At 39.4% G+C, this 144179-nt stretch overlaps 2 protein-coding genes and 1 pseudogene across 5 annotated transcripts; all 3 read left to right on the top strand.

The window, feature by feature from the left end:
• Nucleotides 1-42443: 42443 nt before the first annotated feature.
• Nucleotides 42444-69365, top strand: LOC118577930 (annotated as a pseudogene).
• Nucleotides 69366-77194: 7829 nt separating this feature from the next.
• On the top strand, nucleotides 77195-105375 carry LOC118577324 (cytochrome P450 2J3). Of its 3 annotated transcripts, XM_036177476.1 has the most exons (10): nucleotides 77195-77403; nucleotides 77540-77769; nucleotides 80543-80705; nucleotides 81860-82009; nucleotides 82546-82706; nucleotides 89869-90045; nucleotides 92062-92203; nucleotides 95532-95719; nucleotides 97465-97603; nucleotides 103166-105375. In XM_036177476.1, the coding sequence occupies exons 2-10, from the start codon at nucleotides 77560-77562 to the stop codon at nucleotides 103342-103344; spliced, it is 1509 nt and encodes a 502-aa protein (XP_036033369.1). In that variant the 5' UTR covers nucleotides 77195-77403; nucleotides 77540-77559; the 3' UTR covers nucleotides 103345-105375. The 3 variants fall into 3 exon arrangements, with proteins under 3 accessions (XP_036033369.1, XP_036033368.1, XP_036033370.1); XM_036177475.1 differs by lacking the exon at nucleotides 77195-77403 and having other exon boundaries at nucleotides 77419-77769; XM_036177477.1 differs by lacking the exons at nucleotides 77195-77403; nucleotides 80543-80705 and having other exon boundaries at nucleotides 77713-77769.
• A 6677-nt stretch (nucleotides 105376-112052) lies between these two features.
• On the top strand, nucleotides 112053-143784 carry LOC118577325 (cytochrome P450 2J6). 2 transcript variants are annotated; one of them, XM_036177478.1, is made up of 9 exons: nucleotides 112053-112465; nucleotides 121717-121879; nucleotides 124272-124421; nucleotides 124827-124987; nucleotides 129358-129534; nucleotides 131844-131982; nucleotides 135410-135597; nucleotides 136981-137119; nucleotides 143287-143784. In XM_036177478.1, the coding sequence occupies exons 1-9, from the start codon at nucleotides 112256-112258 to the stop codon at nucleotides 143463-143465; spliced, it is 1506 nt and encodes a 501-aa protein (XP_036033371.1). In that variant the 5' UTR covers nucleotides 112053-112255; the 3' UTR covers nucleotides 143466-143784. The 2 variants fall into 2 exon arrangements, with proteins under 2 accessions (XP_036033371.1, XP_036033372.1); XM_036177479.1 differs by lacking the exon at nucleotides 121717-121879 and having other exon boundaries at nucleotides 112403-112465.
• Nucleotides 143785-144179: the final 395 nt, after the last annotated feature.

Raw genomic sequence — 144179 nt, 5'->3', positions numbered from 1 at the left:
CTCTAAAACAAAAGCAGCCTATGCTGGTAATGAACTGTTACTGGGTTTGTGAGCACTGGAGCTTCAGGCTCTGGCAGCCTTAAGACTCTAGACTTGGTCACCTGTCCTCAATAGAACAATTGAACAGACACACAGAAAAAGGTGATTAATTTAATGTGGCCATGCTGGGAAGAAGAATAAAGAGGTCCATTGATTGCTCAAACTCATCTTGGTTCCTATCATCAGGTTGAGGTATAAGTGTAAGACAAGAAATGCTCACAACTAAGGCAAGACTGGCCAAGGCTTATTACCTCCCATCATTAAGTATAGTTGTCTGGGGACCAGTGTCTCCTGCAAAGTAGTCTGTCAAGTTGTCAGGATAGTTAAGTTCTTCTTTATCCTTCTCCCAGTATGACTTTTCTGGAAAAATGCTAATCCCTTAGGGACAATTCTTTCAACAGTTTAATAGCCAATTTGAGGTGAGTGCACATTTGACCTTTTATATGATCTTCATGTCACCACAGTTATAGAAACTTTAATGATTATTGGTGATAATGAATGTAAATAATTAATCCACCCTATGCGGACATAAATATAGAAGGTCCTTAAAAAACTAAAAATAGAATTTAGGTATTATCTAGCTACTTCACTCCTGGGATACACCTAGAAGAATGAAAGTCAGGATGCAATAAAGATAACTGTATATCCATTTTTCATTTAAGCACAATATAATAAAGATATTACATTAATCTTTTCTGGTAAGATGTAGACAAATGACCATTCACCTCAGACAGGACAGCAATGAAAGAACAAAGTACTGCTCTACCAATGCCCAACTTGTCCAATCAATGTGTTTATTGGACTTAGTCACAGAGCATAGGTGAACCAAACCTTTTATTGAATTGTCTACAAATTTGATCATCTGATAAGGTTGTCAGTGAATATGGAGAGGTTATAATATTGCAAGTCCAAATTACAATTTGTATCGTGCTTTCCAATTTATATCATGTCCTTCTGTAGCCAATATAGGTTTGTCTAGATGGATAGTACGATCTGCCTGGTTATGCACTGGGAACAGAGGCTGACAAGATATAGAAAATATTTTTATTTAGTGCTTTAGAGATAGAACAATTGATGTTGACAGGTCACCTTTGTGATTTCTAAATGTTATAGGGTCAAGCATGTGTGGTATTTGCACTCACAATCAAGGAGAAACAAAATGATAGAAGGATTTTGTTTTATCCAGGTCTAACTTGAGATCAACTCTGACTAGTGTGGGGCTGAGGACCAACTTTTGAAAGTCTAAACCCACAGCCAGCCTATCTGCAGGTGGACACACACAACCTGCAACTTTAATGAGTGAGTGCCTCCCCTGAAGAAAGATAATACTGACTGATATTTTCCATTAGAGGGCACTGTTTATCCCCCAGTCTGAGATTAGCCCAGACTCTAGTGCAAACAGCATGTATTTCCTTTTTAAGGCTGGGGTCAAATTGATACAGTCTAGGGGTATCTTGTTTACTGTCTATATGACTAAAGGGACATATATTGGAACATTTTCCATATCTCCTTCTATAATAGACTTGGCAAAAAATGAAGATAGTAGATGGGGCCACACCTTGACTGAGACTGCTCGCATTTGCATATCCTTGGCTCTCTAGTTAAACTTTCATCTCCCTACAAACCCTGAGGATGACTTGGTCAGGGCATGGATCTCTTTGTCCCTCTTTCTAATATGGCCAAATCTAATAAATATCTTTTTTATGTTTCCCACATTTAAGTTAGCTCTTTTTATTGGCTCATTTAGGTAGGGTAATGAGGCCTGGCTTGGAGCACAGAAAGAAGCCTTTTAAACTAACCCCTCTTATTGATGGAGGATTGAATTCCTCCACATTTCTTAACCTCCCTCAGTAGTGGCAAAGACTGTAATATCCTGTAACATTGATGGATCTTCCTGCATTTTGTGTGGATAATTATTGCTAACTGGAGGGCCAGCCTTCAGGCAGCACTAGGGTATGCAAAAAAAAAATCCATAAATGTGGCAAGGACTAGACATTTTCCATCTGGGGGGAAAATAAGGAAATGCCCACTTTCTGATGGTAACTTTCTCTTGTACTTCATCTCGAAAAAAATCTCTGAAAATCTTTCTTGCTCTCTCTCCTACTTATCTACTCCTCCTCTCTCCTCAGTGCTCTCTACACACTCAGCTACATATACCTTTCAGCACATGCAGACACAAAGACACAGACACAGACACAGCACACACACACACACACACACACACACACACACACACACACACAGTCACACACACACCTCCAGTCAAACTCCAGGTAACTACATGTTATATTTTCAGGGGTGGATCCATTCTCATAACACATGCTGAGTCACACAGTTTCTCTCAGACTAGGGAGGTCATGCTGACCAGCAAGTGAGCAATGCATGGCCATGCATATAGTTCTGAGTTAGTTAGGGGTCCCATACAGAGAGTGACAGTGAAATTCAGGACCTAAACAATAAACAGTTCGTTGGCTAAACCTTGTGTGGTAGTGATACATGCAGAAAGCCAGTTCCTGCAGACAGCTATTTCTGCCAAAGTTGCTTATATCTGAACTTGATTCATCAATAAACACCTGGGAATTTGTCCTTGTGTATTCATCTCCAGGGGAAGCTCATCTGTTTTGAATTTATTCTGAAATCTAAAATTAGCTGTCTTTGTGACTGAGAATTCGATTACTTTCCTATATCAGTCTGAATAATGAAAATATCCTAGTATTATTTCTATTCATCAGAATTATACAGCTTAAACAGAAATTATCTTCCTGACCATCTACGGCTATATGTGTGCCCAATATATGGAATAGTTACATGAGATAAACACACAAGCAGTAAGAAAACACCCATAGCAGTTTTTTAGGGAAGAAAAGTAGTGGCATATGAGAAAAATTACAGACAGAAACAAACCAACTCAGAGTCAGTGACCTCCATGGTCTTTGCTAAGTGGGGGCCTCACATCAGAGAATTATTTATTTGATAGTCAACTTGTTGAATATCAGTTGTCATCTGTTGTATATTCCCATGGCCTCTGGTAAAGCCATTGATACTAGCAGCTCTCAGCATCTAATCTTAGGCTGTCATGCAGGGCCTACCATCCAGAAAACCCTCTGGAGTAAATGTTGACACACATGTATCGGAGGTCAGCCAGCTTCTAATGATTACAGGAGTTTGGGAGGGTCCTGGCTCCCTTGTGGGTTATGCCTCTGATAACTGCTTTAAATTTTAGGAGGTAAATTTTTATTTCCCAATTCATATGTAGAGTGGGGTAGGTACAAAGTAGAGGCATGGATCCTTTCACCAGATGAGAGACTTCCATGGGCTTTGTAGCATCTCTAGAATGGCAAGATATATGATCACATAGAGAATTAAAGCTGCATGTTGGAAGAAGTTGTGAAAGTCTTGGAGTTGTGGCTACAGTATTATTTCTAAAAGATGCTGCACTGTTTTTGATTATGTGACAAAGATGTGAGAGTCTTTGAACATGCCATGATAAGATTCCTTATCTTTCTCTTTTGGTGCTCAGCACATGAGTTGACCCTTCAGGCTTGAATGAGCTCCAGGGAACAAAGCCTTACTATGAAGAGAAGACCTCTGGAGCACCTTTCCACAACTGCCCAGCTTTTCCTCTCAGGAAGACTTTTTTGTTACAGAGTTACCAAGACAGTTTTGCTTCAAGCCTGTGCTTTCCTAGACCTCTGCTTTGTACAAGCAACCAATCTGTATCTAGCCAGACCTATTGCCTTCTTTTTTCTAAGACCTTCAAGGTTTTGCCTTATTTGAAATGTTCACTTCAGCATAGTTGGTCTGTGTCACTTTGTAAGAGACTAGTGGTGAGAAGATTCACTTAATGAGACAACTTTGTACACTAGGGATCAGGCAGAAGAGAAGAGCAGAAAGGTGCTAACTACATTGTTCAAATGATGGTGGTATATTACACTCACAAAGTGTTTGTATACTTCTTGAGTGGGAAGAAGCTTATTCTTTATAGCATATCCAATGAACTTAGAAAAAAAGGAGACATATTTAATGGGTGGAAATTTCCATTAGGAGTTACAGTGAGTGTCTTTCCAAAGGTCCTGGTTCATTCCAGTTACATGATACTTGGTTGTGGGTCCCACCGCTTTCAAGCCTCAGGCTAAGGCTCCCAGCATGTTCATACTTACTATATTTAGTGTGTTGTAATTAGGTTGTATTCTGGCCTCATACTCCATACCTTGTAAAACTAAAATGTTGTCATGGGGATACCTGTACAAATTAAGACTGACAATAGTCCAGCATATGTATCTAGTAAAATGAAAGCTTTTTGCATATTATGACATAAAGCATATTACAGATACACCACACAACCCTACAGGGCAAGCAGTAGAAGGTTCTAATCAAACTTAAAAGATATGCTTAATAAACAGAAAGGGATAAAAAAAACCTCCAAAGATAGACTGCACAATGCTTTATTAAGTTAATTTTTTAAAATGTGAATGAGAAAGGAAGGACAGCTGCAGAGAGACATTGAATAATAGAAAAATTTTCTGAATTAAATCAACCTGTATTCTTTAAAGATGTGTTGACCTTCAGATGGAAACTAGGACATGTGTTTCATTGGGGAAAAGGTTTTGCTTTTGTTTCCACATGAGAAGAAAAGCTAAGATACCATCAAAAATCATAATAAAGATTAGACTTAAATAGGAGGGACCTCTTGATTAGAAAAGGAACTAGTTGACCATTGAATCTTAACTAACATGTAAGACTAACAAATGGCCTTTTTGTTATCCCAGTTCATTTAAACATTAAATCTGGCTTTGGAGTTGGAGTGTGGCTCTCTCCTTCTCTACACCCAAGCATATTTGTTAAAGAAAAATTCAAAATCTCTATCCCAAGCCAGAACAGCTACTTAATATGAGACAGAAGAAAAACTAAACTTAAGGGACTTTTTTATTTTCACTAATCTCATAATTCTTTGGTTTTAGTTTTTGACTCTTTAAAACATTTCTTAAGGTATAAATATTATGTCAAAATTTATAAGATTAATATATTTATTAAACTTTCTATCATGATATTAATGGTCATATAGAGTACTAACTAATTGCAGAAAAAGGCTTAATCTAGCTCCCAACACATGACTTTGGGCTTCAGTCTGTACCAGGTAACTATAAATTAAGTTTTGGTATTCTGGATGTACTTAACAAATTGTGGTCCTTAAACATCTTTGAGATTCGTTGCATATGACATTTAAAATTTTTAGGTTTTTCCACAGTGAACTGCAACCATTCCTAACAGTGACCTTTGAAGTCTCCAAAAGGAGGATGGGGCCCTGCAATAACAATTCCACTTGGATTGTGGTGTCACCACTAAGCTGACAAACATCACTCAAGGATCAGCTTTGGACTACAAATTGCTCAGGACAGTTTCAAGGAAGCTAGCTGAGACAGTCCAGCCTCATGCACTATACCAGCCAGGACTTCAGATAAGTCCTACACTTTCCCTTTACACGGAGACTAGCAACAAATGATACAGGTAGGTCTCCCAGGACTTGACTATTATTTTAATTTTAACAGAATTCTGTAAAGATGCCATTGTCCCTTAGACAACAAGAAGCAATCTAGAGAACACAAAGCCCACATTCCCAAGAGGTTAGGTAGATGGTTTTTGGTCTTTCAGTAGATTACAGACATTTGTCATTGTTTAGGGGGGTTTGTTACAAGTTGTTATTGGGAATGGTCAGGGAAAACTGAACACAACAGATTAGATTCAGGGATCTCATTATGGAAGGAAAAGGGTGGCAGGATATAGAAATGATAGGAAAATAGGGTAGATTATTGAATCTACTTTAATCCCTCCCCCACACAACTATTAATTATTATATCCAAATACTTTCATTGGTATGGATTTTTGTTTAATGATACAAATTTAAGGTTAATTTTGTTATGATGTATGTTTCTACTCCTCTTTAGGGTATTGTGTTTATGCAGCTCATTTAAAATTTTAAGTATAACTAAGAAGTTGTTGATTAATATTCATCTACTATACTCAAACTTGTAGTTATTTCAGTTATATTGTTTTCAAGGACAGATATATTTTAGATATAGATAGGTGGTATTCAAACACTTCAGAGATCTACAGAATATGGCATCTAAGATGTTTTAATAACATATGTTTTTTTGTTTGTTTGTTTGTTTGTTTTGTTTTGTGATTTTTGAGACAGGGTTTCTCTGTGTAGTTTTGGTGCCTGTCCTGGATCTCACTCTGTAGATCAGGCTGGCCTCAAACTCATAGAGATAGATCGGCCTGGCTCTGCCTCCCCAGTGCTGGGATTAAAGGTGTGTGCCACCACTGCTCGGCTTACATATGTTATTTTTGACAATGAGACATGTCTAATCCTGGCAGTACCAATCTACTTCAGAGAAAATGATGGGCATCAAAGAACCTCCTTATGGATTTTGTTTTCCTTGTGGCAAAAGTTAGCCACTGCACTGGGCAAGAAACCATCCTTGCCTCAACCGCTGAAAGATGCTGCCCAAATTGGACAAGCAGGACACAAAGAAATTACAACTGAAACTTGTCAAGACAAGGCAGGACAGTCCTTAAGAAGTCTTGTTTCTCATAAATGTCTGTCAGATATATGAGGCATGTAAGCCAAAGTCAGGTGCCCCGATGTTATAGAAGAACTTTGGATGACTCTCCAGGCAGCCAGGTGTCCCTGTCATTAGGTAACATGGGGTCTTTGTTGGACTTCATGTCTAAATATTTAGACTTAAAAATTTCCTTAGTTGGGATAGAAAGTGAATTAAGATTCTTTGTATACAGCCTCTCATATGCTTCTCTGTTATGTATGTTTTATGTCATGTGGAGTTAAATCTCTATAGAAAATTGAAATCAATAACTATGAAAGACCCATCTTCCTCTCTCCATACCTCCAAAACAGCCCTTTAATCCTCACTTGTAGATCACCAATGCTGTTTCCAATATCATTTTCTCTGTCACATTTGGGCAGCACTTTGAGTATGAGGATGGTCAGTTTTAAGAGCTGCTAAAGTTACTGGATGAGGCCATATATTTGCAGGCTTCAATTATTGGCCAGGTAAGTAGGACTACCACTTCCCCTGTTTTGGTCAGGAACCTTGAGATTGCTACTCCTCATAGTCTTCTTCTTTTCTTTTAACTTTTTAAAAATCTGAGATATACTTCTTAAAATATGAAGTCAAAAAAGGGAGAAAAATAAAAAATAAAAAACTTATGAATTAGTTCTCATGTGCCCAAGGTTTTAATAAAAGCAAACAAATAATTGTGTCAATAAAAATACAATGATGATCTGACTGGATAAAATATTGACATGGAGTCTTATAGTGTTTCGGAAAGAAGCATTAAAATATATAATTGTTGCTCATGTGACACAGATTCATAAATTAGTACATCTCTCAGCTCTGTGTCTTTTATGAAATGTATTTTCTGTCTACTTAGTTTTCCTATCTTGATAGTTTCCTTGGTCTGCATTTCTTTATGGACTTCAAAATACTACTGCTACAAAAATTTTAGAACTGGAAGGAATTTAGACAATATGTACTATTTCATACACTAATATGAGAAAGTAGACACACCAACATGTGGCCCAAGATCTCAATTGTTGTGATGAAGTGTGGGGCCTAGAAATGTCAAAGATGTTTTTCCTATGTCAAGCATTATGACAAGATGGTTTAAATGGTAATCTTACTATGAAACTCTATACTCAGTTTCCATCCCTGGAGCTTCTAATTGAGCTTCTATGGAACTCGCCCCTGGGCACTATAATCTAAAATCCTTCTCATGCAGTTCTGAGTAGTGATCTGCATGAAAAGAAGACTGAGGGGCACTATGAAAGAAACCCAGGAACCCTTTCCTGCCCACATCAATGTATCAATTTTTAATCTGCTTAATCATAGTAACAAAACTTTTCTATTCTGGATACGTTATGCTATGCCAAGCAATAATATTTACATATTATTTCCTCCAGTGTAGTCAGAGCCTGGGGACTTAAAAGAGTTCAGTGGGTGCTCAGTTGACCTGTGGGTATGCATCTCAAGGAAAGAAATTCTAGAAAAGGAACAAAGACCAAAACGTGAGGACAGTAAATATTTCTTGACATGTTCAAGGATACCAGGCATTTTTATGAAGAACTAAATATATTTTATTTCTGTAAATTTTCACAGAAATTTTAAAAAGATGAAATAAATAATATCATATGTGCGTGCTGGTAGGAAAGTATAAAAACAATTACAGACAATAGTCTACTATCTTTGTGTGGCTTGATTTTCTCAGTCCCCATTACCCTCCAGGAAGTCCATTGAAAATTAGATTAATAAGATAAATTATTATTATGCTAGTATACCTAGAAATAATTAGAATTAATGGTCTTTGCCATTTATATCATACTATTAATTTTCCACACAATAATAATAAGAATTCACGCAATGACCACATTATTTCAAATAAAAATACTGACTTAACCCATGTGAAAATTATGTAAATTATCAAGGGACAAGGTGGTATAGAATAACTTGCAAACACACATGTTCCTGATGACTTCTCCAAAGAAAATAAATCATAGCAGGGGACTAGAGAGGGGATGAATAAATAGCTGTGGCTTCAAGATCATCATATGAGAGTTCAAAGGGAAGTGACACTTAACAGAGGCTTTGTGAAAGTGGGAGCAGGGGGAAGAGCTTTCTGGGCATCATGAGTTACAACCACCAATGTTTAAAGTCAGATGCAGGCACAGAGGCACTGAACCCTAGAGAACGACACTGACACAGAGAAGGAAATGGGTACTTAAGGACCAGCTCAGCAGAACCTACAGGGAAAATCACTGGACTTGGGGTGAGGATAGTGGAGGATTGAGTCCAGGGCTTACTTAAGCTGTGTGTTTATACTGTTAGGTAATTTCTCTGGAAGTCCTGTAGATTAAGACTGGACGAGGACTTAGACTAGAAAAACAACTCCAGGCCATGACAGCCTCCAGGTAGGATAGGTGGTGGCACGAATCAGGCAGGGAGCAATCAGGATGACAAGAAGGTGCTTGAGACTCAGTGTATTTTCTATAGTAGAACTAAAATGCTAGGGAGCTAAGAGAAATAAAACCCTTCATTTCTTCACTGTAAGAAACAAAGAGTGAAAGACAAGACTGTCTCAATTAAAGCATGTCATGCTGTATCCATGATGGTTTCATTTTCTCAATCAGCGCTACAATACTTTTCCATAGATAATGAAATATCTTTCCTGGACTACATCAAAAACATTTTAGAAACTAGGAAGAACGGAAATTGTTTGTTTCTCGTAGAATCAATAAACACAGGGGAGACTAGGATCTTAATGAGCGGAGAGACTTCACTGATACTTTCCTAAAGGAAAAGGGAAAGGTGAAAAGATGCTGCCTATATCGTTTCATGGAAGGATTAGAGGTTTAAGTTTGATGCTACAACAGTAACCACAAGCTTACTGGTTTAAAATGGCAGTTGTTTTTTTTTTTTTTTTTTCAGTTACAGTTCTACAAAACAAGAGTACACAATTTACAGTGTACTAACAGTGTATATGTATGCTATATACTCTAAAGACTCTCTGGGGAATCTGTTTTGAGGGCTCCCTCAGCTTCTAGAAGAACTCTAAGTGCCTAAGTGTGCAGGGTTTGGGACAATCATTATTCTGTTTATTATTTCCCTCATTCTCTATAAGCAGTCTCTGGAACTGTGGCAGCATAGACTGAATTTCTGATTGGGTTGATGAGAACAAACAAATGTTACACATGGATATATTTGTGGTGTTTGAAAGGGGAGGCAGCATATCTAAATTAGTCTCCTTAAATAAGGGAGCATTAGCCCCCTGCTGAGATATGTCTGGAAGATCTTCCTCTTTATGGTCCTCCTGGCGTGGATCTAAGCAGTACATTACTTGCAGTCCAGATTGCAAAATAATTGACAGGGATTTTCTCTCTTTTTTCTTGGGCTGTTTATTTTTTACATTGGCTCCTATATGTTTCCGATTGTTAACATCAGTGTTTTGTTTGTTTGTTTAGGAAACCACAAGATTAGGCTTTACAATTTCTTGTGTAAACTTACATAGTTGTTGCTCTGAATATTTTGCTCCTTTAGATCTTAAAATTTTTCAATAATTATATAAAATTCTTTCTTTCAGAGAACTGAGAAACACCCATATTAACTCCACTGTCTCACTTATGGTCATGACGGGTGAGAGGCCCGAGTTTCTTAAAACCCTGATTTCTATTTAAGGAACTATTTCTTACCTTTTCTGGTAGTCATGTACCCCATGTTGGGTGCCAGCTGCACTCTTCCCTGTATAGTTCCCTGTATAGCCTGCATGAGAACAATCTGCGTGAGATAAAAATAAAACTTGCTTCAGCTTGATTTGAATATAAGGTTCAAACTTCTAGAGTCTGACACCAGGTCATTTATTTCAGCCATATTTAAGCACAGCACAATTTTGGAAAAAAAGTTTTCTAATAACAATTAACTGAGCCCTGTGAACATAACAAAGCTTAAGACATATTTATAATGAAATTCTTTACAAAGTACATCTGGCTTCTTTCACAAAGATGGGTACTGTTGACTCAGAGATAGTGCTCAAGATTTAGGGACTAGGGAGATGATTGAGGTAAACATAATGCCTGTAGGAATCAGGTTTGGCCTGGGCTAAGATAACATACAAATCACTTAGGCTATTGTAAAGTACAAATGACATCTCTCATAGGGATGGGCTTAATGGACTTAAAAGCAATGCTTAAGATTTAGGGGAAAGGGTCTGAGATAAACAAAATATAAATTCAGGAGGATTCAGGTGAAGCCTAGCCCTATAGAAAGCAAAGAATTCACAGGTTGTAAACTGCATCCTTTCCCAGCATTCTTGAAGGGAGACAGGTAAGCATCTCCTTCCTTTGAAGAGACAAGTATGCTTGTTCAATTTTTCTGGCTTCTCCAGTGCTTATCTGTGTGCACAAGGACCTCTTGCCCACTAAAACTTAACTTATAGGTGCTTCCTCAAACTCCATGCTAGGACTGATCCCTCTTTTCAACTTTCCATCACTTCTCTCCTACTCTGATCCTATGCCCCTGCTCCTGCACTTTTTTTTATTACATTTGGGGCTACTTAGCTAAATTATGTCTTCTAATTTCAAAATCTTATATTAATCACATCTAAAAATATCTCTTTTGACAAATTAGGTAATGTGCACACATTCTAGGAATATGGACTTAAGTGTTTCAATTTTATTTACTTTAGTCTTATTTCATCTAACTGAGATGAGTAAACATAGTGCCAATATTTTACTTGTGTTGAGTGGCAACAACTTAAGAAAAAGGGGCATTGGTGGAATAGTATTTGGCTTATATCCCTGAAAATGCCAAATTATTATTTTACATTCTGCATCTTCCATATCTCTCCATATCTGAAGAACTGTTAAAAGGGCAAAAGTAGCAATAACCTTGAGAAGCCTGTTTTATTTAAATTCAGACCCAAAACCAGTTAACTATACCATCTCAGTCCCTGCTGCAGAACAGAAGAAACATATAACAATGTTAGAATTTACCCTTAAAGTCTAGATGAGAATTTTACCTCCCTCTTTCCCCCTTGTATCCATTATCCATCCTTCTAGACAGGACAAAGTCTAGCCAAAATGGATGTAGTTTTGAGTTCAGTTGATTCACTGGCTAAAGACATGGTTTAATCAACATTGTCATCTGTGACTCATGGAATTTGGACACCTCTTCTTGCAATGGTCCAGAGGGTGAATTTCTCTCACCTTATGTTATTTTGTCTTACTGGAATAGTAATCATTAAACACATTGTCTTCTTGTGGAAGATGATGCTGGACATATGGTGTTCAGGTATGGGCTATTAACATGAGAAGCAATATTGATAAATTAAAGTTTCCAAAGGAAGGGTAAAGACAATGGGATTTGATAATAAATACATTTTGGAAAAAGAGGCTTCAACTATTAATGTATAAAAGTTATAGTAGCAATGGCTTTGTTGCACGTAATGGAATTAATTTTATTATTTCAGGTATTCAGAAAATAGTCGAACTGTTGACTATTTGCTATGTGGTTTTTAAACATACAGATGTTCAGTTTATTAGAATCAAAGAAATTTATATTATACTCAAACTACTTCAAGTCAGTTTATCTTTAGACCATAATTACAAATAACCATAGATGCTACTGATTTTTTTCTTAGCAGTCTGATTAGAGTTGAAATTGATAGACATTAGTGGTCATTTTTATGATTCTTAATTAAAATATTGTGCAAAACAAATTAAATAAAATAATAAATTTCATTTGACAGCCAAACTTTGATCTTCTCTTCTTAAAAAATGATTAAAATTTTTTCATATAATATATTTTGATTGTAATTTCCCCTTTTCCATTCTCCCAACTCCTTCCAGATTCTTCCTACCTACCTACCCACCCAATTTCATGTTTTCTTTATTATTGATATTGTCAGTTTGTTTATATTTAAAATTTTTCTTTTTGCTTTTTTTTGGTCTTTTCCTCTGTTTTATCCTTTCTTTATTTCTTTATTGCTATGTGTTTTTTAAACTTTACAAAATTAAAAATGTCCTTTTAAGGAATGTATCATATTCCCACTTTTATACAACATATATCTGAAGAATGAAAATGTAAAGTGGTGGAGTGCAGGCAGATATGGTGCTAGAGTAGCTGAGAGTCCTATATCTTGCAGGCAACACAAAGTTGACTGAAACTCTGGGTGCTATCCTGACCATTTGAAACCTCAAAGCCCACCCCCACAGTGACACACTTCCTCCAACAAGGCCACACCTACTCCAACAAAGTCACATCTTCTAATAGTGCCACTCCTGATGAGATTATGAGGGTCAATTACATTCAAAGTACTACAATATTGAAAGTTAAGTCTGTCAAATGCACATTCTCTTGCCACTCTAATGGATTCTCAGAATTTGCAAGCATGAGAATGTGGTTCCATTAATCCAAGTGATAGAAGCTTTCTGTTAGCACTTGGAAAGGAGGACATTTATGATACTTCTGCTTCCCTGTGAAGTTATACAGAGAATCATTTTTCCTGTGGTTGTTTCCTTTAAGTTCACTTCCCAGGATAAAGAAATTGTGTTTAGAGGCGAACAAAGTCCCCTAGATAAAAGAATATACACTGTACTTTCTGATATCCAGACAAGACTTGAGACTGTAGTCTCAACAAAGAAGACTTCATCTATAGCACACTGGACCTCTTCTTTGCTAGAACAGAGACAACATCCATGACACTCTTTTGGGTTCTCCTCTATATGGCTCCCTACCCAGAAGTCCAAGGTGAGCATATGATTTGTACCTAGACAAGGTACAATGATACTTCTAGAAATTGTGTCTCAAAGAGGACAAGAAGATGGCAATGGTAGAATGGGAAATGATGGAACAGCTATGATGCTATGTGAATTTAGGAATAGACCTGTCCTGAAGATGCTTTGTCAGGACCTTGACTGCTATGGCACAGACATTACAGAGACTGTTCCCCTAAAAACCTTGAAGTCTAGGTGCAAACAGAGAAGGCAAGTGCCACAGAGGTAGAGTCCCAGGTAAGAGTGGCATTACTACATGAGCACCCACTGATGTGATCCTTGTAAGCTATGCCTTGTCATTTTTTTCCTGAATACTGTACAAACTCCTTAGTTTGTTATCTGACATCCTATGCTGTCACCTCTCTGACTTCCAGCCTCAGCACCACCCATGATTCACATGGTCTTACTCCATTACATGTCCTCTCTTTGCTTTGCCCTTTTTCTCGTCTCAAATTCAAAACATTTTGTCTTCTCTCTACCAAGAATGCACTGTCTTAAGTTCTCCCCCATCTAGAAGAATCATCTCAGGTAATATCCCCTTAAGATGTATCAGATTCCTCCAGGAATTTTCTGACTGGGAATTGCTGTCATTGTCTTCCTCCAGAAATGATTTGGAGGAAGGATGTAGGTGCTTCTGCTGACAGATAAGCACTAGTGGCACCAGTAATGTTAAACACAGTGTTGCCTCTTCAAAGTGAGATATATGCAACCTGTTTTCTATCCAGAACATTGAAAGCAGACATGGTTTATATTCCAGTAACATTTACCCTATCTGGGTGGCCAAGCTACATGCAATCCTCCCTTAGACACTTATCTTATACATGTTTTATTAATAAATATATAGAAATGGTCTTCATGGAAGATATCACTTGTACTTTATAAAGAGTTTCCATATAGTCATGTCTTAAGGTTCTTTTAATGCACATGGGATTAAGTTTAATATCTCCAAGAAACTTTGTCCAAATTACACTATGCTTGAACATCTCTAAAACAAATTATTCTAGGTCAGAGTCTTAATGTTTGAACCAACACTAGCTACTGAGTCATATTGAACCAAACTACTTTTTAAAATTTCCTACAAATCTATATTCTACTGGTCATGGTGTATGCAGAGATCTACCCTTCTCCTGCTCCCTCCACTGCCATTGCCAATGTTGCAGTGTGCCTCCACTGCTACGCCTTTCATATTTTTTTTGCCTCTATACTGATTGAGGGAGAGTGACCTATTCCATTTTTCTTTCTCCTAGTTCTAGATTTTAGCAGATGAATGAGTATTTTTCATTTCATGAAACATTTTATTTTCCAAATTATGACTAATAATTCACTAATGTCTGTAGCTAGAGTTTTCCTGCCTGGCCCACAGTCAGGACAAATCTCTCTTACCCGCCAGTCCCACAGTCGCTCAGACCCAACCAAGAAAGCACACAGAGACTTATATTGTTTATAAACTGTATGGCCGTGGTAGGCTTCTTGTTATCTACGTCTTCTATCTTAAATTAACCCATTTCTATGAATCTATACTTTGCCACGTGACTCATGGCTTACCATTACCTTACATCCTTCTTGCCATGGTGGTGGCTGGTGGTGTCTCTCCAGTCTTCCACTTCCTCCAATTCTCCTCTCCTTGTCCCGCCTACCCTATCCTTCCTGTCTGGCTACTGGCCAATCAGCATTTTATTTATTTTAACCAATCAGAGTAACATATTTAACATACAGAACATCCCATAGCACTTCCCCTTTTCCTTTTTTTTTTTTCAAAAAGTAAGGTTTTAACTTTTATATAGTAAAATTATAGACAACAAAACAATTATCAAGCAAGAATTACAGTTACAATATCTAGTCTATTTGTTTTGGCAAAATTAAACAAAATATTTTATCTATCCTATATTTGTGAGTCTAAGGTTCTTATATCTAACTTATCTTTTATCATAACTGAGGAAATTATAACTATCTAGTATTCAACCACATCAAAGACCTCAGGAGGATATATTATTACCTGAGAAATGGGAGAAGGATGCAAGCAACTTTTGGGAGTCTTGCAGGGTAGACAGAGACAGCTGGCAGCCTGGACAGTCACCTAATGTTCCTTTGTAAAGTTGGGGCATTTGTCTTTAGCCCACAGGGCTAGAGTCTCTTGGCTACTTCTCTCAGTGTCCTGTAGAATGTTGGGAAGTTTCCTCTGCGAAGCAGGTACCTGAAGGACCATTTTGTCAAACAAAGTTTAGTGGTCATCATTTTATGGGTCCTGCATGTCTAGTCGATCAAGCAGTCCAGGCAAGAACAGTTTCTTGCCCAAATGGCTATTTTTGTCAAGGTGAAGATAAGATATGAAGTGTCTTCAGTGCCCATCCTCCTCTCTGAAGTAAATTGGTATTGTCAGGAGCAGACACGTCTCATTGTCCAGAAAGTCTAAATTTTAAAAATATTTTAAATGCCATATTCTGTAGGTCTTTGAAGTATTTAAAGATTACCTATCTATCTGAAATATCTCTATGTATACCTAGAAGAATTAACTAACATGGCTATGAGTATGATTATCATAGATGATTAATTATTAATCTATTTTTAATTATCCATTATAATTTTAAATGAGCTATATAAACATAATACCTTAAACAAGAGTAGAAATATACACACAGTATAACAAAATTAACTTTAAGTTTGTATCAATAGACTAAAATCTATACCAATGTAAAACATTTTAAACAAGTTGTTGCTCTTTAGAAGTAAGTTTCTTAATCTACCCTTCTTTCCTATTATATCTATATCATATCCCCTTTTCTTCTTTAGAAAGGGATCACATTTATAATCAACCTGCTTTAAATAAAAATACTGTTGGTTTTTTTTTGTTTTTTTTTTTTTCTGTCCCACACCAGAGGGCTCCTCTGATTTGGGACACAAAAATCTCTTAACCTTTTCTTTTAGCAATATGTCTGGGTTTAGAGAAGTAGTGAGCCAATTCCATCTTCAAAGCCAGCTTGATAATTTGGGGAAATTGGGTGTAGTTTTTCTTGCTACTTCCTGCTGAAGGGGGGCGCTGTATCTTATAGGGACACAAAGAAAATTTTAGGATTATGGAGTAGTCCATGAGGCTAAACCTCTGAGCCAGTTGCCTTGAAACCATTCTGGATGTTGGATCATCTGGGCCATTGGAGACCTTTGAGGGGGTCTTGGCTGATCAAACCTGATGTATCTTAATCTGAAACAAATCCATAGCCTCTGCCTTTCTGTGGAAACAAAAGCAGAGACTCTTTTCCAAAGCAACATATCCTTATATCCAAATTTTGAAGTCAAGGTACCTTTAAAATGTATATATTTATTTAATTTAACAGCTTTTACAATCAAATCTTTTTGTAGTTAAAAATTTCAAAGACAACACAAACCAGATTCTCTGTGTAATATCCATCTTTGTAAGACTGAAATGCTGCTGTGGCTGTTGGCTCTGCCCACCTCAGCTTTCTAAAGTGGAGGTGGTACAGTTTACCACCAGCTCTGGGTCTGGAGCCATGTGTACCATCAACTATCAGAAGCAGTTTTATCAAAGCAGCGTGTAGCCCAGAAACTTTTTTTTTTAAATCTAGCAAAGGCTAAATCCACCATGTAGCAGAGTAAAGTGCAGCTTGTAGACTCCTCATTCCAGCCACACTGTAGGTCAGACAGACGCACATGCCAGGAACCCGCCATAGTAGCTCAAACTGGCAGGCTGCCTCTAACTTGAGAGAGACAACTAGGAAGCTGTTTCTAGCTCTGTTTTAGAATCTTTTTTCCAGGTTTTAGGTGGAAACTCTTGCCAACATGTTGGGTGCCATTTGTAGTTGGAGACCTTCTCTCCAGCCCCTGCCAAGCCCTGTTAGTCCAACAACCCATTTGTAAAATAAACACACAGACATTTATATTATTTAAACTGCTTGGCCATTAGCTCAGGCCTACCATTGTCTAGCTCTTACTCTTATATTTAGCTCATTTCTATAAATCTATACTTTGCCACGTGACTCATGGCTTACCATTACCTTACATTCTTCTTGCCATGGTGGTGGCTGGTGGTGTCTCTCCAGTCTTCCACTTCCTCCAATTCTCCTCTCCTTGTCCCACCTACCCTATCCTTCCTGTCTGGCTACTGGCCAATCAGCATTTTATTTATTTTAACCAATCAGAGTAACATATTTAACATACAGAACATCCCATAGCAAATGTCCCATAATACCTATTTAGTAATTTTAGAACAATACTTGATGAAACAACAAGATGAAATATAAAACTTAATGGAGGTTCCTATTTGCTCCTAGAAAAAGTACAGACATTGACAGAGTGGTTGGCTATGAGAGGCAGGTGAGCTTGGCAAATGAGAGTTAATGCTCTACACTAATGCTGTCATCCATGATGTAAAGAAGATGGGCAACATTACTCCCTTGAATATTTCTAGGGAAATGAGAGTTGACACCAAGTTGGCTGAACTCCACTTGCTGAATGCAACCCTCAGCCTCAGGTACCCAAGTCCATCTTGGATATCAACTAGAGAACCTAAGCTTCAAAGGTGATAGGTATTCATGTCCTAAGAAATGATTTAAATGAGGAAGTAGACATCTGAAGAAGCACTTCATGTATCTAAATGGATATTCACACATATTGTTGGGAGTAGTATTGGAATGGGTTTGGATCAAACATATTTAGGGAAAAACTAGCTTCATTTTCCTTGGACAATCTCACCATCTTCCATCTTCCTGTATTAATGTCAGCATGTAGGTGAAATAAGGTTTCCATCAGACATTGTCTGCTTGGGCAGGTCTCAAGACTTAGGACCTGCCATGCTGAGTTTAGGAAATGCTTCACAATCCTGAAAAGACTGGATATTAAGATGTAAAAATACATTTGAGGCACATGGACCAATACTAAAATGAGGCTAATGTTTCTAACAGTGTCCCCCTAGGCGTATTTCCAACTTTTCCTTATAGCCCCAAAGTATCACAAAGAAAGACAGACCATAGAGAAATATCAAATATCAGTTCTAAGAATGGGAGGGATGGCAGCATACTTACAAGGCAATCATGGTTTTTCCATAGACTTTCACCTCTTCCAAAATAGCATCCTGAGTTTTTAGAGTGATCATCTCCATTTTCTAGATTGGAAAGTTAAGTCTCAGGAAAACTGAATTTACATATCTTTCCTACAAAGTAACAAGTGCTAGGACACAGAACCAATACTGTCCTGAGGAGTCATACTGACCCATGATCCATCCACAGGACTTACTGTATTTGACATTAAAGAATGGCCTTTCCTTTTTACTCCATAAGTCCCTGTTCAACTCCGTGTCTTCAGAGACTTTATGCTGATCACACTGCTCCCCATCTATCCTGGCCACTAATATTCCCTCTTTAGAATACACAACTGAAACTCCCTTCCTTGCTGTCTAATGTCTAGTCTCTGAGGATCTAGGTTAATTTTTGTTTTATGTTTTTGGTTTTGGTTTTTTGAGACAGGGTTTCTCTGTATAGCTTTGCACCTTTCCTGGAACTCACTCTGTAGCCCAGGCTGGCCTCAAACTCACAGAGATCCGCCTGCCTCTGCCTCCTGAGTGCTGAGTACTGGGATTAAAGGCATGAACCACCACTATCCGGCTTAGGTTAATTATTTAAGACTCTTGAATATATTTTTCTTGGAGATGCTCTCTAGCATGAGATCCAGAAAAGCTTGTCCACCATCACTGCACAGCCACCTTCTCTTTAGAATCAGTGGAGCAGCCACTATATTTACTGTTCTCTTTGTCACTGAAAATCTCATGGCTGGAAATTGAAATTGGAATGGAAACAGGTGCTGTTTGCATTTTTCCTATTCATTCACTGGATTACTAGTCATCCAGTGAAACTCCTCCCACATACTTTTAATATCAACTCTAACACTTGTCCTAAGTATTGAGAAATCTAAATAGCTATGTACAGCACAGACTGGAAACTATGGCCTTGCCAGCAGAAAGACCTGGTTCCAATAATGGTTCCATTTTCTGTAACTATGTGAGCACATTGTGTAATCATAAATAGCTTCAGTTTCTTTACTAAAACCACTTCATAAGCTCTAAATAGAAATAAAATAAAGTTAGGTGTTCAGGGTATAATACTCAGAATTGAAGCTATTTTTTTATTACTAAAGCCAATATTTATAAATTATCTCCAAACCTTGATTTGGGGTTGGAGGAGACTAAGAACATGGATACCTACTTGAAATCCATGAGGACTTTCCAGAAGAAAGCACTCTGCCCCTCTGTGAATGAAGGGAAGGTGGAGTGAGGAGGAAGGCAACCCTGGTAGGTCACTATATGAGTCTAGGAAAACAGATTAAATAATGCACTAAGATGGAAGTGAGAAATTGGAAAGGAGGTAATAGAATCCAGAGAGATTTAAAGAATGGCCCATGCTTCCTGGTGAAAGAACAGTATGGGGGAAAGGCTCATGACAGGAATCATACATGTACCTGCTTAGACATCAGTATATCTTTGACAACTGTGGTGTGTCTATGTGTTATCTCCTCAACACTCTGTGGGAGAGAACAGAGAAGTAGAGGAAATACTCCTATGGATCTGACTATGTGAGCAGCAAGGTTCAGTATCTTCCTTTGGATGCCTGCAGGACCTATCCCAAGAAACACACATCCTAACCTCTTCTTATTAAGCAGATGTACTTTGTAACAAAGAATATTATAAATATGCTGATAAAAATTCCTATAAGGTAATTACAATCCATGACTAAAAAGTGTTATATCTAAAAGAGAAATAATGAATACATAGTACAAACGAAAGTAGAGAAGTAGATTGGTGAGGGTAGCAAAGTTTAGTACATTAAGAGTCTTGGCCATATGAATGTCAAGAGCCACTCCCTTGTCTATTTACCTGGGTATGTATGCCATATTTCAAGCTATGACACTTTGCTGCCTTTTGTAGAAAACCATGATCTTGACCAATTTCACTGGGCTACACAGGGACCCTAAAGATTGGGCCACTTCAGATTCATTAAATCCGGAGCAATTTTTGGACAATGGACAGTTTAAGAAGAGAGAATCTTGTTGAGGCCAGCTCAGTGTTGGGGTTCAGCTCCAACCTATCAAAGGGTCCCTTGAATGGGAGAGTGAGGAATTGAGAAATGCTACATAGAAATAAATTTGTTGAAAAAAAGAGAGAGAGACAGATAGAGATACAGGATATCTTCAGGAGGCCCCTGAGTCAACACCCAGCATCCTGGAGTTTATTTCTAATGGGCTTTTTATACACTAGCAAGGAGAGAGTCAAAAGACTTCCCCTTTCAAAATCAAAATCAAAGCACAATGTACAACCAAGTATAGATCCTTCAAAACACCTGGTAACCATGCCTTTGCACCCCAATATGCAGCCTTGGAGAACAACGTAAACTCGGACTCTCTGACCTTGAGTCAAACCACAAGTTGGAATCTTTGTGGGCTCCCATAGAATATTTTCTGCCATGCTAGTTGTGATGAGGAGAGGGTTCAGAGTTCCAGTTTAGTTTTTCTGCCCTCTTCTCCTTATAGTCCTCTGCTTCAGGTATATTCTCTGCATGTGGCCCTGCTTATGGCTCCATTCCACTGTTGCTGTGAACAAGGACTACTTTAGACCACTCTTATTTCTTTCTATTTTCCACAACATGGGGAAGAAACCCAAATTCTGCCTCTTCCTCACAAAGGAATCTGGATACCTGCCATATTGCCAGAGTATTAAAATGTACAGTGTTTTTTAAAAGGGGATGTTCCCTTGCCTTTTACTAAGAAATAGAACTGTGTATTAATTAGGACACTGGATGAAGCTAGGGGAGAGGACTCCATACTTAACACAATGAGCATATGAGAGGACAACTTTAAATGGCACCTGCTGAACTGGATCAGGTTCTGCTCCATGCACACTCCTTTAAAGGTAAAATCTTGTTATAAACTTTAACTATATTCTTAACTATATTTTTAAAATACAGTTAAGACATGCATAGTAACAACAGGAAAAGTCTCACTGGGCATAAGTCATTTCTTATAAAACAGATGCTGTAAAGTCTACAATATACTTTATCATGAGAATAATTTCAAATTTTGTATCATAGCAGAGTTGTGGCCACACTATTCTGCTGAAACTGTTTCTGCTTGCTGCTTATGACATGAAATTTTGAGACGCTTCCCTGATGTTTGCTGCAATGGTGGTGAAAGGGAACTAAGACACTCATACCTTTAAATTTTCATTTACCTGTTAGAGGGAGTGGTTTATACATGGGGGCTCACATATACCATAATATTGGATTGAGGTCAAAAGACAGCATGCAAGGGTAAATTATATCAATTATATCCTTCTATCTTGTGACTGCCATATATTGAACTTATGTTGTCCATCTTGGTGGCAACATCTTTCCCCACCAAGCAATCTTGCTAGATCCACCAGATGTCTTCAAAATTAGGATGAATACTTTGGAACAAGAGAATATTGGGTTCTGAAATTGCACATATAACACCAAAGTCTAGAAACAGAAACAACTTTTATTCAAATACACTGTGGGGAAGAAAGTTCTGACTAGTCAGAGCTACAGAGAATAATTTGACTCTGTACCACGCCCCCAGAAAAAAGGGGGGCTACAGGCTTCTTTTTATTATCAGAGGTTATATACAGGGCAGAAAGTATATTTTGAGATTTAGAGTCATAGTGCTACAGTGTCTTGGGAGTGCCAACTGGAGTTGAAGCTAACAGATTTATGCTATTTCAGGAATGTTGACTTGAGCCTGAATTAGAGGATATATGACATTCTGGGAGTTGCAAGACTATTCTGGACACCTCTAGGAACTGAAGAAAATCCAGAATTTGTGATTTCTGATTACAGGGTGTTAGTTCAAAATGTTTACATAGTCATGAGTTAGTTTGAATTGCCTTTTCCCTGCCTGGGAGAGTGCAGGGGAAAAGGCCAAAGTGGCGATCAGTCTGAACACACTCAGAAGTATAGGTTATAAGCACACACTTTTCTCATTTTCTTGGGCTAAACACCCTAAGAGTCGTCTTGGAACTCTCATCCAATAACTGATGGAAGTGGATGCAGAGATCCTCAGGTGGAGCTCCAGGAGTCCAATTATAAGAGGAGGGACTGTAAGAGTGTGAATTGTTGAGACCAAGATTGGAAAAGCACAGGGACAAATAGCCAAACAAATGGAAGCACATGAATTATGAACCAAAGGCTGTGGAGCCCCCAGCTGGAGCAGGCCCTCTGGATGAGTGAGACAATTGAATAGCTTGAACTGTTTGGGAGGCATCCAGGCTGTGGGACTGGGTGTAGATGTAGCCTGCTTGTTAAATAAGAAACACAGAACCGATTGCAGAGTTAAAAACCACGAGGTCAGAGCAAGAGCGGAAAACCTTACCCTTCACTGCTTCTGCTGTTCTTCCTCTCTGCAAGAGACCTACTTCTGTGTGTCCTGTCTATTTAAAGACTTTCTGTTCTGTTTTCTCATTGGTTGTAAACCCAGCTACATGACCTCCTCATCACTGCCTGTCTGTACAGACCTCCAGGTCTTCTATGGTTGGTATTGAGATTAAAGGTGTGTGTCTGCCATGCTGGCTGTGTCCTTGAACACACAGAGATCTGCCTAGCTCTGCCTCCCAAGTGCTGGGATTAAAGGCGTGCACCACTATCACCCAGCTTCTGCTCTGGCTTGCTCTGACCTCAAGGCAACTTTATTGACATACAAATAAAATCACATTTCAATACAAATAAAATATCACTATAACCGGGACCTGTCCTTAGTGCATGAGCTGGCTGTTTGGAACCTTGGGCTTACACAGGGACACTTTGCTCAGCCTGGAAGGAGGGGACTGGACCTGCCTATACTGAATCCACCAGGTTGAATTGAATCCCCAGGGGAGTCTTGGCCCTGGAGGAGATGGGAATGGAGGGGAGCGGCTGGGGGGAAGGTGGGGGTGGGTGAGGGAGCGGGGAGGACAGGGGAACCCATGGCTGATGTGTAAAATTAAAACACAAATATAATAAATAAAAAGGAGAAAAAAATAAAATAAAATCTTCTGCATAAACTTTCACTAGTAATTCCAGAAAGTCCTGCTGAAAATAATTAGAGTTAGACTTGTTAAATGTTAATATTTATTCACAAAGAAGGATATAGGCAAAATCATTGAACATTCTCCTAGGTATACAGTCACTCCTTCCAGCTGGTTTTATGTAATTAGGTCCTAGTTGCATGAGGCTTCAAGGTTTTCTGGAAATAAACAACGGTATGCAGGCTAAATGCTAACAATTAGGAGGGGGTCTACCTATGCAGAAATGGGAAAGGTGTTATTTACCCTGGGTAAGGCCTCCAGATGCTGTCCAACAGCCCCTTAGAAAATATTTTTAAAACAAATAGTAAATTTTTGTTACTGTTTTATCTCATGTTATTTAAAAAGTTTAATCAAAAGTGATTTATATAAAGTCTGGGATGGATGGATGTAATCAATATGTGTCTAGCTCTTTGGCCTCTTTCCCCTTTATTGTTCCTTGTTTACTATGTTCCCCCAATCAAGGTCTTGGGTATTCATACCTCTTGGTGAAATGTCAACTTTCTTTCTCTCAGGATCTGTAAGAAAATTGTGAGTGTGGGGCACAAGTGGCCTGTAAAGTTTCAAGCAAAATGTTAACTTAACACTTGTGACAAAAACATTAATAGTTAAAAAACAATACATAAATGTTCTTAATTTGGTACTGGATGCTAATATGCAACTTAAAATGAACTCTTCTTATCTTCCTTCTAGACTAAGGAAGCAATAACAGGTCTCAAGACATTTTGGATTAGAATGTATTTTCATATGATGATTTTTATCCTAAATATACAATTTGAATAAAAATGACATGTTTAATAAGTAAAACATATTTGATAAGTAAGGTTTATCAATTCCTAATGTCTATTCAGGTTAATAATAACTGACTTAAAGCTATAGGTCTAGCCTCTTTGTCTTTGCTAACTTTGTAAAGACTTAACTATTTGGATAAACTGAGTCATACATGAAAATGTTATATTCTGTAATGGTACAATATAAAAGAATAGGGAAAATAAGGTTGCCAGGCTCTCTGTGGGATATATTTATGACTTTTTAAGGCTCCTAGTACATCTATGGACTGTGTTTTCTATTTCAAATTTTATTTTACAGGAATTTTCAATTAAATCTTCAATTCAAATGTTTTAGGCTAAAATTTAACAGAGATGAAACTATAAAAAATTATAATCCTGTAAAAGCTACTAACTTTTAAACTATTAAAGATAATTAAGACAGGAAATTTAACAGTCAGTCACCTTATAAATGACCAAATTTTTTAATGTGTTCAAAACTATGCATGTAGTTATGCTAAGTATACATGCAATTAATTTAAAGAAACAAGCTTGGAGGAAGAGACCAATTTTTACCTCCCTTTACATAGTCTTCTATCTATGTTTTCAAGATGAATCCTAAAGCAAGTAATTAAAAACAAGTAATGTTTCTTTAAAATCAGATAAAATTGATAAATTAAATTTTGGCCTTCAAGCTCCTCAGAGATCTGCCAAATATAACATTTTAAATGTTTAATAAAAAACACTTCCTATGATAATCAAAACTGTCATCTCCTAGAAGGCAGCCCTATGGTCTCTTCCAAGAAAGAAGACAGGGCAAAAGTGACTCTGGATTGTGGTAATACTAAACATTGGGCAAAGAACTAGCCCATGCCTCACCAGCTGCCAGAACCCTGCTCAACCTGTGAACAAGCAGGATATCAGAAAACTGACTGATCCTCTTTGCTACACCAAGGTAACTTAGTCTTTTAAGTTCCCCATCCACAGGAAAGTCTGTTCAATCTTCTGGGTGTGGTAACTGAAGGCTAGTGCTGCCCTGTGTGTCAATGGAAGACTTAATGTTGCCCTGTGTGACTGCCAATGACTAACAACTTCTGACCCCAAGACCACCAGGGAGAAGCATATGGTAATCATCCAGGTTGCAGGTAAGTCTTTGTCATTTTAATTGACACAGAGGCCATTTGGATTATACTTCCTGTGTAAATTGATTTCTAAATGATCTTATTAAATAAAAAAAACATGGAGCCAAATACAGGGGTGAAATCCTTAGAGAGATCAGGAAAATATAAAAAGCCACCAGCCAACCTTACCTCACCAACTCTGCAGCTTCCATATTTGAGTTACTTCCTGTCTACCCATGACTATATGCTTTGTTGTTCTGCCATCTGATTTGCTCTCTCTGTTCAGCTATATCATTTCCTCTTCCTACACAGCTCTTTCACTTCCTGGCTGTCTGTACAGACCTACAAACCTCCATGGTTAATAGTGTTGGAATTAAGGCATGTACCACCACACCTAGCTCTGTTTCCAATGTAGCCTTGAACACTCAGAGATCCTGCCTGCTAAATGATAGGATTAAGGGTGCATGGTACAATTGCCTGACTGTCCTTTTTCCTCTGATCTCCAGGAAAGCTTTATTTATTAAAGCACAAATAAAATATCACCACATTCCTGCACAAATTTATCCTTCTGAGATTTCTGATGATGTCGATAGCTAATTGTAACTTCATCATTTCAACAACAAAAACACCCATCTCCTCTCCCAACAACTGCAGCTGCTACATCAATCCATTTAATATGTAAAGATCAGGCCTTCCTTTTTCTAGAGCTATTGATCTCCTGCTGAAAGGGCAGATTCATGCAGTTTGCTTTGCTGACAGACCTTACATTCAAAGAGATAAACTCACAAAAAGGATTCAACTTAATTTTTACTATTCCTTTATTTTAAAAACTTGCTTTTCAAGGACTGCTCTCAGTAATGGAGTTTATGGAGGTTGTAAGGGTCTAGAAAGATGATTTAGGGTATAAGTTGTAAATGTCTAAGGCTATAAAAGCTTAAGTGAATTACAATGATCTGAGAAAGTGATACAAAGTCTGTAAATGCAAGCTGTAGAAGTCCTAAAAATGATTTAAAGTATATACAAAATTTAAAAATTGAGATTTCTTTTCCTCTCACAATTTTGCTATTGACTTCAAAAGTTTAGAGTTTTAATATTAGTCAGTGGAATTCTAATAAGCTATTAATCTAGTCCCTATAAACCACTGACAACTATTATTATAGCCAAAGGCTCAGTCTTAAATTTTCTTTGGTTATCTTCTAAATAAGCAACTGAAGTTGCTTCTCATCATCCTAAAAATATCTGTCCAATATCCAGCCCTTTGGACAGAGGGAAAAACTTTATATTTTAAGCAAAAATTTATTTTTTGATTCCTAAGCTTTTGCAATGGCTCAATGGCATGAGTATACTACAGCTGTTTACAGACACTTGTTAACTGCCTTTTCTACAATGAGGATTTTAGTACAGATTACAAAGACAATGTTTATATGATAACCAAACCTTAATTCTATGCCACATGGCAGCCATGAATGTGTGGGACAGAATTCAAGAAGCAGGAAAGAAAATTGAATCATTCAATAAAGTTAAACAGGGCCCCAGAGAATCTTTCATGGATTTCTTACAAAGGCTGTCTTCAGCAGTAAATAGAATAATTCCAAATTCAGAAGCTAGACAGATAATAATTGAATCTTTGGCTTTTGGGAATTTGAATGCAGCACCCAAAAGAATAATCAGGCCATTAAAGGCAAGATTAGCACCCTTGCAGAATTGGATCAGGGACACAATTAATACTGAGTCTCATGACCACAATGGGATATGGATAGGAGAGGTAATTTCAAAAACTTTGAGGAAAAATAATGTCCAATATTTTGATTGAGGTGAAGAAGTTCATTTGAAAAGAGAGTGTAAACAGGGCATTCCCAGAAAGAATGTTTATTCAAGGAGCAATTGCAACAGAATGCCCCTCCCTTCTGAATTATGCAGAAGGTGTGATAAGGGTAAATATTGGACCAACAAATGTAGATCAACAAGGGACAGACAAGGTGGTCCTTTGCCTCTGCCCTTGGAAAACCTCCAGAGAGGCCTCATGCAGGCCCCCACAGCAAATTCAGTTCATACCTTTCCTGCCATTATAAAAGAAACCCCTTCACAGAGCAACTAAATAACCAAATGCCTATTGGAATAAAACAGGCTGCTCCAGTTGATAGAACAGCTGCATCAGAGAGAAAAGAAAATTCAGGGGAAACCATAAAGCACATTTTTGGCAAACTTCTATAAATGAACAAAGACCAAAGTTAAAAATACAAATAAATGACATTCTCTTGGAAGGTTTATTAGACACAGGTGTGGATGTTACAATAATTGCCCCAGAATCTTGGCATCCAAATTGGCCTCTTCAGGAGGTAAATGTTCAGCTATTAGGGACTGTAACATTATCTCAAGTGAAACAGAGCACAAGATCGCTCAAACATATAGGTCCAGAAGGAAAGAGAGGAAAATTAAAGCCATATGTGCCTAATATAGCTATGAATTTATGGGGCCACGATCTATTACAGCAATGGAATACTCAAATTAACATTACTCCAACCTCAGAAACAAACCATAAAATAACACGTTTCTGAGGGAAATATTAGGAAGTATTATTCTAAAGAGTAGTCACCACCTATCCAGATTGTACAAGAACAGGGCACAACAACTGCTGATCTTCCAAAGATACCAACAACTCTACCTTTTAAATGGTCAACAGACAAGCCTGTATAGGTTCAGCAATGGCCTTTAACAACAGAAAAACTGCAGGCTTTAGAAGAGCTGTTACAAGAGCAGTTATAATAATTCTCGGCCAGTTAAGAGATAGCAATGGAGGGTTCTCCCACAGGGAATTTTGAATAACCCAAACCTGTGCTAATATTTTGTTCAACAGTGATTGTAAGTAATACATAAGCCATTTCCTAAATCTATAATTTATCATTTCATGGATGATATTTTACTAGCTGATTCAAATGCAGATACTTTAGAAAGAATGTTTGAAGAAGTAAAGAAAATTTTGCTTTGTTGGGGATTATAAATTGCTCCTGAAAAGATACAAAGAGTAGATTATATTATTTATTTAGGATATAAAATAGGTCTAAGAAAACTAGACCTCAAAAGATGCAAACTAGGAGAGGTCAATTATGAATTCTTAGTGATGTTCAAAGGATAATTGGAGACATTTTCCATCTACAAACTGTTGTTGGGGTTAAAAAATGGTGAACTGAATAATTTGTTCAAAACATTAGATGGTGACAAGGACTTTAACAGTCCAGGAGAATTATCAGCTGAAGCTGAGAGAGAATTGTGCTTGGTGGAAAAGAAAGTGCAGGATGGACATATGGATTGTGTGGATCCAAAGCTGGATTGCATTTTGGTTATTTTACCCTCTGGGCATTCTCCTACAGGAATATTAATGCAGAGGAAAAATATTATATTGGAATGGACATTTCTACCATATAAACAGAGTAAAAGATTAAAAACTTATGTGGAAGACCCAACTCTGCCCCAGTTACTGGCCAGAAAGGAAAACTCCTGCAGGAAGCCCCACCACCACCAAAACCCACATTGGACACTGCAATCTAGAAGTTCCATGCCCTACCACAATACCCACCAGCCTGTGACACCAGTAACTTCCTGAGACATGGAAACCAAATTGCCAACTCTTATTGGACCAAGAGGTGCATGACTCTTCTCCTACCTAGAGAGTCTGGCCTCTAGAACCCAGACCCTGGGATACAGCCAGTCACCAGGAAGCCCCACTGAGCTATGCCCCAGTTGCCAGCCAGCAGGGAAAACTCCTAAGGGAAGGCCCCCTCACCAAACCCCCCATTGGACCCTGCAACCCAAAAGTTCCATGCCCTACCCTAATACCCATCTGTCTGTGACCCAAGTAACTTCCTGAGACACAGAAACCAAACCACCAGCTCTCATTGGACCAAGATCTCTCATTAAACTAAGAGTAACTACCTGAGACATGGAATCCACAAGCTCTCATTGGACCAAGAGTGGCTTCCAGAGACACAGAATCTGCCAGCTCTCATTGGATCAAGAGAGGCTTTATGAGACACAGAATCTGCCTGCTTTCATTGGACCATAGAGACTTCCTGAGACACAGAATATGTCAGCTCTGACTGGACCAAGAGCCCTGATAGGGCCAAGAACTGCCTTGTGAGTCACAAAATCAGCTAGCTTGGATTGGCCCAAGAGCAGCTCCCTGAGATACAAAATTTGCTGGCTCCAATTAGACCAAGAGCTAAGATTGGATCCAGAGGGGCCCCCTGAGACACAGACACAACAAGCACAGAGTGGACCAATATCAGCTCATTCAGACACAGGCACCTCTTGCACCTATTAGAAGAAGAGATGGTCTGATGCCAATGCAAAAATACATACAACATAAAGAGCAATATGTCATCTCTAGAATCTAGCTCTCCTCCAACAGCAAGACCTGAACATTACAATGTAGAGGAAGCAGAAGAAAGTGACCTTAAAAATTAACTTCATGAAGATGCTAGAGATGTTTTAAGAAAAAAAATGAAAATTTTCCTTAAAGAAATTGAGGAAAAGCTGGGTGGTGGTGGCACACACCTTTAATCTCAGCACTTGGGAGGCAGAGGCAGGAAGATCTTTGTGAGTTCAAGGCCAGGATGGTCTCCCTAGTGAGATCCAGGAAAGGTGCAAAGCTACACAGAGAAACTCTGTCTCAAAAAAACCAGAAAAAAAAGAAAAGAAATTGAGGAAAAGACAAACAAAAAGTTGGAAAAAATCAATAGAAAAAATAAGGAAAAGACAAACAAAAAATTGGAAGAAATCAATAAATCCGTTAAAGAAAGCCAAGAAAACTATGAAACAGCAATTAAACATATGAGGGAAAAGACCTGAAAAGTGAAACAGAAATAATGAAGAAGACACATATAGAGGACATGATGGAAATAGAAAATCTGAGTAAACATCTAGGGAACACAGATGTAAGCATAACCAACAGAATACAAGAGATGGAAGAGAGAATCTCTTGTGTAGAGCATACAATAGAGAAAATAGATAAATCAGTCAAAGAAAACACCAAAGCTAAAAAAGTCTTAACACAAAATGTCCAGGAAATGTGGGACACCATGAAAAGGCCAAACCTAAGAATAATAGGGATTGAAGGAGAAGAATACCAACCCAAAGGAACAGAAAATATATTCAACAAGATCATAGAAGAAAACTTTCCCAACTTAAAGAAGGAAATACCTATGAAGGTAACAAGAAGCCTATAGAACACCAAACAGATTAGATCCCCCCAAAAGTCTCTTTGCCACATAATAATTAAACAACTAAACCTACAGAGGAAAGAAAGAATATTAAGAGCAGCAAAGGAAAAGGGCCAAGTGACTTAAAAAAGCAGACCCATCAAAATAACACCTGACTTCTCAATGGAAAATTTGCAAGCCAGAAGCACCTAGACAGATGTAATTCAGACACTAAGCAACCATGGATGCCACCCTAGACTAATATAACCAGTAAAACTTTCAATCACTGTAGACAGAGTGAACAAAACATTTCAAGACAAACCCAGATTTAAACAACACCTATCTGCAAATCCAGCCCTACAAAAAGCACTAAAAGAAAAATTCCAATGTAAGGATATCAGATACACCCACAAAAATACAGTCAATAGATAAAATCTCAAAGAAGAGAAACACACACACACACAATATCACCAAAATATAACAGGAATTAACAATTAGTGGTCATTAATATCCCTTAATATCAAAGGATTTATTTACCTATAAAAGACACAGGCTAACAGAATGGATATGAAAGCAGGACCCATCTTTCTGCTGCATATAAAAAAACACACCTCAACTTCACAGACAGACACTATCAAGAGGAAGTAACCCAAAGGGTACTCAGAGGAAATAAAATCTGGCAGATGGATATGTTTCACTTTGCAGAATATGTACACCACACTATTGATATATATTCAGGATTTTAATGGGCATCTGCTTTGAGATCTGAAAAAGCTGATTCTGTAATCACAAATTTGCTAGAACTTATGACCATCATAAGTATACCTGCACAAATTAAAACTGACAATGCTCCAGGATATGTCTCTGGTAAAATGAACAGTTTTTTGCTTATTACAATATAAATCACATTACAGGTATACTACATAATCCTACAGGCCAAGCAGTTTAGAAAGATCAAACAGAACTCTAAAGGATATGCTAAATAATCAGAAAGAGGTAACAAAACCCATAGAAAGAGATTGCATAATGCTCTATTAATTTTCTCAATGCTAATGAGAAAGGAACAACAGCTGTGGAGAGACAATGGATAATAGAAAAAACACTACAGAATTAAATCAGCCTGTATACTTTAAAGATATGCTGACCCCAGAATGGAAACCAAGATATGTGTTACATTGGGGATGAGGTTTTGCTTTTGTTTCTGCAGGAGAAGATAAGCTGTGGATACCATCAAAATTGATAAAGGTTTGATTTGAACAAATGAGACCTCTTAATTAGAAGAGGTGATAGTTCATCAACCAGCATGACCATCCAATTTAAACTAACTTATACCACTAACAAAATCTTTTCATTTAGTCAGATATAACTTGCCAAAAGGGAACTTCCCAAAAGTTAGGCTTGGGGAAATGTTTTTGTTTTTGTGTTTCAGGAGAATAAAGGCTAAAGAATCAGAAGAACAATGGACAAATGAGACATCTGAAGAAAAAGGACAAATCATCCAGGAAAAAAATGTCCCAAGAAAAAGAGTAAATTGGCCTATTGGTGTATCACCTATACCAAATGGATTTTCACAAATGGTCCTCTTGTAGACCCAATTCAATTAAAAACTAAAGCTGGCTTTGGACTTGGAGAATGGCTGTCTCCTATTCTAAACCCAAACATGTTTTTTTAAAAGAAAAATGCAAAATCTCTGTATCATGTCAGAAGAAAGAGCCATTTGATATGGGACAGAAGAAAACCAAAAAATGAAGGGACTATTCTATTTCCACTAATCTAAATTCTTTGGATCTATTTTGATTCTTTAAACTTATCTTAAGGTATGAATTTTATATGAAAATTTACTTATAAGATTAATATATAAATATGTATTAAACTTTCATTATGATATTAATTGTCTTATAGAGTACTAACTAACTCTAGAAAAAGGCTTAATTTAGCTGCCTATACATGTTTTTGTGTTGGAGTCTTTATCAGTTTTCTGCAGGGAATCATGACCAGGCCTAACAGCGAATTTGGAGTTTCTAGAAAGATGATAGGGCCCCACAATGACCATTCCATGTAGACAATAATGATACCACTAAGATGACAAACATCTCCAAAAGATCAGCTTTGGACTACTAACTGCTCAGGACAATTTCAAGATGGCTAATTGAGATGATCCAGCTTCACAGACTATTTGAGTGAGGACTTCAGATAAGCCCTGCACTTTTGCATTATGCAGAGACTAGATAACAAATGATATAGCCACCTCTTCTGGAACTTGACAATTAATCTAAAATTTTTCCTTTCAGGTCCCCCTTAAGATGTCTTTGCCTACAAACAACAAGAAGTAATTTTAAGACCACAATGCCCATATTGTCAAGAGGTGGGGCAATGTTTTTTTATCTTTCAGTGGGTTTCCAATTTATGATAGTTGTCATTGTTGAGGAGGGTTGGTTACAAGTTGTTGTTGTTGTTGTTAAACAATAGTAAAAGGGCTAAACAAAGGAGATTAGATTTAAGGTTCTTGTTTGAAAAAAAGGGTATATAGATAAGAAGTAGATTATTGAATCTAGTCTAAAAAGAAAAAAGAGAGGATTAGCTATGATCTGTGGATAAAAAGATAGATTATTGATTCTACTTTTAAAAGACAACTACTAGTTTTAAAAACTTTACAGTGGATTGGATTTTTATATATTGTATACAAATTTTATATATATATATATATATATATATATATATAGAGAGAGAGAGAGAGAGAGAGAGAGAGGCTGTTATTGTTAGAAAATGCCGTTTGTGTGTTTCTAATCTTGTTCAGGATATTGTACCTATAAAGTTCATTTAATAATGTAATGCAATTTGCTAATCCTCAAATATTATTACCAGTTACTAGGATGTACAGAAATGAACGTTAGTACTTAGACATTACAATCAAACTTGTAGTCATAGTAGGTATGTTTTCAAGGTCAAGCAGAGATATATTTTAGAGAGACAGGTCATCTTCAAACCCTTGAGAAACCTACAGAATATGGCATTTAAAATGTTTTAATAACATAGATTTTTTTTTCTTTTTTTTAATGACTATGAGACATGTTGGCCCTTGGCAACTCCAATTTACTTCAAAGAGAAAGATGGGCATTAAAGACACTCCATATGGAGTTTATCTTCTAGGCAAAAACAGCCATTTAGGCAAGAAACTCTTCTTGCCTGGACTGCTTGACAAAATGATGTATTGACTGGACATGCAGGACCCATAGGAAGATCAACACCGAACTTTGTAAGGCAAAATGGTCCTTCAGGTTCCTGCTTTGCAGAGGAGACTGCCAGATATTCTACAGGACACATGGAGAAGTGATTTAAAAACTCAAGGCCTGTAGGCTAAAGATGTATGCCCCATCATTGCAGAAGAACCTTGGGTGACTGTCCAGGCAGCCAGCTGTCTGTTATTCTAGACTTTTGGAAGTTACTTACAATGCACTTCTTGTTTACTTAGGTAATATTATTCCTTCTGAGGTCTTTGATGTAGTTGAAGACTAGATAATTATAATTTTCCTTAGTTATGACAAAAGATAAACTAGATATGAAGCTTTAGACTCATAACTACAGGATAGATGATAACATATTTTCTTTAATTTTGCAAAATACAAATTGACTAGTTATTATAACTCTAATTCTTGCTCGATAACTGCTCTATTATATGTAATTTTACTATGTTAAAGTTAAAACTTTCCTTTTTGATTTGACAGAAAAAGAGAGTGTTGTGGGATGTTCTGTATGCTGTGAATCTATGTTGCTCTGATTGGCTGACAAATAAAATGCTGGTTGGCCAGTAGCCTGCCAGGGAGTATATGTGGGATAAACAGACAAAGAGAATTCTGGGAAGAAGAAGGTTGAGTCAGGAGACACCAGCCTGTTGTCCAGGAAGCAGCATGTAATGGCACACAGGTAAAACCATGGAACATGTGGCAACATATAGTTTAACAGAAATGGGTTGATTCTAAGTGTACGAGCTAGTAAGTCATAAGCCTGTGCTAATGGCTGAGAAGTTTTAATCAATATAAGCCTCTGTGTGTTTACTTGGGTCTGAGAGTCTGATGACTCGGTGGGACACAGAAAAACTTTCAGCTATATTAGGAATATAATCTATCTATTTTTATCTAGGCAGAGGGAATGGGGGAGAAGAGTAAGGCCTATAGATCCACATGCTCAAGTGGATTAATGAGATACCCTATCAGTATTACATAAAATTGCATCTAAGAATCCTATAGATATTGCTTTTAATGTTTTTACAGATGGACCTTCAAAATGTCAAGGACCATATGTTTTAAGTACAAATTTCACACACATTTTCCACACACACACACACACACACACACACACACACACACACACAAGATTGTATCCTCCTCTGGTTCTACAGCTCAATGGTCTAAACTAGATGTACCAAATCAACTTGTATTAGATATTTACTAGCCATTAGATATTTTAAATCACCTAATATACAAAGTGGCACATAAATAGAGATGCACTGTGCCAGGTGGTGGTGGTTCATGCCTTTAATTCCAGCACTCAGGAGACAGAGGCAGGCAGATCTCTGTGAGTTTGAGACCAGCCTGGTCTATCCAGCAAGATCCAGGACAGGAACCAAAACTACACAGAGAAACTCTGCCTAAAAAAAAAATCCCTCAATCAATCAATCAATCAATCAATAAAAATAGAGATGCACTGAGAATGGAAAATGACCTAATTTGAGAGAAAGGGAATGTTGCAGAAGGGTTGTGAATATATAGAGACTGTGATAGGATAGAAACATTTGGGATGAGACCCTCAAGGATGAAGTCTAGTAAACAGAAACTTGGAATGGATGGGACATGGGTAGCTAAGAGACAGAAATTGAAGATAGAGACAGAAATTTTAAAAAGGGAGGAGAAGTCTTAGTGTGCTCCTTCAGGTGGATTTCATTGGTTTGAAAATAAAGGTACATAAAAATGTAAATCCAATCCTATTTAAATACAACAGTGATACTGAAATGCTGGCACCTCTATCTCTACAGAACATAAGCAGGTTAAAAAATCCCTAGGAAGAAAGCCAGAAACAGTAGTGGATGTTTGTTGTAGAATATCATTTTAACTGGGCAAAGATGTATTACATTTGTTTATGCTTCAGAATATTACTTTAACTCTATAAAGGTGTGCTATTTTTGTTTATGCTGCATTTGTTTAGATCTGTAAAGATCTGTTGCATTTGTTTCACCTCGCCTGCCCAAGGCACCTGATTGGTCTAATAAAGAGCTAAATGGCCAATAGTTAGGCAGAAATGGATAGGCTAGGGAGAAAGCAAGAAAGAATAAATAGGAGGAGAAATCTAGACTGAGAAAGAGGAATGAGAGGATGAGGGAGATGCCAGGGCAAAAAGCCAGGCAGCCACAACCAGCCATAGATGAGAAGCAGTGAAAGTAAGGTATACAGAATGAAAGAAAAGTAAAAAGCCCTGAAGCAAAAGGTAGATAAAGAGAAAAAGGTGAATTTAAATTAAAAAGAATTATCCAGAAACTAGCTTAAGTTAGGCCAAGCATTTATGGCTAATAAGAAGCCTCTGTGTCGTAATTTTGGAGCTGGTTGGTGGCCCAGTAGAAAAAGCCTGGTAGAGATGTTGGCAGAAAGTTGCTATGAAGGGCTGATGCAAAGTCTGTTACTGGGATGATAGATGCTTTCTCTTCTGATTCCTAATCCTATTATTGCACATTTATCTAGTGGTGTGCTTGCACTATTAGCAAAATAAGGAATTTTATCTTGTCTTTTACATAAAAAATGGAGACTTTCTCATTTCAGTCTTTTTAGGCACTGAGAAACACAGCTACCCAGATTCCACTGTATTTATTATTACTAAAGCTTAATTTTTAAAATTTGTATGTTTGTATAACATAATAAAAATTAGAATAATAATCTAAACAGGCTTAGGATGTATTTAAAATATAAAACACGAGTAAATTGGAATCAAGAAAGTTTTTTAAAATATTTCTTCTTAATAATATGGTGACTAAGGTATGCAAACATAATTGCACATTTCTCAAATTCTCTTGAAGGCTAGAAGGGGTTAAATCAGAAATGTGATCAATAGGTTCTAGATTATTTGGAAAATTTCTCCTAAAATTATTTTTGGTACAGCCTAAGAATCGGTTACATCAGACTGTCTAAAAAATATCATCAAAACTAAAACTTTGAGAAATTTTTTTCTCCATGAAACAGTTATGCTTTGACGCAGTTTATGTTTTTGTCTCACTTATAATACCAGCTAGATATATAATTTCAGGGTTGCATGGGAAATCTCAAACATTTTCTCCTTCTGTATTTTCTGTGATTATTTCTCAGGTACTCTGAGTATCCTGTTACATAATAGGAGAGTCTTCTTGAGCTCAAAATTAAAATTGACCTAAAATTTAAAAGTCCCAAATACCAGCCTTAGGTTTAGATATTTAAAAGTTAATGACCATTGTTAATTAAGGGAATATTGTTTGTTTTTTAGTTTCATGCTTGATCTTAGTCTGACATAAATGCTCATATCTGATAGTAAAGAGGGGGCTCATGAGAGCATATTCTCTATAAAAGGCATTATTTTGTTAAGTATCCCAAGTTTCTAATGCATAATCAGTAATGAATGGGCATCATTTTGACATCTGAACTATAGCTGTATATGTCTGAGGCCTTCTCTGCTACCAATATGTAGAGACCTATGCTGGAATGCACTACAGTCGTGCATAATGCCTCTCTCTAAGCAGTCAGCTCCACATCACAGTCCCATGTGGGGACACAGGAAAATACCATTATGCTTCTTATGGAAGTTTGTGTTGTCAAATAACTCTTTATACATTTTCTTTCTAGAACTCTCATTACAATTAAAAACTCGTAATGGTCTAACTTATACTAACAAGCACTTAACTTTTTTCAGTTTATGAAATATTAATCTTGTATTGGAATTCCTTAGAATCTACAATATCAAGCTATTGTAAAAAGACACAAAAATTTAACAAATTAAAAAAAAACTGTCATGGTTGGGGATTTAGCTCAGTGGTAGAGCACTTGCCTAGCAAGTGCAAGGACCTAGGTTCGATCCTCAGCTCAAAAAAAAAAAAAAAAAACAACAACCTGTCATATATACACCCACCCAAATCCCCATATATAATGCTACAGATAGCAATGCTAACTTTGAAATTTTTCCACTTTAAAGTTTAATGCTTCTTCTGCTGCACTAAAGAATTTAGTCCTAAAGGAGACACAGCCTAAGGTATATGTTAAATGGAAAGATCTAGAAATTAATCAATGGAAAGGGTCTTCCCGGTGTTCTTTTTACGTTACAGTAGGATTATGATTGTATCTTTCCAAAGGTTAACAAAGTCCCAGATGATTCCCACTTTGGTGCCTCTATCCAGGAAAGCATCCCAAAAACAACCATAAGAAAGATACATGACAAACCCATCAGGCGGCAATGCCCCAAGAGGAAAAGCAAAGGAATGACTTGGGAGAACCTCAAGACTTTAGCTCATCAAGCCAAGACTGGTGAAACAGCAAGAATACAACACCACTGACTCCAGATTGATGCTCTTATGTTTACTGACTGTATTGTGTGTTAATTCTCAGCCTGTAAACACAGAATTCAAATGAATTTTGCTAGGGATAGGGCGGATAAAAGGCACATCTGTATAGGAGACAGTATGATGTTGCTTTGCCACACTAAGGAAGGTTTTTATCTGTTAGAACCAGTTGTCTGAACAAAAGATGTACAAATATTTAGTCACACTAATGGGGAATATTTTGGTTGGGTTAATCTAAGTGATAAGTCCAAACATGCAATAATATACATTTTAGCACAATTAATACTCTTTAAAAAGCTCTGATAGTGGAAATTGTAGTTATATAGGGAATACCTGATATATTTCTTAAAACAGTTGATATTATTGAACCTAAAATAGTGCTATCTCTTGCATGACACCAATATGGTCTCAGATGGCTGACCAGACCTCAGTCATTTGCACAGCCCTTGGTGGCAACAGGAGCCACAGACATCAACTCAGACCCTTGCTGCTGTAGGACCAGGGACCCAGACATGACCCTCAGCAGCAAGTTGGGCCAGATAACCTCATGGCCCTGTGTGGCAGGACGGGTCACTTGGATCAGCATTGTCCCAGTGGCAGCATGGCCTTTGGACATCAACATGTCATGGCCTAGACTCCAGGAATCTATGTGGCCATGGGTAGCAACATGAGCCATGGACATCAATACAGACCCTGGCTGTGGTAGGACTATTGACCCAGACATGGCCCCTGGCAGCAGCCTGTGCATGGCCCCAGCTCCAGCATAACTCTCAGATACCAACCTGGATCCAGGTGGTGGCCAAGACCCCTGGCATTGTCATGGCCTTCAGAGGTATCCAAGGACATGGACATAAACAAAGATCCTGGCTACAGTAGGACCACAAACCCAGACATGGCTCTTGGCAGCAGCCCAGGCCTGGCTCCAGGAGGCAGAAGAGGCACTCACATCAGCATGATTCCCTCAAATTTCTAGATCTCTTAGGAAAACAGTTTTAAAAAGTCGATCTCAGGTTTTATGCATGATGGGCAACAGGGCCTTGATAATAATATGCACTGTTTTAACAATTGTTTACTTCAAACTTGGCCCATCTCATACCCTGCTTATAAAAGGAAGAGGGGCAAACTTCTAGGGCTTTTATAGTATCTTGCTAAGAAAATTGTAACCTAAATAAGAGTTAACTAGTTTCCTCAGTAGATTCCAAAAGAGCAAGAAAGAGCCCCATGATTAATTACTGCTCCAAAATCTCTTGGGACTTGAGGAATAAATGTCTAGAGAATATTAAATAAACGTGGGGAAAACATGCCATGTAAAACTGCTCCACCTTCAGTTGATTTTAATTAAGTATAAAACTGATTATTTGGGCCGTCACAACTAAAAATCAGTAGTTTAAATTTTGGGTCAGATTTCTACTCAGTTGCTACCTATTAAGAAATAATTGGCTGATGCTGGTACTATAAAATTGATAACCCCAGTTTACTTCAACTCTCTCTTCTCCTTTCTAGGCTGAAAACACAAAGAGAATCCATGGTATGTACAGGGATACCTGGGCTTGGTAACAAAGATCTGTAATCCCAGCTACTCAAGCAACTGTGACAAGAAGAAAGTCATTCCAGGGTTTTTATGACTACAAAATGAGCTCAAAGACATCTGAGGTGACTAAGGAAGAATCTGTACTAAAAAGGCAGGGTGACGGTCACATTCAGTATATAATGATTAATTATTCCTTTGGTTGCACAAGGCCCCAACTTTTAATCCTGATTTAACAATACACAGAAAACCACAAGTGCACCATGACCTAAGAAATAACTGGTTTCATAATAATGCCCAGAACACCAGAGCAGCACCAGAAGTTTCCAAATTCAATTTTTGCCTCACCTCAGAGACACTTCTTTGCGCCATCCTTGTGGATATAAGAATTGCAGGTCTCAGGCTATCAGGTATTTTTTTTTAACTCCTTTCCAAACTCCTCCCTGATCCACCCAACCCTTTTTCATAAATACTCAACTTTGTGTCTGCTCTTTTCTTTATTATTAGAAAAATTCAAATCCAATTTGTGCTGCCTACAAACTTGGATATGATGTCACTCTCTGCAGTATGTTTGAACCAAAACCTGACATATCCTTAAAAAAAAATCTTTCTCGCTCCCTCTCCCTCCCTCTCTCTCTCTCTTTCAGCAGCTAGAAGTTGCCATTAACTCCTCAGCTATTGGTGGAACTTTATGTCCATGTCCTCTCTCCATGCTGAGATTTTTGAATGGCTCGTGTTTGTACATGTTTGGTGCATGTTGTCACAACAGCTGTAAATTTATTTGTACAGCTGCCCAGCTGCCCTGTACAGAATCTCTTGCTCCCTTGTAAATCAGTCATCCCTTGCACCTGGCTCTTAGCCTTTTTCACCTCCTCTATCACAATGACCACTTAACTTTGTAAATAATGGCTCTGATATTGATTTCCCACTTAGAACTGAGCTTTCTGCCATCTCTTATTCTTTGTACTTTCCGTAGTTTGTTTTAAACATCTTGTGCTTTAAAGTGAAGTATCTCCAATGAGGTTGAGAGATTTGCTACTCTCTCAATAAGTATGGCACCGAATCATTAGGAGTTGATTTAATACTACATAATTTAGAAGAGTAAAAGGAGTAGATTCTATCCTAGAAGCTCAAACCTGTCTAGCCACAGACTCCTTATTGGTTTAAATATTAAGGCAACTCCAAATAGTTAAAAGGGAGGTTTATTTTTTGACATAACTTACAAGTGAAAGGATAGGTAAGCAGGGTCTGGGAAAGGTGTAGCACAGTCCAGCTGTATTCTCTAGAGAACTCTGCTTGGTCTACCTCCAGCATCCAGGATCCAGGAACCAAGAGAGCTGGCCTATTCAGATCTTGGGTCTTCAGGGGTCCTCTCATGGCTTTGCCTTGTAGGCGTAACAGTTACTGAAGCATCAAAGTGGGTGGTACTTCCAGGTCAAAGCTGTAATGGCTACCCACCACAACTCTTGGCTCTGATAACAGTAACACCTTGTGGCCTTAAATACAACTAGGAAGTACTTGATTACTGCCATGACGTCCATGCCACTATTGGGCTATTGAACACCTCTCACCATACCAGTCATTATTGTAGCTAACTGGGTTCTCACCTGAGGTATGATTGTTGTTTGCTTTTCTCCTTCACTAGTATGAATAGCATCTTCCAACAATATGAAAACTAACCAGTAAGGATGATGCTTTCAGGTAAGTACAGTTTGATCTCTTCATGTTCTGTGTGTAGTGCCTTCAGCAACAGGGTGTAGAAGGTTTTTTCTTTTGTGTCACCTTCCTCCCTCCCTTCCTCCCTCCCTCCCTCCCTCCCTCCCTCCCTTCCTTCCTTCCTTGCTCTCTTGCTTTCTGTGTATCTTACTTTCCTGCTTCCTTAGTGTCTGGCTACCTGGTTGCTGCCTGGCTTCTTTGCCCAGGTAAGTCCCTCTCTTTCTCCCTCATTCTCTTCTTCTTATTTCTTCTTCTTCTTCTTTTTGTTCGTCTCACACCTATATTTCTCTTTCTACTCATTCTCTGTGCCCACCCACCAGCCCTGCCTATTCCTCTCCTGCCTAGCTATTGGCCATTCAGCTTTTTATTAGACCAACCAGGCAGGCAAGGTGAAACAGCAACACATCTTTACATAACTAAACAAAAGCAGCACAGTAACACATCTTTGCCTAGTTAAAGTAATATTCCACAACATTACCGCCTTCCTGTCTAAATAAAAAGGAAGAGTTTTAACTTTAACATAGCAAGACTATGTACAATAATGAACAGTTTTTAAGTAAGAATTACATTTACAATATCCAGTCTGCTTGTATTTGGCAAATTCAGAGAAAATACTCCATTATTAATCTCATCTTAGTGAGTTAAAGTTTTGTACCTAATTTAATTCCTATCATAACTAAATAAAACTATAAGTATCTAGTCTTCAACTTCATCAGTGACAATAGAAGTCAGCTTACAGTCACTGGATGGAAGGATGACCAAAGACAGAAGCTCAATGACTGGGATCTGAGCATGGAAACTGTAAACCTAGGATTCTCTATGGTGTCCAAAACAATTCATTTTAAGGACACAGCAATGAATTATCTTTTTCAGCTGTGTATGGCCCATTTCCAGAAATCAATACCAGGCTGCTTCACCCAGCAGTGAGGGCAGCAAAACACAACAGGACTTGGACCTGGGAAGAGCATAAAAAGGCATAAGGGATTGGGAAGTGCCTGCAAACAGGCATTGTAGCCCCACTATAGAGGGCTTACTGTCCCCTGCTCTAGCTCTTTCCAAAGAGAAGCCTACTAAGGTCCAAACCATGATCCACTCTGTGGGTTCCCTGGTGGCTACTTTCTGGTCAGCACTCAATCCCTGGACTCTGCTGCTGGCTATTGTCACCTTCCTGTTCCTTGCCGACTTCCTCAAAAGCAGGTGCCCCAAGAACTTCCCACCAGGACCACAGCGCCTGCCCTTTGTGGGCAACTTCTTTCAAACAGATTTTCAGCAGGTGCACTTGGCACTTCAGCAAGTAGGAAGGGGATTAGTGTGCCTGGTTGTATCCTGATCCTAATCCTGAGCTGGAGATCTGGGGATATCCCAAGGGCCTGGCCAGGAGGATTGAAGTCTAGGGCTTGCTAGTTTTGGTTTCTTCCAGTTAACATTCTCCATTCTTCTGTCCTCACCTTTCTAGCACACTGAAAAAGGTCTCTAGTTTGTAAGCCTGATCCGGCACACCTGCCTGGTACAGTATTTTGTGGGGTTTTATTTATTTATTTTTGTTTAGTTTTGTTTGTGTTTTTATCTTGTATATTTGGTCTATTGCTTCTTAAGTTTAATAACTTATATCAAAACAAATCATTGTTTCTTTATTTATTTGTATGGGGGATGGGTGTGTGTGTGTGTGTGTGTGTGTGTGTGTGTGTGTGTGTGTGTGCCTGTGAGAGTGCAAGTGCACATGTATAGACTGGTACATGTGGAGGGAGGACGTCAACCTTGGAACTCCTTCCTTTGAAAAGGAACCATCCGATTGTTTTTTGAGATAAGATCTTTCATAGTGCTGAAGGACTTGATGAGTAGGCTAGACTAGCTGGCCTGTCTCTGCCTCCCCAGAGTTGGGATTAGAAACTAACACCACCATTTCCAATTCGTTACATGTGTCCTAGGACTCAAACACCAGGCCTCATGCTTGTATTTATCCACTGAGTTACCTCCCCAGCCACAAGTGTACATTCTTTTCTATTTAATGCCTGAGTGTCCTCTCCCTAATGGTATACTTTGAATGCTTCATTGTTTTCAACATTTACTTGATTGCTAAATGCATTGGAAATTAATCCCTGATGTAAAATTTCTGTTTCTCAAGGTTTTATCTTCTTTCTCCGGCTCCAAACCACTAGCCTTTCTTCTGCTTCTACTTTCATTCCTGATTTTAAGTCTCAGTAACTAACTGGATTGAGGCCATAGTTATTTCATAACTTGTTGTTTTGTAATGTTGTTAATGGCTTGCTTGATGATGCACAATCTATTGTGTATTCCATAATTGTCATATTAGGGTTCTAAGAGGTCATCTGGCATGTTCCTTTTTATTCAGTTATATCATAAAGAGGTTTTGACCCAATTCTTCTACACTAGGTAAATGCATGAGCAGGAAGCCAGTAAAGATAGAGTGTGACATTCATTGCTGTAAGGAGTATTACAATGCTGAATCCCAGGCAAGCACAACCACTGACTGACTAGGTTGTAGAAGCTGGCAACATTCACTTACCTTAATCTGACATTTTTAGCTGACTCAGCCAAATCTTTACTGAATATTCTAAATTAGTCAGAAAATTATTATTAAGGCCAAAATTACTCATCTAAACATTATTCATCAAGATGAAACAAAAAATTTCCTTTTGTTATTTGCTCCCATCACTGACTTCTCTTAAAAGAAAAGGCATACACATTAGCTGTGTCCCTATGAGCATGACAGAGAAGACTGCTACAATGGATGAAGTTAACAGAGGACCCTGGATAAAGAACAAAGGGATTACTGAGTCAAGGTTCTAGCTATAATGAAGGAGTAGGATTCAGGAATAAGAATAAATCATTATATCTATTTTAACAGTGTTCACATAGGCCAGGGCTCTGTGGTCACTGTGGAAGGGTACAAGTTTATTGAAATAAAGATGGAGCTGAGCACCATGGATAACTGAAGGAATGGAGTCCTTATGTTTAATAACACTGTGACCGCAGGATATGTCCAAGACAGACAGATGGCAGAGGTAGGGCCTTCATAGTGCTGACCCTTGAACACATGTTAGCATTGATCATAAATTATCATTTGTCACACATTTTCACAAGCTTCCACATTCTGCATCTTCATCAACACTCTCCTCCATTCTCTCTGTCTCCCTTTTTCTCTCTCTCAAATCCCTCACTCTTAGTCTGATGGCTGGTCATCATCATTTAAATTTGAGTAAAGCCTAGGGTCCTATGGACTTATCATGTTAGTCTTCAAATGTTACATAATATCTCACAGATTCCCTCTGCAGCCAAGACCTTTGCCTCCTTGGCTACATTAATTTCCCTGCAACTCACATGCCTTTGTGGACAAATAAGGATAATTCTGAGAAGAGTAAAATCATTATACAGTTGATGAGATTTAATTTGAAAGACATTGTACCATATAACTTGGGGAGTGTCCTGTGTGATTTGGAAATTCACTCTGTCCTTGTTCTCCTCCTTACCATGAGTATGTGCCCTTTATACACAGAGTTTACTCTTTTCTCAAAGTCTCGGGAGGGAGCTGTGCAGCTGCATGCCTGAAACCAGTAAACAGGGTGTCTTTTACATTGCTAATCTCATTGTTCCTCAAAGAAAGATTTAAGAAAGGATGTATGAACTAGTCATATAACCCCAGAAGTTCATATATTCATCCGTGTCCACCATTATCTTTGGTTGTACTTTTCATACTTAGCTGGGACTGGGGAGAAGATGTTCTCTTCTGGCTAAACAGATGGGTTTATTTACTAAGGAGTCCATGCTTGGTGGTTTTTTGTTTGTTTGTTTTTGTTTTTTAAGACATGGTTTCTCCATGTAGTTTTCATGCCTGTCCTGGATCTCACTCTGCAGACTAGGCTGGCCTTGATCTCACAGAGATCTGCCTGGCTCTGCCTCTGAGTGCTAGGATTAAAGGCATGCACTACCACTAACTGGCTGAGTCCAGGCTTGTTATAGCATGGATTTACTTTGGCCTTTGGTAATTTGGGTGTTCTCTGCTTTACTATAGTCTCAGAGACTTTAGGTTTGAGATCTTGCTTATTCCTTGACACTTAAACTCTCATGGCTTTTTTAGGAGCAAATGGTACACTCAACTAATTCATATTCATGCATAATTATTGAATTTATATAGGGTTAATTTCATTCTTGAAGTTAACTAAATTGGAGTTTAGTGCAATGGAAGGGAGGTCAGAAAGTTTCCACAGATCAATTTGTATCTCTTCATTCATGAAGAAATGTATACAACTATCATATAATCCCTCTGGCTTTGCAGATGCTTGACATCCTAGATCCTCATACAGGGACATATTGAACTCTGATATTTAAATATTTTTTTAGTTTGTGGGGAAATATGGAAACCTATTTAGCCTGGAATTGGGCAGCACTTCAGTGGTGGCTGTATCCAGATTGCCTTTAATCAAGGAAATGTTTACACAACTGTATCAAAACTTTTTAAATTGCCCTATTAGTCCTGTTAGAGAACGTGTTTCTGGTAATAATGGTAAGTTTCTTAACCATTGTAAGGTATGTGCTTCATTTTTGTATGGCATATGAAAGGTACCTCACCATTGACAATCACACAGCAAATGTTATCATTAAAGGAAGCCGCTTGCATTTCCTGATGGAAAGCATTTAGGGAAAATCCACATGTGTTGCTAGGCTTTGTTTTTATGAGGAATTATAAGTAGAAAAGTAATAAACATGACCATAAGAGTGCTGTCTGAAATGCCTTAAATTTGCAAAGCAACACAGTTCTATTTATGGTTTTGGAATATAAGGTAGAGCTAGATAGCGAGAATCAACAGATAGTATTGAAAATTGTAAGAGTTTAATTTCTCAAAAATGGAGAATGGGATGAAAGAAGACAAGCTTTCCAACCTCATCTCAAAGATTTCTGCTATTTTAATGTTTGATAATAGAAAATAAACTAGCAAGTACTTATATCATCTTTCAAAACTCATGTATACTTTTGCCTGCATTCTCTTCTTCCTCATAAACTAATATTTCCATTTCTTGGCCTCCTTTCTAAATGGTATACTATATTCACACTAACACCTATGTAGATACATACATGCATCATAAGTTAAGATGCACATGGGAAAGAAAATGTGCACGTATTTTTCTTTTGGAGTTTGGTCATCTTGCTTAATTTATACGTTCTAAGTGCATTCATTTTTCTAACAATTTCATTTTACTTTACAGCTGAAGAATATTCTACTTTATATATTTATCACATGTTCATTCTTCATTCATCTGTTGATGGTCATTTGGGCTTGTTCCCTTTCTTTGCTATCACAAATACAGCAACAATAAAAATGGAGATGAAAATATATCTATTGTAGTTGTGGTGCTTTGAGAATGGACTCTATAGGTTCATATATTTGAATTCATGGTCTTTAGTTGGCTGAACAGCTGGGGAAGGTTTAAGAGGTTTGGCCTTGTTGAAGGAGTGGTGGTCACTGGGAACAGGCTTTTATTCCTTATTATCTCTCTCTGTCTCATGCTTGTGTCTCAAGATGTGAGCTCTTGCCTACGGCTCTAGCTCTGTTTCTGTCACGAGAGTCATACCCTCTAACCCCCTGAAGCTGTGAGCTCCAAGTACAATTCTTTCTTTTATAAGTTACTTTGGATGAAATGTTTTAGTACACCAATAGAAAATTAATTAAGACAGTATAATATGGCATTCTCTGTATATATGCCCAGGAGTGAAATAGGTGGGTTATAAGGTAGTCATTTGGATTTGTAGTTTCAAAATTGTCATTTTGTTTTGTTTTGTTTGTGATGGGTAGGTGCATAAAAATATAATCGACTCCCAACACTCGGGGGGGCAGAGACAGGCAGATCTCTGTGAATTCAAGACCACCTTGGGCTACAGAATAAGTTCCAGGAAAGGCTCCAAAGCTACACATAGAAACCCTGTCTCAAAAAAAAATGTAATTGACAATGAGTGTAAACCCTAGAGGAAGGTCAACTGCTTAATGGCCAGTCTAACTGTAAGAAGTTCATTGAGTTATATATAATTGGGACAGGGCAAGTATTTTGAATAGCTACTTAATATATCCAAGTGATGTTCTTATATCTGAGTTCACTAAAAAAAAAGTGGTATTATTTAATTTTTAAAAAGTTATTATAATTTGCTATTGAGAAATAGGAAGAAAGTATGTAAGTATTGTCCAGAGTGCTTCTGAAAAGTAGAGGTTCAGGAAGGACAGGTCTAAGCTGCTAAAGTATCATATAGGATGACCGTTTTACTTAGAAGTAGAGGCCACAATAATATTGAAGACCACTGAAAAGCATTTTAGAAGTAAATAAATGGAAATATGTAGGTATTGCCTATGCCATCCAATGGTGGTCTAAGGAAATACCCACACCCACTCCTGCTCTGTTCCTTTGCATCAAATATTCTTTCTTCATTACCTTTGGAATCGCCTGTCTAGCTTTAAATGTCCTCTTTATATAGGCTCTCTTCTAAAATGCCAAGAGCATGTACTTTCACTTATTCAGGAATGCACTCCTGGTATTTAGCTTAACATTAAATCATTACTTACATTTAGGTGACTTATAACTAAAGTATAGCTTTGGCATCAGGGACTCTTTTTTTATATACTTGTTTAGCAACTATCTGTGTGTCCCTTCCAAGCCTGAATGTATCCCCTGTTCCTTGCTTTTCCTACTGTTCTAGTTTGCTTTCTGTTGCTGTGAAAAACTCCATGACCAAAAGCTTTTTGGAGAAGACTGGCTTCATTTCAGCTCATGCCTTCAGATTATACTTCACTATTGAGAAAAGTCAGTGAAGGACCTGAAGCTGGGCCTGGAGTGGAAACAATGAAAGAACAATGCTTACTGCCTAGCTTAGTGGCTAAACCTCACATAGCTTTCTTACACATCCCAGGCCCAAATACCCATGGGTGGCACCACCCATGGTGGCCTGGGGGCTGGACCCTCACACATTTATCATCCATCAAAACAGCCTTTCACAGACATGGGCAAAGGCCAATCTGATTGAGGCAATTTTTCAATTGTGGTTTCCTTTTCTCAAGTGACAATAAAATCTAATCAGGATATCTACTAATAAAATGTACCTTGGGTTTTGCTGATAAACCTATGGAGTTTCTGTTTTAAATTACGTGATATAGAAACTTTTCTCAAATTTCTGATGTTCCAAGCTGCCAATAATAATATTGACCATTTTGTCCATTGTTAGAGATTTTTGCACAGATGAGTTTTCATGTCTCTAGTGTTTGCCACAAGTTCATGTAACAGACTCACAGTATTATAATCTTGATTTTCCCTTCTCCAGGATTGATTGTATCTAATGGTCAGATGTGGAAAGAACAAAGAAGGTTCACTCTGATGACACTGAGGAACTTTGTTTGGACTGGGAAAGAAGAGCTTAGAGCAACACATCCAGGAGGAAGCCCGACACCTTGTGGAGGCCATAGGAGAGGAGGGAGGTGGGCATCTCATGGGCAGGTGCTTGGGGTTGTGACAGTTATTTATTAGTTCCTAATTACTTTGCTGTTCTTTTGACATAATACTTGATGAAAGGAAAGGTTTATTTGACTCGCACTTTTAGGGTATTCCTTTCATGGAAAGGAAGTTCTGAAGCTAGGAGCATAATTCAGTGTGTCACATTGAACCTACAGTTAGTTAGTATAAAGAATGCTGATGTTGGTGCTCTTCCTCATCTTTATTCGATTTGGGACCCTAGGAGATGCTACTGCCCACCTTTAGGGTGGGTCTTTCTGCTTCAGTTAAACCTTCCTGGAAGGTTCCTCACAGATACTCAAAGGTATGTTTCTATGGTGATTCTACATCCAGTCAGGTTAACAAGGAAGATGAACCACCATGGTGTTTATGTTAGGCCTTGTAGTGTGCTACGATCAAATAGTGAATGTCTTACCATAACCCTGAGTGGGAGTGCTGCAGAACAGGTCATTAAATACATTATTGAATTTAAAACTTGTTTATGTGTCTGACTTTCCAGGCATTGACTGAATCCTTGATGAAATCTAGCCCCGTGCAGGATTCTTTGGATACAGCCTCTCATATGAATCTCTGTTATGTATGTCATGTGAAGTTGAATATCTACAGAAAATAGAAACAAATAACTTTGAAGGGCTCATCTCCCCCTCTCCCCACCTCCAGGTCCTCACTTGAAGATAAAAAAATGCCATTTCCAATATCATTTGCTCTGTCACCTTTGGAAAGCACTTTGAATATGAGGATGGCCAGTTTCAGGAGCTACTAAAGTTACTGGATGAGGCCGTATATTTGTAGGCTTCAGTGATGGGCTGGATAAGTAAAAAGACCACTTTCCCTGACTTGGTTGGGGATCTTGAAACTGCTACTGCAGACAGAGTCTTCAGGTTTGTTTTTTTTTCTATTATAAAACTAAAATATAACCTTTTAAGTCTGAATTCAATATAAATCCTTGAAATTAGCCTGTAGAGTTTTGGATTTTCAATAATTGGGAATATTATAGTAAGCATTTCTAACTTTCATGAAAACCAATAACTGTATGCATATATTTGAGGCTATGCACTTTTTAATCTAATGATTATTATTCTCAATGTTCACTAACATTGATATTGTTATTAACAATTATTGATGATTATTGACAAAGTCTAGGTCTTTGATAATTCAATTGGTGATATCCTGATTCTTTATTGTGCCTTTGCATTTGGATTTTGCTTAATGATGTTGTTTTGATCTACTTTGGCAAACTCCTGTAAAGGTTGTAAGTACTATGTGACTGAATTCTTAGTATGAATATCATATGTAAATGAAGGATACTCCTTTCTTCACCTTTGAATTTCTGCACATGTGTGTGCATGTGTGTCTGTAAAGTTGTGTGTACATGTCCTTGTATGTACATATTTATGCATGTGTTTGTGAAAGTACACATATGTGCACCTGAGTGCCAAGGATAAATTTCTACTTTGTGTTCAATCCTCAGTCACTCTCCATCTTATTTTTTCAGCCACAGTTTCACATACAATCCACAGCTCACCAAATCCACTAGAATAGTTGGCTAGCAAGCCCTAGGCACCCTCCTGTTGTTCCTTCCCAGTGTTAACATTACAGGTATACACTGCCACACATATTTTTTGTGGTGTCAGGAATCTGAAACAAGATAAACTAATAATAATAGCAATTTTATCATTATTATTAACCATCAAAGAATTATTAATCTACAATCCCTAGAAAGCATCACAACTAACATTCATACCAATGTCCTTACCATTTATACCATACTATTAACTTTCTGCATAGTAGTAAAAACAGTTGATTCAACAGCTATATTATTTCAATAAAAATAGTTTTACTCCTATGGCAATTACATCATAATTAAGAGACACTGTGGTGTAGAATTGCCTGCAAACACAAATGTTTCTGATCATTTTACTGAGGAAAAATCATGACAGAAGAATAGAGAGAGGGTGACAGACAGCTATTACTTAGAGGATCATCTGGAAGACAGTTCTAAGGAGGTGGCACTTAGCAGAGGTTTCATGAACACAGGAGGAGGGGTTACATGGATTTCAGAGGAGAGATTTCTGGGCATGATGAGTTACAGCTGCAAATGTTTAAAATAAAGTACAAGCACAGAGGACACTGGACACATCATAAAGAGGAACTGTGACAAGAAGAAAGGAACAGGTACTCAAGGACTAGCTGAATAGACCCTACAGTGAAAAGTCACTGGACTTGGTGTGAATATAATGGAAACACAGTGGAGGATTGTGTCAGGCTAAAGTCGTGTGTTTAAATGGTCAGATGATTATTCTGGAAGTACTATAGGTTACAGGCTGGACATGAGCATAAGACTAGAAAACTACTACATACAATGGCAGCATCCAGGCAGAAGAGATGGTGGCGTGTACCATCGCGCAAGCAATCAGGATGGTGAGAAGAGATTTGAGACAGTATGTTTTCCTTGGTGGAACCAAAATGCTCACTATGGAGCTGAGAGAGAAAACCTATGTCAGAGTAGCCCACAGCTTCACTGTGAGAAATGAAGAGGGAAAAACTAGACTGTCTTAAAACCTGGAAATTGATGCCACAGTGTCTCTATTATTGTTTTATTTCCCCAATCAGCTCTACAATGGCTTACTTTCCATTCATGTGAGTGCTAGAAGCTTTCTGTTAACACTTGGGTGTAATGATTATCTAAACTACTCTATTATTAATGAAAAGTCAGGAGTCAAAATATGGGGTTAAAATCTGATTGGCCAGAGAAGTTGTGAAGAAGTGCCCAGTGACTTCCTTTCTCTCTCCTTTCTCAATCCAGAAAAGCCATGCGTCTTTCTAAACCCCTCCCCACTACTTGCTCTTTCTCTCTATATGTCCTCAGTCCTCCAAAACCTCTATGGCCAATTTTGGTCAGCTAGTAACTAGCTCTTTTTTCTAATTCAAAGTAAACTTTATTGTCATGGCAGAGTGGCAAGTGCAGACAATTTTCACACAACATTTCCCCACTTTGTCTAAATAAGTTATTGTACCTATGCAGCTCAATTGAAAATTTAATGTAAAGTTCTAGTCCTTGAAAGCTATTTAGGATAATAAAGAAATACAGGTCAATAGGTAGTCATCTATAATAATCAAACTTTTAGTCATGTTAGATCTGTTTTCAAGATCAAACAGAGATATATTTTAAATATATAGATGCTCTTCAAACACTTCAGAGACCTACAAAATATGCATTTAGAATGTTTTAATAACATAAGGCTTTTCATGACTGTGAGACATGTGTGCTCTTGGAAATACCAATTTATTTCAAAAGGGTATGACAGGCATCAAAACCTTTTCTACATAGGTCTATTTTTTTTACTCTCTTTGTGTGGTAAAAATGTCCAAACTAAGGTACTATCCTCTCTGCATAAGAATTCCCATGGGAAAATGCACAGAATGTAGTGTGACCAGGATACAACCAAGCTCTAGACCCAAGTGATCTGCATGTACATGCTGTAAATTGTCTTTTACCAAAGAGAATTCCCTTTCAGCATCAGCTGATACTTTCCTTGGACTATTTAAGTCCTTATCAGCTTGTAAGATTTGAAATAAATTATTCAGTTCTTGAGGAGTTAATTCAATTTTGGGCCTTAGCCAGTTAATACCTCCTAGCAATTTTCAAAAGTTTTAAGAGTTTGTAATTGATCTCTCCTGATTTGTACTTTATGTGATAGAATCTTTTTAAAACCTATCTTATATCCTAGTTAATTAAGAAAATCTCCTCTCTGCATTTTTCAGGAGCAATTCATAATTCCCAACAAGGAAAATTTTCCTTTACTTCTCCATACATTTTTCTAAGGTATCTATGTCCTAATCAATAAGATATCACCCATATAATGGTAAATTATAGATTGAAGAAACTGCTTACAAATTACTTTTAATGGCTATTATACAAAATATTGACATAGAGTGAGGGCTGTTTAACATACCTTGTGGAAGAAATTTCCACTGATACCTTTTAACAAGTTGGGAATTATTATGAGTAGGCACTGTAAAGGCAATTTTTTTCCATCCTGTTCTTGTAAAGGTATAGTAAAAAAAGCAGTCTTTTAAATCAATCAGTATAATAAATCACCCTTTAGGTAATAAAGAAGACAAGGAAAATTCAGGCTGTAAAGAGCTCATTAGCTAAATCACCTTATATATGGCTCTTAAATCTGTTAACATTCTCCTTTTTCCAGATTTCTTTTTTTTCTTTTTATTTTTCTTTATTAAGAAATTTTCTACTCACTCTACATACCACCCACAGATCCCCCCTCCTCCCACCCTCCCAAGCCACCCCACATCCCCACATGCCTCAAATCAAGGTCCCCCATGGAGAGTCAGCAGAGCCTGGCACACTGAGCTTAGGCAGGTCCAAGGCCCTCCCCATTGCACCAAGGCTGCACAAGACATCACACCAGATTTCATTTTAACAACAAATATAGGAGAATCCCAAGAACTGGTCAATTCTTCAATATATTGAGCATCTAGCTGATCCAGTAACAGCTGTTCTGTTCCAGTATTAATTCTGACATCAAATGTCATTGTTACACCCACACAGGTTTGTTAGTTACCATTTTAAAGGTATGGCTGTTGGTACCTTTAAAAGACCACCAACTACTGTGTCCTATTTCTGTACAACCTGAGTAGTCTATGGCTGTTCTTAATAATACCATTTAATATTTCTCTCAGGAGCATTCTTTTTTTATGATTTGTTTCTGATATTGGAAGAATGTTAATCTATAGTGATATTTTATTTGTACTGAAATGTGATTTTATTTGTATATTAATAAAGTTGCCTTGGGGTCAGAGCAAGCCATAGCAGAAGCTGAGCCGTGGTGGTGCACTCCTTTAATGCCAGCATTTGGTAGGCAGAGCTAAGCAGATCTTTGTGTATTCAAGGATATAGCTGGCATGGAGACACACGCCTTTAATCTCAATACCAACCATAGAAGATCTGGAGGTCTGTATAGACAGGCAGTGATGAGGAGGTCATGTGGTTGGGTTTACAACCAATGAGAAGGCAGAACAGAAAATCTACAAAAAAAGAGTAAAACACAGGAAGTAGGTCTCTTGAGGAGGGAAGGACAGAACTGGCAGTGAAGGGTAAAGTTTATAGCTCTTAACTATTTCTCTGACCTCTTGACTTTTAACTCTGCAATTGGCTCTGTGTTTCTTATTTAACAAGACAGTTACATTTACATTAATCTGTGTTCTCCAGTGCTGAAACAAATCATACCCCCCACAAATTCATTGTTATATTAGCCACATGTGTTTTTAATTTTCCTATCTGTTCTTCTGGCCCTATACACTCAACACAACTTGCACTTTGTTTTACCTGAGATAAAGTTCAAATACCAGGGTTGGGGATTTAGCTCAGTGGTAGAGCACTTGCTCTACTCTAAATTCCTCTGTCTGTGCCTGAATATTTTTCTTATTTTCATTAGGAAGTCTTTCTAAGTCTTATATCTCATCAGTCACATTTTCATTCTCCTGCAATACTTGGGAAGGAGGACATTTGTGATACCTCTGTTTCCTTGTGAAGTCATACATAGGGTCATTTTTTTCCCGTACTTGTTTCCTTTTCAGTTCACTTACCAGGGTGAAGATCTTGTATGTATAGGCAAACAAAAGTCTCTGGATAAATGAGTACATACTGTCTTTTCTAGTACCCAGACAATACTACACGTTTCAATGAAGAAAACCTCATTTTTAGCACTCTGGACTTCTTCCTTGCTGGAACAGAAACAATATCCACAACACTGCACTGGGCTTTGCTCTACATGGCTCTCTACCAAGATGTCCAAGGTGAGCATGTGATTTGACTTGACAAGGTGAAATGATGTTTCTGGAAGCTATATCTCAGAAGGGGCTGGAAGACGGCATTTTGAATTGAGAATATGTGGAATAACTATGAGGGAATTAACACTTAGGAATATATACATCCTGCAAAAATGTTTTAGGACTATGATGGCCCTGGATACAGCCAGCACAGAGACTGTTCTTTTAAAAAGCTTGGAGTCTAGGTGAAAACAGATCAGTCAAGTAACATAGCGGTAAGTTCTAGTTAAAGTGGTGTTATTGAATTAGAATCCACTGATGCACTCCTTTGTTTTTAGCTATGTGTTGCCATTTTTCCTTGATACTGTGCAATCTGCCTAGTTTAGTAAATGACATCTTGTGATGCCATTTCCCTGACCTACAGCCTCAATACCACTCATCTTGTATGTGGTCTTACTCCATTACATGTCCTCTTTTTTCACTCCCCTTATTCTTACCTCAAATCATCTTCAAGACATATTGTCTTCCCACTACTAACAGTAGAATGTACTGTTCTAAGTTCTCCCCAGTCCAGAAATATCTGTCAAGAACTACCTCCTTAAAATGTTTTAGATTCCTCCAGGAATTTTCTGACTGAGAAATTACTGTTAGTCCCTTTCTCCAGTGTGCTTCTATTGCTACACATTGTTCATTGTTGATATCTCTCCACTGGTTTAAAGAGAATGGTCTTTCCTTTTTCTTCCTCTTAGTTCTAGAAGATTTTAGCAGGCAAGGTTACAAAACCTTTTCATTTTGTGCAATAGTTTTTCTTTTTTCAAATTGTGACTAAAAATTCATTAATGTACTATAACATTTATTTAGTAATTTTAGAACAAGGCAAGACAGTGGTTGGGCATGCCTTTAATCCCAGCACTTGGGAGGCAGAGCCAAGCGGATTTCTGTGAGTTCGAGGCCAGTTTGGTCTACAGAATGAGATCCAGGGCAGGCACCAAAACTACACAGAGAAACCCTGGCTCAAAAAACAAAAAAACAGAAGTAATTTTAGAACAACACTTGATTAAACACTAAGATGGAAATAGAGTAGCATAAAGCTTAATGGACATTCCTTCTTTCTTTCAGAAAAAGTACAGACTGAAATTGACAGAGTGATTGGTCATGAGAAGAAGGTGAGCCTTGCTGACCAGGATATCATGCCTTACACTAATGCTGTCATCCATGAGGTACAGAGGATGGGCAACATCATCCCATTAAATGCTCCTAGAGAAGTGACAGCTGACACTGAGTTTACTGGATTCCATCTGGCAAAGGTAACTTTGTACCCCCAGTCTCAGACATCCCAGTCCATCTTAGACAACAATTTCAGAACCCAACTTTTAAAGGTGATGGGTATTCATGCCATGCCATAAGAAATTATTTCAATGGGGGAGAGAGAGTTCTGACAAAATTCACCAGTTATCTAAATGGATATTCACACATATTATTGACAATGGTGTTGAAAATGGCTTTGATAAAACATATTTAGGTAAAACACAGCTTCATTTTCTTGGAAAAGTCTTATCATCTTCCTGCATTAATGTGAGAGCCTAACTGGCAACAGCTTACTGTCATACATTGTCCCCTTGAGTAGGTCTTAGGACTAAGTACCCACCATGTTAAGTGTAGGAAATTCTTCACAATCCTCAGAAGACAGAATTTTAAGAAACAACATTTGAGATATATCAACAAACACCATAGTGAGGCTACTGTTGCTAATAGTGTCCCCATGGGCATGTTTCCAGCTTTTACTTATAGCCCCAAAGTCACACAAACAAAGCCAGTCCAAACTTATTAATTATAAGAGATAGTGAGAGGAGAACAGTAGTTATTAAGCAACCATAATGTGCTATAGACTCTGATCTCTTTCCAAACTTCTTACTTGTTTTTCAGAGTGACCTTCAATCTCCATTTTCTAGGTTGGAAAGTTGAGGCTCAGAGAAGTTAAATTTACATAAGATTTCTCTGCTGCAAGGTAACAAGAGATAGGATCTAGAACCAACCTTGGTCTGAGGATCCAGCCCCATGATCCAGCCACAGGACTTGGTATATTTGATATTAAAGGATGTCCCTTCCATTTTCCTCAATGAGTTCCTGTTCACCTCCCCACACCCATCTTCCCAGACTGAATGCTGATACCCTGACACCTCATCTCTCCTGGCCCTTAGCATTCCCTCTTTCTAACATACAACTGAAGATCCACTCTTACTTTCTACTGACTGGTTCCTGAGGATCTAGAATGTCTAAGCCTCTTGAATGTATTGTTCTTGGAGATGCTCTCCGGCTAAAGGCCCAGAAGAGCTTGTCCAGCCATCACCCCACACCACCTTCTCTGCAGAGCCAGAGAAATAGCCACCATGTTTCCTGTTTCTTTGGTCACTGAGAAACTCCAGGCTAGAAGTTGAGGTCTGGATTCCCCATGTGCTGTGTGCTTTTTTCCTATTCATTCATTTAATGCCAGGAAGCCAATGAAACTCTTTCCATAAGCTTTTATCATCACCTCTAACACACTCCTGAGTACTGAAGAATCTAAATGGCTATGTCCAACAGAACCTGGAAGCCAAAGCCTTAACAGCAGAAAGGCCTGGTCCCAGTGATGACTTCATATTCTGTCACTATGGGAACATATTACCAAACCACTAACAGCTTCAGGTTTTTTTCTCCGTCAACCCACTTCATTGGATCCAAATGGGGATAAAATGATATTACATTTGCATAGTATAATATTCAGCATTTAAGGTATTCTTTATTGATCATACCAATATTTATTAAACACTTGAAACTTTGGTTTGAGTTGAAGGAGATTTAGAAATGGAGTATATACTCCTAAGTTGTGAGGACATCCCAGAAGTAAATACTCTGTTTCTCTGCATATCATGATGATATGAGGTGAGAAGCATGAACTGGAAAGAAATTATTCTGAACCTTTGAAGGAAGAACTTTTAGAGTTGAGGGTTCAATGGGGAATAAGAGTTAGCTATGTGAGCACAGGAAGAGAAACACACCCAACAACAAGAACAGTGTTGAAACACAGTCTAATGGAAAACCTACAGGAATACTACAGCAGGAGCCTAGCCAGAAGTGAACAATGGCTCTGGTGGGACATAACAGGAGTCTTTGCCCTAAGAGTATGAAGAGCCAGCTTACTAGGAATGAGGAGTGAGTGTGTGGGCCATGAAACCAAGTCACGTGTCAAACCCACTCAGCTTCAGGTTGTGGAGCTGAGTTAAAGCTGGTAAGTGATTCCCTGAATCTAGGAGAACATGATGGAAAGGGTCACTAAGGTTGAAGTGATAAACTGAAAAGGTGGTGATAGAATCTAGAAAGATTTAAGGAATGCCCCATCCATCCTGAAGAAAGAACAACATAAAGGAAATATCTCATGACTAGGGACCATACATATACTTGCCTAGACAAGAGTCCCTTCTGTTGCATCCACGTATTTTTGACAAACTTTGGTGGAACTGTGTGTTGTCTCCTTAACACTGGATGAAAGAGAACAGAGAAGCAGCAGCAATGTTCTGTGGACCTAACCATAATGAGCAGCAAGCTCCTTATATCCCCTTGGATGTTTGAAGTACCTTTCCCAAGGCAGACATATACAAACCTCTTCCTGTAAGCAGATGTATTTTGTAACAAAGAGTAGTCTAAATTTGCTGATAAAATTCCTATGAAGGAATTGCAATCCAATACTAAAAGGTATTGTGTACAAAAGGGAAATGATGGATGTATACTTCAAAAGACAGTAGAGAAGTACATTGGTGAAGATGAAAACCAGGATATACAAAGGAATCTCAGGCATAGGAGCTTAAGAGACACTTTCCTTGTCCATCTACCTGGTATGTATGCCATATTTCAAGCTATGACACTTTGCTGCCTTCTGTAGGGAACCATGATCCTGACCAATTTCACCCAGCTACACAGGGACCCCAAAGAATGGGCCACTCCAGATACATTGAATCTGGAACACTTTTTGGAGAATGGACAGTTTAAGAAGAGAGAATCTTTTCTGCAATCTCAATGGGTGAGTTGTGATGAGCAAAAGAGGGTTCAGAGCTCCTCCTTTGCCCTCTTCTCTCTGCAGTCCTCTGCTTCAGGTATATCCTCGGAATGTGGCCCTTCCTGTGGCTCCATCCCACTGTTGCTGTGAACAGGGCTACTTAAGACCACTCTTATTTCTCTCTGGCTCTATTTTTTACAAAATGCGGAAAAGACCCAAATGCTGCCTTCTCTTCACAAAGAAATCTGGATACCTACTATATTTTTAGAATTTTAAAATGTTCAGTTATTTTAAGGGAATGCTCCCTTATCTTTTATGAAATAGAGCTGCGTATTAATAAGGACATTGGATGAAGTGAGAGAGAACAGGGACAACAATTTTAAGTGTTATCTGGAGAATTCAACTCTTCTTATAAGTGCCAACTGCACTTTTGAAACCCACTTAGCACTTATGTATGATAACAAGATGTAGGATGTCACCTAGCATAAATCCTTCTGATAGAACAGATGCTGTACAGTCTAGCAATTTCTTCCAGTCACTCTGCTGAGAATAGCCTCAGATTTTATATCATAGCCCATATTGATAGGCACACTCTTCAGCTGAAACTCTGCTTGCTGCAAATGACATGAAACTCTGAGATGCTTCCCTGATGTTTGCGGCAACAGAGATGAGAGGAATCTTCAGACAATAGTAAGTTTAACATTTTATTTATGGGGAATGGTTCTCCTGTAACCATAACATAAGTTTTAGGTCAAAATACAACCTACAAGAGTAGATTCTTTCCCTCCATCTTATGGCTCTACTGTATGGAGCTCATGTTGTCAGTCTTGGTGCTAAGTGACTTCACCCACTTAGTCGTATTGCTAGCCCCACCAATGCCTTTAAATTGAAGAACACTGTGGGGCAAGAGAATATTAGGTAGGTGATTTGTCTTTATATCTTATAAGTATTTTTCCTATAGGTGCCTCCTTTTCTCCTGGTATAAATAGGTTTTCCCATTTTCATTAGCTTTAAGATGATATTTTTAAAAAGCAAACAGTGATTTGGTGGTGTCTTGCTATTTATAATTGTGTTGCATTCTTTAAGTGCAGATTTCACGAACAAGTTTGCTTGCTATTGCTGTGAGAAACATCATGATGATAAGCAACTTGAAAAAGAAAGGGTTTAATTCATTTTACAGTTTACAGTCCTTCAGCAAGGAAAGTCAAGAGAGGAACCTGGAGGCAGTAATTGTACATATACCATGGAGGAATGCTGTTTACTGGCTTGCTCCCCATAACTTGCTCAACCAGCTTCCTTATACAACCCAGGACTACTTAGACAGCTGTGGGACTCGTTCATCAATTGTTTATCAGGAAATTACCCTATAGGCTTGCCTACGGGCAATCTTATGAATCTATTTGCTCGGTTGAAGTTTCATCTTCCCAGATGACTTGAGCTTGTATCAAGTTGACAAAAAATGAACTAGGACACATGCCATCTCCTGTAATCTATTCATTCAGTAATTGAATGGTATCTTCTTTCTTACTATAGGCAAACACAAATATTCTAAGAATATAAATTTTTATAACATGACTTGAGCTGTTTTATGCTGCTAGTCAGTTTCTCTATTATAACCAGATTTGAAGCTTGTCTCAAAATTTACAGCCCTTTTAACTTTTTAACTGAGTTCATATGTATCAGTTAGTACCTCACCATAAAACAAGCAGTCTAAAATAGTCTTACTCACAGTTACCGTTTGCAATGTACAGATCTGCTCAGTGGCTCTTCCATGTGTAGGTGGACAGCTAGCTGACTGCAGTGAAAACAACGAGTTTTTAATAGACACAGTGTTCTTCTCACATTATTTTCCCCTACTCCAGCAAACCAGCTGGCTTTTCATATGGTAGTGATAATGTCCCCAGAGAGAGAACATAAGCAGAGAAATTTGGTGGAGTCCAGGGTAGAACTAGCCCTGCATTCTGAACTTCCACTTTACATAGTAACTTCCATTGCATTCTGATGGCTTAGACAAGCCACAAGGTCAGTCCCTTCTCAAGGGGAGGCAAATTATTACAGTCTTTGACTGGAACAGCATCAAAGTCCCAGTACACATACCACAATGTGGGACCTAGGGATGATGGTAACCAGAATTGTTTTGTTATCATCATCTTTTTCTGATATAGAGGAATAAAATTTAGTTGCCCAGGCATAAATAAAGACCAGTTAAATTAGCAGAGTGGAAATAGCCAGTGAGTTAGCATCATGCTAGTAGCTATCTGGATTTTCTGTCTTATTCCTACCTTTGGCCCAGGTACTTTCCCCACACTTGCTCTAGACTTTCTAGAAGCAATCTCTACAAAAGCATGAAGTAAAGGTATCAGATTCCTCTTGACAAAGGCAAGTAGACATGGAATTAAAATATTTGCATTATCAGGGAAGACTGCAAAATAATTCTTGAGTTTTGCATCTCTCTATATAGCCTAAAGCAAAGGACAACTTACAGTAAACCAGACTTCCCTCCTTATTAAAAGATAAAAACACTGGTTTATGGGAGCTAGACCTGGAAATAACATTAAAAACAAACAGCAACAACAGCCATTTCCTTCATTTTAGTAGTGAAGCAGTTTGACGCCTATGTATATTTTGTGTTGTAAATATGGTCCAAGTACAGTTTTCACTGCATCTTTCTATCACTTTGTGTGTATGGCGGCCATGGGGGGGGGGCAGGGGGCAGAGAGTAATTTTAGTTCTTAATATCAGACTTATTTGTTAATTTAGACAAAATCGTTGAAATTGGGTATCCCTTGTTTCAACCTTTTAAAATCCTGTTTGTTCCTTCTGGGTAATTGTGATGATTGCCCAGTCGTGGAGCTTGTGTAGGAAACCGGCTGTGTGTTTGTCAAGTGAAAACGACTTCACTGTGTGGAAATGAGTGAGGCAGTCAGTCACACGGTGGTCCCTGATGGAGCCTGTGAGAACATGGGTTCTGGGTCAGGTGTTGTCCTGGAAGAGGAGCGCTTCTGGGAGAATTGCGGGGATTTACAAGAAAGTCGACTGTAGACCATTTTTTAAAATTGCCAAATACACTATCAAAAGTGCTGCTAAGGGTTTCTACTGATGTGATAAACACCCTGACCAAGGCAACTTGAGGAGGAAATGACCTACTTTGTCTCAAAGCTCTCAAGTCACAGTCCATCACTGAATGAAGTCAGGGCCGGAATCACACAGTGCAGTGGCGTGGAGGCAGGAACTGAAACAGAGGCCTTGAAAGGGTGTTACTTCAGGTTTGCTCTGCACAGCTTTCTGAGCATGCTTTCTTATACATCCTAGGATTATCTGCTGTGGGGTAGCACCACCCACAATGAGAGAGGTCCTCCCATATCAATCACTAATTAAAAAAAAAAAATTACCACAGGCTTGCTCACAGGCCAGTCTTAGGGGTATTTTCTCAATTGAGGTTCTGTCTTCACAAATGATTCTAACTTGTATCAAGTTGGCATAAAAATAGCCAGCATAAAAAAAAAAAAAGCCAGCAAAACTGACCCTTTTTCAACTTGACACAAAACCCCATCACTGTTAAACCATAACCTTTCCTTTCTTCTTCATCCCCAGAATCTCATATTAATATTAAATTAAATTAATATTGACAATATAACACATTCCAACTTTAAAAGTCCTGCACACAGCCTTTAAAATTTTGAACACTTTGAATTTCAGTCTCACTAAAGCATACAAAGTTTCTTTCAAAATTCAAACCTCTGAAATATCCAAGGGCTCTCTAAAATTCCAACATTTTTCTGGGTGGTGGTGGCGGCGGTGGCGGCGGCAGCGGTGGCAGTGGAGCATGCCTTTAATCCCAGCACTTTGGAGGCAGAGGCAGGCAGATCTCTATGAGTTCGAGGCCAGCCTATTCTACAAAGCAAGTTCCAGGAAAGGCACAAAGCTACGTAGAGAACCCCTATCTTGAAAAACAAATAAACAAACAAAATGTAAAATTCCAACATTTCTCAACTGTGGGCTCCTGTGAGACAAAAATCAAGCTCCGCACTTTTTATTCCAAGAGGAAAGAATCTGGACACAGTTACATTCAAATCAAAGCAAAATCTAACAGCTCAGTATCAGACTTCTGGGACTCTTGATCGAGTCTACATAGGGCTTGCATATAACATACAGTACACATAATGTGTCTAGTAGTACAGGCTGGCCGCATTCCACAGCTACTGCTGGCCTTGTGAGGTTGTCCCATTTTCAAAACGTTGGGAGTGTCTGTTGCAACTAGGCTACTCCTTCACTGCTAGCCTCTCATTGACTTTCTTGAGGGACTCTGACCTTTCCACAGGGTTCTAAGCCTCAGCTTTCTCCATGACCACTCGTGCCTTCATGTGACTCTTACATGTGTTTGGCTGCTGGCATAAAATACAGCCTTAGCTCCCTCTGCATCACATTTTCTATGTGCTAACCCTGAGGAAATGCTCCCAGATTTATAATCCTCAATGATGCTATTATAATCACTGCTAACTTCTCAGCTCTGTGATGGTATTGTGTTCCCCAAAATATTGTGCACCCTAATAAATTTATCTGGGGTCAGAGAACAGACAGCCACTAGATACAGAGGCTAGAAAAAGGTGGCACTTATGCCTTTAATGCTAGCATTTCAAAGACAGAAATCCCTCTGAATTTCTGTGAGTTCAAGGGCACATTGGAAACAGCCAGGCTTGGTGACACATGCCTTTAATCCCAAGAAGTGAGCCTTTAATCCCAGGGAGTGATGGCAAAAACAGAAAGATATATAAGGTGTGAAGACCAGAAACTAGAAGCATTTGGCTAGTTAAGATTTTAGGCTTTGGAGCAACCCAGTTCAGCTAAGACCCATTCAGATGAGGACCCAGAGGCTTCCAGCCTGAGGAAACAGGATCCGCTGAGGAACTGGCAAGGTGATGTAGCTGTGGCTTGTTCTGTTTCTCTGATCATTCAGCGTTCACCCCAATACCTGACTGAGTTTGATTTTATTTATTTTTTAAATTATATTTGTGTTTTAATTTTACATATCAGCCATGGGTTCCCCTGTCCTCCCCACTCCCACCCCCTACCTTCCCCCCATCCCCTCCTCTCCATTCCCATCTCCTCCAGGGCCAAGACTCCCCTGGGGATTCAATTAAACCTGGTGGATTCAGTACAGGCAGGTCCAGTCCTTTCCTTCCAGGCTGAGTAAAGTGTCCCTGCATAAGCCCAAGGTTCCAAACAGCCAGCTCATGCACTAAGGACAGGTCCGGGTCCCACTGCCTGAGTGCCTCCCAAATAGTTCAAGCTATTCAATTGTCTCACTTATCCAGAGGGCCTGATCCAGTTGGGGGCTCCACAGCTTTTGGTTTGGCTATTTGTCTCTGTGCTTTCTCCAGTCTTGGTCTCAACAATTCACACTCTTACAGTCTCTCCTCTTTCTCGACAATTGGACTCCTGGAGCTTCACCTGGGGCCTGGCTGAGGATCTCTGCATCCATCAGTTATTGGATGAGAGTTCCAGCACGACAGGGTGTTTGGCCATCTGATCACCAGACTAGGTCAGATCAGGCTTTCTTTTGATCATTGCCAGTAGTCTACAGTGGATATATCATTGTGGATTTCTGGGGACCTCTCTAGCACTTTGCTTCTTCCTATTCTCATGTGATCTTCATTTATCATGGTCTGTTATTCCTTGTTCTCTCTTTCTGTTCTTGATCCAGCTGGGATCTCTTGCTCCCCTAAGCTCTCTTTTCCTTGAACCTTGCCCTTCATTACTCCCACTCTCATCCTGGTTGTTCAAGAAATTAGACATCAAAATGCCCAACAGTCCAATTAAGAAATGGGCTATAGAACTAAACAGAGAATTCTCAACAGAGGAAGCTCAAATGGCTGAAAGACATTTAAGGAATTGCTCAACATCCCTTATTATCCAGGAAATGCAAATCAAAATGACTCTGAGATACCACCTTCCACCTGTCAGAATGGCTAAGATAAAAAACACAAAAGACAGCTTGTGCTGGGGAGGATGTGGAGCAAGGGGAACTCTCCTCCACTGCTGGTGGAAATGCAAGCTTCTACAGCCACTTTGTAAATCAACACTCATGGAACACACAAGCACAAATTATGATGACATTATTGTGACACACAGTTACTGAACAGCTTTGTCCATAACATCTGATTTCATTTCTCTTCAACAAACTGTGGAAGGTAGAGAGATACATTTAAGTATGAATGCATGGTCAATTTTGAAATATTATTTAATTTCATAATTATAAAAATGGTGGACAAGCAGCTTTAGAGTTGTCATCACATAATGCCTTCCATCAGGTTCAGGAGAATCTGTACAAGAACACTGAGCTCTGATGTTCTCATGCTCATGGTTTTGGTTTTGTTTAGACCATGGCATTGTAAGCAGATTTAATTCTCTTCTTCATGCTTTCCTTTTGGACAATTTGTAATAGTGACTATATATCACTTAAGAATGATGGAAGCTGTTAGCAATGTACGTAAGAGACAATGATGTAGTAATTGTGTGTGGTACTGCAAGGCAAAAAGCTTGAAGCAGATACTCCTTCAGAGAAAATTCATGAAGAGCCTAGAGAGAAATTGAAGTTGGACCACAGTTTATGTGTGAGCTTTCAAAAGATAAACATTGTGGTACTAGAAATATGGCTCAGCCTTTAGGAGCACTGGCTGCTCTTCCAGAGGACTCAGGTTTAAATAGCTACATGGCTGCTCACTAGTATCTGTAAAGCCAGTTCCAGAGAATCCAACATCCTCCCACAGGCATACATGCAGGCAAAACACCATAAAAAGAAGTAAAATTTTTTAAAAAGATAAACATTGCTACCTGTTATGGGTCTGGATTGGGTACAAATAAGAAATTAAAAGGCAAGAAAAATCACACAATAGATAGCATCAGGTAACATCTCTAACATAGGAGGCTAATGAAATAAAATATTTTTATTATAGGAGAAGAAACACAGACATACAGTAAGGCAAACTGAAAGAAAAATTCCCTACAAAGTAAATGGGTGGAGGTGCTTGGGAAACTGAAGTCTAGCTGTTATAGGAGGGTTGGAAGTTTAAGGGCCTTTTGTGGTCTGGAATGGAGTCCTCTTCCCCTAATTTAGGATTGGTCAGTTGCAATAAAGATATGAGCAGTGACTTGTAATTTTGGGCAAACATGTCTGGCTTATCTTTGCAGCCAGAACATGTAAGTCTGCAGTGGTTGTGGGTACTACCCCTAAGCCTTTATATAAAGCTACCAGTCCTTTGTCTCTGGTCAGAAGTGAAGTTCCAGATGCACTGATAACATATTATTCTATTATTAAATAAAACTTGGGAGTCAGATATTGGGGTAAAAATCTGAAAGATCCAAAGAGCAATGGGGGAGCGATTATCTAACCCTACCTCTCCATAATTCCAGATCAGAAAGGTCTGCAAATCTTTTTTAAATCCCTCCCTATTCCTTCCTGTGTCTCTCTACCCTGATCTGGGTCCACCAAACACTCTATGCTTAATGCTGGTCATCTGAATGTTGACTCTGCCTCTGATTCAAGGTTTAACTTTATTGTCAGTCTTGGGAGTGTCAGAGTATGATCAAAATATCCCACAACACAGAAGGGTACAGAAGAAGCCTAAAGTTTGGCATCTTTATTATCCATCAGTGGTCCCTTTGCCTGCCAGCCTGTCAGGGATTTGTCTAACTTCTAGCCCCTAATTCTGCCATCTCAGAGGTCACCTTAGTTGTAGTTAGGAGTTTGGGGGCACAGGCACTCTAACTTCTTTGACCTGACAGAAGGAGAAATGAAGAAAATGCCTGCAGTCAGAGTGCCCTGAAGGAGAGTGACCTAGGAGGCCAGGATGAAACTTAACTGATGGTGAAGATCCAGAACATAATGCAGTCATTTGATGAGAGTGTGTGATACTGGAGCATGCTATGTGGGTGAGGCAGCAACTATAGCAGGCACAAAGTGAGACAGTTAATGCTGTTATAATTCCTACAGAGAGTGTCATTAAGCAAATCATCAGGGCAGTTTTGCCCTTATTAGAGGAAGAAATCAGGCAAGAATTCCATCCAAAAATTCCTTAGCAACCTCTGTCATAAATATCATCAAGATTGGTTTCTTTGCCAACATTGTCTGCTGCAAGGAATACACCATGGAGGAGGCCATTAGCCTGGTTCAAGAATTGAGAAACTTCTCAATAGCCAGTTTAAGTTGAGAAGTTTACAATTAGCTTTCTTGTGTCATAACTTTATGGAGAACATCCAGAAGCAGAGTTAATGATGGAAATTCCTTAACATCATGAGTAGTATAAATATTTTCAGTAAAGTGAAATTTACTGGACCATTCACTAGAGCCCTATAGAAGGGCAAGGTCATAGATATGGTCTTCTCCATATTTAGACTGACATAAGTTTTGCTTGACAGATCAAAACATAACTTCAATCAGTTATTCATTACATTAGACTTCTGTATAAAGCATCAGATGCCTAGAAACTTTTCGAGAGGAATCAGTGACAGAAGTCAATGCCTTTCCTGCCCATGAATGAGATTCCATTCCTGTTGAAGGCATAACCAGACATCTGTACCTAATTTCTGGTCTACAGGAGAAATGCATCCTACAGGTATTGTAAGACATCACAGGAGCCCAATGGATATCAGTCAGAGATCCCAAATAATTTCCCTAGACCTGTGAGTTTGACAACAGAGCTTTTTAAAAATAAGAGAACATGGGCTGTTAGGGTGCTCAGGGAAAACCAGGAGATTTTACAGCTGTGAGAATTTCTCTTTCCAAAAAGTGTTCCATAGTTGGTAAATAATTAGTAATAATAATAATAATAATAATAATAATAATAATAATAATAAATATTTTAATTTGACCTTGGCATTAAAAAAGATGGGCCAAATTTTCCTGGCTATACCTAGGTATTGCAGTGTTGAACTGAGCCAAAGTCATGATGTCCTATATCTGGACATCAGTTTTCTTATCAAGGAGAGAATCATTGGTGAGAAATGGTTGTCTAAATAACATCTAATATGTTCCTTTGAGTATAGAGTCTATGTGAGGATGAGTCAAAGGACTTGCTCAACTGTTGCTTTGCTTGGAAGCATGGAGGAAATTTTTCCTCTGTGTTGATCCTTACATTTTTAAACTAGAAACTGGCTCGTGGAGTCTCCATGGCCTCCCTGAACTGAAACAAACAGATGACTCCTCGCCATTCATGACATTTAGTTTTGTTTTTCCTATTAAAAATGTTCTAAGAGACAGAAAGCTTGATTTTCAAGGACAATCCTCTAATTTCTTTAAGCTTTATAAGGTCATGGGTTCATGACAATCTGTGAACAAGCAGGATTAAGTTGACAGGGATAGCTGCTTTTACCAGTGTCTGACTTTCCACAATAAATTTGCAACAACCAATAGCTAGAAAACCCATGTCTGAAAACAAATGCCAACAACCTGAAACCTTAACAAGTACCTTCCCCCCTATAAAGAGATCAAGTTATAGAGGGGGCTCACTTTCTCTCTGGCAAATGACCATTTGCTCAGAGGTATTCAGAGTTTTGACCTTTGATTCCCATAAGCCCAGTTTCTCCTTGGGCTCTACTAACAAGAAGGCTCTATGAATATAATTGGATCCAAATTCTTCCGCCATCTCCTGAAAGGACTTTATCCAGGGAGATATTGAAGCCATTGCCTCATGGTAGAAAGACATTAGGTTCTGTAGTCTGTGTCTCTGCCAATCAAATTTTCCCCAGTGTTTATGGAGGCAACTATGTATGGAGTGGTGACTTCAGAGAAACTTTAGAGCCAGTTTGTCACAACTACAAAAAAAAGTAAGATAAATACTAGAGAACAACACTTAGGGGAGGGTTGTTCCTACTCACACCTGCATTCTCTAGCCTTTCTGTGGGACAATTTCATCCTATGTATCAGCTAGTGCAGTTGTCTGACCCACTGAGGGCTCAGGCACTTCTATACTCACCCATGGCTCAGCCCCTGCAATGTCCTGATTTCTTCTCTTCAATTCCTTTTATAGTACCACTCTGAAGAAAGGATGGCCATCAATGTCACTGACATCAATCAAAGTGGGCATAGGAGAAAAATGACTTTTACTTTAGGCACACTTTGCTGACACACTTACTTGTTTGTATTTCATTGTGTGGGTTGAAAAGCATCAGTAATTTAGCAGCTGAACCATGGTCAATTGTATCAGTGATGTTTGTTGACTGAGCTTTGAAAGCTTTTAGACTGAGTCACTCCTGGACTCCCATTTCTACCTCCTACACACTGCTCTCATCAAGAACTACCTGCCCATGAAGGCATTTGATTTGCAATTTAGGGCTTCCAGTTTGTGTGCAAAACAGATGCCAGACATAAATAAGCAGCTAAATACAAATTTCATGGTCAACTCAGGACTTGAAGTGGGTACTTGAGATATTAGTCCCTTGAGCCACTAATACCCGCTGAGAAGATGACAGGTCTTCTGTTTTGGTCCTACAGGAAAGCGAGCTTGCCCTGGAGAACAACTGTCTATGTCTGAGCTGTTCATTTTCTTTACTGCCCTTTTGCAAAAATTTACCTTCAAGCCCCCAGTCAATGAGAATCTGAGTATAAAGTTTAGAATGGGTCTCACCCTTTCCCCAGTGAGCTACCACATCTGTGCTGTCCCCAGACTGTGATGTCCAAGAAGGAAAAAGAAAGGAGTTCAAGAAGAATTGACATGTGCTCTAAACTACTGGGGCCTGCTCATATGTGAGGGACAGGATGAAGGCAACAGAATAAAGATGGAAAGATGTAGACAAATGAAATTGGATATAGTTCCTAGACAACCATTAGTTATCTCCATGCTGTCTCTGGGCAAATCACTTCCGTGTTCAGTGACACATCTTTTCATGTATAAGTGGCAAAGAATGATGATTCTTTTAATAAGCAAAAGTATTTATGTAAGTCAGAGTCAGAGGAAATGGTAGAATAAAAATTATCTAAGTTGTAAATAGCATCATAGAAGTTATATCTTCCATTTCTATCATTCACTCATCCCATCATAAGTGTGTACTTCCTTCTGACCTGTTCTTTGGACAAGGAAAAAGAGTGAAGAATAGAACGAGCTCCTTGGAGAGCCACAATGGCTGACCATAAAGTCTTTTCCAATTTGCAGGTCTGTAGCTCCCTCATCTTACTCTGTCTGAATGGTCCTCCAGAAGTCAGCAGGGCAGAATGACTCCCTAGTCACAAGCAGGTAAAGCAAGTGGTGCTAAAGTAGTTTCTATGGTGTATTTATGGTAGAAGGACCTTGATTAAGGTCCAGCACCAGCTTGGTTGTGATTGCAGATACCCAAACCATGGAAGCAGGTTTGGGGAGGAAATGGAAAACATTTTCTCTCTACCTAGTACATCCTAGCTTTGATTTTTCCATCAGACATTTATGCCCTGCCTTTTCACATAGGACTAGGGTGTTTAAGGTGTGGACATCTCTTACAACTAGCCTGTGTGCTTTAGTGGCTCACATTACAAGTCTGAAACTACAGGGTACTGGCAGAATATTTTATATCACAGTATAAGAAATGGCATAATAGGGCCAGATCCAAAAAGGCAGTTTCATAGGCCAAACATATATAAGTCATTTTGAGTAGATTACATTGGTGGTGGGACTGAACCACACTAAATCTTCTAGGTCACTTGGTTATCTCTAGATGTCTATCATTGATCACCCACCAGGTGGTAAAATTACAAGTTGTTGAGGGCTGTCATCATCAAAATCCAACTTATTTGCACTTTAATGGTAACCAAATGAGAGAATTACACCTTATCCTTGGTTCTAGGCCTGGTTATTGTGGTATGACTTTACAATGTCAGTCATGCTTATCAATTTATAAGATAAAATACTTCCTACTCCTAATGATAAGGCATTTATCAGTCTGTGCTGTGCAGGTGATACTAGAAAGATGGTATTATTATTATATCCACCCATGTGTTCAGTCATTTTTTGTTCTCAAAGTGGAGACAATCTGTTTGTTAAATGGAGATTTTCTGGGTAAGGTATATTCTGAGAAGCCACTGTTTTCCACAATACAGAGCAATCTAATGCTTCACCCAGCCTGAAATCAACATAATGAATATAGTAAATATAAAAATGCTGAAGCCTCACCCTGATCCAAGGGATGCAATGGGACCCAGTACCAAGTATCATGTTATCATAATGAAACTGAAGCTTGGGAAGTATTTGACTATGATTCCTAATGAAAATTTCCACCTAACCCTACATCTCCTTTGTTTTCTAAGTTGATTAGAAGTGGTATGTGTCTCTGTCCCATGCATGAACTGTACAAAGATCATGTGATGCTATTTCCAACCACCATTCCTCACTTACTTTAAATGCTCCAATACCCCTTATGTAGCTTGCATATAATAGACTTTCCTACACTCCCCCTGTTGTGTGATCATTGTTCCCATAGCACCTTGTTGTCTCCCTTGGGAGGAATGCCTACTCCTGCTGAAGGAATGCTGCATGTAAGATGCTCCCTTTCCCCTAACAGAATATTCAATGGCATTATGCAAACAGTCCACATTTAGTGTGAGACTTTCTGAGCACATCTGGTGAGAGTGATGAGAATTCTATGTCCCTTCCTTGAGCCCTGGGATATCTTGGAATAAAAGCCTCAGAGAAGTCCAGTAAAGGAGGACTCTGAAGCAGTAATTGCCTGGGGTTCTCTGGTTCTGTTGAACATCAAGTTCTACTTCAATTTTCCCACTACAGTCACTTGCAGGACACAACAACCATCCCCTGTTAATTTTTGCTTGGTACATGCTATTTAAACCATCAGATGGGAAATCAGAATATTTTACCAAAAGTGGAGTGTAAATCCTCTCTCTATCACTCTCTTACAAACACATAAAATATCTTGGCGTAACTCTAACCTAGCAAGTGAAAGACTTACATGACAAAAACTTCAAGTCTTTGAAGAAAAAAATTGGAGAAGATATCAGAAGATGAAAACATGTCCCATGCTCATGGATCAGTAGGATTAACATAGTAAAAATGGCCATCCTACCAAAAGTACTTTCCAGATTCAATGCAATCAACATTAAAATTCCAGCACAATTGTTTTTGGACCTTGAAAGGACAATTTTCAACTTCATATGTAAAAACAAAATAACCAAGATATCTAAATGATTCTGACCAAAAAAATAAAATTGCTACCATTCTCAATTTCAAGTTATACTACAGAAAAATAGTAATAAAAATGCATAATATTGGCATGAGCAGACACATTGATCAATGGGATCTACTTGAAGACCCAGATATTAATCTACACACATATGGAAACCTGATTTTTTAATAAAGAAGCAAGAAATATTATAGTGATATTTTATTTGTATTGAAATGTGATTTTATTTTATGCTAATAAAGTTGCCTTAGGGTCAGAGCAAGCCATAGCAGAAGCTGGGCAGTGGTGGTGCATGCCTTTAATCCCAGCACTTGGGAGGCAGAGCTAGGCAGATCTCTGTGTGTTCAAGGACACAGCCAGCATGGCAGACACACGCCTTTAATCTCAATACCAACCATAGAAGACCTGGAGGTCTGTACAGACAGGCAGTGACGAGGAGGTCATGTGGCTGGGTTTACAACCAATGAGAAAGCAGAACAGAAAGTCTATAAAAAAGACAGAACACACAGAAGTAGATCTCTTGTGGAGAGGAAAGACAGTAGAAGCAGTGAAGGGTAAGGCTCTCAGCTATTGCTCTGACCTCTTGGTTTTTAACTCTGCAACTGGCTCTGTGTTTCTTATTTAACAAGACGGTTACATCTACAAAATATACATTGGAAAGAAGAAAAGCATTTTCAACAAATGGTGCTGGTCAAACTAGATTTCTGCTTATATAAAAATGCAAACAGAACCATTCTTATCATACCCACAAAACTCAAGTCCAAGTGGATCCAACACCTCAACATAAAGCCAGATACACTGAACTTGATAGGAGAGAAAATGGGGAATAGCCTTGAATACATTGACACAGGAGATGACTTTCTGAACAGAACACTGATAGTGTAGGAACTGAGATCAACAATTAATAAATGGGATCTAGTGAAACTGAAAAGCTTTTACAAGGCCAAGGACAATAGGGAAAAGCAGTAGCCTACAGAATAGAAAAGATTTTTTTTCTAACTCTATATCTGACAGAGGACTAATTTCCAAATTATATAAAGAACTCAAGAAGCCAGATATAAAAAAATCAAATAATCTAATTTTAAAAATGGGGTACAGATCTAAACAGAATTCTCAATGGTGAAATCTCAAATGACTGATAAACACTTAAATGTTCTACACTCTTAGCCATCAGGGAAATGCAAATCAAAACTACTTTGAGATTTCATCTTACATCTCTCAGAATGGCTAAAATCAATAACAACAGTGACAGCTCATGCTGGTGAGGATATGGAGCAAGGGGAACCCTACTCCATTTGAGGTGGGAGTACAAACTTGTATAGCCACTATGGAAAGCAATATGGGGGTTCCTTAGGAAGTTGGGAATTTATTAACCTCAAGACACAGCTATACCACTCTTGCACATACACTCCAAGGATGATTCATCCTACCACAAGGACACTCATTTTTATTGTAGCTTTACTCACAACAGCCAGAAACTGGAAACAACAATACATGCCTCTCATCAAAAGAATGGATAAAGAACATGTGCTAAATTTACAAAATGGAGTATTACTCCGCTGTTAAAAGAATGACATCATGAAATTTGTAGGCAAATATAAATATGGTATGTATTCACTTATAAGTGGATATTAGCCATTAAATAAATGATAACTAAGCTATAATCTGTAGATCCAGAGAAGTTAGGTAAAAAAGAGGGTTCTAGGATGAAATTATGGATCTCCCTGGAAGGGGGAAAATAGATTTTATGACAGATTGGGGAAGGTGAGGCCAGAAGCCGGGGAGGGGGTCAGGTAAGGGGACAATTTGATTGGGAAGGGTGTTCAGGGGGAGATGGCTGGAATTGAGGGGCATTTGGTGGGATAACATAGGAATCTAGCACAGTGGAAACTTTCCGGAATCAATGAAGGTGATCCTAATGGGGACTCCTAGTAATGAGGGATACAGAGTCTCAACTGGCCATCTTTTGTAGCCAAGCAAGGCTTACAGTGGTAGCATGGGGTTGAATTCAATAGAATTGTTAGGCAAGGGGGTCTCATGGAAATCCATAGACAACCTAGGATGTTGGTAAGCAAGATAAAGGGTTGCTCTCTGCAAACTGGCAGTATGACCTCATTACCAAGGACAACACCCACACCACTCATTGAACATGGAGAAGTCAAGCTGATGCCTTTATGGAGACTTCACCCCTATGTTCTAGTCTTTGGTGTGAGAAGACACTCTGTAGGCTACCAAAAGAGAAACATGTACACCAACCCAGCCATAAAATTTTTGACCTATAATCTGTCCTGTCTACAAAACATCCTAGGGCAATGGTGGCACAGAACTTATGGGAGTAGCGAACCAATGTCTGATTTGACTTAAAGCCTACACCACAAGAAAGAACCAATATCTGACACTGCTTGGGTAACTAAGCACCAGAGACTAGATAGCCTAGAGACCTAGGGTAAAACTCAACACTACCAGTCTGAAAAAAATTCAATAAAATGACTCCCAATGATTCATGTGTTTCCATTAATTTGGCTATTTGTCCCTGTGCTTTTCTAATCTTGGTCTCAACAATTCACACTCTTACAGTCCCTCCTCTTTCTCAACAATTGGACTCCTGGAGCTCCACCTGGGGCATGGCCCAGGATCTCGGCATCCACTTCTATCAGTTATTGGATGAGAGTTCCAGCACGACTGTTAGAGTGTTTGGCCATCTGTTCACCAGACTAGGTCAGATCAGGGTTCTCTTGACCATTGCCAGTAGTCAAAAGCTGTGGAGCCCTCAACTGGATCAGGCCCTCTGGATAAGTGAGACAATTGAATAGCTTGAACCCAGGCAGTGGGACCTGGACCTGTCCTTAGTGCATGAGCTGGCTGTTTGGAACCTTGGGCTTACACAGGGACACTTTGCTCAGCCTGGAAGGAAAGGACTGTACCTGTCTGTACTGAATCCACCAGGTTTAATTGAATCCCCAGGGGAGTCTTGGCCCTGGAGGAGATGGGAATGGAGGGGAGAGGCTGGGGGGAAGGTGGGGGAGGGAGGGGGAGGACAGGGGAAGCAATAGCTGATGTGTAAAATTAAAACACAAATATAATAAATTTTAAAAAGGAGAAAAAATGACTCCCAATGATATTTTTTTAAACTCATAGATTAGTACCTTATTCATTGTCATCAGAGAAGATTCCTCTGGCAGCAGATGAGAACACATGTAGGTACCCACATAATGTGCAGAGAGTCTAAATGGGATGTTTCCACCAAATTCCTTCCCTTGGAGCTCAGGGAATCTGTGGAAGAGGAGGCAGAAAAAGTATAAGAGCCAGAGGGGATGAAGGACCTCTGAATCAACTAAGCAGGGCACATATGAGTTCACAGAGACTGAAGCAGCAAGCACAGTGCCTACATGGGTCTGCGCCAGGTCCCTCTGCATATTTATCATAGCTTAATATTTTTATGGGACTTCTGAATATGAGAACGAATAGCTCTTTTCTTCCTGTGGGGTTGCTGTGTTCAATTTTCACATGATAATTTTTATCTTATTCTATTTTATTTTGTCATGTTTGGTTGTTATCTCTTAGAAGCCTGTTCTTTTCTACTGAGAGACAGAAAAAGAGTGGAACCAGAGGGGAGGGGATGTGAAAGGAACTTGGAGAAGCAGAGAGAGAAGAAGCTGTATTCAGGATATATTGTATGAGAAAAGAATCTATTTTATTTTTTTTTTACACACATGAGGTATTTAATGTTTCTTATATTCTCTTCCATTAAGTATTTTAACATTAACATTGTTAAATTTTGTTGAAAAAAGCATACATGATGGGAGTACATCATCTGCCTTTGGACTAGTACTCAGGAGGAGGATACATGAGGATCATGAGTTCAAATATATCCCTGAATTATTAATAACATCTAAGCCAATCGGAATCACAAGCACATATCTCAAGGGAATTTGTGAAAATATGAAAAACAAAGCCAGCAACAAAAAACCAACACCATTTTACAGACAACCTTACTTGAAAAGTATGATCACACACAGCCTGATATTTAAGTCAACAGTGGACCACTTAGATTATCCACACTTGAAGGAAGTAAATTACTTACCATGTTCACTTAGGACTAATGGTAGAGATCACTGCATTGTGATTTCTATCTTGAAACTTTTGAAGTTGATACTAAAGCGTGCTATACATGTGACAAAAACATTTAGTGATGTTTATTCTGTTGCCTTTATATTTCTCCTTTGCCTTTTGTTCATTTTCTTTTGTACTTTTCCTTGTGATAGGTATTTTTCTGCTGTAAAGAATCTATTTTTAATAAAAGAAAAAGTAAAAACAAGACATGTTGAAAGAATACAAGCTAAGCTTTACTAAGTATCTGTTCCTATACCTCTGTCTCCCTCTTTCTTGGATCTTGGAAAGTTAGGAACTTCAATCGTCGTTTTTCTTTTCAACAAAAAATTTGTAATTAGAATGCATGTCTACATGTTTAGTTCCTATGTATGTCTAGTTTGCTTCACAGTTTGAGGATCTCACATATTTGGCACAGAGTGAGAAGCTGCATGCTGGAGACCCCAATGTGTTCAGTAGTTTCCCTGGAAGAGCTGGGAGAAAACCAGCTGGAGATCATTATGTAAAGTGCAACAAACCAGATGCAGAAAGATAAACACAGCTTGTTTTCTGCAGGACTGACCTAGATTACACTGTGTGTGAGTAGATGGGGGCGGGGCCTGAGATGTGAAATGGGACCATGAGAGGGAAGGAACAGATCTTTAAGGGGGATTGGGAGAGAGTAATGAAAAACGTAGCCAAAACGCAGAAGGGGGATAATCTGTGTAAGTGCAGAACCTACAACAGTAGTATGGGGAAGCTGTAGGAGAGAGGAGGGGAAATGTGTGTGTATAAAGCAAATCCATTAATTTATGTACTAACCTTAAAGTAAATAGGGAGGGAGAAAGAAAATAAACTGATGAAGCAATAGAAAAGTTGCCTAACATACTCAAGGGCGGATTTCAATCCCTTACACTACATGAAAACAAAACAAGCGAACGAAAAAGAATCAAGACCAGGATGCTCCTTCAATGTTAACTAAGAATCCGTGGATTCCTTTATTCAGAGTTCATAGCACTGTCAAAGTGAGGTGAGTGTCACTCTTTCTTTTCCCAGGAAGGTTGCAGTCACTGGTGGAAGTTTGTTATAAAACAGGAGTCAGAAGCCCACGGCGTCCTCTGGAATTCATGCAAATCACAAACCCAGAGCCAGTGAGAAGCACTTCCTGAATAAGCGAGGCTCTTAGCCAGTCCAGACACGCTCAAGTGCCTCTTTTTAGAATCCACCACAGCTTCTCCACAGGAGGGCTCCAAAGCCTGTTGACCTGAACAGGAACTTGGGGAAGGGACGTAACCCAGAGCGGCGAGGTGGAGCCAGCGAGGCCGGCTCCTTGAGAAAACTCAGAAAAGTGAAAGGGCACTGGGCACAACATTCAGCTCAGGCTTGGCTTAGGGAGCTGAGAAGCAGGTTTCAGAGGAGGTTGCGGCTAAGCCAGAGACACAGCAGTGAGCACAGCTGGGTGAGGAGCCCGCAGGCGGAGAGATGGGCGGGGTCCTGTGGGGGACTGGGAGGGCATAGCCAAGGGGCTGGCTCATTCTGAGAACCACAGACAGTGACCCTGGAGACCTGCCCCAACTAAGACCCTCATTTCCCAGGAGAGGCTCGGGTACCAGCCATGCTCGCAGCCGCAGGCTCCCTGGTGGCCTCCATCTGGGCAGCGCTCCATCTCCAGACTCTGCTGCTGGCTGCTGTCATCTTCTTGTTTCTGGCTGACTACTTCAAAAACCGGCGCCCCAAGAACTATCCGCCAGGGCCGAGGCGCCTGCCCTTCGTGGGCTGCTTGTTCTATTTGGACATAAAGCAACCTCACATAGCCATACAGAAGGTAGGAAGGAAGGGGCGAAGGGGCCTTGCTGTGTTCTGGGACGGGATCCTGGCACCTGCAATGGGAGGACGTGGTTGTAGGCCGATGCTGGCAGCCGCTAACCCAGAGCTCAAAGAGTTGGAGACTTTCTTATTATCTGTCGATGTAAGATTTCCAGTGTGATTTTATGGCCAGAGAACGTACTGTGTATGATTTTAGTTCTTTTAAGTATGTCAAGGTGGATTGGAAGACATAATAATTTATCTTCATAAATATGCCATGCTAGTTTAAGAAATGGGGTGCCACAGATGTTATTCAGAGTACCAACCCAGTTTTGTTTTGTTTTTAATATATGGCCTCCTCTTGACCTGTATAAATATCAGTTCTCTTATTTTTTTCCAAGTGAGCATAATTTGGTCCTTCCACATCCTTGCTGACTGCTCACCAACTGATTTTATCAACTCCAGAGAAAGATGCACTGAATTCTCCAGCTTCACTGGGAGTCTGTCTGTCTTTTCATTCAGTCTGGAAGCTCTCCCCCTTGTATTGGAAAGACTGTTATGGGTACATAGGACGTAAAATTGGCAGCTCTTTCTGGTGAAGGACCATCTTCCCATGTAATGTGCCTCTTTATCCACAGTCATTTTCTTTGCTTAGATAGTCAGTACTCTGGCCATGTTTGATTATCCCTGTCACTTTCCATTACATGTGAAGATTGTCCGTGTCTGATTATTTATTGCTGTTTAAGGGTTTAAACCCATAACTTCCGTCCTCCCAGCCACTGCTCTGTGTTGTTCAACACTCACATGCAGCTCCTGAGACTTTGCTAACACCTTTTCCATGTGAAGTGAAGCAATCACAAACAGGGAGGAGCCTTCTCCCCTCTAGGACACACTGCTCAGGTGTTGTCCCCACACACTGAGACCCACGTCAGACACTGACCTGCTCTTCAGTGTCCAGTGCAGCTGGAACTCAAAGGCAGAGGAGTCTGTTGTCTCTGCCCCTTACTCATCCTCCATTACTGTCTTTTTTCCGACCTTTCAAATCCAGTTTCCTTTCTGACTTCAAGCATTTTCTCTCTCCATTCCTTCAGAGAAGGCTGCACAAATGTGGCAAAGGAGGAACTGAGCCCTTGTGTTTGATACCTCTGTTGAAGCTGGATCGACTCAGAAGGACAAAGGGCTAACTCTTGATCACACAGCAGGAAGAAACTTTGATACTACTTACACACTCTCATTCAACTCTGTTTGCACAAGCTTGCATATTCTACACCATCATGGACATTGGCTTCCCTTCTCTCTGTTTCCCTCTTCACCCAGGCTCCCCACCCCCTCACACTCAGGCCCCCTTCCCACTCTGTAACTCTAGATAAACTCCAAGGTCATTTGGATATCTCAAAGTCATTTCGTCTTCCTCAAACATTATGTAATGTCCGGAAATTCCCTCCACAAAGCAACAGCTTTGTCTTCTTGGCTACACTGCTTCTCATACAACTTGTTTGCCTTCTTGGGAAGATATGAATGTTCATTATGGTGAGGAGTTTTAAAGTTGATGAAATAGAGCATGGGCAATGCCATTCCTTTTCTCAGTGAGTACTACTATGACCAGAGACTCACCTTTCACCTTCATCCTCATCATCATGATTTTATGCCTCACATGCTTTGCTTATAAACATCTGGCTAATTTCTCAGAGATGCAGAGGGTGGCTGAGTGCCTAGAAAGAAAAAAAATGAAGTGATTTTCACATTTCTACTTTCATTTTTCCTTATAGAACTCAATGGGTGGAGGGATAATTTTTACCTTTCATACTAAGATTCTAAGTTTCAAAAGACAGAGCAACTTCCCCAAGAGTACAGTTAACCACAGAACCTACATGCTTACATCACTCCAGAGATACCAGGGAAATCTCCACTCCCAGCCCCCACCCTTCATTGCACTATCCATAGCTAACAGGGTATGGGGAGGGTACACTCTCCTCTGGCTGAATAGATATTTCAATGTATTAATAATTCCATACTTGCAACAGTAGACTTTAAAGACACATTTGGAGCCTTTGGCAGGTTAGGAACATAGTACTCTGCCTTCCCTGGCCTCCAGGATGCTTCAGATTAGAAATGTTGATTTCTTTAAAACACTTACAACTTCATAACGTAGTCTAGGGATACACTGATGATCATTCAATTAATTGACTGAACACAGGAGTGAAATGTTTTGAAGAAATTCTTAAAGTAGACAGGAGAAGAAAAACATCAGAAACATTCTCATTGCACCAAAATGCCTCCTCCACACACAAATACACAGGCTTCACTCAGTGTTGGTACATTGGTCAGTCACACAGGAAACTTCAGTATATAGCAGATGTTAAAGGAATTAGTCTCTGGGTAAACATGGATATTTTTAAAGCTACACCAAACACAGACAGACCTTTCTTGGCCTTTTTTACTCTATTCTCTGACTTCATTAAAGTTCAGGATGCTTTCAGGACTTTGCTTATTTGTTGCTACACATATCCTCATGCCTTCCTCTAGGGAAATAGGGCAGTTGCATACCTAATTCATATTTGCTGAATTCATTAGAAATTTTGTAAAGGGAAATTTCTATTCTTATTGAAATTGAACTTAATATGTAAGAAGAGAAAAAAATTTCAAAACATCTACCCAGAGGAAGATCATTGCCTCCACTACCAGTCTTTGTAGACATCTCAACATGAGTCCCATTGGCTATGCACATGCCTGCCATCTCTGGACACACAGACATGGGCTCACTCAACTGTAACTACTGAAATATTTTTCAGTTTGTGAAGAAATATGGGAACATTTTAAGCTTGGAGTTTGCTAATATACCCTCAGTGGTTGTAACTGGCATGCCCTTAATCAAAGAAGTCTTTACTCAATTGGAGCCAAATTTTCTGAATCGTCCTGTCACTTGTCTCCGAAAACATCTCTTTAAAAATAATGGTAAGTTCTGTGAGCAATATATGCTGTGCATTTTAATTTTTGTGACATGTTAAAGGTGCCTGTCTATAACTTGCCAACACTCCCATAAACCAACCCCATCATGAATTGCTATCTTTCAAGGAAACAGGATGCCACAATCCCTGAATGGAAGCACCCAGTGGAGGACTTACCATGTCTCTCTTCTAGACTTGGGAGGAACCACATGTCCTGTACACTAACTCTTGAGGCTCTGATAGAATGTCCAGGCAGAGACACTGTGCTCTCGATTCCATTTTCCCACTCCAACTCTCTGCCCTAGGAAAATAGATGTGAGTCAGCATCCTCTTGATACTGCTCTTCTTGATTATGACTCCTCATACTCTATCATGAAATGACATCATCCAGTTGTCTTTAGCCTTTTGGACAATACTATAACAGGCTGGTTTGAATACTTATTATCATTTCAAAAGTAACAATTAGGAGACAAAGACTTATATGAAAAGGATTTGAGGATTTCTCTGAAAGTTTCCTAATTGACAGAAGCCCTTATTGTATATGCCGTGATATTGATGAATGCTGAGTACACTAGAATATTCTTCCCCCATGCCTCTAGGCTCTCTGTGTGTGGCAGACTCATCCTTTCTACCTTCTTGAGTCATTTATTCATTCTTTACTGTGTGTCTTGGCTAGAATCTCTTCTATAAAACTTACTTACCTTGATAAAAAAAAAAAAAAACATGTATTATCCTATCCATGAGTACATTCCTGTTATTACGCTTAACATGAATTTATGAGATTTATGAGATCAAAGGGTTTTGGAATTAGAGAGACTGAAACTTGAATACACAGCTGCTATCTATTAACTAAATTTCTTTATAAAGTAAACTTTATCCCAGTGTCTCAGCTTTTGCATAAGGGGCAATGGGCCTGGGATTAATTTATAATAAGTGTATGGAATTTCTGAAATGCTAAATCATGTAAAATATAAGGTTTACTAAATTGTTTGATGTTTTAAATAACCAGTAAATATTAGTTCCCTTTCTTTGGGATTGTCTCTCTAGACAGCTGCCAAGTGCCTTACTGGCCTATCTCCTTTCCATCACATATCCATACCATTTGTCAGGTAATTTTAGATCAGAATCACAATACTATAACGCTGAATCTCTTCTTTCCAGGATTGATCTTCTCCAGTGGCCAGACATGGAAGGAACAAAGAAGATTTGCCCTGATGACACTGAGGAACTTTGGATTGGGAAAGAAGAGCTTAGAACAGTGTATGCAGGAGGAGGCCCGACACCTTGTGGAGGCCATAAGAGAGGAGAGAGGTGGGCATTTCACAGGGCAGGTGCTGAGGGATGTGGCCTTGTACAACAGATTCTTTTTTTTTTTTTTTTTTTTTTTTGCCAGAGCTGAGGATTGAACCCAGGGCCTTGTGCTTGCTAGGCAAGCACTCTACCACTGAGCTAAATCCCCAACCCCCAGATTCTTATTAAATGTCTGTCCTGGGCTTGTTCAAGCCTAGACACTGAAGCCTGAACAGTGAACTTATACCTATGACCCTGCCCTAGAGGGTTGTAACCCAGTGAACAAAACGGGTTATTAAACATTTTTTAAAATTTAAATCCTGGTCATCAATCTGACTTTACAGCCATTGGCAGAAACCTTGGATCAAGTCAGCCCATGTGTGTCCTATGGCCAGAGCCCATTATTTCATTCTCTGCATTCTCCAATATTTATGTAGGGGGAGGGGCAGCTGGAAGATTGTTTTGTTTTGTTTTGTTTTTATCATTTGGAGTTAATTGTTTATAGACAATAGAAGTAGAAATATCTTTAAACAACTCAGCTCTTTCCCCATCTCCAGGACAGCCTTTTGACCCTCATTTCAATATCAACAATGCGGTTTCCAATATCATTTGCTCTGTCACCTTTGGGGAACGCTTTGAGTACCAGGACAGTCAATTTCAGGAGATGTTGAGGCTACTGGATGAGGCCACATGTTTGGAGGCATCAGTGATGTGCCAGGTAAGCACTTGACCTTCTCATATCTTGGGAAGGGTATTAAAATGGGACTAATTCGAACAGACATTTTTGTGCCATCCTCATTTTTGTGTTTTAGGGCTTTTGAAGTTAAAATATAGTATCTTAAAGTTGAGTTTAACACAGATGTATTCAAATCTATCTATTGATTTTAGTGTTGTTGATAATATGCAAAACCCTTGCACGAGATAACCACATTTCTAATACTTAAATGAAGTACCAACATTTGCTGGATGTCCATGCTGTTGGTGGTGACTTACCAGCTCAGCTTATTTGATATTCTTCTGTGTATGCTGTTCTTTGTTAAGGGTTGGCAAAATATGTGACTATCTGTTAATAATTCTTTCTCCATGTTTGGACTTTTGACTTGTTTCCAGACGTGTGATGTTAAATAATGTTGCAGTGGATATTCTGGTACAAGTGTTCATGTGAACCCATTCAGTTCATTTATCTAGAATTTGCATCTGCACATAAAACATAACTCAAAGTTCAAAATTGAGTCCTATTTTTACATTGCAATCAACACTTGGTACTGTAAATCTTGTGATTCATAAACAGACATGCAGTTTGCTGCTCAATCTTCATCCCCAGCTTGGGAAGCCTATGTCCAAATTTTTGTCCCTTTAATCCAAATATTTTGGATTAAAATATTTCTTCCAAATATTTTCTACAGCTTACTGGTGTCTCAGCCGTATTACTAGATGTGAAAGATGGTTTTTTGTTTGCTTGTGTTTTGTTTTATTGAGACAGGGTTTCTCTGTGTAGTTTTGGTGCCTGTCCTGGATCTCTGACTCTAAACCAGGCTGGCCTCATACTCACAGAGATCTGCCAGGGTCTGCCTCCTGAGTGCTGGGGTTAAAGGAGTGTGCCACCACCACCCAGCTAGGAAGACAGTTTTAAAGGAAAATTAATTCTTAAGGTTATCCACCTATGTTTCCTAGCATTCATGTGGCTACCTTGGTATAAATATGTGTGAGGTCGTGTATACATCTGTACTTATTTAAACGATGTGTTCTTGATGTACCATTTGTCCTGGCATCAATTACATGTCATTATTAAAATGTTTTAATTGCTTCAGTTAAAAAAAAAAGCGCACTTTAGTTTTGCAAACTGCAAGATCATGTAACAATAGGAAACATATAATTAGGATCGACTACGCATGTATGAATCAGGTCCAAAAAGTGTCAGCACACAACCAGTCATACTTCACTTATACAAGTGTCCCACTACTGCCTCTGACCTAGAGTTATGTGGCAAATTACAGGCATCTCTGTTATAACTGTGCTGGTTAGAGCATCTAATGTACTAAACTTCCCTAGTTTTTAAAGTGGTTTTCTATTAGATTAATTTAGATAGCAAAGGGTATCATCATGACATCTTCATACATGTACCACTATAATTTTTCTTATTGCTTCCTTTCCCCAATCCAGCTAGTTCCCGTTCTCCCCAATTATTCTCAGTTCTGCTTGCCTATCATGTGTACTAATTTTACTCCTTTATGTGGAGTCTATTTTCACCCCCTTCAGTTCTCTTTGACTCTTCTTTCCCTTGCCTCTCCACATCTCCCTTTTAATTTTTTGACCTGTAAAGGCGGTAGTTTTGTTGCCTTGATTTTCCATGTTTCTTGTATTTTTTTTTCAGTTTGTCTATTAACTTTAGTTTATGTGTATGATTGTATGTAAGGGCACCACATGCATGCGGCAGCTGCTATGTGGGTACTGGGGGTCAAACTCCGGTCCTCTGTAAGCAAAGGTGCACCTATGTTTCCTAGAAGTCATGTCTTAACCTCTGAGTTCTTAACCTCTGAGCCATCTCTTCAGCCCCCATTTCTTGTATTTCTATGTTGTTGTTTTTGCAGCTGTTGGGTTGGGTATAATTTCTGGAATTTTTAAATCCATAATACCTCTCTGTGAGAAGAAAACAAACTGTGGTAGCAGCAACAAGTTCCTATCTTGCGAAATATAGAAGCACACACAAATTCAATTGTAGCTCTTTAATGTGTCACCAGTGGCTACAGAAGTGAAACAATGTCCAAAACACTGAATGTGCTATGAAGTTTCAAAATTATTTAATGTAGTGCTAAAGTAATAAATGAATGAGATACCTAAAGGTGACAGGGAAGAGAGCACAAAAATAAGGTAAAATAATTTAAGGGAGAAGCAGGGAGGAAAAGAATATTATACACAGGAAAAAATTAAAATGGGGGGAGACAAAAATAGATTTAACATTAGTTAAAAAAAGTTCAAAAGTCAATGTAAGAAGAGGAATAAAAAGTTTAAGGTGTATTATTTTTAAAAGCCAATAAGATAAATTCAAGAAATAAATGTAAAGGAGAGCATAGAATGCAAATAAATAAATAAAAAGAAAAGAATGTCTGCTGCTAAAAATGAAAGGCATAAACATAATTAGATGAATGCATGAAAGAGAGTAAGAAGTGTGTTGAGGAAATGGCTCAGCACATGAGGGTTTTACTGCAAAGTCTGACAATGTGAATTTGATCCTGGGAATTTACAGAATGGAAGAACAGAGCCATGTTCCTCAGGTTGTCCTCTGACCTCCACATATGTACCATGACATATGAGCATAGGTGTACATACACAAAATAAATAAGTAAATAAATAAATAAATAAATAAGCATATAAATAAATGTAAAATTATTTTATTTTAAAAATTTTAAGTGAAAATAAAGCAAAAATTTTCGCTGAATGTGTAGAAAAATAATCACATAGAAAAAGAAAAAATGTTGAATCAGCTTTTCAGGACTTCAAAAATTAAAAGCTGCAATTTAAACACATGGAAATAGCAAGTGAACTCATGGGCTTTTGTTAGTCTTTTGTTTTGTGCTATTGCTGAGTCTGATGTCTACCAGAATTATCGCCATAGCATAGCTGCCATTTTTCTTATTTATATATTAGGAGCCTCTGCTGTCCACACTGAGCTTGCATTCCATTGAGTGGGCATAACCTTTCACCCTTCCATGATTCCTCAGATCCAGGTCTAATGGGAGTTGGGGAAGCAATGACAGTGCTAAGATCAGTCTACACCAGGGAGCTGCCTTTGTACTTTCAGGGCTCCCAATTACCCGATGGAGGAATGCACCATGGATACCCTGTGTACCCCTAAAACTCTGGAGTTCTCTTGTTCAGCAACAATGAAAGAAAACTGGAGCATATGTTCAGACTCACAGCTGCCAAACTCCAGGGTTATTGTCAGCTGATGAGCTCTGTTCTAGCCCATTGAGGGTGGGGGAATCTCTACACATTTCTCAGCCTGATCCAGCCACTTACTGTCTGCCATACTTTAGCCTGTTTGTGTTAGGTCCTCTTGTCAGCAACTATCTTTCTGGACCTTCTCTCACCCAGAGGATATAGTGAGAGACTACCTTGGGATTCTTGGACTCTTGAATGCGCCATGATCTCAGGCCTTTGGGTCTCTCAGGTTGAATAATTGATTGTCTCTCAAATTGGCACCCAGCTGCTCCCCTTCAAATCAAATTAGCATGACACACTGGTCATGTGTTTACTGACCCATTGACAAAAAGCATCAGTATAACCAGAAGCTGTGCCTATAGAACTGTGAGCTGTTATGTGGGTCTGCTAGTTTTCTAATTAATGGCTGACCCTTTTAGAAGGATCTCTGAGCCCCCCCCCCCCCCCCCGCCTAAGGGGAAACTCCTGGATCTAGGTGTGTCCTGCTTGTTCTTTATCTTTTCCAGGACCCTTTCCATCCCTTCATGGGTTCCCGAAGCTTTTCCTCTATTCTCCCTGGAATAGAGTCCGCTTTTCTTGTCTTGTCTGTCTTTGTTATTGGCTCTCAGAAGCAACTTCTAGCACACCATATTACCTGGAACTCTGACTTTATATTTTCTTTTTTTATGTTCAGTTAAATTTATTTTCCATAGAACTGATTACCAAAGAATTAATTTAGACAATTTTTTCAGTCACTTAAATTTCCTTTTGTATTACTATGTATTAAACATTTATCATAGAATACCAACTCAAACATTACTGAAGAATTAAAGAAGAATATCTCTTCCCTCTTTTTACTCTTCTAAAGTCCTCAAATAAAGACCTAGTTTATAATCTTGATTCTGGGAATTTCAAATTTTATTCTACTTAAAGCCAAGTATACATTTACACAGATACATGTAGCAGAATCTTAAAACGTCTTACTAATAAAATCAAACCTGAAGCTAGTTATTGGGGTGAGTGCCAGAAGATCAAAGAAGCAGAACAAGTCACAGCTACCTCACCTCACCAGTTCCCCAGCTGATCCTGTTTCCTCAGACTGGAATCCTCTGAGTCCTCATCCGAATGAATATCATCTGAACTGCTTCTCAAAAGCCTGAGGCTTAACCAGCTAAAAGCTTCTGGTTTCTGGTCCTCACACCTTATATACCTTTCTGGTTTCTGCCATCACTCCCTGGGATTAAAGACTCACTTTCTGGGATTAAAGGTGTAAGTCACCCTGTTTGGCTGTATCCTTGAATACACAGAGATCCAGGTAGATCTCTGCCTCTAGAATGCTAGGATTAAAGGTGTGAGCTACCACTGCCTATCCTCTATGTTTAATATTGTGGCTGTTCTATTCTCTGACTGCAGATAAGTTTATTAGGGTGCACAATATTTTGGGGAACACAATACCACCACAGATACACATACATATATTCTTCTCACAAAAATTAAACTAGATTTATACTTTAATTTGATGATATTTTTTGAGAGTAAAAAAATGTTTCTTGGCAAGAGATATTGAGACCATGATTGGAAAAAGCACAGGGACAAACAGCCAAACTAGTGGAAACATATGAACTATGAACCAATAGCTGCGGAGCCCCCATGGAACTGGATCAGGCCCTCTGGATAAGTGAGACAGTCGATTAGCTTGAACTATTTAGGAGGTCCCCAGGCAGTAGGACCAGGACCTGTCCTTAGTGCATGAGCTGGATTTTTGGAACCTAAGGCCTATGCTGGGACACTTTGCTCAGCCTAGGTGAAGGGAAGAGGGGACTAGACCTGCCTCAACTGAATCTACGAGGCTGAGCTGAATTCCCAGGGGAATACTTGCCTTGGAGGAAATGGGAATGGAGGGTGGATTGGGGGGAGGGCTGGGGAAGGGGGTGGGGGTGTGGGGGGGAAGGGAGGAGGGAGGACAGGGGAACCCATGGCTGATATGTAAAATTAAATTAATTATAAAATTTAAAAAAATAAAGGAAGACAGTAGATGTTAAGTTCTTACCACAGTGGGTACATATTTATGCACACACTGGTGAACACACACACATATATAGATACAGACGTTGTGTTTTTTTTACAGTATACTTGGATACACATAAATTTTAATGTTCTCTCTTCCCAGTTAGGAGTGTTCTTTATGTCTGTTACTCTTTTCTTCCTTCAAGACTATTTCATCATACGAGCTGCTCTACTTTCCTGTGGTCTTCATCTGCAAAATTACTTTCTGTTTTTCATTTTTAACCTCTCCATACACTTCTGTTCTAGAGGGTTCCCTGTAAACCAGTAGTTTTTAACCTGTGGGTCATGACCCCATGCTGGGGGTCACCACATCATGAAGAACTGTAATAAAGGGTTTCGGTATTAGGAAGGTTGAGAACTACTGCTAAAGCAACATCAATTACTTATAAATGTTATATCAAATTTGATAAACATTATCTTTTTATTAGAACATTTATTCCCTTTTATTAAGAGTGTTAAGATATGAAGGGGCTGGAGAGATGGATTGGCAATTGGGAACACAAACTGTTTTTGCAGAAATCCAAATTTGGTTCCAAGCACTCATGTTGGGTGGCCACAACACCTGTTTCTCCAGGCAAGTGGACCCATGAGCTCATTATGAACCTCATACCCATGAATAAAAACAAAATAAATATTCTTGAATTATTAAATTATAAGTACTAATTTGTGATTATTTGGTAGCTTATAATTATCTGAGTTCTCTCATGTTTTAAGTTATTATTAAATGTCCTCATTTAATACCTCCAAGTATTAATTTAGAAGACTTGTACTCTTTTCTATTACTTTAGTTTTTACCTTAAAATCTGATAGTTGTAGGGGCTAGAGAGATTGCTCAGCAGTTACGAATATTAGTTGTTCTTACATAGAAATGGAGTTCAGTTCCCAGCATCTATATAGTGGCTCACAACCACCCATAACTCTGCTGTCAGGATATCCAATACCCTCTTCTGTCTTCTGCAGGCACCAGACATGCAAATGATGCGTATGCATGCATTCAGGCAAAACATACATAAAACAAATAAATCCAAATAAAATTGATACTTGTAACAGCCAGCATCTAGGACAAATATTTTTTATTGAATGAATTTATTTTTTCCAACCCGATCACAGTTTCCTCCCCCTCCTTCCTCTCCTCTAGTCCCTTCCCCCAACTTCAATCCCCTTTCCCTCCCTCTCCCCCATCCACTTCTCCTCCTTTCTCTTCAGAAAAGGGCAGGCCTCCCTTGGATATCAGCCAGCCATGGCATATTAAGTTGTAGTAAGACAAGGCCCCTCCTCTCCTATTAAGGCTGGATGAGGCAACCCAGCAGGAGGGAAGGGTCCCAAAAGTAGGTAACAGAGTCAAAGATAGCCTCTTTCCCCCCTGTTAGGAATCCCACTAGAAGACCAAGCTACACAACTCTAACATGTGCAGAGAACTTAGATCAGACCCATATAAGTTCTCTGGTTGTCGGTTCAGTCTGGGTGGACCCCTATGAACCCAGGTTAGTTGATTTTATAGGTTTTCTTGTGGTGTGGGACAAATATTCTTATCCTCCCTAAAGCAATGCAAGATCTTTAGCACACTAGTTCTGAATTGTTTCCTACCTTACTATCCTCACGTATTTTAGTTTGTTTTTATTTTAAAAAGATCACATACAATTAATTCATTGATACATTCTCTTTTGATCATCCCTCATGTAATTAGAGCCTCGTCTTCAGTTCAGTTTAGAGTGTTAAAATCCTTACACAATTGAAATGCCTGCGGACGGTAGGGTATGGAGTAAGAATGAAACAGGGTCAAGACGCCTTCACTATCCCACTGTAAGAAAGACAAGAAAGGAAAAGACAAGACAGTCTTGAAATGTGGCACCATGGTTTCCTCATGACTATCTTATTTTTTTTCCAATCAGCTCTACAATATCTTTCCAAAGATACTTCATTATCTTCCTGGATCACACCAAACAGTTTTCAGAAACTGGGAAAAACTGAAATTGTTTGTTTCTGATATTATTGAAAATCACCGCAAAGACTGGGACCCTGATGAGCCGAGAGACTTCATTGATGCTTTCCTCAAGGAAATGACAAAGGTGGGGAAGATGCCTGCTGTGTTGTCTTCTTCTTGCAGAAGAAGCAACAGTTTAATAGTTTCTAATTGATCCTGCAGCATGTTTCCTTCAGGTTTTTGGTTTGACATAACACAGATGTGTTCCTGCCTAGTACTGCATGCTCCCAGTATGCCTGCCTGTTTACCAGGCAAGCTTCATATGGAAATTGTGAGAATTCGTTACTTTGGCTCTTCCCAATTCTACTGGACACAGATACCTTTCTCCATGTCTCCTTCCTTCATCTTCAATGCCAAAACTGTAACTTCTGTTTCTCCATGATCACTGTTTCCATCTTCATACCTCATCTCTTCAATTCTGAACCTTGATCTCTCTCTTATAAGAATAACTCTATATAATCTTCATTTTGAAAATGAATCACATATACAAGGTTTACTATGGAGTATCAAGCAATATGCTCAGAAATGAATAGATGGACAGCTCTGTGGATCATTACTTAATACCCTACAGGAAAATTAAATGAAAAGGGTATGGTACTTATTAGGTATAAGATAGCATTAATTCAGGATTGTTAGGGTCATTAGAAATAGAGTTCATAGTCTATCTTTTTGTGTTTCTCTCTTAGCTTCTACCCATATGTGAATGAGCAGTACCACAAATGAAAGTAGCAATTAAACTTCAGAGTCCAATTTTGTTACAAGTTGGTCTTGGGCCAGTTACTGACTCCATCTCATCTACCACAGCAAGATATAAGCAATGTACAGCTGAATGCAAGAGTTTAACATTTAGATGAGGCCTTCTGACATGTAATAAAAGCCATCCAATAATATACAAGAGCCAGTTGGATCTGTTTGTTACTTTTGCATCACTGTTATAGTATCTGGCAAAAATAACTCAAGAGAGATTCATTTTCATTCACAGTTTTAGGGAGTTGGGTCCATCATCACCACAAAGAAGGAATGACAGAGTAGCTTAGACCATGGTGTCAAAAACCCATGGTGAAGTCTGTTCACATAATAATGCATTAGGGATCAGAAACAAAGGCAAGATCCAGGGCCCTAATATAACCTTAAGAATGCTGCCCTAGGAGCATCCTCCATCTAGGTCCTTCCCCTTCCCCCAATATTATAGAACCTCCAAAAATACTTCAGACAACTAGAAACCAAGCATTGATAAAGTGATCCTGCAGTAATTCTGAAATTTCATTTCAGATCCAAACCATACACAAAGCAGCCTTGATATTACTAGATTTACTGGTACACATCACTGGATTGATGTCATAACTTGGATATATGGGATTATGGGTTCCTCCCCTGAACAGAGGAAGAATAGTAATTTTTCATTTTCTCTTATTTCATTTTCCTTGAATAATATTGATAAAAGCAATGCTGTTTTTTTTTCTTCAGAGGAAGCAGTGAATAATTATTTGTCATCTATAGGTGTTAGGCCATCAGTATTAAAATCAATCACAAAAATTTATTTTCCAGAGGAAGCTAGTAAAAAATGATGATGTGTCATAAAAATTTAATTGATGGAATCAGAAAGTCTTCACTAGGAAAGATGAATGGTGAGATCAGAGAATCTGAGACCATTGAGAATCACTTGATTCTTTCTGGTATCAACAAAAGCATTTGTTGAATATTAACTGTGTTCCTGTGGTATCTCATATGATTGATAATGACATGTTAAGGTGTATTTCTTATTTTCATTTTATAGAACTGGAGCAAAGAAATGTTAAGTGAGTGCCCTGGACCAAGTAGTGACTTAGTGATGTGACTGATACTAGAAGCCAAAGATGATTTTTATCCCATTTTCTTATCACTGGACAAAAGGTTTCCAAAAATATAATCAGAAGAAAATAGTTGAGATTTTAATCCACCCATAAGTGCCATAAGGTTTTGGTCACCATGCAGTACTTAGGTCAAGAAAATGCTTCCTGATGAGGTCAAAAGGATTACTTTATATGAATCTTTCCAAATACATACCCTTGGATCTTGACTCAGACCCTCTGAATAAACAAATTCACACTGTCTTTTCTAGTACCCAGACAAGACTACTACAAGTTTCAATGAAGAAAACCTCATCTGCAGCACTCTGGACCTCTTCTTTGCTGGAACAGAGACAACATCCACAACACTGCGCTGGGCTCTGCTCTGTATGGCCCTCTACCCAGAAGTCCAAGGTGAGCATGTGGTGAATATAGCTGGATAAGGTGAAATGGTGCTTATTGAATCTGTGGCTCACATGGGAGGAAAAGATGGCATGGTGGGATGGGAGAAGATAGAATGGCTATGAGGTGATATGCACTTTGGATGGGGCACATCCTCCATATATTTTACCATTAGGATTATGATGGGCACAGGAGGATCAATATTATAGCATCTATGTACTGAAAAAGCATAAAGTCTAGAATCAAACAGAGATGTCAAGGGACATTGCAGTCAATTCCAGGAAAGAGTGGCATTACTCTAGGAGCATCCATAGGTGTCCTCCTTCCTTTTTAGCAGTCTATTCCTATTTCCCTGAGTACTGTGCAAATGCCTTAGTCTGGTTTCTGAAGTCATGTGATATGTACCTCTCTGCCCATCCTCAACCCCCACATCCCCTGCATGGTAGCTTTCCTGTGTTACATGTCATCTTGTCACTGTCTTTATTCTTGTCTCTAAAACATGACATCAAGTCTTCCCGCTACCAAGAAAGTACTGTTCCAATTTCTTCCACATCTAGAAGAATCTTCTAAAGTATCACATCTCTAAAGTGTTTCAAATTTCTCTAAGAATTTACTGACTAGGGAATTGCTGTCATTTTTTTCCTGCAGAGATGAACAATGCTCCTCCATCAATGACTAAGCTTTGTACATTGTTTTCATTTCTCCCCACTGCCTGTTGTCCATAACAAAGAATGGTCTGTCTCATAATTTCTCTTCCTCCACATTCTAGAAGAGTTTAGCAGGTAGTGGTTGGGATCATTTTTTATATCCTGCAACCTTTTTTTTCAAAGTATGGCTAACAGTTTATTCATGGGTTATAAAGTCAATTTAGTACATTTTTTTTTTTTTACCCTAGGATGAAAACTCAAAAGAGAGAGAGTTCTACCAATGTGGTGAAGTCAGATTTGTCCCTAACCTTTATTTCATCTTTGTGTGAGTGACCATGTGTGAATGTATGTACACGTATATGTGCACATGCATATTTAGGCCACAGAGCAACTTCAGCCTTCCTTCCTCAAGCACAGTTCACTTTTTTTTTTGAGATAAGTTCTCCCATTCAACATGTAGCCACTGAGCTCGAGGGGCCCCCTTATCTCTGCATCTCCAGCACATGGCAACTACAAGCCTTTGCCATCATGCCTGACTTTTTTACATGGATTCTAGGGACCAAACTTGGGTCCTCATGCATGCAAGCAAGATTTTTTATTAACTCAGCTAGCTTGCCAGGGTAAACTTTCTTTCTTTATTAATGTGAAATATATATTTAATAATGTATCTATCTTTACCTGTATGCTTCTTGAGTCACCATTTAAAATGCATTTTTCATGAAGATTACATTTAAATGTTTTGTTATATTTTAGGAGTTGCAGGAGAGTGCCATGGTACAAGTGTGGAGGTCATAGGACAACATTCAGGACTCAGTTGTCTCCTTCACATGTCAAGCCTACAGTTTTAGCTCAGCTCAGCATGCACTTCTGCCAGCCATCTGCTGTCCTAAGACTCCATTTTCTTTTAAAATCACCTCACTTAGGATACAGATTTGACTCCTGAAAATGGGATTCCAAAATATCAGGAGATTTAAATAATATAATTACAATCATGTTCACTTCACAACATGCATAGTAGTCAAGGGGTGGTAAAAACCAGAGCATCCATAGGATATGAATAAATAAATAAAGTGTGGAATATACCTGAAATCTAAAGAAAATTTAGTCAGAGGTAAGAAATTTGTTTTAATTTTTTTTAAAGATTTATTTAATTTTATGTGTATGAATGTTTTGCCTGTATGTGTGTGCTTTACCTGAGTGTATATGTACTACATGCTTGTCTCATACCTACAAAGGTCGGAAGAAAGCTTCAGATCCCCTGGAACTGGAGTTATAGATGGTTGTGAGCCATCACATGTGTGCTAGGAACCAAGCTGAGGTCTGCAGGAGCAACAAGTGCTCTTAACCACTGAGCCATCTTGCAGCTCCAGAAAAGGAATTCTGATGCAGCACAAATTCAGGGCACTGTACTAAATTAAAGAAGATGGTCCCCAAAATGATAAATCCTGTACTATCTAACTGAAATAGTAGTCGAATTGTCCACACAGAAGGGAGAATGCAGGGAGGGGAAATCTGTATTTGCAACATGGACGGTGACTTTTTTGTACAGTGAAGATCCAACAGTAACATGTACAACAGTATGAACATATTAAAGGTTATTGAATTATTCATGCAGAAATGGTAAAAGGAGCTGTGATTGGTGGCCCACACCATCAGTCTCAGTACTTGACAGATTTGAGACAGTTGTGTTGAAATTTTAAGGTAATACTGGCCACACAGGGAGAACCCTGCCTCAAAAGTCACCATGGTAATAGTGATAAAATTTATATTATATAAATTATATGTGAAATTAATTTTTATATGTATAGAGTAGTAAAGGGCTTGGAGTTCCAAATTCATTTTAAGTGAAATGTGCAGCTAGCCAATCAGATAAAATTAGTTCAACTTATATTACCTTTAAAAAAGAGGAGCCGTATTGGCAGATAGCTTGCAGAATCAATCAATTATTATTAGAATGGTTCATGTAATTCTCAACACATCCTTAGGATAAGGCAGACTTATTCTCACTAAGCAAATGGGAAAACTGAAGCTCAAAGAATGTAAGCATCTTCACCAGCAATGTTGTCCCACAACACACTGATGTCTATAGTTCATGCTGACATATCTCCTTAAGAAATCATTTACAGATGTTCTTCAGTGTGAACCTTTGTGTCCTATTTGCCAAACTCATGTTCAAATCTATCATTGTGATTGTATAGAAGATGATTGGCCCTTGTGAAAAGAATTAGTGCCTACCAAAGAGATTCATTTCTCCTCATGCCACAAGGACACAGTAAAGGTTTGGCACTTAAGAGACAGACAGTTGTTGTCTACCAGGCAAGAAAACTGCTAGTGGTTTGATCTCAGAAGTTCCAGGCTCTAGGGAATAAATTTGTGTAATTTGTAACCCACTCAGTGAACGGTCCTTATTTGTAGAACCCTCACTAGACACTGCTATGAGCTTACCTGTGGTGATCTGAGCTATTCAGCTCAGAATACATGGAAATTTATGATTAGGTTGTAAGGTCAAAGAAAGTTATTGAATTGACAGTTTTCTAAAACAGATATTTGAAAGGTTGAGAAAAGTTTTACTTATTTATACCTAGGATGCTAAGGTGAAATAAAAGCAGGTGAGGTCTCAGACTACAACTTCTATTTTTTTAGAAGAAAGCACTAAAGTTTTAAAATTAATAGAATCTCTTGTTTTCTTTCAGAAAAAGTGCAGGCTGAGATTGACAAAGTGATTGGTCAAGGAAGACAGCCAAGCCTGGCTGACCGAGAGTCTATGCCCTACACCAATGCTGTCATCCACGAAGTGCAAAGAATAGGCAACATCATCCCTTTTAATGTTCCCAGGGAAGGAGCAGTTAACACCAAGTTGGCTGGATTTGACCTGCCAAAGGTAACCACTCTCTCAGCCTCAGATCTTCCAGACCATCTTTGACATCATCTTGGGATTCTAAACTTAAAAAGTGACATATATTCCTGACCCAAGAAATCACTTCAATGGGAAGAGTATATTTCTGCCAAAAACCCTCTATGTGTATTTGTGGCTATTTAAATCTATTATGAAGTTGAGAAGGGAAGATTCTCAGATCAGATGTGCTTAGGCCAAACCTGACTTTGTTTGCTATGGGACACCTCAGCATATTGCTGGTCTAATGTTGGTAGAAGACCTTTGCTGAAGAGGCAGAGAGCAATCATTGTGTTCTCTGTTCTCTTTATCACTGAACACCTCATGGCTTGAAGTTGAGGCCTGAATTTTCCCAATGCTGTTTGCATTTTTCTGTCCATTCATTCATCTTCAGAAACCATACCAACTCTTTCAATAGACTATAACATAAATACCCTGGAAACTGAGAAACCTAAAGGTCTATGTTCAACAGATGTGGGGATGCATGATCTTGATAGCTCATAGGCTTGTTTCCATAGGCTGACTTCACTTACTCCTACTGTACAAGCACATTACCTAACCAATCACAGCTTCAGCTTCTACAAAATATATTCAGCCAAATTCACAGACTCCATATGGAAATATAATGAGACAATGCAGAACCTTATACTCAGAATAGACATTATTCTTTATTAATCAAGAGAATGTTCATTAAACACCCACAAAGTTTGGGTTTGGAGTAGGGATACCTGAGTCATGGGAGTTCCTGCTTATAAACCCTGAGGACTGTTGGAAGGAAAACATTCTGGTTCTCTGTGATGCTGACAAGATGGAATGAGGAGTAGCAGCTGAAGGAATTGGTGAGTGCTTCTGGAGGAAGAGGTATTAGAGCTAAAGCTTGAAGGAGAGTTAAGAATTAGCTTTGTGTCCAAAATGCAAAGGAGTACTCCATCTAAAACAAGCAGCACTATAGCATCACCTGGTTGAGATCAGAAAGGAAGCCTACTATGGTGGGAGCCCAGTCAGAGGGGGACAATGAGCAGTGACTCTGATGGTACACAGGGTGAATTTAAGGGTATGAGAAATATGCTTTCCAAGTTTGAATGAGTGGGTGGGAAATATAACTAAGTCATATGCAAAGCCCATTGGGCTTTCAAACTGTGGAACAGAGTCTAGAAAGGGAAGATGGCAGCCTGCACTAAGGTTGCATTGGGAACTGGAATGGAGGCAATGGACTTGAGATATTTGAAGAGTGGACCAGCTTTGCTGATGATTGAGCAAAAAGAGAGGAAGGCTTACTTTGGTGATTCTGGGTATTGTGCCATGTATCTGCCTTGACAGGAATACTTTCTGATACATCCCTGGGTCTTTGACTGTAATGAGATAGGCTATTATCTCTTTGATAATATATAGAAAATAATGGAGAAGAGTAGATGAAGGAGACATCCTATCATACAGCTGCCATGGTCCTAACTGTGATAAACTATGGGCTCATTATGTCCCCATGGATACTTTGAGGTCATCTTCTCAGATCTATACTAACCACTTTTAATAAAGTTGATATGTTCCTTAAGAAAGCATGGTCTACTTACCTTTGCAAATGGCTGGAATATTTCAGGTGACAGTGAATGAGTTGGGGAGAGTGGGAAAGTTCAGGATGTCAAGTATCTCAGGCCAGGCATGGGAGCTTGAGAATCATAACCTGTCTATGTGGGATTTTTTATTAAAACTTCACTTTCTGCTGCCTTTTGTAGGGAATAATGATCCTGACCAACCTAACTGCACTGCACAGGGACCCCAAAGAGTGGGCCACTCCAGATGAATTCAACCCAGAGCACTTTTTGGAGAATGGACAGTTTAGGAAGAGAGAATCTTTTCTGCCATTCTCAATGGGTGAGTTGGGATAAGCAAGACATAGAGCTCCTCCCTAGCCTTTCCTTCTCTCCACCCTATGCTCCAGTTGGTAATGTCTCTAGATGAACCTGTCCATTGTAACCCCATCTTTTTTATGTTTATTTTTGTTTATTAATTTTTTTCATACAATATATTACAATCACAGTGTCCTCTCCCCCACTACTTCCATATCCTCCCTACCTTCTTAACCACTTTATTCTCTCTCTCTCTCTTTCTCTCTCTCTCTCTCTCTCTCTCTCTCTCTCTCTCTCTCTCTCTCTCGAAAACAAATGGGAAAACTCTTTTTCTCTCTCACACACAAACAGAATTGAAAAAAAAACAAAATAAACACAACACACACACACACACACACACACACACACACACACACACACACACCAAAACCCATAAAAATTGGAAACCATAATACATAAGTAATACATATAGGTCGTTCACATACATGACCTATACAAGTCAAAGACCAGAAAGATAAAAATAAAAATGCCTAAACAAAGCAAAATGAGAAAAAAAATGTCTACAAAAATACCATTGATCTTATTTTGTGTTAGCCAGTTACTGCTTGGCAAGGAACCTACCATTAAGTGTGGTTAATATAACCAATAAGACTCCATTGGAACAAACTAATTTTTCCTTTGCAAGAGGCTACCAGCTGCAGATAGCTTTTTGTTTAGGGTGTGCTAGGACCTGGTCTGGCTTGAAACTGTGTAGTCTCTATGCATCCTTTCACAGTCTCTGTAAGTTTATATGTACCTCCTGTTGTCTGGAAGACACTGTTTCCTTGGAGTCATCCATTACCTCTGGCTCATAATCTTTCTACCTCCTCTTCCACATAGCTCCCTGGGTCCTGAGAGGAGTTTGATGAAGACATCCCATTTACAACTGAGTGTTCCAAATCTTTCAGTCTTCATACTTTGTCCAGTTGTATTTATGTTAGTTTCCATCTACTGCATGAGGAAGCTTTTCTGATGATGGCTGAGCAAGGCACTGGTCTATAGGGAGAGCAGAATATTATAAGGAGTCATTCTATTGCTATGTTACTTTAGCAGAAGAATAATATTTGGTTTTCTCATAGGCCTACAGCCTATCCAGTCACATGTTCATGGCTACCCAAGAAGTGTCAGGTATGGGTTCTATATAGAATGAGCCTTATATCCAATTAGGTAGTGGTTGGTTACTCTCACAATGTTTATGTCATTATTGCACCAGCATATCTTGTAGGCAAGTCACTATTGTAGAGTGCAGGGTTTGCAGCTGAATTGATGCTTACTTTTCTACTCTAGTAGAGTGTGTGGCCCAGTATTGCAGTGTTTGAATCCCATCATACTTTGTACCAACACTGCTTCAGACTACCCTCTCCTTCAGATGGTCTCTATTACCTCTAATGAAGTTTTCAGCTTCTCTTGTTACATTTTTCCCCAACACTGAAACAGAGACACAGAACATTGCCTCTTGTTCACAAACAGTTTCCATCTTAATTGAGTTTTTTAATTTCCCAAGTTATTTTAAAGGGATGCCCTCTCACTTGGAAACAGACTTGAGCTTTAATAAGGACATGGGAGGATGCCAGCCAGAGAGGCTCCTTCCTTATCAAAATGCACACATGAGACAACAATTCGGAATGGCACCATCTTAACTGGGTTATATTCTGCTCTATGCACAATTCCTAGTGAGATCTTCTGTTGTTATAGTGTTAATTTCCTAATTATGATCCAGTAGATGGGTATATATGGTAGCAACATGAAAGACCTCACCTGCCATAACTCAGTCATAGAACAGGTAGTACAGGCACAGAAGTGCCCCAGGCTTCCCAATTAAATAATTTCAACGTTGTATCGCAACACAGTTTCTGGCATGCTGTTTTCATTACAAACAACTTGCTTTGTTTCTTGGTGCTAGCATGAAATTCTGAAAAGCTGGAACTATGTCCCTCCGTACATTCTACAAGATGTTTTATCTGGTGTTTGCTGCAACTGTGATGAGAGGGATTGTCAGACACTCATTACTGAAAGGGAGACGAGACCTCTGGGGCAAGAGAAGATGAGATAGATTGTTTTCTTGTTAGGTTAAATGTCTCTTTCCTAGAGGTGCTTCACTTCTTCCCTGATATGAAAATATTTTCCTGTCTTCATTAGCTTTAGGATAAAAGGATCAACACAAAGTGATCCATTGGTGCCTTGTTATTGGGAATTACTTTATACTCTCTTAGTTACAGACTTCATTGGCAAACACATTATCTCATGCAATCTACCTATTCATTCATAATTGGAAATAAAATGGATTGGTGACTTCTTTCTTCCTATAGACAAACCCAAAATATTCTAAGAATATGTATTAGCACAATTGGGTTGAAGGCTGGGTTTAAGTTATGTACTTCTAGACTAGTTCTCTCTTGCAACTAGATTGCCATTTACCTCCCTAGTTACAGTCCCTTCTACTATAAAATTCACTTAGTTCATATGTTTCAGTTAATGTCTTGCTGCATAACAAGTGGCCCCAAACTATTAGTTACAGGTGTTACTCACAAGTACACAGGTGAGATAAGTGAGCTTGTATGTATAAGAGGTGAGCTGGTTGAATGAAGGTCTACCATGTCCTCATCTGGAAAAATAGTGTTATCTGTTTCCTTTGGGCAAACCAGCTGGATAAGGTAGTGATAATATCCCAAACTGGAGAACAGAAACATATAGTCCTGGTGAGCACCAGTCTGGGAATTGTCACACTATGACTTTCACTGCATTCAAGCCACAAGGCCAACTCCAACTCAAGGGGAGGAAAATGATTCCTGTCTTGATGGAAACAGCACTGAAGTACCAGAACACATAATATGGAACCCATGGAAGAGAGCAATGAGAACTGTATTACTTTCATCATCTCTTTTTAACTGAGGGCAATAAAATTCAATTTCCAGAGGATGCTCTTACAAGTGGTAACACAATGAAAAACAGTTACACTGAGCAGAATGTAGAAACCTAAAATGTCTATTGGATTAGCTTTGTGCCAAGAGCTGTCAGTATTTTCTGCTTTGCTCCTACACAGCTGCTTTCCCTTCTTCTCCCTCTAGATTTTGATGTACAGCCTCCCTGGATGAAGGAAATTCAGATATCGGCTTTTTGTCTCTTGACAAGAATAAAGTAATCTATTACCAGGGCAGATGGCACAGTCATTCTTGAACAGAAAGAACTTGGACAGAAGCCTGGGTCATTTCTCTCACTTTAGTGCTAAGGCAATTCATGGTATTTGCTTGTTTGTTTGTTTGTTTTTGTATATGTGTGTGTGATGTGAAGATGGCCTGAGCACAATCTGAACCAGGCAATTGTAGTCAGCTGTCTACCACTATTACTTAGCTGTCTATCACCGTCACCCAGCACCCTACATAAAGAGCCTTGAAAGGAGGAAAGGTTTGTTCCTACTCCCGATCTTGTACCTGTTCTTTGATTTAGACCTAAGCTTTCAAACTGAGCATCCCTTGTTTTCACCTTTTTAAAAGCATGTAAATTCCTCTGGCTAATTGTGATGACTGCCCCAACCATGGAACCTGTGTAAGAAATAAAACTGTTCATATGTTTGTTAAGTGAGAAAGATTTAGTCCTGTGAGAATGAGTGGATTAGTCACAGTCACACAGTGACTGTCCTTGGTTGAGCAAGGGTTGAGTCAGGAGCAAGGGTTTCTGACTTTACAGATCAAGTTTTGTCTTGACAGAAGAATTCTAGAAGAATCTTGTAGATGGATTTCTAAATGGTCTTATTAAATAAAAAACATGGAGCCAAATATAGGGGTAAAAGCCTTAGAGAGATCAGGGAAATAGGGAAAGCCACCAGCCAACCTTACCTCACCAACTCTGCAGCTTCCAAATTCGAGTTACTTCCTGTCTACCCATGCCTTTATTGCCTTGCTGTTCTGCCCTCTCATTGGCTATCTTAGCCCAACTACCTCACTTCCTTATCACTATCTGACTGTACAGACCTCTAAGTCTCTATGGTTGGTGCTGGGATTAAATGTGTGTGTCACCACACTTGGCTCTGTTCCCTAGTGTGGCCTTGAACACACAGAGAGACCCTGCCTGATTAAGGGCATGTGCTGCCTGACTTCTTATTTACTTAAAATGGCTGGCCTTTTCCCCTTGATCTCCAGGCAAGCTTTATTAAAGCACAAATAGAATACCACTACATTTTAGCACAAATAAAATATCTTGGGACTGTACAACAGAGTTGGTTTGGTTCCATTTTAGCGAGTTACCAGTCATGTTCCTAGATATACTTTACACGGTGAAGAGGAAAGGAGCAGAGATGATGAGTTAAACGCATCGAGGGGGACACACAAGCACAAACTATGACACCAGCACTATTGTAACACACAGTTACTAAACAGATTTGCCTATAGAATCTGCTTTTGTTTCTTCAGCCATCTGTGGAAGGTTGAGGGCACAGCAGAACCATGAACAGATGATCATGGGAATGCTAATTAGTTTCCTGAATAAGACAAAGTAGCTAAAGCAACTTAAAGAGTGAGGGTGGTTAATGATTATAAAGTAGGTCTAATAACACTGACAGGAAATTTTTACCTACTTATGATTAAGACAAGTTGAGTAAAATAATGGTTTGTAACCAGGTTCAACAGAATCCCCAGCACAACCCTGGTATGCATATCATTGTGACCATAGTTCTGTCTGGACTGTGGAATTATAAATAGTTTCAGTTCTCTTATTTATGTTTCCTTTTGTAGTAAATACATAGTACTTAAGTGTTAGTTCTGTCCTAGTCTGGCTTGTTTTTATTTTATCTTATGTTCTATTCTTACTAGTTTTAGATACTTATTTCTGTTCTGATGAGAGGAAGAAAGAAGGGGAGCAGATTTGATGGGTGGGAAAGTGGAGAGGAGCTAGGAGTTGCTGAAGGAAGCAAAACCATAATCAGAATATACTGTATGAAAAAGGTCTATTTTCAATAAAAAAAAATCATGGAAGCAAGAAAAAATAGGAAAAAAAAGGAAGGTACTACCAATGCACATAAGAGAAATGATAGCAATTACATGGTGCACTTCAGGGCAGTGAGCTAGTAGGCGATCCTCCTTCAGGAAAGGGAGCAACAATAGCCTAGAGAGACATTTGAGTAGCGCCAGACAGAGAGTTATGGAGGCCATCTGCAGAGAGTTATGGAGGCCATCTGTTGCTGAAGTCATTCAAGATGACTTTTCATTATTGTTGTTGTTACACCATTATCTGCTCTATCGCTTATGTTTGTAAGTAAGTTTGGAAAGCACATATGCTGGTCACACAGTCCCAACTCAGCTCATGGTTCTACTCCTGTTGTCCTATGCCATGCCTACTCAGCACTGCCAGATGCCTTTGAGCCTTTGCTTTGTGATCCTGGACTTTCACCTTCTGTGTTTTGGGGAGACAAGGCAGATGCTTAGACATAAATGAATGACTGGACTCCAATCCCAGAGTCCACTCAAACTTTGCAAAAGGTAGTTAGTGACACCAGTCCCTGGACATATATATCAGTGGCAGCTGAATAGATTACTTTGTTTTTGTCTTACAGGAAAGCGAGCTTGTCTTGGAGAACAATTGGCCAGGTCTGAGCTGTTCATTTTTATCACTTCTCTTATCCAAAAATTTACCTTCAAGCCCCCAGTCAATGAGAAACTGAGCCTGCAATTCAGAATGTCTGTCACCGTGTCACCCATCAGTCACCGCATCTGTGCAATTCCTAGGCTGTGATGCTGAAGAAGGAAAATTTGAAGAAATGGCATCTGCTTGGAAGACACTGGTGCTGCTCACATTTGAGGGGAAGAAATGAAGGTGGCTGGGGAAATGGGTATAATGAGACTAAAGAGATTGAATCCAATTATAGGTTCCTAAATGGAAAGCCATTTAGGGGCTCAATGACAGATTTTCACCTAAGACTTTCAGAGAAAAATGATTCTTCCAATAGAGAAAATGCTTGCAGGGATTGTGATAAATGGTGGATTAAATTGATATGGAAATTGTAAAAACTATAACAAAAGTTATGCCTTTACTTTGCCCCTTCCATTTCTCCTTTCAATGACATCCATGCATTTGTTCTAAGCCTGTGGGCCTAGTTCATATATAGGGTGCAGAAAGGAGGGTGCCCATCAAGGCGCTCCCATTGGCTAAGTCTGCAGCTGTGTTACATTGCTCTGCCTCTGAGTGGGCCTCTTGAAAGTCAATGGGGCAGGATAACTCCCAACAGGTAGGCTAAGCTAGTGCTGTGGAAGCAGTTTCTATGATTTACATATAGCAGTTGGACCTTGACCTAGGACCCAAGACATGGTAAGGTATGACCTAGCAGATCCTGAAAGCAGGGTTGAGGAGCAAATAGGAGCCATTTTCTAAAGGAACTTCTTGCCTAGAATCCTCCATCAAACATTTATCCCTAGGCATTCTCACATAGGACTTTGCTGTGTTGGGTGTGAATGTCATTCTCAACTGGCCTTGAAGCTTAAGTGGTTCCAGTTAGCCAGAGTTCACAGGACCCCCAGCAGAATGTTTTTCAGCAGGGTATCATAAATGGTAGAATCCTTTCTGGGTGTGATCACTGAAGGCAGTTATAAAGTAGGTCTAATAACACTGACTGGAAATTTTTATCTACTTATGATTAAAACAACAAAAAAAAAATGCCATAAAGTGACCATCACTCCCAAACCTGTTGGTCCTTAAGAAGTTAGACTCTATGGATTCTGCAACAACACAACAACAAACCATGATATCAAGGAAGCACTTGTCTGTGATAGCCTGAGGTTCCCAAGGATAGAACCAAGGCAACTATGATGTAATGCATGAGATGGTGTAATGCAATTGGGATGTCATGTATAAGAGAAGAATAAATAAATAACTAAATAAATAATTAAATAAACAAACAAATAAATAAACAGACAAACAGCTAAAAGCTAAACTATTTACAATAGAGGCTACTATTGTTTATCTTACAGTATAAAGATGTATAAAGATGTCTTCTGAAACCAGCTAACAAGATGCTCATGCATGAAAGGATACAAAGGACCATCTGTCTAAACTCTCTCATTTATCACTCCAGCATCATAGTTTCAACAAGGGTCCCTCAGCTAAATTCTGTCAAGTGATATAAATATGAATTTAATAATGATTTTAATAAAAAGAAATTCTACATACTATATAATATATATGTCATAAATGCTGTCTTACATTTTCTATAAGGTTTACCTGAAAACTTATAAGGCCTAGTGGTTTAACAATATATACACAGGTAATATTAATTCATTGCATCACTCATGCATGCCATTTGAATTTAATCCTCTCTTATTAAGTTGATATTGCACAAAATCTTCTAAACAGAACAATGGCCATCACTTAAAATAAGTACAGCTAAGCTCTTACACATTAATATTCCTTCAAATGAAGAGGAGATAGACAAGGTCACTTGTGGACCTTTGCCCAAATATCCATTCATTCCCCATAGCTGGTTGTATGAGGTTATGCCCTAGTCACATGAGACCTCAAGGATTTCTGGGTGTGTGGGCCAAAATCTAAAAATGGGGAAAAGATCTACCTATATAGTAATAAAAAATTGTTATATAAACTGAATAAAGGCCCTAACACCACCTTTAGAAAAATTTCTTACAACTAAAGATGAGTTTATTTGTTACTGTTATGTCTCCTGGTATTTAATTTTTTTAATCAAGAGAAATATCTGTATAAAAGTTAAAATGACCAATAAATGTAATTATGGATGTCTGTTTCTCTGAAAACTCCCTTCCACCTTCTTGGTTCTTATTAACTTAAAATCCACAACAAAAATGTTGACTATTAAAAATTCATATACAGGTAATCTTAATTTGCTACAGTGTGCCATGTACATTCCATGCTAGCCTCATTACAGAATAAGGATGCATGTGGAAATAAGACCCTCCCACCCAGAAGTCTGCTGCTTTTGTCTCTGGCTGTGTAGGCCTGACCAGCTCTGGCTATATAGGCCAAACTGGAAAAAAAAAAAATTCTTATCTGTAAGAAAGATTAATTACTCCTCAAGTCTGCTGTGGGATAATGCCCTTGTACACTGGTTTAATAAAATGCTGATTGGCCAGTAGCCAGGCAGGAAGTACAGGTGAAGCGAGCAGATAAGGAGAATTCTGGGAAGGAGTAGAAGAGAGTCAGGAGTCGCCAGCTAGACACAGAGGAGGCAACATGTGAAGGCAGAGCTGAGAAAAGGTACCAAGCCACATGGCTAAACATAGATAAGAATTATGGGTTAATTTAAGTGTAAGAGCCAGTCAGTAATAAGCCTGAGCAAATGGCCAACAGTTATAATTAATATTAAGCCTTTGGGTGATTATTTTATTAAAAACTGGGAACTGTGGGTGAGAGATTTGTTCTGACTACAGGCTAGGCAGGACACAGAACAACTTCCGACTACACACATCTCTTTCCCAGTGAAAGACCTTATAGCCAACACATACACTCTAAATGTCTAAACAACAGAGAGGCAAAAAGTAATTACTCTGCCCTCAACGCCTCCCAAACTGCCACATGAGGCTGCTGAGAACAGGGGCAGCTTGTACCTAAGCCTACCACCTGACTGATATGGGACCTGCATGCTAGTTCAGTTGGTCACCCCCTTTCCCTTGGCTTTCAGTTCTTCCTCTGAACAAAAGTTAACTCCACAGTCCATACCCTAGCCACTCATGCTGTGTGATTAAAGCAGGCTTCCAGATACTCTGTCCTCAAACTCAGAATTTTAGGTATTTAAGCAAACCATCCAGTTGGTGCCTTTCAGAAGTGTGCTAGACAATCCTATGAAAATTACTCAATAAGATGCTGAATTTAACTGACTTATTTTACAAAGCTTCCAGGCACTTGTTTTTTTATGCAGGAGCCTGATGTAACAAACTACTGATTACAGTTTCCATAGCCTTCTACAAAACTCTGGTACACGGTCTACTCTATCCAAAGTACAATTGTATTTAACCTTATTACATAAATGTAATGTTCCTGATGTATTTGTACAGTTATTACCTCCTTATATTGTTCTAGATCTTTACACACTTTGAGTTTTATATCGTGGCCATTTGGATGGACCCTCTTCTGAGACAATTAACTGCTGCTCTTTTTACATTGTCTCTTCTGTCAGCTCCAAGAGAAATATGCACCCTAACCTCCTAAAACAGTTTGGGTGATCTCTAAAGAGGGATGCAACTCCATCCTACTTGTGGGGGTCCACAGAGGCTCCCTAGTATGGCCTTACTCAAGGTCAGAAAGTCTGAGCTTGCTTTACCTGTCAGGGCTGCATACTCAGATGCTTTGGCCAGTGGTGTGGTTACCAGGTGTTTTGAAGGGTTTACACTTGGTTGTACATTGTGCTTTGATCTTGAAAGTGGGAGGTCTCTGCCCCCTCCCCAAGCTAGTGTATAAAAAGCCCATTAAAAATAAACACGACCCATGGCCCTCCTGAAGCTCCCCCGTGTCTCTGTCTTTTTTCTTCATCTATATTTCTATCTAGCATTTCTCAATCCCTTACTACCCCATTCAAAATGCCCTTCAATAGGTTGGGCTGAACCCCAACAATGGACCCTGACACCTCTTTTTGCCACTCTGGACATTGTTTTAGGGAGTCAGAGCTAAAACAGCTAGACGGAAGACTTTGCTACATCAATTAACTCCTCTATTTTATCAGCTCTCAAAACCCTTAGAGAAATTTCAGGTCAGCTTAACATCCTTTAGGACCAACTTGATTCTTTGGCTGCCAAAGTACTCCACTAGGTCTTACTACTATCAAGGATGGCATCTGTGCCATCCTCCTAGAATGATGCTCACACCAACAAATCCTAACTGGTTTGAGATGAGGCCCAAACCAGACAAAAATTCAACCCCACACCTCCTTCTATGTATAGACTTTTAGCTTCCTCCCACTTTGGCCCCTTCCCTGATCACTCCTTTCCTCCTTGTTATCTTCAGGCTCACATGTTTACACAGTCTTTTAAGTATTTTATCATCTGAACTTTCCCCCATACCCAAATAAAGTCTCCACGTAAGCCCTCAATGGCTCTCACCCTGTAACAGCTACAGGGTGCCAACAGGTACAGCAATATGCCAATAGTCAACTGACCAATCAGACCAAGAAAGTCCTGACCTGTACAACAAAGCACAATCACCGTACAAAGTCAAATACGTTTCTTGGCTGTAGTGATTGTCCCAAATCAAAGAAGACTCTTCTCCTAGGAGACATCTGTGCCTGCCTAGGGGAAGAATGCTGTTTTTATGCCAACTGATCTGGCCCAGCACAGGAAAACACTAAACAACTGTTAGAAAGAATTTGAAACAGAAAAGGAACAGACAATACTTTCTGGAGAGGTACCTAAAGTACTTGGAAGGATGCCATGGACTGCCCTCTCGGTAGACTCAATCATTATGATTCTACTAACGTTCCTCTTCGGCCTCTGCCCTTTCAGCTGGCTTACCAAGTTCCTCCAATAACAGAAAAAGCTGTCACTGCCCAGAAGGTGACTGATTTCTGCATGGCTTAAAACCTCCAGCCCCAATCCCACCTGGAGGAGACTTCAACAAGCTCCTTCCACTGTTGAGACCATCATCCCTTACAGCTGGAAAAAATCACCCTCCCCAAAACTACAACCACTCCCCTTTCTTCTTTTACCCATCCTGAGTTGGGATATGTTGGGTATGTTAGCCTCAGGTCCTGAGGCATTGAGTTAGGTGGTATGGGGCCTCTCTCCTTAAAGAATGGCTTAGCCTCAGCCTGACCATTTCCCTCCACCTGTAGAAACAATACACCGGGTATAAAAAACAATCCACCCTGTTTCCAGCCACCCCCCCCCAAAAAAAAAAATAAATGGCTGTAACTTCCTGGTATCTCTCTCTCTCTCTCTCTCTCTCTCTCTCTCTCTCTCTCTCTCTCTCACACACACACACACACACACACACACACACTCTCTCTCTCTCTCTCCCTCTTTCTCTATTCTCTGTGCTTGTGTGTGTGTCTGTGTGTGTGTGTGTGTGTGTGTGTGTGTGTCCACAGAAAGGTCAGGGCCCCTCAATATTCCAGTGAAGCAGTCTCTCAAATTTGTCTGCTTCTCTGCCTTATTTTTCTTACATACAGTGCCCTCAGAGACTGGAAGAGAGTGTCAGATCCTCTGGAGACTGTTATAGACAGTTGTGAGTTGCCACATGGATTCTGGATCCAAACCCCAGTCCTCAGCAAGAACAACCAGTGAGCTATCTCTCCAGCTCCAGGGTCCTAGGTCTTCACTGGACCTTTTGTGTCATGGGGGTGGGAGAGAGAGAGAGAGAGAGAGAGAGAGAGAGAGAGATCTATAGGCCAGCAGCTAGGCCCTGGAGTACATACAGATTGTGGAGGCTTCATGGGTGAAAGTGAGTTTGTAATCTAGTGTATCCTGCTCTATCGGCCTGAACAGGCAGTTATCATCATCCATGACAGGCTGAAACTTTGCATCAACGCAGCAGTTTTGGTGTCCCTCACACTCTTGCAGGTCACAACCCCATCCATGGCCTGTAAGTAATACCAGAAAACTTTATGGTTGGCCAAGATGGACTTGGGTGGAATCAAATATGCACATAAATGTACTTCGCCTATTGTTGGTTCGCTATCTAGGGTAAACAAATTTTTGTCCATTTCTTGCTAAAAAAGGTTAGCACAGCAATAATGCTAAATGACATTGCAATAAGCATGGGTGTGCAGGCATTTCAGTTACATTTTTACTTTGATTTCTTTGGGTGAACACTCAGGAATGATATAGGTATATTATGTAAAAGTTCTATTTTCATTTAAATATATTCTGTGCTGATATCCATAGCTGATGACTTAACTTACATTAGTGCCCTCCATGAGTGCCAAAAAGTTCTATAAAGATAATGGCAGAAATTAAAACATTGTGAAGAGGCCCATGCAACCACCCCTACCCCCACCACTTTCCTCTTCTTGGTTATCAAAGTGTCAGAAGAGTGGTCCATAAAGGAATTGGACTTCCCCATGGACGCTCACTCTGATAGAAGTCTAAATACTTATGCCAGTCAAAACAGGAACTTTTTAAAAAAAATTAAGTTTATTCATTTATTTTACATTCTGACTGTTTTTCCCTCCCTTTTCCCCTCCCATTCCTTCCCCCACCTCCCTTCCACCATCACCCCATCCACTCCTTTTCTGTTTTTGTTCAGAAAGGGGCAGGCCTCCCGTGGGTGTCAACAAAACATGGCATATCAAGTTGAAGTACAATTGAGCTTCTCCTCTTGTATTAAGGCTGGACAAGGCAATCCAGTATATGCCAAACTGTTAGGGGCAGCCCCCGCTCTGACTGCTGGGAGTCCCACAAATGTACCACTCTACTCAGCTGCCACACAAATGTAGAGGGTTTCAGGCAGTCCCACTCAGGCTCCCTATTTGTCAGTCCAGAGTCCATGAGCTCCCTGTGATCAATCCCAGGTTAATGTTTCTGTGGGTTCCCTTGTGATGACCTTGATGACCCTGGCTCTTACAATCTTTCCTCCCTCTCTTCAACAGGATTCTTCAAGCTTGGCCCAGGGCTTGCCTGTGGGTCTCAGCATCTGTTTTCATCAGTTACTGGATGATGGGTCTCTGATAACCAATGGGGTAGTCACCAATCTGATTTACAGCAGGTGGTCAGTTCAGGCTACTTATCCACTATTGCTAGGAGTCTTGGCTGGGGTTATCCTTATGGATATGTGGGAGCTTCCCTTGCACCAGGTTTCTGCCTGACCCCAAAATGCTCTTATTCAATAGTGGGATGCATTTTGTTTTTTGCCTTAGTTTCTGAAGAAAAGGATTTGCAGATGTAGAATCCGCATTAGTAGTTTCCTCTTCTTGTTTGCTGTTTTGAACACACCATTCCTTTGTTTTGTGGTTTCTTGTTCATCGATCTGTTTCTGATGAAAGCTTGATGGGCATTCATCTAATTCCCATGTACATCAATGGCCTTCTGTCCTGTGTTTCTATGTTTTCATTCATTTACTATTAGCAAATTGGGCTAATGAGTGCATATAGTTCTCTTAGACTTTATTTTGACTGAGGTCTGTTGAGATTCTGGATTACTTTAAGGGAATTTTATAGGTAGCAAGGTGGCTCAACTGGTTAAGACACTTTCTGCCTAACCAGATGTTTGGTCTTACATGGTAGAAGGAGAAAAAGAATCCCACAAGTAGTCCACTGACCTCCAGAGGCACTCCATGTCACAAGTGCAAGCACACAAAGAATATATAAGTAGCCTTGCCCTAGGTCCCTGAGTTCAGTCCCCAGAACTACAATAATAATAATATTAGTATTAATATTAGTTACCAGGACCAAGGAGCTCCTCCAACAAATGATAATTGAGTATCTGTGGATGCACTTTTTTTGCCAAGCATAGCTCTGTTAAAATGAAGTGGTTTATTGTAAAGAGCTGAGAGCATTGCCTGACATACTGTTGTAGAGCAGATGTGTTAGATATCTCTGTGATTAGTTATGTTTCCCAGGCAAGTTGCAGTTATTGAGGAAGCTTACTTACACAATAGGCTCTCGGATACCCATGATGCTCTCTGGGGTTCATGCAAATCACAAGCCCTAGAGCCGTAATTGTGTCCCCAGAGGGAAAGACTTTCTCACTGAAAAATCTTAAACTGTCTTTTCACATTTTTAATCTATCTATCTATCTATCTATCTATCTATCTATCTATCTATTATCATCATTATTATTATTGGTGTAGTCCTGGCTGTCCTGGAACTATGTATGGCTGACCTTGAACTAACAGAGATCTGCCTTCCTTTGCCTCCTGAGTGCTGAGATCAAAGGCATTCACCACCACCATCCCTCTAATTATTTCTTTTTAATTTTAATTAAAATATAATCACATCATTTCTCCCCTTCCCTTTCCTCCCTCCAGTCCTGCCCATGTCTCCCCACTTACCCCCTCTCAAATTGATGGCTTTTTAAAAAATTATTATAGTTACTATATATGTAAACACATAAATATATAAATGCTGGGTCCATTTTGTTTCTTGTCTCTTTTAAGGCTGGCCACTTAATATTGAATAACCAGTTAGAGAGCTCCTCTCTGGGGAAGACTAGATCTCCTTCTCAGTAAGTCTTAGTTGTCTGTTGTTTTTTTTTTCTAGGGGTGGGGCCCCTTGAGATGTCCTGGTTTCCACCCTAGCAGATCCACTGGTTCCTTTTAAAGCCATATTTCCTGTGTGTTCTCCTGGGAACCTAGTGCCAGGCACCTAGCTGAACACAGACAGCACTAGCCACTACAGAAACTGCTCGCTGGCACTTTGAGGAGGAGAGCACCACAAGACAGGGCCTGGGAGGGAGGGTTGGGACGGATGGGTAAAAGCTTGAGGGGCGGGGTGAGGGTGACGAGCTCTGCACACGTGATCAGAGATGCTCCTGCTGACTGGCTCCAGATAGGAAGCTACTTCTAGAAACATTGGCAGGGCAAGGGAGAATCCAGAGTCCAGCTGCCAGGAGGATACAGGAGGGGAGTGGACAGAAAGAAATGGGGAGGGACTAAAGAAGGGATCGGTTAGGTGGGGAGCCTTTCGTAGTCAACACCCGGGACTTGCCCCAGCTCAGACTCTCATTCCTCAGAAGAGCCAGCTCCAGTCCCAGCCATGCTCGCCGCCGCGGGATCCCTAGTAGCCGCTTTCTGGGCAGCGCTCCATCTCCGGACTCTGCTGCTGGCTGCCTTCACCTTCCTGTTCCTGGCTGACTACCTCAAAAACCGGCGCCCAAAGAACTACCCGCCGGGGCCGAAGGGTCTGCCCTTTGTGGGCTGCATATTCCAGTTGGATTTTGAGAAGCCCCACCTATCAATACAGCCGGTAGGAAGGGCGAGGGTGCCTACCTGGGTTCTGACATAATCCTGAGCTAAAGGAACAGAGGACATTTGGGGACTGGGACAGAAGACCAGGTTCAAAGGCTGGTGATGGCAACTTGCTATCCCAAACCCAAATCCTGTGTCCTTGTTTAAGAAATACGCAGTTCCTTTTTCAAATAGTTGGAGATTTTCTTACCCTTGTGTGAAGGGCTTTCATTGTAACTCTGATATTGTCAGAGAACTCACTGTGTGTGATTTTAACTAAGTCCAGGTGCATTGAAGGCATGATAATATAGCTTGACAAATAAGCCTTGCCAACTTCAGAAATGCGTGGGAAGATGGTATGTCTACTTACTTAAAGTGCCTGTAGAGAAAAAAAAAAAAAGTGTGTTTTTTCTCGATTGGAGTTTTCTACAAGTATTAGTTCTCTCTTTCTGGTCCCTGTTTGGTCCTTATACATCCTTGCCGACTGCTCACCTACTGATTTTATCAGCCCCAGAGAAAAATGCACTGAAATCCACTCGGAGTCTGTCTGTCTTTCCACTCAGTTCTGGAAGCTCTCCCCCTTGTATTGGAAAGACTGTTATGGGTACATAGGACACATGTAAAATTGGCAGCTCTTTCTGGTGAAGGACCATCTTCCCATGTAATGTGCCTCTTTATCCACAGTCATTTTCTTTGCTTAGATAGTCAGTACTCTGGCCATGTTTGATTATCCCTGTCACTTTCCATTACATGTGAAGATTGTCCATGTCTGATTATTTATTGCTATTTAAGGGTTTAAGCTCATAATTTTTCTTCCTTTCCCCCCCAAATCTTTTCTTCCATTTTCCCTTCCCTGTGTGTATCTTGGACACTTTCTGAGTAGAAGATGCCTTTTCATCCATCTTCCGTCCTCCCAGCCACTGCTCTGTTGTTCAACACTCACATGCAGCTCCTGAGACTTTGCTAACACCTTTTCCATGTGAAGTGAAGCAATCACAAACAGGGAGGAGCCTTCTCCCCTCTAGGACACACTGCTCAGGTGTTGTCCCCACACACTGAGACCCACGTCACACACTGACCTGCCCTTCAGTGTCCAGTGCAGCTGGAACTCAAAGGCAGAGGGGTCTGTTGTCTCTGCCCCTTACTCCTTCTCCATTACTGTCCTTTTTCTGACCTTTCAAGTTCACAGTTACCTTTCTGACCTCAAGCACTTTCTTTCTGCATTACTTTAAAGGAGGCTGTGGAAGAAGGAAACTTCTTCGCTCTGCCCCTCCTCCGACTGCCTTTCTCCTCCATTCTCATCCTGTCTTTCCAAATGGTAGGACACTAGTTTGAGGATCTACTGCACTTAACATTTTTAGATGTTCTCACACTGCATTCTCACCTTTGTGGCTTCCCCATAAGTGATGGGTCATTTTCTCTCTGCTTTCAAGAGATTTTCGGTTTGTAGTTTCTATATTGATTGTGGTGATTTTGCTTAATTAAGCTTGTGGCTTTATGCTGTTGGTTTCTTCATGGCATACTTGTATGAAACTAGGAAGTTTCAACCATTCTTCAAGAGTTTTCTCACCTACACTTTCTCTTTCATTTTGGGGGGACAACTGTTTACTGAGGCACAGTCATGATGACTCTGGTGCTGGGTCTTTCTGTTTGGCATCTGCTTTCTCTGTGCAGTACAGGATGGACCTGTTTCTCACATTGCTAGAGCCCTCTTCTAAAGCACACCTCCAATTTATAAATAGTTGTGATTACTTTATTATTGGTTCTGTTGACATATTTATCTGTAACACTGAATCTAAGGTTTGTAGAGTTGAAAACAGATACAGAAAATACTACCAATTTTCTTCCAAATCACACATGTGGTAAGAATCAGAATCTAGATTCAAGCATCCAATGTCTTGAGCCCCAATGTGTCACTTCTCCTACAAAAACGCTTCAAACATCTCAACTGAAACCAAGAGAGTCCACTTAATCCTTTTGTCTACGTAATACTTTTGGTCGTGAAACTTCTTGTCCTAAACAATACTCGCCTAAAAGGCAAGGACTAAAAGCAGCCCTGTTTCTGTCTAATTTTTCTCCTAGCATATATTTCATCCAGGAGTTTACCGCTGGTCCTGGTCCTCTCAGGCACTTTCTAGCTGCATAGGACTGTGAACTTCTTGAAGTTGAGGACTTTGAATTCCCTTTCACTCGGCCCTGACCTTTGGCTGGCTGTGCTCTAGGAAGACCTTTCCTCTGGAGGGACTGGATAACTGATACGTTACTGCACATTCTCATTCTTTAGTCTTTGGATCTGTATTGCATGATATCATAGTATGAGTATTTTGATCTTCACATTATATATGTTTGCTGATAACCTCACCATTTAATACTTGGTTACAGCACCATTTCCCTTTAGATGCCTTTCCTCTTCATCTCAGTTTCTAACAGGACTATAGCAGATGTCATCTTAGGCTATGCATTGCACATTTTTCTGCACAGTCAGCATCTCTCAGAAGACAGCCAATGAAACTGTTACTCTGAAGAGGAATTAATGTACAAAGGAGTGTACACAACTGTGCATAAATGATTTCATGTGCACTATAGCATTATAGTGAAGAGCAGATATATAAAATTTCAAGGGATACTGTGGTCTTCTATAAAGTCTAAAAACCACTGTTACCACACTTTGTTCCTTATGCCCATAGATTTATTTTATGTTTCTTTATTGAATAGAAAATTATCGTCCATCTTAAAAGAAATATATAGTACGTTGGTTAGTTTTAGTCAACTTGACAAAACCAAGACATTACCTGGGAAAGAGGGAACCTAAGTTGAGGAGTTATCTTCATCAGATTACCATGTGGGACATTTGTTTATGGGTGGTTGTTAATTAATATAGGAGAGTACAGTCCACTGAGATGATGCCATTCCTGAACTTGATGATAGAACATAACTTGTAAAATTAAACCCTTTCTCCCCAAATTGCTTTTGGTTAGTGTTTTATCACAGCAACAAAAAGAAAACTAGGACATGTACATATTAAAAGAAACAGATAAGAACACAATTTAGCAAAAGATAGAACTACTTCTCTGCACACAAGGCCACTAACAACCACACTTATGCACACATACACTTACCCACTCAGAAGTAATTTCATATAACTTGTTCATTTATGTTTCCATACTTGATCATAATAAAAATAAAGTTATAAGCCGGGTGGTGGTGACACACGCCTTTAATCCCAGCACTCAGGAGGCAGAGCCAGGCAGGCAGATCTCTGTGAGTTCTAGGCCAGCCTGGGCTACAGAGTGAGTTCCTGGAAAGGCGCCAAAGCTACACAGACAAACCCTGTCCCCAAAACACCCAAAAATTAAATAAATAAAAAAAAAATTAAGTTATATTGCCACTGTTCATTGAAATTCTCTGTGTTAGTAGGTGTGTTGTACTTATCAAAAGAAAAAAATTGAGTATCGCATACAAAAATGCTTAAGAGATACAAACAAGTGACTTTAAAAAAAATGTAATAACCATGAAGTTCAAAAGAAAGGGTAAGGATTCAGTTAGCAAAGTGTTCATCATACAGCAATGGGAATATGAGTTCAGTTCTCAGAACCTACAAGAGTGTGGTGTGTTAGCCTGCCTTAATAAACTCAGACAGGAAGGCAATGACAGCCAAAGCCCTGAAGTTCACTGGCCAGCCTGCCTAGCCTGCTCAATGCTAATGAAATACACTGACTCAAACAAACACATAAACAAACAAGGTAGGCAGCTCCTGAAAACAATACCGGAGGTTGACCTCTGGCACACACACACACACACACACACACACACACACACACACACACAAACACAAACACACACACTGACACACACAGATCACTACACAGAGCTATAAGGATTCAGTTTAACAGACCTGCTCATATATCACTACTGGGAGTGGGAATTTGATGCCTTTTTTCCTTTCCTCCCCTGGATGCCCTTTTCTGTTGCTTCTAAAGGACTTGAATATAATCATTGTGTCATTTGTCTTCACGGATCATTTGTCTCACTAATCCTTAGCTTCTACTTTCTCTATTCAAGGCATGCAGTCTACTTGGAGATTTACTTCTGCTATTAAATTTTCTGTCTCCTATTTCTTTTGTTAAATTCTATATCTCTTATTTCAACTCATTTTTGTTTATTTTCCTATTGGTATTTTCAAATTTAACCCTCTGAGCCACCTTTAAAAAAACAGCTGTTTTTTTGTTTTGTTTTGTTTTTTTTAGTTTTTTGAGACGGGTTTCTCTGTGTAGCTTTCACCTTTCCTGGAACTCATTTGGTAGCCCAGGCTGGCCTTGAACTCACAGAAATCCACCTGGCTCTGCCTCCCGAGTGCTGGGATTAAAGGTGTGCGCCACCACTGCCCGGCCAGCTTTGTTTTAATTTTTCAAATGACTTACACAGTATGCAGTGAAAACTGTGCTCTGTCTGCCTTATGTCATATGCCCAAATGTCTTCTCAGTCATTTAATACACATAAAGCAACTGGCAGACAGAGCTGGCACAGTTGAGAATTTTAAGGATCAGGACCTGCCCATCTTCACTTGTTTCACGACAAGATAAAACTTATTGATCCACTTGTGTTGAACTAGAAATGTACATGGGCAGAGAGTTGGTAAAGATGGAAAGAACATTGACCTCAGGACCTAGTCTCAATTCTTGATCCTTCTCTAGTACAAATAGGGAATCTATATGGTACACATTGCTACTTAGAATGCACTTAAGCCATATTTTTTAAGTTGTTCCCAAAACTTTGTTGAGTTTGAAAGTTAGCCAATAAATTCTTATATATCCTAAAGACTCACCTACACGTTGGTCAAGATGAAATTAATTTTTTTCCTCGTTTGTATAAATCTATTACTGGCATCTCTTAAAAGAAAAGGCATATACTTGTTGTCTCTGCATTAAGATCTAGAGAAGACACCTACAACTTAATGAAGTTAGCAAAGACTCTGGATAAGGAACAAAGTAAGTCTAATGGAGTCTAAGGCTCTATCTATAATATTGGTGCAAGATCCTGTAATGAGACCAAATCATTGCATTTGCTTTAACAGGGTACACCAGGGTCCAAGGCTTTGTGACTGATACGATAGGACACAAGACAACGAAAGTAAGAGTAGGACAGAGGACCACAGACACCTGGAGTGATTGAACCCTTCCATTTGACAAGATTCAGGATGGCAAAAAGTAGAGCGGGTCAACCAGGGCTGATTTGTAAACACACAGGTGGAAGGATCTTTGAAAATGAACACACTCTCATCCACCTCTGCAACACCTTGTGTGTTCTGCATCTTTGTGGGTGTTCTCATTCTCTCCAGCTCCCTCTTCTAGCTCTCCAAACTCTGACACCCACACCCTCATGCCTGGTCCCCACTCTCTACCACTAAACTCCAAGTCCTATAGAGATCCAAAGGTCATATTTTTCTACAGATGTACATAACAATTGGCAGAGTCCCTCTACCAGGCAAGATTCTTTTTGTTGGCTACATAACTTCATTTGCAACTTGTTTCCTCTTTAGAAAGATGATGAAAAGTCTAACTATGGTAGAACAGTTATAAAGAATGAAGGAAAGCATAAAGCATGCTGAGTACCCACTCAGTGAGTGTGGCCATCTGGGGACTGTTGGGTTCTTGTCCTGGCTATTACCATGCATTTGTAACTCCAGGCCTTTTTAACACAGAGCTCATTCATTTCTCAGAGATGCAGTGGGTGGATGGGTGCCTGGAATTAAACAGAGTGTTTCTCACAGTTCCACTCTCATTCTTCCCACAGAACTCTTTGAAGGGGAAGTAATTTTTACTCTTTTGTAACTGGGGGTTTGAGATTTGGAAGAGAGTACCTGCCCCAAGAGTCTAGTTAGTGAACCATAGACCTCACATGCTTATATTGCCTGTGGGGTCAGGGGCTCTCTCTCCAAGTGCTTACGTTTAGCCCTAATGTAGGGGAAACTCTGTGAGACAAAGTGAGTCATAAGGAGCTGCCTGCCCTTGGGGCTTTCAGAATCTAAGCTAGTATGTTGTAGAAGAGCCTTAGTAAGCCATTCTAAGAAATGAGATGGATTTTTGTCCTTATCTTAAATTACATTTTTTAGCTCTTCATAGTTTACTGGCTGTAGGGCAGCTTTAGGGAGGCCGGCCAGCAGGCAGGTGATAAATCTATCCCTGGCTAGAGACCCACTCTGGGTGTTATAATCCCAGTGGGTGTCCTGATCAGGAACCACTTCAGCCTCTTGGAGGGTGGGCAAGGTTATTTTGGTGAACTTCATCTGCATGTGTCCTTGCCTGCTCCCAGACCGGCCTGCAATCCTCAGGAAGTAGGTTATTCGCAAGTATCATATATACATCATAAAAAGTGAGACTATAAGATTGGGTAATATATTGGAATTGTTTAATAAAGGAAGCAGAATTAGAGGTATAGGAACCCAGTTTCTTTTCTATCTGAGAGAGTTCTACAAGAGAGAATGGGACATGAACCTTAACCAGTCCATCCACCCCGGCCACCTCTTGCTAAGGGACAATGGCTGGCAGGCTGGAATGGCTGGGGTCAGACCCTTTAGCATTCCTAAAATAGGTAGTGGGAGGTGTGAAGGTTGGAGCCAGAGTTGGGCCTTTGGGAGCATCCAGTACCAGAGAAGAGGAGGAAGCCAGAGGAGGAGCCACAGAGGCCGGTACCCTGGGAGCAGGAGTGGGAGAGGGAAGTCGGATGGGTGCAGGGTCACTTGCAGGGTCCAATCAGAGATTCCGGAGTCAGAGTCCATCCCATTCGGGGTGCAGAGCTGAGAGCACGTGGGCAGGGGAGAAGGAATTGAGAAGAGAAGGTTTAGAGCTTAGATAGAAAAAAGCCTGAATATAAGGCAACTCCTCCCATTTGCCTGTTTGCTGGCAGTAGTTAGATAATTCCCATAAAGTATCAGAGTCTAAGGAAATGCTCGGTGGCATTTTTTTTTTTTTTTATTTTCTAAGGCACATTGGGGCCATTTCTTAGTACAGAGGTGGACAAGCTTAGAAGTCTTTAAGTAAGGCATTAAGCTGAGAGGGCTTAGAGCTTCCAGAAGACATCCTAGGGGAGAGGTGGGAATGGTGGGTTGGAAGCCTTATTTCCCATGTCTGCAGCAGAGAGAAAAAAACAAAATAAAATAAAATAAAATAAAACCGTGATCCAAGGCCCAAGCCTCAGAGACACCAAGGATAGATCTGTAAACAAGCACAAACCACCACAATGCTTGGTCAAGCGGGGGGCGGGGGGGGGGGGCAAGGCATGCGCAGGTGAGGACCCCTGGGAATCCAACAGCATTTACTGCTTCATCAAGCAAGAGAAATGTGTCGATCTTACACAGCCCGAGGAAGCAGCCAGAAGATGGGGTTCAGACAGCGAGAAATATATCTCAAACTGCAGACATGGGAGATGGCTAGAAATTTTAGCCTGCGCTTGGGACCGACTATAGCCAGTGAAGGCCATGACTGGGGATACCCCCAGTCTCAGGGATACCAGAGGGACACTGGACACTTGACGGTCATTTCCACAGGTAGAGGAGACTGTTTACACTGGTTGGAAGGGAGGGGGGAACTCAGCAATTGCAGCAGTTGGTATTGTGAGCAGGAATCCAGCAACCAGGCAAATGGAAAGTAGACTGTCCTGGATGGAGCAGAAATTTGGCACAGGTTCCCAGGGGCAGAGTGCTAGGAGGGCCTGCTTTGCACGCCACCAAATTTTGGTTTTATGCAGCACTATTATCCTGTGAGGAAAAGTCACAAATGCAACAAAGCCCACTATCAAGAGTTTTATTAGGAGAAGGAAAGAACAGGATATGATCAGGCCTGTTAGAAAGACACATGAGGAGGAGGGGGAAGGTACATGGGATCCACATTTTAAGGACTACCCCGTGCATGCACACATGGGCCCACATGACAACTCTACACATGTGCATAGATTACATGATCATGCTGCACACAAATTATGTGATCGTGCAGTGCATGGATTGCATAGGACATACTACCCCGAAATGAGTAGGAAGAAATGACTAAGTGTCTCGCCAGGGATGCATGATTATGGGAGGCATGGCTAGAATGCTTATCATAAATCACTCGAGATCTTCATAAATGTCTCTCCTGCTATCTTCAACCCTTTATTGTATTCTTCATATCCAGCAAGGTTTGGAGATGGCACATCTCCTTTGCCTAAACAGATGCTGGATATTGTAATTAACTAAGGATTTCATGGTTGCTGTATCAGACTCATATATATACATCTCAGTCTTTTTATGGACTGATATCCTTTATTCTCTGCCTCACTGAGTATCAAAATGTTTCAGTTACAACCCTTGATGTCTCTGAAACACTTACATCTTCATGAGTTAGTCTAGGAACAAGTTGATGCTCATTTGGTTGCTAGATATATGAATGAAAGATTTATGAGGCAATTTCTAATCCTGAAATTAGTTGGATTTTGGTGGATAGAAAAAAGAAATCAGGAACATTCTGGTCACACCATGGTACCTCTTCTATATGCAAATGCAGAACTCTCTTAGTATTTATCCCATTAGTCATACATATACATCTCATGTCTAACATGTATTGATGAGCATGGGGTATTATTTTCTGATTAAACAGACAGCTTGATCTACTAGGAAGTCCATACAGTCTGTAACAACATTAAAGCTATTCACACCCTCCTTGGCCTTTGTCAGGTCAAATGTGTCACATGGTCTCCTTTCATTAAATTTTGGGATGTTCCAGATCAGAGATTTTGCTTCCTTTTTTTAAAATTTTTTTTAAAAGATTTATTTATTTATTATATATACAGCTTGTATGACTGCAGGGCAGAAGAGGGCACCAGATCTCATTACAGATGGTTGTGAGCCACCATGTGGTTGCTGGGAATTGAACTCAGGATCTCTGGAAGAGCAGTCAGTGCTCTTAACCTCTGAGCCATCTCTCCAGCCAGAGATTTTGCTTCTTTGTTGAAACATGTCCTCATGTTTTCTTCAGGCTTGACATGTGGTAGGTGCACAGTCAATTCACACAGACTTATATTAATAAACTTTTATAGAGTAAAATTTTTTCCAGATTTGAATTTGAATTTAGTGCAGTGGAGGAAAACACAATTGCAAAAGCATTTTCACATACAAAGGTACATCTCTCCACTCACAGAAACCTCTCAACATGAATACCATTAGCTACACACATGCTGGCCATCCCTGGAGACACAGACATAGGCACACTTAACTAAAACTATTGATATATTTTTCAGTTTGTGAAGAAATATGGCAACATTTTTAGCCTGAATCTTGGTGACATTACTTCAGTGGTCATAACTGGACTGCCCTTAATCAAAGAAGTCTTTACTCACATGGAACAAAATATTTTGAACCGCCCTGTCACTCTTATACGAGAGCGTATCTCTAATAACAATGGTAAGTTTATTGAGCAACATGGAGTGTTTATTATAGTGTTTATGATGTGTTAAAGGTACCTGTCTCTAACTTTCCAGCACTCCCATAAACCAATTTCATCATGGATTGCCATATTTAAAAGAAGCAGAATGTCACATTTCCACCCATCAGAGGACTTAACAATGTCATCCTTAATAGACATTGAGAAAAGCCACATATCTTGCAAAAACTAACTCTAAATATGTTGGTGAGGAAGAACCACAGCATCCAAACACAGCCAAACATACTGTGTTCTTACTTCCCTTTTCCCATGCCAACCTTCTGTCCTAAGAAAATAGGTGTAAGTCACCCTCCTCCTTCTGCTGCCCTTCTTGTTTATGGCTTCTTCTACTACATTATTAAAGCCATGCAACATAGGGATCTACAGCCTTCCTGACAGGATTAGACTAGAATAGTATGAGTACTCAATAGTGTTATTAAGTCAAGTTGCATGTTCCAAAATTGAAAGCAGAACTTCAAGTGTACTAACATTAAAACATCACTTTTAGACATTTCCTAATTACTCCTTGAGGCAATCAATCATTAATTGTACATAATTAATTATGTTATCTGTTATAGGAAGCACGTTGCTAATCTTGAGTGATTAATAAATACACATAATAGATTAAAATTTCCATCTTTACATAACATATACTCCATCAAATAAAAAATGCTGAGCCAATTAGCTAATTGAAACCACACTGGACCACAATGGTAAGGGGAGAAGGCATTTATTGGTATCAAAGTTCTACTGGGATTTAGGAAAAAACTTTTATAAGTAAGGACACTCATTTAATACCATTGAAAAATAGTCAGTGGGAACAGGATACCATGAAATAACAAGAAAGACTGGGGCCTCAAGAAACTGAAAGATGTCCAGTGTGGAAAGCATAGTATGTAAAGGATAATTAAGTGGATACAAACTGAATGATCTTGTCTCAGAAGAGCGAGCCCAGATGTTGGTTTTCATCCTAATAGCAAGAATGATGTTGAGTAGAAAAGATCACATACTGCACATTCTGAGGCTCATTTAGATTCTCAGTCAGAAATCAGGTGAAAGATGGCATGAAATTATCATTGTAGGATAGAAAAAGTGGGATTTTGAAAATTCAGTCAAGAAACGACAGTTGATTAGACCAGGATGGGGACACTGAAGACACATGGACTGAAAGCACTCAAGAGAGAAATGAGGCTCGTGGGGGACTGCCAGGGTGGCTCCTCCAGGAATGGCGATGCTGAGGGGAACAATGACAGGTGACAAGGCAGTTAGTGGTGCCAGCTTCTGTTGGGAGTTTCTGGAATCAATAATAATTTCTGTCCCAGATGTGCTGAGTCTAAATGCCTTTAACTGGCAAAGTCAAGAAGACGTATACATGGTTTTGGAGTGTACATCTTCCGTAACTGTCAGCAGAGGATATTTAAATTGTAGAAATGATAATATTTCCTAAAATAGAATATGCAGTGAGCAAAGAGTAGACCAGTCTTGAAAAACCAATGTTTCAAAAGTTGGCAGAAGAAACCAAGCTGGCAAAAGTTGTGGGAAATTTGTGGCAAAGAATTAGGACAAAAATCCAGAGTGGCAGAATCCCAGGTGCTGCCAGGAAAGGGTTTCAGGAAGAAAGTGTCTGAGTTGCTGAAAGACCAGGCTGGTGATGATGAAAAGGTCACCTGATGATGTGTGGGAACCCGAGAGACCAAGGCTTATGTTTGCAGAGATGAAGATTTCTTAAAGTTAAGAAATTGGCTTGCACATGGCATTGAATGTGCCATGAAATAGGTGATAGAGGCTATACATGCTGGAATGCTCATCTCTTGTTCTTTCTGTGTGTAATAGTCATGCTTTTTACCTTATTGGTTCGTTTTTTTCATCTTTTAAAGCTTGTATTGACTAGGAACTCTCTTATAGAGCTTTTCTTACCTCTTTAATTTATGCACCTTGTCTTATCCTTTAGTTCATTCCTGTTATTTAACTTAACACAACTAAGCAGATTTTTGTGTTAGCATTGGAGCCAAAGGATATGAATTTGAACACTTGATTGTCAAACAACTGTGCTCCCTTGAAAAGTTTAATTTATTATGTATTCTTCATGTTTTTGCAGCAGTGGAAATGGACCTGTTGCTGGTTGGTAATAAATATGCAGAGTTCCTAAAAGGAGTGGATTATGTAATACATAAGAAATATCAGTGTGTGATGTTGCAGATCTCCAGGACATGTTAGCCATCATGCATTTTGCTTTGGGTTATTCTCTCTAGACAGCCATCAAGTTCCTTAATGGCCCTTCTCCTTCCATCAAAAAAAAACAGGCCCAGCCAATTTCTCGGGTAATTTTAGATCAGAATCATAATGTCATAACGCTGAATCTCTTCTTCCCAGGATTGGTCTTCTCCAGTGGCCAGACATGGAAGGAACAAAGAAGGTTTGCCCTGATGACACTGAGGAACTTTGGATTGGGGAAGAAGAGCTTAGAACAGCGCATGCAGGAGGAAGCCGGACACCTTGTGGAGGCCATAGAAGAGGAGGGAGGTGGGAATTTCACAAGGAGGTGCTGGAGGTTGTGGCCCTTTCATTCATTGAAAGGATTCTAACTAAGTGTCTAAGTGCTAGTCCTGAGCCCTGCACTGTGCTGAGTACTGAGGATTGAGCAGTGAATGTGCAGCCATGACTCTGTTCTGGGAGTTCTGAAGCTAAGCACATAAATGGTGAATAGACATACTGCTTTACTTAAGACCTAGTCATCAGTCTGACTTCCCATGCATTAGCCGAGTCCTTGGAGAATGTCAGCCCTATGTAGTGTGCTCTGACCAGAACCTCTTACATACAACGCTCACTACAACGAGTGTTTTCTGTCATATCAAGTTAATTTAGTATAGGAAATAGAAACAAATGAATAACCTTGAAGCATTCATGTCTCCCTCTCCTCACCTCCAGGACAGCCTTTCAACCCTCACTTCAATATCAACAATGCAGTTTCCAATATCATTTGCTCTGTCACCTTTGGGGAACGCTTTGAGTACCAGGACAGTCAGTTCCAAGAGATGCTGAGGCTCCTGGATGAGGCCACATGTTTGGAGGCATCAATTGGGTGCCAGGTAAGCACTTTTCTTTGTGTATCTTTACAGAGTAAGGCATTTTAAAGCTAATATGTAATATTTTAAATATTGAGTTTGATCTAAATATATTTCAAATTCACCTCTTAACATTGATTTTTTGTTAATATAAGAAACAATATATAGAAAAGATTTCTAACACTTATTTGGACTATTTTAATATTTATATTGGTCTATATATATGCATATGGGAATGATGGTATCTTTTGGAGAAGGGAGATGTTATTGTTGACTTGGACTCTTTTCCCATGCCACTTTCTTTCTGCCTCAGAGTCACCTTCTGAAGGAACTTCCTAGCACATCACCTTTTTTTGAGATTCATCTTTGTACACTGTTCCTTGTTATCTGTAGACTAGCAGTATACTGGCTGAATGTGTTGTTGTTTTATCCCAAGTTGTTCCTAGGTTTAGGGTGTTATGAATAATTATTCCATGTGACACACTCATTTGTTTTATGTTTGCATCTGGACAAATAAGATAACAAAAGACTCAGAAGTGTGCACTGTCTCCATACCCATCAACACAATGTTATCATCTAATGCTAGAAATTATAAACCTTTAAGACTCACATGTCACCTCCAACTGTGCCCCATTTTTCATATCTTTTTCTTATAGCCACTCAAATACTCTCCACAGCTTGTTGGTCGGTCAGCCACACCCCTGAATATGGAAGACAGTTGTAGGGTGAAATTAGCCACAGTGCTTGTTTTTATCTGACTGATTTTCCTTCTGGTAGGCCCGCTGCAGTAGTTCCCTTTCCTACCTTGGGGTGTACACGTTTGAGGATGTGTATATGTGTATGTTTATGTGTTTTAAAAACATTTTAATGACATTTTATTTAGTGTGTATACATGCACATGTATACATTGTTTATGTTTGTGGGTGCACACAAGTCAGAGAATAACTTTCAGGAGTACGCTCTCTCCTTCCATCATGTGTGTACCAGGAATGTAAAAGAATGTGTGTGTGTGTGTGTGTGTGTGTGTGTGTGTGTGTGTGTTTGCACACGCACGCTTGCACTTGTATGTACACCTTTTCATTTACTATTGTTATGATTTCTTAATTGTTCCCTTTAAGTAATATCATTATTATTTCCTACTCTTTGGATTTAAAATCTGTTTTATAAGGTATCAGAAATTGTTTCCCTTTCTTTGATTCTAAATTTGTTGTTATCTTTACCAGTAAGATGTATTTCATAGAGACAACACAAACTTTGACCTAGGTTTTGAATTTGGTCAGCAAGTCTTTGTCTCCTTTTGGTTTGTTGGAGCCTTTTACATTTAAGATGATTATTGAACCATGCCAAATAACTACTTGGCTAGATTACTTATACTTTACTTTCTTCCCTATTACTACTAAAGGTTGCTTGTTTCTGGATTAGACACAATGGATTCTTCCCTAGCTCGCATTTGCTCAACCATTCTGCACATGAAATTTATTTTTTCCTGTGCTCTCATAATTGGGATTCTTTTACTTTTGTGTGTAACACTGCATTAATCACCTTGGGTATTGCTGGCTTAGTGCTCCTGAATTGCCTTGGTGTGCACTTTTCCTGAAATAGCCTTGTTCCTTCATCAATTTTAAAAGATAGCAATTCTGAATATAGGATTCATGGTTGACAATTACTAACTTTCAGAGAATAAACTGTGCCATCTCAAGCTTTCTTAGCTTGAGGATTGATGATGAGCAATTTTAAACTCTAATTTTTATGACTTTGCATGTGAGTTGATTATTTCCTTACAGGGTTTTTTTTTTTGGCATCTTTAACATATCACAGAGGCACTTTTCTCTGGTCTGTTTATTTAAGGGTCTAAATAACTCTTGTATTTGAAAATCTATTTCTTTCCCTAGATTTGAGGAAATGTCTGCTATAAATGCATTGAATTGATTCTCTATATACTGATTGTTTATCCCAGATCCTTGGTTTCTTATCTGGGATCCTGGGATCCTGTGGCTACTTAGATCTAGTTTCTGATGATAACTCTGAGTTCTTAGACACTGTGGACATGCTCATTATTTTCCCTAATAGACGTTTAAATGAAATGTGTCCTCATCATTGTGCTCCCTTCCTGATAGTCTTCTGTGTAGTTTAGTTTATGTGTAATGGTTTTTACCATGTGGTTTTGACTCACTTGAGCTATTAATTTTCAACATTTCCATTTTTTATCAAAACTTTAGTTCCCTAGCTACATGGTGTCTTCCATTTTGCTGACTTTGCCCTTTCTATTGTTGACTTTCTTCGAGCTCCTTTATTGAATTCATTGACTTGCTTATGTCCTCCAAGTCACAGATCATTTTTTACTAGAAAACTTTTGTAACTTTTATGTAGCGTTGTATTAGTTTCAGTATCTTTGAGTTCATTAGTTCAGGAGATTGTGATTTTTAGTGGCATCCTCCTGGCTTATATTTCACTATTTCTGTGTTTCAGTGCTTTCCTTCCTCTCTCTTCGGCATCTCTTCTGGAGTGTGTGGAGATAGCAGTTGTGGGTGTTTTAAATTTGCCATGCTTTGGGTACATAATGGTTCCAGGGAGAATGAATTTGAAACACAGATACTAGTTCTTCAAAAGCTCATTTTCTCTTTAAGACCTTCTGTTTCTATATATCGAGTTCTCTATAATGCACCCAAAAGTGGATTTATTATCACTTATCCCCACAACCATTTTCTCCTCAAGTTCAGGGATGCCCTCACTACAAACTGAGGAATTCATTATCATGACTTATAGGAATGAATATAGGCATAAAGAATGAGATCATTTGCACTTACTGTCTACACTATTTCTGTGTTTTGACTCTTAGCCATGGACGTTCAAAGCCCAGCCGTTCCACTGTTTTCCTTCCAGTAAACAGAGCTGAGGAAGTCAGGGGAGTACAGTGAGTGCCAGGCTCACTTCTAGGTGTAGGTATCAAGGAGAAAAAAATCTTAGGAGGGAGCAAAGAGATCGCAGAGAATGATAATAAACATTCTTAGAATGATAGATTGCATCAGGTGCTGTGATACACAACTGCAAAAGTCCTTTTATTTTTCATTATGCTCTTCTACATATAAAATGATGCAAAATGATGTCTGCAAGCAGATACAGAGTTGTGCAAACAAATATAGATAGTAGTCCACCAGACTTCTGTGAAATGCTTTGTGTGTCTCATGCCATTCAGTGTTCAGATACAGGCCCCATTAGCATGCTGTGAATTATCAATACTACTTTTTAATAATACTAACATTATTAATATTGTTATTATAACTGCTACAACTTATACTCCGGAGGAGGTAGCAGATGTAAAAATCACACCCATGTCTGTCTGATTCTTAATCTTATTGATTTGACATTGTGTTATGCTATCTGTTCACTACAAATTTTATTAAAACATCATTAAACATACACTTTACTTCAGTTAAGATTGCAGTATTACCATATGGGGATTAAATCACGGTGGAGACACCAGGGTGTACAGTTACCTGCACAATACATGTTATTGGCAATTTCCCCGAGGGAAAGTAAGTCATGACAGAGAACTTGAAAGGTGAAAAAAAGCCTGTCACTTAAGAATAATCAGGCAAAGGATCCAAGGAGACTTGACCACTGCCTTAATGAAGTGAAGGGCAAGGTTATAACGATTTCAGGGACACTTTTTAGACACAATGAATGACACCTACTAGGGCCTAACACAGAAATGTCCTTAGTTTGATCTCAAAGGTTGCTGTTGTTGAAGTGTTTAGAGAAACTGGGACAATGATGAAGATCTGGGGGTTCCATCTTGCTGGGACTTATAGGTAAAAAGCACCATGTCTGACTCTCCGTCTATGGACAGTCCTTGAATATTGAAAGTCACAGAGTCAGGCATGTGATCACATTGATGAATATTCTTTCTGGAAACTATATGCAAAATAAGTTATAAAGGCATTGATAATGTAATCAATAAAAGTGTTGAATGCTAGCCCAACATCTAGAAAGAGATGGTGTTGTGTATCAGGTAACAGGCAGTTGGGCTAGTAAGAAGTGGTCTTGCCTGGTGGTGGTGGCACATGCCTTTAATCCCAGCACTCTGGAGGCAGAGCCAGGTGGATCTTTGTGAGTTCGAGGCCAGCCTGGTCTCCAAAGCGAGTTCCAGGAAAGGCACAAAGATACACAGAGAAACCCTGTCTCGGAAGAAAAAAAAAAAAAAAAAGAAGTGGTCTGAAGCTCAGTATACTTTGCCTGGAAGAGCTGAAATGTTTTTCAGGTAGATGAAAGGAAAACAGAAGCTGACCCCACAATTTCACAGTAAGAAACAAAGGGAAAGACAAGACTGTATCTTAAAACATTGTAAAGTGGCACCATGGCATCTCCATGACTGTCTTACTTTTCCCTATCAGCTCTACAACATTTTTCCATGGATAATGAAATATCTTCCTGGACCACACCAAACAGTTTTCAGAAACTGGGAAAAACTGAAATTGTTTGTTTCTGATATTATTGACAATCACCGCAAGGACTGGGACCCCGATGAGCCGAGAGACTTCATTGATGCTTTCCTCAAGGAAATGACAAAGGTGGGGAAGATGTCACTGCCTCTTCTTCTTAAAGTCAATGTAGTGGCTTAGTCGTTTTCAAATGCTCATGCAGCAGGCTGCCACACCATTAGTGCTTTAACATGACACAGCTTTATTCTCTTACAGTGCTCATTATCTTTTCTGCCTGTTAGCCACACAGGGTCCTTTTAAAGACCGTGGAAACTATATGACCCTGTCTTTCCAAGCTCCTAGAGCTGATAGCATGTTTGTTTGTTTGTTCTTCAAGACAAAGTTTCTTTGTGTAGCCCTGGCTGTCTTGGAACTCGCTCTGTAGACCAGGCTGGCCTCAAATCACAGAGATCCACCTGCCTCTGCCTCTTGAGTTCTGGGATTAAAGACAAGCACCACTATATCTGGCTATGAGGGCATTGATATCTTTTGCTGTGGTTTCTATTTCAATGCCCAAACTGTAGCCTCTCTTTTCCTCTGATCTATTTGGTTGTGATCCTCAAGCACCTTCTCATAAAGATAGTTCAAGATAATTGTCCCCTTTCAAATTAATCAGTATTCTTTTCACAGCAGAGTATATTTTAGATTATTAAGTAGCATATGAATGTTCCAAAAACAAAGACAGACATCCTTATGTATCAATGCATCACATACCCCATGTGAGTGAAAATTACTAATATTAACTCAAGAGTGTCATTAGAAATAAAGGGTTCCCTGCCTGTAAATGGCAGATACTTCCCTTTCATACCCCCTCCTTGCCTTTTACCCTTTATTTACCCTTTATTTATGAAGGAATTTTAGACAAAGTAAAAGTAGCAATTAAATGTCAGAGCTCTGTTTCTGATGAGTTGATCTAAGGCCAATTATTCACTTGCTCTCAGCTCCAACTGCAAGACACAGGCAAAGTTCAACTGATGACTAGAGTTTAACTTCAAGGTCTGTGTGGGGCATCTGCCTTCCCATGATTTCTTATAAATACCATCCAATCATACACAAGCAGACAGAAAGCACTTCAATGGATGTATTTGATACTTTTGCATCTTGTGACAACAACAGACAGAAACAATTTAAGATGTTGAGTGTTTATTTTGTTGCATATTTTCAAGGGGCATTGGTTCATCATGAAAAAGAATGAATGGGAAAAGGGTGTGGTGGAGCCTGTTTATGTTATGGTAGATAAGGAAGCAGAAGCTAGCCCGGACCCAGGACTTGGATACAGCCACAGGAATTCCACTTCTAGTAACTAACTTCCTCCACTTGGGCCCCATCTGCTAATGTTCCAGAACGTCCTAAAATATTCCCAGCAGCTAGGAACCAAATATTCAAAATTTGAGCCTGTAGGGATCAGTATAGATTCAAATTATAACAATATTGTTAATGCTCTGAACTCAATTGACTCCTGGCAAATAGACATCACTGAATCCTTCCTATGAGCTTTGAGACATTAGATTATGAATTCCTTTTATGCCTAGGGGCACAGTAGTAAATTTCTTTTTGTGCTATTATAGTTCATCTTGCTGGCATAGTATCAATAGAAGCAACATTTTATCCCTAGAGAAAAAGGGGGTAAATTATTCACTATATGGAGTGTAGGTTTGAGACCATCAACATTATGAGTAATATAAACAAAGATGTTTATAGAGAAAGTAAGTAAAGTGGAATTATATTCCAAGAATAGTTGATGGAATCAGCAAGGTTTTACCTATGAAGGATTGATGGGGAGATCAAAGAATCAATGAACACAAAATTCACTTGATTCCTTCTGGGATTAGCAAAAAAAAACATTTGTGGAGTATTTTATATGTGTCTGTTGTATCTTCTACAGTTGATATGACATGTTAAAAAATGTATGTTGTTCTCTTCATATAAACTGAAACAGATAAACATGAAGTGATCCTCTTATATAATGTGTTAGTGATATGGCTGATACTGGAAGCCATATATATGTGTGTGTGTTTATTTTGCTCTGTTCCCATCTTGCTAAAAGCTTTTCTAAAAACATAGGCACAAGAAAATTGTTGATATTCATCCACCCAAGCAACAGCTGTTTTTGGTCATCTTCCAGGACATCGAGCAGGAAAATGCTTCCTAAGGAGAGCAAAGTAATATCATTTCAAATGAGTCCTTCTGAACTCATTCCCCAGGGTGAAGAAGATCTTATATGTCAATCTCCTTGCACCAGGGGGATGATATTGCTCATGATATAGCTACTGGCTGAGGAGGTCAAAGGGAATATCACTTTAAATGACTGCTTCCAAATTCGTTCTGCAGAGTCAGAACAAGTGTGTTGAGATCATCAAAAACCATCTGACTAAACAAGTACACACTTTCTTTTCCAGTACCCAGACAAGACTACAAGTTTCAATGAAGAAAACCTCATCTGCAGCACTCTGGACCTCTTTTTTGCTGGAACAGAGACAACATCTACGACTCTGCGCTGGGCTCTGCTCTACATGGCCCTCTACCCAGAAGTCCAAGGTGAGCACATAGTGAATACACCTGGGCAAAGCAGATTTCTAAGAGCTATGCCTTGTATAGGGCCAGAAGAGAGCATGGTGGGGTGGGAAAAGGGGAATAGGTGTGAGCCAATGTGCACAGGGGAATAGGCATGTACTCTACATGTTTTGTCAGGATTGAGATTGGTCCCAAGAGTGCAGACATTTACAAAGTGCATCCATTCCTGTCCTTCTTCCCTTTCAGTAGGCCTTCCCATTTTACTCTGAATTCTGTCCAAACTCTTTATTCTGGTGTTTCATGCACTGTGATGTCACCTTTCAGCCTTTTCAGCCTGAACCCCATCCACACTGTATGGTGCCCCTCCTATATCCCGTGTCCTCTCTTGGCCCTGTCCTTATTCTTCTTATTCTTGCCTCTAAGCCATTATCTCAAGAGTGTTCTATCACAATTTTTACCCATTGTAGAAGAATCTTTTCAGGTCCTCACTCCCTAAGTCATCTCAAATTCATCCACAAATTTGATGACTGGGGAATTACTGTCATTTTCCTCCAGAGGTGACCAGATGTTCCTCCGTGACTGTGCTTGATACATTTTTCCTGTCTCCACTGACTGGAATTCATCAGGGAGAGTAGTCCATCCTATCATTTTTATTCCTTCAGATTCTAGAAAAGGTTAACAATTTGAGGATAGGAACATTTTCCTATTGTAGAACACTGTTTTTGTTGTTGTTTTTTGCTTTTTCAAATTGTGGGTAACAGTTATTCATGAGGTATAAAATCAGTTTAGTAGATACAGGCCAAGGGCTTTTGCCTTAAGATGAAATTTGAATAGAGAAAATCAGAGTGCTTCCCATTTTGTTTACACAATTATCACCCCCCCCCGTGTGTGTGTGTGTGTGTGTGTGTGTGTATGTGTGTATGTGTGTGTGTACCTGTGAAAACCATTGCACAGCAGCAAGTATCATTCCTCAGGAACCACTCACTTTTTGAGACAGCGTCTCTCATTCACCTGGAACTACACTCTCTAGCCACTTATCCCCAGGGATCTATCTGCCACCACCTCCTATGGTGCCCTGGGATTAGAAGTACATGTCACCACACCCAGCTTTTTTACATGAAGTATAAGAATCTGACTCTGGTCCTCAAGCTTGCATGGCAATCCCTTTACTGACTGAGCTATCCTCCATGCCCAAATAATTTTCTTTATTAATTCAAAATGCATGTATGTACCTCTATTTATGTATATGCATCTTAAGTTTCAATTAAAATACATATGCACCTGAAGAATAATCTTTTTAAGCTTTAAAGCTACTGAGTTAGAATACAAAGTTGACCTCTAGAATAATGGCTTCAAAATATCAATAGATTTACATGAAGACTTACACACATTCATTTTGCAGTGTGCATAATAGTCAAGAGATAGGACTGGCTAGACTGTTCCCTGGCCACAAATAGATGCATGAGCTAAAGAAGCTCTTCAGCTGGAGGGAACCAAGTTCTGATGGTGCTGAGCAATGGATGAGCTATCAGGACACTGTGCTAAATTAAATAACCAACCACAAAATCACATGAACTGTCCTATCCAATTCAAATGAGCTATGTTGAATAGTTAAATCTCTATACAAAGATGACTGAATGGAATAGGGTAGATCCTGAAATTGTTTAATGTCCCAGAGTTTCAGTTTTGAAAGAACAAAAAACTTCTGGCCATTGCTTGTACAACAATAAGAACACACTTAACATTATTGAACATTATTGAACTGTACTAGTGTTGTGGCACACAACACTAGTCAAAAATCTTGAGAGCCTGAAGCTGGACTGACACAAGTTGGAGGTTATTTGCCTGCATATAAAGAACATACCCCTGAAGTTGTTATTGTGATGAGTTTTATGTTAAATATATGTTACCTCAAATTAATTTTTATATAGACAATAGTGCAAGTGATACACATTCATCTCTCTCTCTCTCTCTCTCTCTCTCTCTCTCTCTCTAAGCAGGACCTTGTAATAGGCTTGTTGTTACAAATTCCCCTTAAATTGTTGCTGAGTTGAAACTAAAGTGAAGTTCAGCTCTGTGTGAGTGGGCACCCTGAGGACTCCTTCCCCCTGGAAGGGAAGAGAAGGAAGGAAGCAGACACCATCTTAACAGGCCTTTCTCCAAAGATGAAACTCATGTTTATTTGAAATTTTTGGTCTTTTTTGTTTTGTTTTGTTTTGGTTTTTCAAGAAAAGGTTTCTCTGTGTAGCCCAGGTTATCCTGGAATTCACTCCATAAACCAAGATGTCCTTGAACTCAAAGATCTGCCTGCCTTGGCCTTCCTAGTGCAGGAGTAAAGGGAGTGAGCCACCATGACTGGCTGTCTAGTTGTATTTTACTTGGCAGAATTTTGTCATGGGCATTTACTGACAAAGGAATCCAGGAATATTAGTTTTAGCTGGATAACTGTTTAATCTCTATTAGCATATTTGAAGACAGGTAACAACCATTATCATTTATTCTTATGCTTCTATCTGTTCATATATATTTCAAAACATCCTTAAGATAAGGCACAGTTATTCTCATTAATCAGATATGAAACTGAATTCTAAAGGATTTCAAGAGCAATGTTGTGCAGCAACTTCTTGCTATCAACTGTCCATGCTAATGTATCTCCTCCAGAAATTAGAGTCTACAGATGTGCTGTGGTCTGAATGTTCACGAATCTTCTATGAATCCACTTGTTGCAACTTAATTACTGGCGGTATGGTGTTTGGAGGTGATTAGTCCTATGAAGGGAATTATTGCCTTTAAAAGAGGTAGCAGAGAAGCAGGGAGACAGCTCAAGAGCTAAAGACTATTGCCACCTAGCCATTTGTCATGAGGACAGTTCTCAAAACCCACATAGCAGAAGACAACAAACTCCCACAGCTGTCCTCTGATTTCCACTCCTGTGCCATGAGACGCCTTCACCTGACAGAAATACACTGTTCTAAAAAGCATTACCTTTTTTTAAAAAAAGTACTAGAGAGACTGCTTTTTCCCTATGACATGAGGACCTAGTGAAACTTTCTCATCTATGAGATGGAAAATTGTTCCTAGCAGATGAGAAATGTCTTGGTGCCCTGCTCTTAGCATCCCCAGGCTCTAAGACTATGAAACACGAATGTGAGTTGTTTATAATCTGCTTTGTGAAAGGAACTTACTCGTACTGTACTAGGTACTGCTCTGAGATACCATGCTGATCATAGCTATTCAGTTCAGGAAAATTAGGATTATGTTGTAGGCTCAGAGAAAATCACAGAATTGGTGATTTTTATTTTAAATCAATCCTTTAAAGACGTAAAGAAACTTCTTTACTGCTAGGTCACTAAAATGAAATAAAAGCAGGTAAGATCTCAAAGACAACTTCTGTATTGTTAGAAGAAATAATTAAATTTGAAAATTAATAAGATTTCCTGTTTTCTTTCAGAAAAAGTGCAGGCTGAGATTGACACAGTGATCGGCCAAAAGAGACAAGCAAGCCTGGCCGACCGAGAGTCCATGCCCTATACCAATGCTGTCATCCATGAGGTGCAGAGGATGGGCAACATTGTTCCCTTGAATGTTCCCAGGGAAGTAGCAATGGACACCAATTTGCATGGATTCCACTTGCCAAAGGTAACTATGCCCTCCCAGGCTCAGATAGCTTAGTCCATTTTTTACATCATCCTAAGAACCTAAAGATGGCATAGATTCCTGTCTCGAGATCATTTAAATTGTGCAGAAAGATAGTATACCTGCTAAAATACTAGTCTTCCCCTATGCATCTAAACAGAAATTTACAGATATAATGAGGAAAGAAGACTTCTTGGTCAAATGCATGTAGATAAAACCTGGCTTTATTTGCTAAAGGCATCTTAGCATCTTCCTATGCTAATGTGGGCTCGCAACAGTCAGCAGTTCTCTGCTAGGTGCTGCTTGAGGAAGCAGCTTTCAAGACCAAGGGGCTGCACAGGGTTTCCTGAAACTTACACCCTCCATGCCCCCAAATAGTTACAGTCCCTTCTGCTTTTCTTTTCACCATGGATTATCAGAAGTCAAAACTTTCTTGGCTGTGACAAAATACCCAAGATTTTCGTTCAGCCTGGAAAGAATGGATGAAAGAAACAATCAAATCACATAATGGTGGCCAGGAAACAGAGAGACAGCCTACAGGAGGTGTTTTTGCCCCTACTTCCATCTTTTTTGTTTCATACAGATCGTCAGCCTCTAGGATGGCGCTATATACAGCCAGGGAAGATCAGCTACCATAGGTTCATTATCTCTGTAAATGTCTTCACAGACACTAGCATAAGATGATGCAAATATACTACAGAGTATGTAATGAAAATGATGTGTAATCATGTTCATGGCATACCTCCACTGTTAGCTGTGCTGCAGATGTGGGTCTAAGATAGCAAGGGGGCAAACTGCCCTAAGGTGGTTCTTGGAATTTAGAATGGACATGACAAAATCAAGAGATATTGGAAGAATGGATAAAGTCACTGATAGAGTGGGTGAGCCAGTGTGAGGTAAAGACACGCTCTGGGGAGTCCAGGCACTATGTCAGGGAGCCTGATAGACTGGGCTTGCTTACTCTGCTTCTTTGATGTGCTCCTAACCCTGAAGACTGGGTTCAGAGTCCTCCATACTCAGGGCTAAGAATGGAAAAGCACAGATAAAAGACTCATCATTTCCTTTCATAGACCTGCCAAGGTCCTCACTGTAGGAAACAGCTGAGTTGGTCTTTATTCCTTCCTGCCTCATTATTCTTCTTTGGTTGCTAAAATGTCTCTCCCTAGAACTGTACAGACTTCTTCCTATAGACTTGTGTTCAGCATAAAGAGCAACTTAATGAATGGAAAGACCCTGGAAGGCACTTACAGTCATTGTAAAGCTATCTAGGCAAAGGAGAGGTACTAAACAGGGAGAGTCATGCAAGAGAGCCCAAGAGCTGTCTACCTCTATACCTTGCAGGGCTAGTACATATATCAAGCCTTGACTCTTTGCTGTCATTTCTAGGGTACCATGCTTCTAACCAACCTAACTGCACTACACAGGGACCCCAAAGAGTGGGCCACCCCAGAAACCTTCAATCCAGAGCACTTTTTGGAGAATGGGCAATTTAAGAAGAGAGAATCCTTTCTGCCATTCTCAATGGGTAAGTTGTGATAAGCAGGAGAATTCAGAGCTCCCCCATAGCCATTCCCTTCTCTCGTTTCCTATTGTCCTCTGCTTTAATGAAAACATCTCCAGATGGCCCAATGTGACTCCATTTTTGCTTTTGGTTGCAATCCTGCATTTCCTGGCCTTGGCGCTACTTCAGACCCACCTTATTCTCACCCTCTCTTGCCTTAGGTGTTTCAGATGCCTTCATTGTTTCCCAAGCACTAACAGTAGAGACCTATACTCTGTCCCCTCTTCACTAAGGTGGATATGTGACACCTTCATAAGATTTTCCAGTGTTCCAAGTTATTTTTAAGGGATGCACTCTCACAGGGAAATGGAGTTGAAATGCAATGGTGAGGAGAAATGGCAAAGTGGTTGCCTACTCAAAACAATGGACACAGGAAACGATAATTGTAAATAGCATTTACTTAACTGGATTGAGTTCTGTCTTATCCAGGAACCCCTTGAATAGGTAAGTGTTTTATCTTTTATAATTTTAACTGTGCTCTGAAAAAATCTAGTTAGATGTATTGGTGCTCTGCAACTTGGTGGTCAGGGAAGGAGATAGAGGGATGACCCTATCACTAGTGTTTCCCAGCCAGCCAGTTATGAATAAACACTTGTAGTCATACATTTGTTGAACCAGTAACAAAATGCCCTAGTGTATTGTAGTTATTGGCTTCTATGCTTTGCATATGTATTTTCAAATAATTCTGCAGTTCCTTGGTTCCATAAATACGTACTGAGCATCTATGTCCAGCATACAAATGAGAGCAGGAGAGTAGTGGGAAAGAAGATGAAGCAGAGCTGCCCCTTGGAGCATGTGTCCCCCTGCAGCCTTTCCAGTTGAAATTAGTCATCACTGCAGAGGTAAGGACACAGATCTAGCCAAGTGTGCTGCAGCTAGAGCTCAGTGTCCACCAGATTTTCTCCCACTGAAGCTCGTGCTTCCAAACACTGTCTCCAGAAGGTGACTGAATGCTGCACAGAAGCCACACTGCAATGCTGGACATGATCAGATTTGCTTGATTATCTGAGGCAGTGTTACTTCTCATGACACCGAGGCTTGGGCCGAGAGGGAAGCCTGAATTTCACTCATGCCAGTATGGATTCAGAGCCAGTGTTTTGGGGGGCTGGGCTGCCCTGGGTATATCTGGCAGGACCAGTTCTGACCTCTTGGTCTTTCCATCTGGGATTGTCTGTCCGTTTGTTCACTGTTCACAACTCACTTTAATAGGGGAGCTGATAAAATATAGGGACTCTGTCCAGTCTTCAGCTACACATTTCACTTATTCAACTATTCTTTTCCTTTTTTTTTTTTGCTGAAAATAGATTTTCCTCTTATACAATACATCCTGACCACAGTTTTCCCTCCCTCCACTCCTCCCAGCTCCTCTCCATTACCCCTTTTCCCAAGATCCACTCCCCATCCTTTTCTCCTTCAGAAAAGAGCAGGTCTCCAAGAGACAATGGCCACAGAGGACAAAACAAGATACAATATGACAAAGCAAAAGCCCTCATATTGAGGCTGGACAAGGCAACACAATAGGAAAGGAGTCTCAAGAGCAGACAAAAGAGTCAGAGATACACCTACTTCCATTGTTCGGAGTCCCGCAAAAACACCAAGCTGTTGGCTATACCATCTATACAGAGGCCCTGGTGCAGACCCCATGCAGGCCCTTTGCTTTCCATTTCAGTCTCTGTGAGTCCATATGAGCCCTGCGTAGTTGATTTGGTGGGCCATGAGCTCCTGGTGTCCTTCACCTTCTCTCTCTCTTTTTTAAATAGTTCAAATTTTTCTTTTCTTTTTATTTTTTAATTAAGTAATTAATTAATTTTTTTCTATTATCACCTTGATACAGTATAAATTCTTGTCCTAATAGTGAAATGTTTCATTGAAGCTTGCTCAGTAATTGAGTAAAACCAAAACTTATTATAAGCCACAGTCATCCTAGGTCTCCCAGGCTGGATAGATAGATAGATAGATAGATAGATAGATAGATAGATAGATAGATAGATAGCCTCCATGGTTCTGTGGGTTGCAGTCTGATTGTTCTTTGCTTTATATCTAGCCTTCACCTTCTCTTACTCTTAAAATAATTGTGTGATTTCCTGGATTCTGAGGGGAAGGACTCAATGGAGACTTCTAAGTTGGACTCTCTTCCTTCATAATTACCTGGCTGTGGGTCTCCTCACGAGTTCCTGTCTGCTGCCGGAGGAAGCCTCTCTGATGACAACAGGACAAGGCAGCAGTCTATGAGTATAGCAGAATATCATTAGAAAAAAACAATTATTTTTTTGCCAGTCTAGTTTGATTCTACCCTAGGATTCTTTTAGTTTATGCATCCAATTCATGAAATGTGAAAAGTCTAGAAGTATGATCATTTTATATTCCAAACAAATGCTTTGTGTGGTATTTCCTCAGACTGGTGAGAGACATGTGAGCAGATCCCCATCCACAGCTTTCCTAGGAAGATGTTCCTTTAGGCCTACTGCTGCCCAAGTACATGCCTATTCTTCATAGTGCAAAGTCCTCTTCCCTTGGGAATTCATGGTTTATCAATTTAAACTGTTCTTCCATCTGCACCAGCTGTAAAGTAAAAGCAACAACACAGAGAGACTCCTTCAGAATTATAATATTCCCTCTTAATTACTGACTTTGTTAGCAAGCAAATTATCTCAGACAATCACAATAGCACTGTAGTTATTAGTAATTATGGAGGAGAGGCATTAGTGTCTACTTTCATCTAATAAGTCAACCTCAAATAAGAAAGGAGTTCTTATTTTAGACGACACACACACAGAAGTAGCAGATCAGTACCCCAGTTTTCACTCCCGGTTGAGTTCTCTCCAAATAACAAGCAGATTTAAGGGGCTTCCCTAGTTATGGACCCTTCTAGTTTAAGATTCCCTAAGTTCATATTCTGTGTATCAGCTAGCATCTTGATGCATAACAAGCACTCCAAACTCTACCACATAGTAAGTAAGAGCCTGTTGCTGCTCACAGGGTTCCAGATTGGTTCAGCAGCTTGGCTCCTCTTGTCTAGGTCTACGGTGATCTCAGTTGAATGGCGGACATCTTTGCACATTATCTCTAGCCCTCCAGTAAACCGGCTGTCCATTCTCATTGTGACAGTCATGTCCCAAGAGGGAGGACAGGAGCACATAGGCCTGGTGAGGCCCAGTCTTAAACCTTCCTCTACCTTCTGGTAACAAGTCACAATTCAAGGGAAAAGAAGCTACTTCAGTCTGTTTAGAATAGCATAGAGGTCATGGTGCCCATAATGTGGAACCAAGGGTAGATGAAGATTATCCCTGTTTTATTACCCTCATCTCAATTTATGATGGAGAAAAATAAAATTCTCCATAAAAACCAGTAATACTGAACATAATGGGCAACCCTCAAAAACCTGCTCAGGTACCAAAGCAAAGTGAATTTTTACCACAGTTTCAGTTTTTTGCCATCCTGCTGCCTTTTCTTGCCAATTCTATAAATTTCAAAGGAAGCCACCTTGAGAAAATAGGGTGTATTTGGAAGATTTTTCTTCCCTAGGAAAAGATAACTAAAAACAAAGTTATTATCTGTGTCTCATCACTAAAGATGAAAAACTGTACTTACATGAAAGTGTTCTCTTTTATGCCTTCCTCTGTGTGAGTCAAAAAATTTAACAGTTTCATAATAGGAAAGAGTGGCAGGTTTTCTATTTACAAATGTCATCAGAGAACATAAGAACAGGGTTCCTGAAGACCATTGGTGATAGCCTAGGTCAACCCTCTTATTTCACTCAATAGGTCATTTTTCTAGTTTTGGATGAAAGAGAAAGGGTCCAGGCAACCTTTAGCCCAAAGTGTCTGTCAGCTTTCCCTCACTGAAACAATATCTGAGCTGAAAAACTTCTCAGAAGAAGCTTTGTTTGGCTCATGGTTTCAGAGGTCTCAGTCTGGTCATGTGACCTATGCCTGAGGCGAGACAGAGAATTTGTTGTGTGTGGTGAAAGAATGCAACTACCTCATAGGAATCAGGAATTAAGGAGAGGATGCCTCTAGGTTCCAGATATCCTATCAGGAGCATGGCTGAAAGACCTACCTTAGGTACATGTATTTAATTTTCTACCATTTCCCAGTAGTACATCAGTTGTCAACCAAACCTCTAATTTGGAACACCTGATGACAACTGAAAAAAAAAAAAAAAAAAGCTACAAACATTCAAGTTACATGGCTTAGGTGAATGCTGTTGTATCACTCAAGTTTCCCAGTTGAGTGACTGCAGTCCACAAGGTAGTGTGTACACTCATGTACGTGCACGCACGTACACATACACACACAAAGCACTGATAGTGCATCCTTGAAGAGATGTACCCTTTACTAATTCAATAAGAAATGTATTAGTAAAAGCGACATATTGTGAACTTCCCCATCTTAAAGGGGTAGGTTTTGTCTTGTCAATCATTCCAGTTTTCTATTCTTCTTCAGTCTTTAAAACCTTCCATCACAGTAAATCAAGAAATGTCAGGCCTCTCTAGCTCACTCAAAGTAGACCACCTTTTTATGCACATTCCATACATCCTACCAAACTAGCCCTTAATTAACTCTGAAAATTGTAGTATTAAATGAATCCTGGGAAAATTGGAGAGATTCTGTCTCAAATGAAATGGTTAAAAGAGAGACAGGGGTGTAGGCTCAATGAAGGTATACTTTCTAGAATATGCAAGACCCTAGATTCAGCAATTACTAGGAAGAGAGAGAGAGAGAGAGAGAGAGAGAGAGAGAGAACAAGTGAGGTGGGGGAGGCAAGAAAAGAGAAAAGGAAAGGAAAGGAAAGGAAAGGAAAGGAAAGGAAAGGAAAGGAAAGGAAAGGAAAGGAAAGGAAAGGAAAGGAAAGGAGGAACTAAAGAAAAAGAAACACCAGCATTCTCACTGGTCGGCGTTGTCAAGGGACAGACTCTGTACACTGTATATGCTACTAGTATGAGTGTTATTTACACAGTCACTCGTAGTGCCAAAATGACCTTTGACAAGTTGAAGAGTGGGAAAAAATGGAAATCAATGGCCATTCAAAAAAGTACTTGTCCAGAACCAGGTTGTACATCACAGTAAACTTTTATTTAGTTAGAACAGCTATTCTGAGGCTTTGGGTTTTGTTTTGGATTTTACACTATTTACTCTCTTTTCCTTTTCTTTTTCCACTAAAAAATGTATATTTAGGAAGAAAGGAAGCTAGTAGCAAGTTACTTAAGGTAGCTGACATGGTAGTTCAGCTGGTAAATTGATTGTCTTATGGCATAACGTCCAGATTTGATCCCTAGAACCTGACAGAAAGCTGTGTATGTCAGCATATTCTTGCAATCCTTGTGCTAGCTCACCAGGGACAAAAAGACCCTGGGACTAACTGGCAAATCACTTAGCCTGATTAGCAATGACACTGTTTCAAAAATAATAAATAAATAAACATAAATAAATATGGTTGATGACACAAGGATAAACACCCACAGCTGGTAACTAACTTCTACAAATACGTACACACAAAGTTTGAGCATACATCTGCACAAACACATCTACACAAATGTGGGCTTAAAGATGGATTAGAGACTATGCAGAACTCTGCAGTGCTATTGAGATGCATGTTGAGGATGTTCACTGAGGAAGAGAACAGCAGCATGCTAGGGTTGTCCTGGACGATCAGAGACCAATGGTGTGAACCCAGGTATTCAATAGAGAGACTGACATGTAGGTACAGAAATGAATATTGACACAAATACATGTGTCAATATGCATACTTAGGTATAAATACTATGTGCATGTGTGTATGACATGAAGTGACCTAGAGCAATGGCTTCCAGAGTTGTAAGAATGTCTACTACCAGGTCTTACCTTCCACATATCATTAGTCAATACAATGAACCAGGAAACTGGGGAAAATGACAATTTCCTGGGCTGGAAAAGTGAAAACACAAGTCTGGGACATATTATTGGGCCAAGGTTGGGAAATGCCACCTTGAATGGGGCTCCAATGGCTGATCAGCAAGAAGTTAGACATAACCAGCTGGACATAAAGTCTAAGTTCAGCTCAGTATTTACAGTATGAAGATGGGGACACCTGTCCCTCCATGCACTAAAGTCAGCTGAGAAAGCGACTCATTTTCTGCTTTTGTCCTGCAGGGAAGAGAGTTTGCCTGGGAGAGCAATTGGCCAGGTCTGAGCTGTTCATTTTCTTCACTGCTCTTGTGCAAAAGTTTACCTTCAAGCCACCAGTCAATGAGAAGCTGAGCCTGAAGTTCAGAATGGGCCTGACCCTTTCCCCAGTTAGTCACCGCATCTGTGCTGTCCCCAGACTGTGATGCTGAAAAAGGAAAGAGAAAAGAGTACAGGAGAGATGGTGTATGTCCTGAAGCTTCTGGATCTTTTTCACGTGAGAGGAGAATGATGTCACAGAATGCAGGTGGTTCAAAAACTATTGAAGAAATTGGACTAAAAATTGAGTTAAGTTTCTGGACTGTTGACCCCTAATTTGGTGGTGGGCAAATAATTTATGAGCTCAATGACGTATCTTTTTATCTAAAAGTTGCAAGGAGAATGATGATTCCTCCCTTAAAGAGAATGTACTGAAAATGAATTGCTGAATTAAAAATACTAAGTGCATCACGATTCGCATCTCAAGAGGTGTGCCCTCTGTTTGCCTCCCTCCTCCTTTCCTAGACATGCATTTGTTTCTGGCCCATTGAAGTGTTGCTTAAAGTGGTGCAAAGAGAGAATAAGGGCTAGAGCTGAGTTTCTGGCTGCATCCACAGGAAGAGGCCATGAAGACTCTTGCAAATGACAGATGTGTTCCTCACATGCAGCTCTATCTCCAGGTAGTCCTGGAAAGCAGTCATTTGAGTTTCCTCTATTGAGACTTTTTTATTTAGATCTGTACCCCATTTTTTAGTTTGTTTGTTTGTTTGTTTTCCATCACATTTCTAGAGTTCTTTATATATTTTGGATATTAATCCTCTATCAGATTTGGAGTTGGTAAAAATCTATTCCCATCCTGTAGGCTGAAGCTGGTGGTTTCT

The sequence above is a fragment of the Onychomys torridus genome, chromosome 2 (genome assembly GCF_903995425.1).
Source record: "Onychomys torridus chromosome 2, mOncTor1.1, whole genome shotgun sequence".
Lineage (NCBI taxonomy): Eukaryota > Metazoa > Chordata > Mammalia > Rodentia > Cricetidae > Onychomys > Onychomys torridus.
This window is presented reverse-complemented; position numbering and strand designations above follow the sequence as displayed.

Excerpts from the sequence above, each read along its gene's own strand:
- LOC118577324 (XM_036177476.1), top strand. The coding sequence starts at position 77,560 with ATGCTCGCAGCCGCAGGCTCCCTGGTGGCCTCCATCTGGGCAGCGCTC. Across the intron at positions 90,046-92,061 it reads TCCTCAAGGAAATGACAAAG|TACCCAGACAAGACTACTAC; the intron begins GTGGGGAAGATG and ends TGTCTTTTCTAG. Across the intron at positions 95,720-97,464 it reads CTGGATTTGACCTGCCAAAG|GGAATAATGATCCTGACCAA; the intron begins GTAACCACTCTC and ends TGCCTTTTGTAG.
- LOC118577325 (XM_036177478.1), top strand. The coding sequence starts at position 112,256 with ATGCTCGCCGCCGCGGGATCCCTAGTAGCCGCTTTCTGGGCAGCGCTC. Across the intron at positions 124,988-129,357 it reads AGGCATCAATTGGGTGCCAG|CTCTACAACATTTTTCCATG; the intron begins GTAAGCACTTTT and ends TTTCCCTATCAG. Across the intron at positions 129,535-131,843 it reads TCCTCAAGGAAATGACAAAG|TACCCAGACAAGACTACAAG; the intron begins GTGGGGAAGATG and ends TTTCTTTTCCAG.